The following is a 144179-nucleotide window of genomic DNA, read 5'->3' on the forward strand; positions in this document are numbered from 1 at the left end:
AGTTTAGTTGTTTACTTGTTTGTTGTTGTTGACTGCAGCAAATTCACGGTGAGATCGGATTAGCTTTCTCTGCACTTTGAATTGTGTTCTATTTAACGTTTTAGTAGTTTAAAATATAACTACTGTGTGATATTGTACGAATATCTGTGAGAGAAAATTTCAGCATTTCGTTTTATTTCTTGTGATAAGAATAAATTTTACGAACTTTTTATCAAACTTGTGCATTCAATCTATTACGAACCCATACGAAAAGAAAACAATATAATACGATGTTAAAAAAGAAATGAAACATAACATAAATGCTTAAGAAATGCCTAAAGACAGAAAAACAAATATTTTATAATACGATGCTATACAAAGAAAGCTCAATATTTTACACATACAGAAAATTATACACTTTCAAACCACAGAATTATAATTACGTCTTACTTTGTAAGATGAGCTCCAACAATAAAAATTGCATACACATAGCAAATTCCAGAAAACAGTCATTTAAGGAATTCAATATAAATCTTCTGTAATAACTACACATTTTGCATATAAAAAAATATTAAATTATATTCTTAAAGATAGAATTTATGACACTTTTTGGGAGAAAGCAGCTATTTTTTAATAAAAGGAACAAAAGTAAAAGCAACAGATTTATAAAACTTTTTCCCACACTCATCACCAAAATTTTTATTTCAAATGAAAATATATTTTATTAAGTTACTTACAGTACAAAGTCTGAAATCTGGATCTCAGGACTACTGGTTTTGTTTTGTTTTTTTAATACAAAATTCAAGAATTTAAAATAATAGAAATAAGTCTTCTATCCCACTTTCAAACTCCTGTTGGCTAGGGATCATACTTGCTGCTTGTACACTAATTAATGTTAGTCGCCCCACACACTGAATATTAAGGCATTCGTATTTTTCTATCTGAACCTAAACAGTAAGTGAAAGACATATTTGACATAGGATGTAGCTCATACTTTTTTCTAAATACCCATGGAGAGAAGAAGAAAGAGAGAATTAGCTTCCGAAAATCTTAAGTTCAATGAACATAGCAAACTGTACTCTTCCAACATTCTTTAATTTGATACAGTATATTATTTTGGGCAGGTTATTATAACTGCAGTTATGTTATTAAAATGACAGTCCAAATTTTTTATTTTTTTCCTAAAAGATTTTCTGATCCTTGCCCAGTAGCAGGATTTGCAAAGTATGCATAATGGAACAGAAAGAGAAAACAGTATTGCTGCAATTTGAGTTCATGAAATTGAGATTTCAAAATTAGGCAATATAACAGCCTTATTTTGGCATAAATTTTGAATTCTTTTCCAGTTAATGGCATTTGTAAACAAATGTGGAGAAGTGATAATAAATAAAAATGATATAACAGAAGTTTGCCAAAGCGATGAAGGTTTCTTTATCAAGAGTTAACTAATGGGTGGTGAAATCTGTAGGATGGTTTTAAATCCAAAAAAATATAGCTACTGACAGTGAAGAAAGCAACAAAGATGTTTTTGAGAATGAATAGATTTCACCTGATAGTTAAGTGGGAATTCTTTACATGCCAATTACAGGATTTTAGCAGTAGAACTTTGTAAGTGAATGCAAAATTATGTTTATCTATAAAATTAAAGAGAAAATATTAACATAAAAAAACTTTTTTTATTACTTACATTAAAAGAAATTATTAATAACAAAATTAAGACCACCTTTTAAAAATTTTGATTTTTGTAATATTATAAATGCTTCATTATTTTATAAACTACTGTTTCAGATTTTTAATACAATTTTTAGATGTCATCTCACTATACTTAAACTGATGATCTAAAATCCAGAAATTTATGGAATTGCTGAAGTTCCTAAACAATTTCATATCTTGGACTTTGTACTGTATAATTTATGATGTGATTAAGGGGTTTTCTCATTTCTTCCAGATGCTGAATTGTTTCCAAATGGCAGTCGAGCTAATATCTTTTCAATAGCTAGAGTATATAATGACCTGAGGGGCAATACATGAGGATAAACCTGAAATAAGATATTTAATATATACATTACACGCATGTAAAAATCTTCATATGCTCATACACTACTCATGAAAACATAGAATAAAACTTAACTTGAAAAATACAAATAGCATACAACTTTTAACAATCTGTATACTATAAAACAAATTCTAATGTACAATCAATTTAAAATCGCAGAATTTCATTTGGTACAAAATTAACTGTTGAAAATCCTTCTGAGTGCTATATGAAAATATATCTATAAATATTACATTACTTATACATTGTAATATAATAGTACATTAAATGCTTGATTAAACGGATTATTATAGGGTGAGGGATGTTATTCTTTCATAAAATCTGTTAAAATGTCTTTTTAAGTTATACAAGAAATAAAATCACAAATGCATAAGTTACAGCATTTAATTTTCTATTTGAAAATTGCAAAATCATAGAAACAATTTTTTAAAATTTAATAATAATAATCTGATGTGACCACCACATGACCTCCCTCCAATTACATGTTTCAAATAGTGATGAGCTTTAAATAAAGTATTGTTACAATATTGTTATGGAACTTGTATTTAGTTAGCTATTTTTAGTAGAATTGTAATTTAAATTATTTCCCTGTGCAATGCACTGTGTGATGTGTTTTAAGAGAAACTAAGCTGAAAAAGTAAAAATACAGGAGCAAGCGCATTTAGTAAATAGATATTTCGTGATTTATATTTTAACTGAATAAATGTAATTGACTACTGTGTTAGCTGTGGCCGTAATACTACTAGCTGTGGCCGTAATACTACTCTTTTGCTTTCCAGAAATCTCGAGAAAACTGAAATTACCAGAACATTCTCGTGCACAATTAATAAGCTTTGAAAAGCCGCAGAGAAACATCTCAGTTACAGCATTTGTTTAATTTGTTTACCACATTGTTGTTGTTTACTTAGCTGCTATAATTCTGAAATCAGATTAGCTTTCTCTGCACTTTGAATTACATTCTATTTAACGTTTTAGTAGTTTAAAATATCACTACTGCATGATATTGTGATATTGGACGAATATCTTTAAGGATAAATCCAGCGTTTTGTTATATTTCTTGTGATAAGAATAAATTTTATTAACTTTTTATCAGACTTGTGTATTCAATCTATTATGAGCCTGTACACACGCAACAATATAAAACTTATTTAAACTCACTGTTATTTAAATTTGGAATTGATTGATTGCAAATTGAAACTATTTAAAAACATTATGGCACAATGTTAATTATACCTACTACTTTTTTTAATTATTATTCTATTCTCCCACTGAATGGAAAATTATAATTATATGTACACATGTATAATTATTGTGCACATGTTTGCATGCTTTCATTTGAAAGTATTGCATCAATCACAGCATAGTTTCTAGTCATATAGTGTTTAGATTTACAAATCAATGACTTAACAATCAACAAAAATTTTAAAAGCAACCTACCTTTAGAATTTCTGACTCGAATGTTAAATGTTGCCATACACTTTTTCCAGTCTTTTCTTAATTCATGATATCAGTATTTAATTTTCTTAGTAAAGTTACAAATTTTTATTTGTCTTTTAGCTATGCTTATTAAACATAACTTTCTTTGCACTTATGCCAGATGAAATTTAAAGGCAAAATCCTTAAAAGCAGCATATCTTCAGGGTTCATAACATTTCTGCCCATAGAAATTTTTTTTAAGATGCCCAAATTTTACTTTAAGACTATTATAGGAATAAAATAATAGACTATTATAGGAATAAAATAGATCTCTATATAGGATATATATTATTGTTAAGCATAATCTAATACTTAATGTAACTGTAAAACAAATTCGAGAATAAAATCAACATCATAAAAGTTATCAAGTAATTAGCATTAAATTACAAAAATTTCTTGAAACTTTTATATAGTATACTTCTTTAAAACTGTTCCACATATTTCAAATAAAATGCCACTAATACTCTCTTAAAAGTTTTACTATAAGCTAGCTTTATATTGATTCTTTTATCCCTTTTTTCATCACGTACTCAATCAACCAATAGGTTTATGCAGATTTTTTGTTAAACAGCATGGGTTAAAATGAGAAAGAAAATTTTAGTCACTATGATTGATAACAAAAGCTTGACTGTTGCCACCGCGTGGCAAGAAATCCATATATCAAGACTGAAATGTGCGATGTTGGCACAATCCATAACAGGTGAAAGTTAGTTTGTTCCAGTTAGTGTTGTAGCTTCACGTACAGTTGCTGGAACTGTAATCCAGCTAACATAATGTTTCATTAAGCTGCAGAACACAAAAGGTGATAAGTTGTTTTGTGTTATTTTAAGTCTCACTAAGCATAAGAAGCTGTAAAGTTTTAGGTTAATTTTTGCATTTTTGAACTGTATCTTGTGTCCACAGTAATGATTAGGGAAAAGCAATAACTGGCCTTACAGATAACTTCTAAGGGTAAACAGTTGGTTGCAAATTATAAATTTACATGGTCACTATTAAAAAAAGTGTAATATTTGTTAAAAAAGCACTATTAAAATTGCAATCTAAGTGCATTTTGCAGTTTAAAATAACAGATAAAAAAATATATAACTTACAATACTGATTCTAAAATGATATAATGACAATTACATATTAAAAGTAATTAATAATTGTCATTAATAATTATTAATTACTTTTAATATGCAATTGTCCTTACAAATAATTACATTAATAATTGCCTTTATATCATTCTAAAATGATATAAGGACAATTATTATTATATCAATTACATGCGTATTTTGTTTGAACACTCTAAAAAATATTATCTGTCTTTTTAATTTGAATATTTTCCATATATTTTTGAAAAATATCTGAAACAATAACTTGTAAATACCCCCCAAGCAACTTTTCTAAATCCATTTTAATAGACAAATAATTGTTCCTGTCACCCTTTTCCCCTCCTAATTTGTTATTGTTTCAAAAATATACTTTTGAAGAATAATTTTTATCTTTATGTAACCAATTTCTTCTTCAGCAAGTTTCTGCTTCATTTTAGAATTTTTAGAATTCATTTTAAGATGCCTGTTATTCTAAAAAAAAATGCATATGTTTAGAACAGATACAAAAGGGGTTCTCAACCAGGGGGAATTCCCAGGGAAGAATTTCATGTTTCCAGAGAGAGGAATGTGATCAACCTTTCATTTAGCTGTTAAATATTTACTTATAAAAAATTATTTTCCTACAAGTTTTGGTATTTATTAACACTTTCTCTACTTTTTCTTATTTAATTTATCAAATACATTAAAAAATAATCGAAATAAATGCATGTGTAACAAAATTGAAAGATGGCAAAATGTCTAGAATTTAGGACAGGCAATGGACAGCAGAATTTAGCACCAGGTGGGAAAATGCCCTGCATATGATACACACAGCATAAATAATTAATCTTTTACATTGTGAGTTTTCAATTCCTTTTTTAATGGAAAATTTTCAAGTGACAAGATTAGAACCACTTTTGCAATTTTACACCTTGTGTCTAGTGAAAAGATGAGAAAATAAAGTGACAATAAACATGTTTAAGAGAAAGACTTTTTAGGATCAAAAGCGGAAAATTCAAAAAAATTTATTTTCACTATTCTTGCACACATTCTTCAAAAAATACAAAATTCATCACTACTAAACAGTAAAACACATCCCTTACATGTTAATACCATCAACATATCTTTCATTTTGTTGCATTTTTCTGGAATCTTCTGGAATTATAAGTCAATAAATCTTGCCTTACAAATCCTCCTTACCTTTTCTAGGTGCAAGTTCTAAGATCCAAAAGAAAAATTATCCCTACCAACTGTGTGAGAATAAAAAGTAAGATTTTTGGTGGAAAAAAAAAAAGAGAGAGAGAGAGAAAAGTGAATTTTAGAGAGAATACTGATAAACATTTAAATATTCTGAAATAATTACAATATTTCAGAATATTTAAATGCACAAATATTGCTTAAGTAAAAAAATATATATTAAATTTATTTCAAAATAATTACAGAATCTTTTTGGGGCATAAGAAGTGTTTTGAAAACTGCGCTAATAGCATTTATTATTATCTATTTAGTTTTCAGAATGAAAATATTCCTAATTCACCAAAATGGATAAGTAACGTTACTGAACATTACTTTAAATATAATAAAATAAAATACGACAAAGGAAAATAAATATGTTTTTGCTATTTCTTAAATTAAAATTTAATATGTTATCATTATTTTAATGATATTTATCAAAGCTGTTACGTTTGTAAAAAAAACATGGAAATTGCTGGATAAAAATTTCTGAATACAAATCGGTCTTAAATTGCCCAATTTAAAGATGCATAATAATATAGTTTATTCTATTATGCATCTCTAAATTTTACAACTAAATGCAGCTCTAAATTAAATAATAAACAACTTTCATAAAGAGAAAAGTTGTTTTTGATGTAGCATTTTATAAACTCTTCATTCGCAAAAGAAATTAATGTTTGTTTTGATGCCTATCCAAAAACTTAAATTTTGCACCATTTATATTAGAAGTACAAATTAATTCAAAGATAATGCATCAAATGTGTATTTGTCAATGAATTACCAAAAAATATTCTTCCAAAATGTTAATTCAGACTAAAAATGACAATCATAAAAAACACCAACAGAAATGCATGATGTAAAATTAAGAATCTTATGCTGATTTTGGCTGAAATTAAAAGACTTTTAAGCACCAAAAAATCATTCGCCCCCCCCCCAAAAAAAAACATAAGCACATGTAAGAACCATATGAACTCTGTATCTTGAGAATTCCCAACAGAGCATTAAGCGTTGCCATACTTTATATATATATATTTGCTATATTATTAATATTTACTGCATTCTTTCTTTAAAAATAAAATGTAACAATATTTACAGCTCCTATCTATTTAAAATCATTCAGCACAAGAGTGAAATAAATGCAAAATTGAGGACTGAGGCTAATATGTTTGATTGCTTCGCAATGAGCAAATTCTCATAACATTTGACATAACTCCAAGAATACATTTAATGCTTAAATATAAATAATATTTTGTTCTAAATCAGGTACATGTTTTAAATAACAAATATAAAAAATTTTGAGTGGCCTCCTCAAATATGTTTTCATGAAAGTCTGTTCACAGCTTCAAGTAAAGGACTTCTGGCTTTTTAATTTAAGCCAAAATCTTATATGTTGTTCCCAATGATATAAAAAGTTTTAAATACTGAAATTGGAAAGTTTTCGATTATATTTTAATATAGTTTTTCATTAACCCTTTCATTTCAGGCATGTCACATTTACATCAAATGCCTCAAAGTAGAGTTTGAGTGAATCTCTGTTTAAATTGACTCTTAAGACAGGTGTACCACACATGAATTTTTTGATGGAATGTTTAATAAGTATTTTTATTGCAAATAGATGCAGCTCTGTACAGTAAGACCCCACTTAACGTTGTTTCGTTTAGCGCTGTTTCAGTTTAACACTCTTTTATTTCAACCCGGGGATTCCCCAAAATTGCTCGCAGCATTACGGGTATTCCCCGAAATTGTGCGCAGCACTAGGTTTCCAAATAACATATCCGAAACAGTATAGTTGTGTTTCTTGTTTGGTGCGGTGCTGTACGGACGCATTTTTATCATTTGAAACATTTGTTGACATGATTATAAGTATTAATTTATATAATACTATAACGATTAATACAGTGACAAATGTTATGATCTTTAGTTTTTATCATAGGTGATAATAAAAAACAAGAAAAGAAAGAAACCAGAAGAAGCATTTCACTGGACACTAAAATGCAAGTGATTAGATGATTAGTTTCTGGTGAACGTCAATCTCAAATTAGTACTGCATTGAATTTGACAACTTCAACAATAAGGACAATTCTTAAGAATAAAGAAAAAATACTGTCATCGGTAACTGCAACTACGTCAAGCTCTACAACTAGAATTACCAGTTCTAGAAATAACATTATAGAGGAAATGGAAAAACGACTGTCTATATGGATTGACGACGAAATTGAACGCAATATGCCATTAAGCCAATCTATCATAATGCCTTCTTGACAAAAAGGCAGAAAATTGGAAACACAGAGACTGAATGATCTGACTGACTGAGAATTTTATTCGTTTTTATGAGTATATTCGTTTACATCGTTTTCATTTTTGTAAGAAACAATGTTTGGTTTTATTTTTATTTAAAAAAAAAAAATTATTAAATTTAATACCTAACCAATTTTCTTAATCTTCCCCTAACCCCATTATTTACATATTAAGATAGCCTCGTTTAGCGCTGTTCCGCATTACGCTCTACTTTGATGGAACGTATCCCCCGCGTTAAGCGGGGTCTTACTGTATATGTTATGGAAGTTATTGAGACTGGAGAATGTTAACCTTCATCCCATTACAGTAATTTTGTTTCCTTGTATAAAAGTAAAGAAAGTACCACAATAGTAAAACATTTTGTGTATCGTATTTCAACAGAAATATCCATTTTGACCATTCCCAAATCTGTCTGGATGATTTTTATTCTTGACATATATGTACGGATAGAATAAAGGATTTGCCCCCCCCTCCCAACTGGATTTAAAGTAGATTCAAAAAGGGATTTTGATGACATCTGTAGGCACGTATGTATATATCTTCATTACTGCAAACCCATAAACCATAGAATGTTGATATGGGATTGTAATAGCATCTAGTTCTGCAATCCCTTTTTTAGTGCAATCAATAGAAATAAATGTGTATACATGGATGAGCCAAAACATTATCACCATCCCCACACCTTTCAATGAACTCATCTGAATGATGTGGAGGGCACGTGACTAAGTGGGAATGGTATTTAACTGCTGCTGGAAAAGTTAAGGAACCATTCTTGCACTTACTTTTGCAAGGGAAAGGCTGCTGATATAAGCGAATTTGATAGAGGAAAGAGTGTAATGACCCCAATACTTGGAACAAGTACATCCGAAACTGTATGACTGGTAGATTGTTCATGATTTGCCGTTGTTAGTATTTACGTAACATATATAAATGATGTCAATACCAGCAGTAGATGCAGAGGTGTTGTATTTCCACACATCATCAAAGAAAAAGGACATCGGAGACTTTCCTGCTTGGTACAGCAAAATCGGCATCGGACAGTGGCTCAGCTGACAGCCCAATAGAATGCAAGTCTAAGTGCAAGTGTTTCGGAAGACACAATTCAGTGGACACTGTTGGATATGGGACTTTACAGCAGACACCCTACTTATGTGTCTCTGTTGGCCAAGCGTCATTATCAACTACACCTACAGTGGGCCTTGGAACATCGAGAGAGCATCATGAATAAGTAGAAGACAGTTGCTTGGGCGGATGAATTATGATTTCTCATTCATCACGTCGATGGGGTTGTGAGGTACCCCACTTTCCACGCAAACAGTTGTTCTTACCTGTATAGCAGGTAATAAACAGGCAGGTGGTGGCAATATTATGTTTTGGGAAACGTTCTCGTGGGCAGCTCTAAGATCCTTAGCTGTGGTACAACAGACCATGAAAGCTGCAGACTATCTGAATGTAACTGCAGATCACATGCACCCTTACATGGCATCTGTCTTTCCAACTGGAAATGGAATCTTCCAGCAGAACCATGTCACAAGGCTTGAATTGTGTTGGGGTGGTTCTAGGAGCATAAGGATAAATTCCAATTAATATTCATGCCACTTAACGGATCTTAATCCGATTGAGCACATTTGGGATGTCATGGAGCGGCAGCTCAGACCTCAAACACCATCATATCATGTATCCCGACTTTGCACGTCTTAAACATTTGGTATAACCTGTCTCCAGGCATCTATCAATAACTTGTAGCATCCATATCAAAACGACTTGGAGCTGTTTTGCAGGTTGAAGGTCACGCAATGCATTATTGAATAATGTTTTGGCTCTTTAGTGTAAGTAGTCTGTTTACAATTATTCAATTTTTTTTAATTTAAGATACTCCTAACAGTTCAGAAGCTTTATTCAAGCTGCTGCTAACACAGCTTGGAGGGATACATCTTTATATAAGATAGTTTGGAATGGCAGTATGCACCTGACAATATTCATATACTTTCCCAGATTTAATAACAAACTTTATGACTCTGAAAAGTCAGACACTGCAATAAAAGTCTGATAATTCAGTGGTTTCAAAAATGTAATAATCTGGTGCCTTTATCACCAGCATTTGTCTTAAGATGACCTCTACTAGCATTAGTAATATTCTCCAAGATGCAGCAATTGCATAGTGCATTTTTTCCCCTTTTTTATTAGTCCTTTGCTTAAAATTTTATGTTTCAGTAATCATTAACTTCATTTATTTATTTAAAAATGTTTTTAAAACTTTTTTATGATGATAAAGATATTGATAAGGGAATAAAATAGCCTTTAACAATTCCCCAAAAGTGAATATTTTTATTCAACTAGTAAAAGTTAAAAATAAAAGTATATAATTTTAAATATGAAATATTTCACATTGGATAAAATAATGAATATATATATATATATTACTCATTATTTGGCTACTGAAATTCTATCACATTTGTAATATACTAATTTCATTTAAGTAATTAATTTTAAATATGAAATATTTCACATTGGATAAAATAATGAATATATATATATATATTACTCATTATTTGGCTACTGAAATTCTATCACATTTGTAATATACTAGTTTCATTTAAGTAATATATTTTCTGCACTGTTGAAAAATAATTTTCTTTGCAAATAATAATGTGTTATTGAGTAGGCAGTCATAATGTTTTGGCTCTTCAATATGTGTGTGTGTGGTTATACATATATAAATTTTTATGCTTGTTACGAAAAAATAAAGTGAGAAAATTGACCAGGATATTTAATATTAAAATTTGCAATTTTTAATGTCATCTTCAACTTTGCTTGAGAGATAAGTTAATTTATTAAGGATAATATGAGGAAGTAAGTTTAAATTAAATGCAGCAAAAAATGTGTATAATTTAATAGGCCATACAAGGAAGTCATATGATGCCCACTTCAAATTTTTTATTTTTATTATTTTGGAATCAAAGTAGAAATCGAAGGTTGGGTAATGTAAATATATAAAACTGGCTATTAACTGTGCAGCTGATACAAATGCATGGAGACGCTACTGAATTCTTTTGTTTTGGGCAATACGGGTGTTAAGGCAGAAGTGATCTGGCAACCACGATGGGAGAAAACGACAACGTGGTTAGCTAGCGGCCATTATTAGTGTGCTTGATTGCGTGCTGAGAGGTGCACCTATGCGATGGCAAGAGTGTCCATCCAAACAGAAGTTAAACGAAATAAAGCTACAGTCCATTAAATTTTGGTGTTTGTGTTTCCTGAGTACTTATATGTTTATTCTCGAACATATTTTGTGGTCTGTGCAACCCGGTAGGAAGATTAGTGCCTATGGATAAAGTGCTGGTTAAAAAGCTTAAAGGTGAAGTGTTAAATTGATAAAAAAGTGTGATATGTTACTTCGCATTCAACATAAAAATTAGTGTGTGTTTGGATTTACAAATTTCGGGTTCATTTGGATTACCTCAAACGGAGGTAAGTGAATTTGCTCATATGTTCGGTATTATTAATTAACGTTAATTATGGAAGCACTTTTAATTAAGAAAAGAATTTTAAAGTCAAATATAATGAAAGCGACATCAGACTTCGAAAAATATACTTGTGATGAATTTCAGTTACAACTTTTTGAAAATAAATGTGCAAAATTTAATAATGAGTGTTCAGATATGTTTGATAAATTATTTGTAATAGTTGATGAAAGAGAGTTTGATAAATATGTAACTGAACAACAATTTGTTCAAGACAGTATTGATACTTTGTGGGTTAAGGTTAAACGACAAATGTCAAAATTTAGTGCTAAAGATGCAAGTAATGTAAAGATTGAAAATACCAGTGCACAAGGTATGAAATTACCTAAATTAAACTTGCCGTCTTTTAGTGGAAATATTCAAGATTGGTTAAGCTTTCGGGATCTTTTCATTTCAAGCATTCATAATAATAATGTATTATTGGATTCCCAAAAGCTCTCGTATTTGAAGTTATCGCTTCATGGCGAAGCAGCTAGGATTATTCAATCAGTCACAATTTGTGACAATAACTATAAAATTGCTTGGGATTTTTTAGAAGAGAGATACTCCAATAAACGTGATCAGGTTTTCGCTCAGATAAAGCGTTTCATGTCAATTTCTGCCATACAAAATGAAAGCCGTCTTCTATTTTGAAATTAGTAGACACAGTGAATGAAAGCGTAAGGTCTTTGGAAATATTAGACCAAAAAATAGAGGGATTCGCAGAAACATTTCTTGCATATATTTTGCTGCAAAAATTGGATGTTTCCACTTGTCTTTGGTGGGAAAGAGATTCAAAATCAAGTGAGTTACCTAAATTATCTGAGCTTATTACATTTCTAAAAAATCATGCTATCTAAAAACTTTGCAGTCTCATCAAAGTCATCTAATGTGTTTAATGCAAAAAAGAGTCAACCTATTCAAAAGGTGACTGCCTTAGTGTCAAATGTTAAAGGTCAAGATTTTAAATGTATTTGTTGTAAAAGTATCAATTTTCACAAGTTGTATAAATGTAATTCTTTCTTGAAAATGACTGTAAGTGAACGTCTTGAATTTGTTAAGAAACATAAATTATGCTTTAATTGCTTGGGTTTTAATCCGACTCATTCTGCAAAGAACTGTCGTTCAGAATTCAGCTGTTCAAAATGCATGAAAAAACACCATAGTTTACTGCATTTTCCCAATCAAGACATTTCGCATTCACCTGCTACTATAGCGAGTTGTGTGGAGAAGGAGGAAGCACCGGCTAATAATTCTGACCCTCCTTTAGTAGACAACTCGAATCTAAACCCTGACACCAGATGTTTTGAAATGTTATCTAATTGCAACCAAATAAACAATTCGGAATTTAGTGGTTCGTCTGTAACTGCTTCACAGGTGATTTCGAAGGAGGTATTACTATCTACTGCTATTATTTATGTTAAAGATTCTTGCAGGCATTTTATTGCTTGTCGAGCTTTACTTGACTGCGGAAGTCAGTGTTCGTGTTTCACCTATGATTTCGCTAATAGGCTTGGAATAAAAGGGAGTAAAATTAACACATCAATTTCATGTTTAAATGGAAAAGCTCTATCGGTAAAATCCAAGCTTACTGCTGTGATATCAAACAAGCATGATTACCACCGTGCTCTCGAATTCTTTGTTGTACCTAAAATTAATGATTTGGTACCAGTGAATTATTTTAAATTTTCATTTTCACAGCTTCCGCAAAAGATCAAACTAGCGAATCCTCATTTTAACAATCCCCAGAAAATAGATGCCTTGTTAGGTACAGAATGCTTTTATGAACTATTGAAGGCTGATCAAATTCATCCACGAAATTCTAATTTAACTCTTCAAAATTCCGTATTTGGATACATTGCTACCGGTGTAAATGTTGGTTCAAATTCAGGCAATACGATTCAGTGCAGATTTATGAAAGTCAAAGAAGACTTAAATTCACTAATCAAGTCCTTTTGGGAAATTGAGGCTGTTACAGAATCACTCAAAATAAAAAATAAAGAAGTAGAATGTGAGGAGCATTTTAGAAAAACCCATCAGAGGGATATTGAGGGTAGATATGTAGTGACGCTACCATTAAGGCAAGATGTTCATTTGGGTGATTCTTCGCAATTAGCCACCCAGCGGTTAAATAATTTGTGGAAGAGACTAGACAAAACCCCTGACATGTCTAGGATGTATTGTGAGTTCATGAGTGAATATGAAGCGTTAGGGCATATGCAAAAAATGCAGAGTGTGACGGAAACTCCTAAATACATAATGCCTCATCATGGTGTTTATAAGGCAGACAGCAGTACAACTAAGTTACGAGTGGTATTCGACGCATCGGCTCCTTCATCGTCTGGTTTTTCATTAAACGACTGTTTGATGAATGGAGGTGTAGTTCAAGATGACCTGTTTGCTATCTTGCTACGATTTAGAAAACACAAGGTGGCTTTCACTGCTGATATATGCAAGATGTATCGGCAGATTCGTATAGATCCTGAGCAACGAAAACTTCAATGCATACTTTGGAAAAATACGTTGAATGATGCATCTAAACTTTATCAATTACTTACGGTAACATATGGAACAAAATCAGCGCCTTTTTTAGCAACAAGAGTTTTGAGGCAGTTAGCCTTAGATGAAAAAGATAAGTATCCATCGGCTTCTAAAACAACACTCAATGATTTTTATGTTGATGACATTTTGTCTGGTGCAGAAGATGTCACCTCTGCTGTAGAATTGCAGCGGCAGTTAATAGGCATGATACAATCTGCGAAAATGGAATTGCACAAGTGGTGCTCAAACGAAAAAATTCTTTTAGAACAAGTTCCATTCGAAAAACAAGAGTATCGTTTTGGAGAATCTTCACAAAGCACCGTAAAGACTCTGGGTTTAAGATGGAATCCAGAAGAAGACTCTTTTAGTTTTACTGTGTCTAGTTCGTCAAGATTCTGTACAAAACGCACGGTTTTGGCTGATATTGCTAAACTGTTTGATCCTTTAGGTTTCCTAGGGCCTGTAATCATGCGCGCTAAGATATTCCTGCAAAGGCTGTGGCTTTTACATCTAGAGTGGGATGATCCACTTCCTTTCAAAGAGCGACAAGAATGGGAGACATTTCAAAAGGCCCTACCAGAGCTGAAACAAATCAAAGTCCCTCGTTGCACTCTAATAGAATCAATTAAAGAAATTGAGCTCCACTGTTTTGCTGATGCTTCAAAGTTTGGATATGGTGGAGTAATTTACTTGCGCTGTGTCTCTAAAATTGGCGAAGTTAAAGTGACTTTACTTTGCAGCAAATCTCGAGTATCGCCTATCAAAGTAATAACCATTCCTCGTCTGGAGTTGTGTGCAGAGCTCCTTTCCAAACTTGTGTGTAAGGTAATAACATCTTTGAGCTTATATGTTGACAAAGTTATTCTGTACACAGATTCAACAATTGTGTTAGCCTAGATTGCTACATCTCCTCATCTTCTTAAAGTGTTTGTGTCAAATAGAGTAGCTCGTATCCAAGAGCTAACTAAGGATTTCTGCTGGCAACATGTCAGAACAGCAGACAATCCGCTGACCTAATTTCTCGCGGTCTGAGACCGGAAATTATTGCTGACAACTCTTTGTGGTTTCAAGGACCAAATTTTCTGCATCAACAGGTCATCAATTATAGTGTTAATAATAACTTTGGAAATTCAAATGAGAACTATGTGCGCGAACTGAAACTTATTTCTAATGTAAATTTGACCGTAACTGTTAAAAATTCTCTTTTGGATTATGTTTTTAGTATTACTAATTGTTATGCTAAATTAATTAATGTTTTTGCTTATGTTTTAAGATTTATAAGAAATTGTAGATCCAAGGAAAAACAAGTAGGTCATCTGACAGTAGATGAGGTTTCGTTAAGCGAAAATAAATTACTTTCCTCAGTCCAATGTCAAAACTTTCCTGAAGAATTCAAGAACTTAAGTAAGAGAAGGGAAGTATGTAAAAATAGTCAGTTAAAATTTTTATGTCCCTTTCTAGATGAATCTCAAGTTATTAGAGTAGGTGGTAGACTGCAGGAAGCTAACTTACCCTTTAACACAAAGCACCCTGCTGTCCTGCCAAAAAATCATAAACTGACTTATTTAATTATGTTACACTACCATATTCGAAACTTTCATACTGGAGCACAAGCGCTCTTGCATAGTGTGAGACAAAAATTTTGGCCGATAAGTGGGCGTAATCTTGCTAGAAAGATAGTAAGAGAATGTGTTACGTGTGCCAAAGTAAAACCAGTATTGCTGGATCAAAAGACGGGAAATTTACCATTAGAGAGACTGAATCCATCCTTTTCCTTTAACCATACTGGTGTTGACTTTTGTGGTCCTTTTGGTATAAAGTATACAACTCAAAAGAAGAGCGTAGTGCACAAGATTTATGTTGCAATTTTTGTTTGCCTCTTGACTCGTGCAGTCCACCTCGAGATCGTTTAAATTTGTCTACAGAATCATTTATTGCTGCTTTGAAGCGATTTATTTCTAGAAGGGGTAAATGCGCAACCTTATTTAGCGATAACGCTCGAAATTTTGTTGGGGCTAGCAATGAATTGAAGCGACTCTACAATTTGTTGAAATACCCTGATGAATTCTTAACCAAATATCTGACATCCGAAAGAATTCATTGGAAGTTCATCCCTCCCAGGGCTCCTCACTTTGGAGGTATCTGGGAGGCAGGTGTTAAGTCGTTTAAGTTTTATCTTAAGCGTGCAGTTGGGAGATTGATTTTTACATTTGAGGAGTTTCTTACAATTTTGAACCAGATTGAAGGAATTTTAAATTCACGTCCAATATCCCCTTTGTCAAATGACACCAATGATTTAGAAGCTCTTACACCCGCACACTTTCTAGTCGGGCGAACCTTTAACATCAATAACAGAGCCTGATTTAACTGATGTTTTTTATAGTTCTTTAAAGCGCTGGCAGCGCACTACTAAAGTAACGCAATATTTGTGGAAAAGATGGCAAAATGATTACATCAGTCATTTACAGCAACGATTTAAGTGGTATTTCTCTAAGGATAACGTTAAAAAGGGCACTATAGTTTTAGTAAAGGAAGACAACATGCCCACTTCGACTTGGTTACTGGGTAAAATAGAAGAGGTAATTTATGGTAAGGATAAAAAGGTTAGAGTTCGTATTGTAAAAACCAAATCAGGTTTTTTAAAAAGACCAATAACTAAATTAGCTGTACTACCAGTAGATATGACATAATTTCATGTATATTTCCTGAGTTCAAAAAATTGTTATATATATGCATTGTATTTTAATTTAGATGTTGTGCATTTCATGTTCTGTGGTTAATTATGTTTACTACTTTTGTTCATGTGTATCAATTTAAATTTTGTGATTGGACTATATGGTGATTTAAAACTGTTTAATTTTGGTCATTGTTAACTATGTAACAAATGCCCAACCCGGGCGGTATGTTAAGGCAGAAGTGATCTGGCAACCACGATGGGAGAAAACAACAACATGGTTAGCTAGCGGCCATTATTAGTGTGATTGATTGCGTGCTGAGAGGTGCACCTATGCGATGGCAAGAGTGTCCATCCAAACAGAAGTTAAACGAAATAAAGCTACAGTCCATTAAATCTTGGTGTTTGTGTTTCCTGAGTACTTATATGTTTATTCTCGAACAACGGGGATATATGTGCTATTGTTTTAGAGGTTTTATTCACTTCTCTTAGAATGTGGCTAATGATGAATATTTTGTCTCTTACTAAGCAAATTATTTTTTATACTTCAAATGGCAAGGAAAATATAATGATAAAGTTTTTATACTGATTCTGACAACTCTCTGAATATTCTTTTTATAATGTGCCCCAAATAAAACCGAAATTTAATTTATGCAACTTTTTTCCAAAACTTTTGCTTATTGGGATTTAGCAGAACAAATTGCTCATCCCTCAAAACACTGCATACTGTTAATGCACTATGCTAACAGAGAGGCTCAGTGATTGAGGTGCCCATCATGAAAGGATTAAAATCTGTTATGGGTTCCAAAAGTAAAACACCACTTCCATTTGCCCATTAAAAACTGTTATGGGCTTCATGTAAAAAAACTACTTCGTCTTGTCCATTTTTAACTCAAATTTAATCAACTCTTTATATGAATGTAGAAAGCTTAAATATAGAAAATGGAAATTCTTGGAAGTTTCATAAAACAGTTAATTGGAGATAGAAAAAATCGTCACCCACATACACACCTACACAGTCAGACAGAAAAAATCGTCACCCACATACACACCTACACAGTCAGACAGACATAGCTTTAAAAGCACTAAAAATGTATTGTGGCAATCCTAATTCATTCTTATTTACTGAAAACTCACAAGTGAATTTTTGGACCGAAAAAATTACTTCTCTTATCTATGTATAGGTTAGTGGAAGTTAATAATTTTTTTAAAATGTCAAATGAATATTTTTTAGAGTCAAAAACAGGAACAGCAATGTACTTAAAAAAGATGATTATATGACCTGCTTCCTTAAATATTAAAGCTAAATGAAGATTTAGAAAGTTTTTAAAATATGGTACAGAACTTTATGAAAATGGTTTCACCAATATGTTTTTAAAAGTATGAAATCCAACATTTTGTGCAATTGCAGAACAAAATTACTAAATAGGAAAATATTTACTATTCTTTAACAAGTGGCATACTAAAATTCTATACATGAATGTGCAATTGCATAAATGTTGATTGAAAATTCCTGTGCTTGAGTTGCAAAGGATTGAAAGCAATTATTATAATAAGAAAATTTTCCTTCCCCCCCCCACAAAAAAAAATATTTTCCTATCTTAGCAAAAATTGTGTAGGGCAGTAATATTGTCTCATGTTACTTAGTAGTGAAAAATTAAAGGAGAAAGTTTTTTTTTTTTTTTTTTTTTTTTCTAATACATATAAAGAGCACTTTTTCCTATTTTTAAATATAGATAATTTGGGATTCCATTATTCAAGAAGGGAAAATCACATGAAAGAAATTTGAAAAGTATGCAAAAGATGGTTTATAATGCTTATTTTTTGTCCTTGTAAAGCTTTTCAATCTAAGCTGTATGAATACAGTAGATTAAACTATCATTAAAAACAATGAAAACTGAATTATGAATTATGAATTATTATGAATGATATACAACACAGTGAATAAAATCAATCACAGTTAAAAATATACAACTCATACATTATAATATTTAAAAATAAGCTGCCATCTAGATATGTAAGAAAAAAGAAGCTTTATATAATAATTAATACATTTAAATTTATCAATATTTTATACATATTTCACATTGAAATATATAAATAAAATATCAAGCTAAAAATTTTACACATATAATTCCAGTACAAAGTCTGAAACCCTAGATCCCAGAAATTTTCAGATTTTTAAATCATTCACTTAAATCTTGTAAGATGACAAGCAGAAATTACAAACTTAACAATATAAAATGCTAGTTTGTGAAATATTATGAAAGAAATTCATAAATATAATTATTTGCTTGTCAAATACTAAAACACTTATAACTTTAAAGAAACCAAAACTTCAAAAGAAAAAGAAAATAACAGTACAAAACAAATTTGAAATTCAAAATTCAGACTTCCAAGTGCACATGTTTAGATGAAGGACTATGTTACTCAAAATTTGATGGCTCCAGGTACCATCCTTTTTTTACAATGTGAAGAACAAATATACATACTTCAGATTCTTCATTATTTGATATCTTTAAAAATAACAGAAGGAGATAATATATGGTGGTAACAATTTGAGAAGTAATATGCCATTTATTGTGAATCAATGCAAAATCCTATTTCGAACACATAATAGCTCTTTTTGGGCTAAAAATAAAAGGCTCAATTTTATCATTTTTTGCTTTATTATGTATTTCTTTCAACAAAAGTTGTTTAAGCAATTTTAGTTTTTGATTTAATACTTTCTCTAATTTCATGCAAATATGTAATTTCTCCTTTAGTTACAAATTTCCTTTGTTCAAGTCCTGCTACTGCCCAGTTCAATATTACTAATAAAATGACAAATGAAATCTTCTCATTCTTTCAAAACCTTGTTTATTGCTTTCTCCCTAGCACTTCACAGGCCTAAGGTCAAAATCTAAGACCAAGAAAAAAAAATTTTCAATGCAAATAGACAGTATTCTTGTTGAAAACATCCATGCTGAATGGTTGAATGAACAGCCAATCCGATGACCCGAAAATTCCATTTTGGGATGGCAAAACATTTCTTTTTGCTTACAACGGTAATTTGTGATAGCTCCACTGTCATCTACATAGTTTAAATTCTAAATTCATCTAAAATGTTTATTCATACTGAAAATGGCAGTTCTAGAAAAAGACACAGAAATGTAAGATAAGCGATATTAAGGCCAGCTTGTATGTTTTGGGCAAAACTGAAACTTTTTAAGGACCAAAAGTCATTTAAAAAAAAAAAAAAAAAAAAACCTAAGGATTCTTAAAGACCATATATGAACCTTTTTATATCTGCTTGTCAATATAGAAAAATATCACCACCCATTGATTGAATGATGGATATACAACTTCAAGAAAGACCTAAAATGGTGGATGCCATTTACTAAATATTAATTTTGATAGGAAACAATAACAACAGTGAACTGAACAAAATAATAAGCTAGATATCAAATCATAAAATTAAAGAAACGCACATCTGCAATGCTGTCTGAGCTAGTTAATCAGAATTTAATTCTTTCTTCTCATCTGCTATGCCAACAAACAGAGACTAGTGAGTGCAACATGCCACTCCACACAAACACTGATCTTCGACATTGTATACAGATTTAAAGAAAATAGAAAAAAGATGACCCCCTACAATCATTCAAGAACCAAAAAGAAAAATCTGACTTAATAGTCAGCAAGTGTTTAAAAGCTGGAACAATATGCAGGCGGATTCAGTACTGCTGCGGATAATGATGCTTCTTGGAGGGAGAGGAAACTCAGCCAATTGAGAAAAAAATTTATTTACCGCATACTTTCCTATCACATTCTCCATTTTAAAATTGTTAAACTGTTTGAGGAAAAGAAAATTTCTCAGAAAAGAGGAAAGAAAAAAAAAATATCATGAAGAGGTTCAGATAATAATCATTCCAGAAATTCATTGCCTGGGTTTCAGACTCTGTGCTGTATTACACATGTTAAACCTCCTAAATTATGAAAGATAATGCAGTATGTTTTTTATTTAGTTATCAGTATATGAGGTGTTGCACACATGCAACTTTGGCAAATAATGGTTTAATACACTGATTCTGCTCAGCAATAACAGTAACAGAGAGATTTAGCTAAGCTAGTATCTATTTCAAATGCAAAAATATGAAGTTTGATTCAGTACTTCTCCATTAGAATACAAGCTATATTACCTGAATAGCATCCAGTACATCCTCTACACATACTGGTGGTTTCCTCTGTGAAAGTTTCTGATGCTTATTCTTTGGAAGCCCGGATGAAGAACTAGTAGGAAAAAATGGGGGAAAAATTAATAATATATTTTTTCCTCATCATTTTTAACATTTTAATGCAGGTTAATAAGTTTCGCAATGCATAAAGTTCTAAAGGCTGGATATAACCTACATCATATTTATGTTTTGCATACCTGTGACTACATTTATTTAATAATTCTTGCAACTGATAATTCACAAATGCATTCTCACACTCATTATTTGCAACATGATTAGCATAATCTTTTTTTTATTTTCAGTATTTTTGCATATATACAAGAAATTATTCTTAGGAGGATTATTTAAACATACATCCTTACTTATATTTCTCTTAAATTGATGCATGTCGTATTTAATAAAGTTCAACTGCAGTTTAAATGAGAGAACATGACATGAAGATAATAATAAATAATTCAAATGAGAATTAACACCATAAATTATCACATTTCTACTTCTTCTTCCAACTTCACAAGACAATTTAATTAATTTAGTGACAGAAATACGTCCAGATAAAAACAATTTCAAAGATTTCAAAATTATTATCTTAAAATATTTTCAGAAACTGCATTAACTTGACTACCTGTATCAATAATAGGAAGGATATTGTTCCCTATCTTAACTTAAAATACTGTCATTTTTTTGGGTGAAGTTTGAGAATTTTTTAACACATCAGGAATGGAGAGGATGGACATAATAAGTTTGGTTTAGTTCATTATGGTAAAGCACACGAGGTTATCTATCTAAGGGGAGGGATGCCTTTGTAGAGGACTTCCTAAGGGAAACTGGCTCATATACATGCTACACATGAAGAAACTATGAAAACGCTCAAGCAGCCAGCCCGTTCAGTGGGATTCGAACCCTGGATCGAGCTACCACAGTTGAACGACTTTACTACCCGGCTGCTGATGGGCTTGGGACATAAATAAGAAAGGCAAAATTGCATTTTTACATTATATTTCTTATTAATATATATAAAAAGTATTCGATCAAAAACAGTACAAAATAAGACATTTATCTCTTTTTAAATATTAATTAACTGCATAACCTGATCTTATTTACATTTTACTACATACGCAAAATGCAGACATTTTGATTCAAACTTTTAATCTTATACATTTTAACAGCACCATCTGATTTGCTAGAAAATTACTTTACAGTCACATTTTTGTGAAGTAATGTTTAGATCAACTGAGTAATAATGAACAAGAAAATTTTAAACATTTCACAATTAATAAGAATGATATAAATAAAAAGACGACCTTGATGATTATTTAATTGATTCTTTCTTCATAGTTAAAAATGGGCCAAGTATTATATTTTTAGGGGAGAAGGGTCATGTTTTGAGGGGGTTAATGAATAATGATCATATTTTGGGGATATAGAATAGAAAAAAGACAGCATTTGTAATGACATGGTGTCTATCATAGAGAGTTGAATTTCGCTAAAAGTAGCTATCTTTGTGTATAGTTTTTATAAAACTAAATACAGGGTTCCTAGCCACATTTCAGTTAAAAAAATAAGCACCTATAAACACTTTTCAAGCACATTTTAAGGAAAAAAATAAGCACCTCTCTAATTACATTATACACAACTGCATAACTTTAAAAATTAGACTCGTAATTTAAAATATGAGAAATGCAGTATTTATTAAGAGAGAATAAGCATTACCTCAACCATGGAAAATAATTACTTTTTTTTAATTTTAAATAACAGTTCAACTTACAGAACTAGTTTACAATGAGAGAAAAAAAAACTATGCAGAACTAAACTATACTACAAGATTTAATGATGAAATTTCAGTTCAAAATAGAGGAAATAAATAATAATAAGGCATATTTATTCTATTCGCTTGGAACTTAATAATAAATACAATTTATTTTTCCACTCATATTGATATTTAACTAATTTTAATCTAAATTCTGAACATTTTCTAAATTTTCATCGTATATCAGTTTTCCCTTAACAGATATTGCAAGCAAAGTAATTTAAATAAAAAAGAGGAACATTTTTGAAATCGGAAGACAGAAATTTGCTTCATGCAGTCATCCTTTAACATTAAAAGCTTAACGACCCGCATACTTGAAAATTGGCGAATATTCGGACAGTCGAGCGTAATTTGAAAAAGAGGAGCGGAGGGGGGATAGACTGCAGCTGTTCTTTGGATTTTCCCGCTAAATAAATGCTTTTTACATTTCGATAAGTGCATCAAATAAAAACAAACCAACGGAAACAAACAGAAAAATATTCTGCTTAGCACGCACAGTAAAACTCTTTTAAGTGTTCATAAACAAATTTCGGACCGAACATCAAAATTATTTATCTCTGCACAATATCGCAAACGTTATTGTGCAATACGTGCGCCGGAATTCTTCCCTATATCATACTATGCAATCGGATTCAACAGCTGTCGGTATTGGGAGAATAAAGAACTAAATAAAGGAAAAGAAAGACTTACCAATCTGGGGTGTTTTTCATTCTAATTTTCAACAGACTGCGTTAAATTTACGGAATAGAATCATTCTTTGCTTGGGTTGGTAGACCGCAGAACTTTTAGTCCTATCCTATTGGAAAGTGACAAAAAAAAAAAAAAAAGGTTCGTTGTTTGTTTTGCAGTGAACTGTAACAGTTTCAATTTTCGAGATTTTGCAGAGAAAGGGGAGAACCTCCCAACCTTCGTACTGTATAATGTGTTGGCCAAAAAAATGAAATTATTTTGACTATTCGATTACTTTCCCTTTATTTAAGCCATTCCGAATATTATTAATTAAAAAGCTAATCTGTGTTAAAACACAACCATTTTTGGAAGTTTACTATACTTCAGTTACTGCAACTATGTTATTATAAACATTCATACATATGCTCATAATATAAGCATAACGATCATATTAAACACGAATAAACACGCACACCAAAGGTTATGTTAATGCAGAGAAAGGGGGAAAAGCTATTTCCGGGAGTATGATTCACCATCTGATATTCCATATTAGGAAGAAAATTTGTTTATTTAGTTCCGGCTTTGGTACGGGGGGGAAAGTTGCTTAAAAAAAAAGCACTAAAAGCAAAAAGTAAGCACTAAAAACAAAAAGATAAAGGCTTTAAAGAAAAAGTAAGCACCTATAAGGGCCTTTATATTTTATTCGCAAATATAAGGACTTATAAGCACATATAAGGACCGCTACGAACTCTGTAAATAGTTCTAGTTTAAAGAAAAAAAAAAAAAAAAACTTTATCACTTTGTTTTTTTTTTAATGCATGAACTGTAGATACAACTTGATAAATTAATTACTTTACATTAATCACATTTTGCATTTTGTACAACAGCATGTTCAGAATGAATACCTGTTGTTTTAATCCTTCATATGTCCAGGACTTTTCAAGCAAAATTCCTTAAAATAATCATATGTATTCGGTTAATACTGCTCAAGTAATTTTCCCAAATTATACAAAAAGTACACAAATTCCTATCCCAGTATACAATTTAAAAGATTCCTCCCCCCCTCTCACCATTACTTAGCAAAATAAAATTTTGAATAAACATTGGAACATGTTTGTCAAAATCTTTACTCCTAAATGATCAAAGAATGGCATGTGTTTGTCAGAATCATTTTATTATTAAAATAACTATTTGGTAGCTTTTTATGCTCTTATCTCCGTGACATTAACCCTTTCACTGCGTACTTTGTTTTATCAAAATAGGTTCAAAAATTGTCTATTTTTTATTACATATTTCAAATGTACATATATTTTAGAGTTAAAATATACAAAAATTTTTTTGTTAAAAATTTGTTTTTTTCAATATAAAATTAGATCATCAAAAAAGGTTGTCAGAATACTGAAATTGAAGAATAATGATATAAAAAGAAATTTTTTTTAATTAATATTGGTTAAATTATGATTTATTTTATAAAATACAAAGGTAAAACCTATGTATTAATGAAAATATTTGCATAATGTAATATTTTGCACCACTATTGAACGTTTTCAATAGAAACTCAATTTTCAGATTCATCACTATCTGCAGAGGAATCCGAGAAATTCTCTTCTGTTTCGCTATAACTATCTTCAATATACTTAAAATCAGAGTCAAAATTACTATCAGTGTCAGAAATATCGTCAGGAATATAGGTTATATCACTCTCGAAACGCTTCCTGCCAGACATCTGAAGCTCTGAAAAGAGCGTGCAATATGCCATATTACATATTTTTGTATATCTGGCAGAAATGTGGACAACTAATGCCATCTGTTATCCCGCATCTAAATAAACAATTAAACATCACAGAAAAGTCGAAAGGAAACCTTGAACGGGGAAAGAGCGGGTTGCACAGTTAAATAGACGGCAAAAATTCATCCCCGCGGAAATCGCGGGTTGTGCAAATTTTGCTACTTTTACATTGCCCGTGGAAATCGCAGGATGTGCAGCAAGAGGGTTAAAGGGCAGTTCCCACTGGGGTTTATCTGAGCTAACGGGGACAACTAACGTAGCCGACCCATCTCCAAAACCAGTTTTTCCCCATTGGGCAGCAAGTTGAAAAATTTGAACTGCAGGCATAGTGGAGCTAGTCGACACAGGGAACTGACTCCGTTAGCTCAGATAAGAACCAGTGGGAACGGCCCTTAGCACATACAATGAAACCTTGCTTAATGAACATAATTTCTTCTTGAATCTGATTTGTAATGCGAAACACTCATTAAGTGAAACGATTTTTCCCACAGATATCATTACAAAATAGGACTATGCAATAATAATGATAAATACTCACACAAATTTATAATAATGTATTTTATTATTTATAATACATCTCTTTTTACAAGAAATTTATCTGAAGACGTTTGGTTTCACTTACGAATGAGAAACAGAATTACTTTTAAATAAATTTATAGCATGCATAACTACTGCCTTGCTAGGGTGATGCTTCTCAACGTATGATGCAACAATATCTCATGTTTTCAACATCTCCCTTATTTTACTGGAATGGTGTTGCTTTGATGAACATATTATCTTTGCTTTCCCTGAAAAAAATTTCTCCACAACTTCTTGCTGGCACACAGATGGCAGTTTCATAAGCTCCTCAGTGGTGAGCTCCTGGCTAAGCTCTTCCACTAGCTCATTAATGTCATTGCTATCCACCTCTAGTCCCATAATGTTGGCCACAGATATAATCTAGTCAATTATAGGTTCTACAGGTGCTTTCTAAAATCCCTAATCCTAAAAAGTGGCTTTCAACAATGCTGTCTGACATAAGAGGTTCTCTTGGTAATCGCCTCCTATGCTTTATCGATCATCTTGAAGCAAACCATGATGTGAAAGTGAGATTGATCCCATCTGTTATCTCAAAACAAAGCTTAAAGAAGGCTTCAGTATAGCTTTTTTTTTAATGACCAGCTGATTTATGGGCTGCAGTGAAGGAATTGTGTTGGAAGGCAGGAATTGAATCTTGATGAATTTAAATTCTTCAAGGAGGTCATCTCCTAGGTCTGGAGGATGTGCAGGTGTGCTGTCCATAACAAGCAATGCAGGATGCGGTGAAATTCATCTCAAACATATTTTTTTCCTCTACAGATGGGACAAATACTTCACTAATCCAATCTGTAAAAAGGTCATGTGTTACGCCTTGTTGTTAGACTCCACATGACATTAAAAAAAAACAACAACAAAAAAAAAAAAACTAATAACTAGTAAAAACTAAATTTGTCTTCTTCCAAATTTTGATTTTACAAACAGTGTCACCTTACATTTGCTTCTTCTTGATCAGCATGAACATGAATCTTTCAACATCATTAAGAATACATGGCCATTGTGTAGAAATTATTGTACCCTTCAAAGCATAATTCTCCTCAATCTTATGATTGTTTTTGAGGACAGTAGTAAATCGCTGAAGTAGACCAATCATATGTGTGCACTAGATCAGCCAAGCTCACACCTCTTCCTTGCTTTTCAATGATTTGACTTCTACCGCAATTCCCCCCCCTTTACCTATCTTCTTGCATCATATTCTTTGAGGGCAAATGTGTAAACATGCTTAAACTTGCATTTTAAAACAAAAAATATACAATAATGTGTCTGAAAACAGCTTTGACAAGTGACAGCGAGGTAGTTGCTGAACACAGACTGACAGCTAAGATGCAGGTGGAATCCCACATGTGACATTACGATATTTCCATATTCACTTGTTCTGTGAAATATCACTCATTAAGGTAGCCTTTTTCTTTTAACATTTTGTTTTGCTCGTTTTGCAAATCACTCATTATGGGTGATCCTCATTAAGCAAGGTTTTACTGTATATTCCACACAAAAGAAGAACTACCATACATCAATGCTAAAGATGAAAAAATATTTTTAATACCTTTAAAGCCACTAACCATGCATCACAAATACTTAGGATTTCCAACATTTTGGTAAAACTTCTACAGTTTATTATTAAAGGATTACCAGGATACAGGACCAGGAAATCTGGTTCACAGTTAGTGAGTTATAATGTTTCTGATGAAGGTAGTGATAAAAAGATGGTATTCTTGCTTTAATATAGCTATTTATCATATGCTTGTTAATTGCAACGATGGCTAATAGGTGGTACCAAGTATTCTCTTATAATAAGTACATTTGTTTGGCCTTTGTCCTCAACAAACTGTAGGTAGATTAAATACTACCAAATGTATAGACAAACATATGGCCTTTACTCTTTTACTAACACTAGGCTATATTTGTCCCAGATAAATCAAGGCCTGCTGGAATGCATATACATATATGAAATGCAATATGTTGTTGGAATGCATAGATATACATCTAAGATAAAAAATATGTAATTATGAATTATACATTAAATTAGCAATAGCTCCTTAATTCCTCTTTTTAATTTGGGCAATCCCCCCCTCTTTTCTAACAACAGTAATAGATTTTTGAAACTGTTATATCTGAAAACTAATTCTGTATTCTCATCTTAACCTTCTGCATTGTGTATAGTTCTCATCTTGGCCAAGAATATTTTTTAAAAAAATTTTAGTATAAAATACCACTACAATCTAAATACGGTCTCTCTTTCACCCTTCTTCCTACTCTAGCTTCAACATGCTGGGCTGTATCGTCCATTATTTGCACACGGGCTAAGTTGTTTTTTTTTTTTTTTTTAATATCTGCACAATATGCCTTCTCAGGTGAATCACAAAAGACGTGTAAACTCCATCTTATGATAACTATTAATTAAAATTATTTTAGGAATTTTTAATTTACTAAAAAAATTTATGTCTCCATGAAAGTGAGTCCAAATCATCCATCATTGTGGGATAAGCGAGTCATTCTGATCCAACTTGTCAGTCTACAAGTCTTGAAAAAATATTTTTGCAGAAATAATAACTGATGTTAACCAGCCTAAGGGACCAAAAATTTCGCAACTTCTGACATCACATTTCTTATTCCAAATACCTTCCTTGTTTGTTCCTTGAAAGTGTCCAACTGAAGAGCATTTTTTCCGAGTTCTTGTGGTAATTCTTCTCATACATCAACTATATTGGATGACCATTTCTGCAGTATAAAGCTGCCTCTATGCATAAGATTATCTATGTCAAGTATTAAATTTTTGGCAACGGTTTTTGATGTAATGCCTGTTGAAAGACCATTAACATAAAAGTCAGATTTGAAACAGCCCTTGAAAAATCATCTCGTTTATCTAAAGCTGACTAGAGAAGAGAATGACTGATAAGAATGGTGCAGGGGAAGTTCTATATGTCACCATTAGGAGTCGATATTCTTGAACTGGTTCACTTACATGATTTCTCCAAAGAATGCACTGGAAGTTTGTATCTTCTTGATGCCCATGAATTTGTCTGTACATTTTTTTTTATATCTGAACACATAGCAACAGCATCTGTTCTAAATTGGACAGGAATATCAAATAATTTTGATTGAATTCCAGGGTCTACGTGCATTACTAATTAAATATCTGCTTGATATTTTTTCCTGATGCATAAAATACAACCCTTAATTTAGAACTAATGCTTGATGGTTTCAAAACTGGTTGGTAAGTAAGAGGGAGATATTCAGAATCAGATATGACTTCCATGTGTTCCAAACACAAATATGTTCATCAAGAAATTCCTTATGTAGTTTCTACAGTTCAGGTTTATTAAACAACCTATTTTCTAAAAGTAAACACCTTCTCAACGCTAATTTTCTTGAATCCCCTATTTCTGATGGCAATGTTTTGAATGGTAATCTTACTACATATCTACCTGCACTGTCTCTCTTAAAAAAGTTTTAAATATGTTCCTCACACTTTGCTTCAGATTTTGAGAAAACAACTTTTTCTGGGACTGTTTTGAGAGTCCAAAATTTCTTAATTCCTCAGTATTTAAAGCTCTAAATTATGTAACAATATGCTCACATAAGAATTAAATAATCCTGAATGCTCCTAAAATGATTCAACCTAATTTTGAATAAATAGCTGTCAGATGTTTTGGGTTTCGTTTAATTTGTTCAGCCAAAACCAAAGACATGAAAACATTCACTCTTAGAAGAGCAGATTCATAAAATGCAAGATCTGCTAAAACTAGATCACTCAAACAGTTCACAATATTTGATGGTAATGAGATGTGCAGTAAGTTTCTACAAACCTCGTCTACAGCAAAAACAGAAGTTGTAAAGAAAAGTTCTGAACCAAAATGGGGAGGAGAAAGTAATCTCCAGTTCTCTATATGTTTGAAATGCGGCTAATCCTAGGCAAAATATCTGGATTTTTTTTTTTTTTTTTTTTTTTTTTTCCCGTAAGCAGATGAAGGTTTGAAAGACAGCTCTCAGTAATAATGTCTAAATGTGAGCCAGAAACCAACAAGCCTCAACATTGTACGAAATTATCTACTGCATAATGAACTCCGATTACAGCAGTGCATAACAAAATCAGTTTTTTATAGTTCCACTGTTCACAAAATTAGAGTTTAAAATTATTAAAGACATTATCTGGGGTAGTATTTTCTGTCTTATTTCGAAGAGTAAACTCTTTTGCATGAACAGAAAAAGTTATTTTTATTATCATTAATAGCAGGTAAAACAGCTTCTTGAGATTTTGTAAAATGTAGTAATGAATGATGATTATTATGACATGTTTTGCAGCTACTAAAGGTTTTACAAGTCTTATGACTATAGTACAAGACTATGCGCATTAGATTAAAGACTATGCGCATTAGAAATAAAGTTTATTAAATTTCAGAAAGTCAAATCTCTTGTAAACAGGCAATTTACTGAATTGATCACACTTAGTAATGATTTTTCTTGCAATAAGGAAAATTTGTAGTAGTTTTTAATACCAAAGATGTGACTTTAAAATTTATCTTACTTTTCTCAGAATTTGTTTTACTACGGTGAAGTGTTCTAGCATGTTGTTTTAAAAGAGTAAGTAATTCATTTAATGTTCCTAGTTGACTGCCTTTTAGTTATCTATCATACTAAATGCATGTACTTTTATCCCATTTTTCCACAAGTAAATGAGTTACCAATATATCACCAAAACCTTAAACTTCTTGCTTTAGTACACTTAAGAGAATGAATGCATTCATTAGTAATGTCTAAAAGATCCAAAATAGCATCCGCTGAATCAGTAATATATCTTAATTAATATATTCACCAATTCTTGTTCATTCGAAAATCTACCTTCGCAAAAATCCCTAGCAATTTCGTAATTTGAATCTGAAATACGTGCATGATGAATTATTTTTAGAGCTTCAAGCTTAACACTAATTAAACTAACATTATCAAGGTGAGAACTTTTCCATTCTAAATCCAAGTAGCTATCAACTGTATCTGAATTGTTTGGTATTCTTCGACATAGGTATGAACTTCCATTTCCTCACATGTTACACTAATATTATAAAAAATGTGTGAAACATCTTCATTTAAATTATTCAGTTTCTTTTCAAAAAGTTCGATTTTTACTCCATCTGTGTCAGCAATGTCCAACTTTATCTTTTAATTTAGTTAAATTTCCTTTAGCAACTCCTTTCTTCATTAATAGTGATTTCATATCCATTATGAAAAACATACGACTTACCCTTAATTGAAACAGCAGATGTGTATTCTCAAATGTGTCAGCAGGAGTCAGTTGAAACCAAATTTGTTTGATTAGTATGAAAAACACATATTATCCATCAGACAATGACACAAATGTTTGCTGCACGAATCAAAACATAAGATTCCTAAGCAAAGCATTGCAAAAAAATCTACAAATCGTAGATACTGGGGGGGGGGGAATGGTGTATGTGGCGTTCATAGGATTGTATCATACAAAATAAAAAATCAGCAACAATAATTATTGTTCGCTTAATACCCATAGGTACTCCAACTCGGCCAAAAAAATGATAATGCAATATGAAATAAAACTAATAAGCAGTGGACTGTATGAAAAATATTTTTTTTTAAATTTATTTTATTCTCAAGCAATATATATACATACCCTTGCTTACATGGATGATGAAACACGAATTGAATAACTGAAGAGTTAGGTTTGGAGGCAATTTCCCCTTGATAAGTCCGTCTCCTGCCTGCTCAACAATTATTCACTTATGCATTTTTATAAATTTTTTAGGATTAAAAAATTTTTAGAATTATATATTTATTCATGGATTTTAATACTTGCACTTGATTTACATATGCTCTCAGAATTCAAATGATATTGTAGATTAGTTCGCAGCAATAATTAATCATTTATTTGTTTGCATTAAATTTCATTACTTAAAATTTAATTAACTTTAATTTTGCTTTTTACAAATAGAGAATGTTTGTTAAATTCAAATATATATATACTATATATTACAAATAACAGCTGGAAAAAATCATCTACTCTTGCCCCTGAAGCGCGAGAGTCAAATGATACATTACAAATAAACTATGCTCATGATAGCAGTGCCATCTGCATCAACTTAAATTTAATAATAACATATGCATACACACCTATTTTCAATCATTTCATAGGCTACGTATGGCCAGGGCCAGAACATGGGCAACCAATGCAACTGCATTAGGAAGTGGAATTCAGGGGCGGCAAAATATTTTAAGAGTAGAAAGGAATCTGTAGCAGAATTTTGGATTTTTGGAGTTTGCACCAGGCAGCAAATAGTCTAGCAGTGGCCCTGGAGCTCAGCAAGAAGTATATTTTTTTTTTAAATTGATTAAAATCTAATTTGTGTTTCACCACATTATTTCACACAGTCGCTACTATTTTAGTCTCTTAGTATTTATAAAAATAATTGCAAAATTTAGCTTTTTTTTTTTTTAGGGAAGGCCAGGAAAGGTTCAGGGAACTAGCTGCATTTATACTTCCCCCCCTAACAGTTAAAAATTTGGTATGATCAGCAACACAGTTTATACAGGTATTAGGTTTTCTCTTAACCCTTTAAGGCATTAGATCAGAACTTGAAATATGCACACTAACAAGTGTTAGAGAAAATAAATTGCTAGAAAGAAGAGAAAGATTCACAAAATGTAAAGAATTGTAGTAAGTTGTCCAGTTATTCAACATATTATCCACAATAATTTTACCAGGAGGATTTTCAGACCCAAAAGTTACACAGGTACTTTGCGACATATTGAGAATAAATAGTATTTCGCTGTTTGCATAGCATAATCAGACATATAAATAAATAAACTTTCAACAAAAAGTTTATGTATGCAAGCTAAAACAGATTTAATCAGCTTTATTAACATTGAATATTTCTGTTTTCCATTTTCTTTTATTTAAATTATTTTAATAAATTATTTCAAAATATTTCAGCCCAAACTTATCAACTTTCCTTTGTTTTGTTTCTGTACAATACGCACAGCAAAAACAATTTTTCTGCATAAAACAAGTTTCCTATATGAACAAACCCAGTGTGCTCATGCAAGAAATTTGACCTCTCACTTATATTTATATAGTCTATGAACACAATCTTTATAAAGTTTATAGTCTAGAAATTAAAATTTTTATAACATCTGAACGACACATTTGTTCTAAAATTTTAATTTCAGAAAGATAATGAGTCTGCACGGATTTGAAGATGTAAAAAATCTTGAATTCTGGCTATATCTAGACCACAATCATCACTGTATTTCCCACTGTTATCAATATTGATAAACAATTCATTTCACAAAAAATAGTTGAAGGAATCCTGAAAGCACTTGGAAAACACGTCAGAAAATTTCATCCTTGTGTATATAAGTATGGAAAATCTGCCAGAAAAACTCATCCTCATATATATGCACAATAAAATAGGTTGATGAAATGACAACGCATAAAATATGTAGCAATAATTGTTTCACAGGTTTAGATTTTATTTCTTGACCCATATAGCTAAGCTGATGCACCCCATGCCCCTTTGTTTAAAACTTTTTATGACATGTTTGCAGTTAAGTACAAAAAAGTGGCTAGAGTAAGCTACCAAAATAAAGAAGTTGAGAACAAATCATGTATTATACTTGGAAGGTCTGGATGAGATAGGTTCAGTTTTGGCTCAATTTCATTATGACTGGTTAATTTAAATTTCAATTCAGCATTACATAAGTTTCTTACATAACAATCATATGAAAATAATAAAGTTTGAAATGATGAAGTTTAGAAAGTAGATACTATTTTTAGGATAAAAAAGAGAAAAGGCTTTATCTTAACTATTTTTTTATTTCCTTGCACGATGTAAAAGCAGTAATGTAATCTCAAAAAATTTTCAGATAACATATTTCAATGAAAGCATCTATTTTGTCTGTTCCCAAATGCATTTGGACAATTTTTTCCCCTATGAAGTCTGTATGTATGAACGGAATAAAGAACTCTTTTTTTTTTTTTTTTTTTTTTTTTTTTCAAAACTCATTGTGAAATGGATTCAAATGGAATTTTTTAGTGATGTCTGTACATGTGTACATCCATAGAACATTGAAATTTTGTATATGAGACTGTTACAGCATCCAGTTGTGCACAAACAGCTGTATTTAAACAGCATATATTATTAGATTTACAATTACATATTTTACAGTTAGCTATGGTAACCATTAGAATGACTGTTAGATTATTAACTAAAATATTTTAAACACCCTCATATAACAGGTGACAACAAATCCAATAATTTGTTAAAGATAGTCTTGTCATTCAGAAGGATAAAATTTGCACTAAGAAAAATTTACTCAAACGTACTACAGATAACCTCACCCTTATATATTTACAATAATAATGCAGCTTAATTATTTTTAGCAAATTATATATCAAAAATATACATAAAAATTCTTCCTATAAAGATCATGAATTAATGTTCAATAAAGATAAATTGTACAAAATATACGTTTAAATTTCAACATACTATTTATTGTATGCTTCATCATTTTCTTTTCCTGAGGAACTTGGAGGTTGCATTTTATATGCATTTCTTCTCATTAGAATAGCAGTAACAATTCTTTTAAGATGAATCTAAAATTATTAATTGATATTAAATTATATCTATTAATGCAACAAGCTTCATATGACAAAAAGACATCTAAAACCAATCAAATTGGATCGGAAAGTATTTTATCACAAACTTTAAATTTTACTATTTTCACATAAAAGTGCCGAAACACAATACAGCGTTCTTATGCAAAATTATAGCTCAAACAAATTTGACATATACTGGAAACTTTCATAGATTACCACAATTTTTTGAAATACAACATTGTACAATGCATTAAATTTTACGACTTATTTGCTGGAATAAAGACTATTTCTTAAAATTATTTATTTAAATAGTAAATACTAATAGATAGCAAGTAATAATAAATAGTTTAATTTTTCAGCTGTGCAAAGAAGTAGATTACATTAAATGCAAACGTTATTATGAATGTGGCAGAATTTAAATAAGTTGCATAATAATTTATAATAATGATGGCATTTGAAATTATTATTTGCAAAGAAAATATTTTTCAATAGTGCAGAGAAATATATTACAGAAATGAAACTATGATATTACAAATGTGGTAGAACTCCAATAACAGCTTTGAATATTCATTATTTAACCAATATTAAATGTTTTTTCATATTTAAAATCATAGTACTTTTATTCTTAACTTTTTCTAGCTGCTTAAGAACACTCAGTTTTGGAGTGGACTGTTAAAAACATATTTTATTCCCTTATCAGTATCCTTATCAGCATAAAAATATTCAAGTTTTAAAAACATTTTAAGTAAATAAACGTTAATGATTACTGAAACATGAAGTTTTAAACAAACAACTAATAGAAACCAGCAAAAAATCACCAAGCAATTGCTGCATCTTGCAGAATATTACTAATGCTAGTAGAGCTCATCTTAAGACAAATGCTGGTGGAAAATGTACCAGATTATTATATTGTGGAACCACTGAATTATCAGACTTTTATATACTTTTATTGCAACTACTTTCATTGTAATTGCTGACTTTTCAGAGTCATTAGGTTTGCTGTTAAATCTGGGAAAATACATGAATATTGTCAGGTGCATATTGGCATTTCAGACTATCACATATAAAGACGTTCTTTCAAGCTGTTTTGGCAGCAGCTTGAAAAAAGCTTCCAAACTACTAGTAGTATCCTGAATTATAAAAAAAAAAAAAAAAGAATTATTGTGCACAGAACTACTACTTACATTGCAGAGCCAAAACATGACCGCCTACTCAATGACACATTGCACAAACTTGCAAAACAGCTGCAATTCATCTTGGTATGGACACCATAAGCTCTTAGTAGATGACTGGAGACAGGTACAAGTTGTACGAAATGTCTAAGCAGCAGTCATGTAAAGTTGAAATATTCCAACATGGTGGGGTCTGAGGTCTGAGCTGCCACTCCATGACATCATAAATGTGTTCTACGGATTAAGAACCGGCGAGTTATGCCACCAGGATATTAACTAGAATTCATCCTTATGCTCCTAGAACCACTTCCACGCAATTCAAGCCGACATGGATCGTTGTCCTGCTTGAAGATTCCATTTCAAGTTATAAAGACAGATGCCATATAAAGGTGCAACTGATCTGCAATTATATTCAGATAGCTCGCAGCTTTCATGGTCTGCTCTACCTCAACTAAGGATCCCAGAGTCACCCATTAAAATGTCCCCCAAAGCATATTACTGCCACTGCCAGCCTGTGTATGACCTGTTGTACAGGGAAGAGCAACTATTCACCTACAAGACAGTTTACCCTGCTAAGACTCTCAATGTGATAAATAAGAAATCATGATTCATCTGACCAGACAACTGTCTTCCACTTATCCATGATCTAGTTTCAATGCTCCCAGGCCCACTGTAGAAGTGGCTGACAATGACGTTTCATCAACAGAGACACATGAGCAAGACGTCTGCTGTGCAGTTCCATATCCAAGAGTGTCTGCTGAACTGTACATTCCAAAACACTTGCATTTAGACACGGATTGTATTGGCTTGTCAGCTGAGCCACTGTCTGGCATCAAATTTGCTGTAACAAGTAGAACAGTTTCTGACGACCTTTTCCTTTGATGATGCATAAACTACCAACACCTTGGCATCTACTGCTGGTTTCACGGTCATTTATCCATTTTGCATAAATATTAATAATAGCAGATTGTGAACAACCTACCAGTCATGCAGTTTCAAACATACTCATTTTGAGTCTCTGCACAATCTTTTGAGTCTTTCATACAATCTGCACTCTATCAAATTTGCTTAGATCAGCAGCCTTTCCCATCACTCGCGAAGTGCAAGAATGTTCCCTTACCTTCACCAAGCAGCAGTTAAATACCATTTCCACTTAATCACTTGCCCTCCACGTCATCCAGACGAGTTCATTGAAAAATGTGGGAATTGTCATAATATTTGGCTCATCAGTGTAAGAATTTAATCTTCTTTATTTGAACTGATAATAGTGAAAATTTTCAGATGATATTTAATGAATAATATTTAAATGTTAACTTTTCAGAAGCTATGATTCTTTTCTTGCAATCCAGCAAAGCAAAAAAAGTTGAGATAGATTCAACGACAAAATTTTAAATCACAGAATTTCAGTTGCACAGCAGTAATGGAATGGAATGGAAGAAAACTGCATACAGTATTGAAAATTCACGAAAATGTTTTAGAATAATAACTGATCACATTGTGATTTAAAAAATACCATGATTATATGTTCCTGAATATATAATTTTATATAATTTTAATAATTTTTAATCTTTTAAATAGGGCTTATTATATTTTTACTTTATATTTTAAAATGCAACCAAGGACTATAGCCAGAAATCAACATTGTGGTTTAGAATTGTGTCGATAATTTTTTCCTCCTCATGAATCAAATTAACCAGACAATTCTCCACTACTTCAATTTTACATATTTATGCATTCATTTTATTAAAAGTTTTTGGCATAACTATATATCTTGTTTCATACCTGCTTCCCTCTGAAATAACTATATTATGTGTGATAGTCACTCATTACATAATTACATTTCATAGCTTAAACTGGTAGTTAATCCTTCACTTTTATCCAATTTTTGTGAATTTTAGCTTGAATGTTTATATGTGACACTGATTTGGAAGTAAAAAACTGCAGTATTTATAAACTAAAATCTTTTCCTGAATTAAAATAGGTTGTTGACTAATTCAGTTCAAACTTTGGATGTAATCAATCTTAATGCAAAATATTCAAAGCTGTTAATCCAACTTCAATGTAACTTCATTACATACATTTCAAAGAAAGCAATTTATGATATAAAACTTCTTCCATGAAAATCTCACCTATCACACACCAAAGGATATATCAAACATAGAAGCATGGAAGAAAAAATCAAATAAAATACAGCAGACTTTCCACGTCAAATCTAACTCAGAGGAATCAGCAAATTTTTTTCAATTAGCAAAAAAAATTCTAAAAATCATATCTTTTATAGTACTATTTCCAGAACTTTGTTAAAATTAACTGAAATCTGTAAACTATCCAATTCCAAAATTTATGAGATTGTACTGCATAAAAATTAACTTCATAGAGATACATGAAGCAATACAAACCTCCACAGCAGCAGTCATTACAGGTAAAGCAAGCCTATCAACAATATTCAGGCCTCTTTCCCATGCTGTAATATATATAAGACCATACATAGTTTCGATATCTGGCAGACATGCCAACTTAGATGAATGTTCTCGAACACCATCTCCATGATAAGCTGCTTCAACAGGGCGGAGGTATCCTTTAGTAGAGGCATGTTCAAAATTAATCTAAAATATAACAGAATTAAGAAAAATAACTAAACAGAAATGGAAACTGGTTTACATTTGATCATTCTATATTTAGTTCACATGTAATAAATATACATACAATTTTTTAATGAAAATAATAAGTATACTATTTGAAACACAACAAATAAAAGTTCTATAAAAATATTTTTATTAATTTTTCAACAATGTATCATAAAAATAATGAACATTTTATGCTTATTCAATTTATCAACACCTGACACTAGGCTAAACAAATTTAGAGAATAAGCAAAAAAAAAAAAAAAAAAAAGATTTCACAAAACATCTATTAAATATGATGTTCCATAAATTTTCATGACTTGAAAACAATAATGAATATGTCAAACACAAAAATAATATTATAAGACAGGAAAGATAATGAATATAACTCTTTCAAGTCAGCAAAAATTAAAAAATGGATTCAGCAATTTGAGCAAAAAATACACTGAGATACTAAACCATAAAATGCAAATGCAACAAAAGGACAGCATGTGTAAAAGTGTTAAATGATAAACAAAATACTTTCATGTTTGAAGTTCTCGAACTCAGCATTTCATTTCACCTCAGCAAGAGAAGAACAAGAAATTTATTTGATTTTTTTCAAATACCAGATCATTAGAACAAGACATTTTATTAAATGCATCTCCAAATATGACACTAGGATGCTACAGTAATTAGTACCTATCAAACATAGACAAAAAACCAAAATAAACAAAACTTGAACTGTTGAAAGCTATGCTTCACTGATGCAATAGAGGTAACATAGTGTAAATTAACTTCAGATTTCAGTCAAGACCTCAAAAAGGCAAAATAATACTTTTTCCTTTATTTTTTCAGTTTAATTTTAAAAAAGACATTTGATGCTACTGGCAAGAGATTCAAAATTCAAACAATTGATCTGATTGATTTTTCAATCGTTGAATTTATTCCAGATCCAAATTAAATTATATAAGAAAGAGATGAAACTAATGAATCAAAAAATGATGCAAATCAGAAATATTTATTGTAAACATTTAACTATTTTTAAAACAGAAAATTAATTATCTTAAATTAGATGAAACTAATAAATCATTAAAATAATGTAAATCAAAAATATATATTGTATTCAGAAACGGAGGGAAAATTAGTTTAAATTAGACAAAACATAATAAATCATAAAAATGATGCTTATCAGAAATATTTATTATAAACACTTTATTATTTTTAGAACAGAGGACAAATTACCACGTTAAAAGGCAATTTCAATTTATTATTATTAAAAATTTCAATTTTATATTACGTTAGCTATGTAGTGTACTATGTATAAACTTTAGATACGTATATAAAGCAGCAACAGAATGTAACATACATATGGCAAAAACAAATTAAAATGTGCTGAAATAATACCGAGGTACTAGAAAAAGTTGACTGGAAATGATTATAATTGCATATACCAGTAAGTAGAAAGAAAGAAATGGATTGGTATACACACTTGAATTTGAAATTGTAATTGGTATACACACTTGAATTAAAGAAATGGATTGGTATACACACTTGAATTAAAGAAATGGATTGGTATACACATTTGATCGTTTTTCTCATCTTTGCACTGTTTACATAGTTTCATCATGATAAGATTTTCTAAAGAAATAAACTATGCTAAATATTACCTCACACACAGCTTCTTTCTTCCATTATTAACTATTAATTCTGCATGGTATTTTCTAAGGGTTTTTTTTTTTTATTATTATTATTTTATTTATTTATTTTTTTAAGTAAGTAGAGACATTGACAATATCTCACTGTATTTATTCAACGGCATTTTAATATTATTACATTGACAGCTCTGAAATGCCAACACAGGAGACATGACTCAGTTTAATAAAATAATCAAGAAACAAATTTTAAGAGAAAGCACAGTCCTTCCTCATAAGCAAAAAATTTATACACAAATCTGAATAAAATGTTATTTATTACAGTTAATGAAAAATGCATATTCATAAAATAAAGTAACAATGATAAGAATTGAAATTAAGATGCCAACTAAAATTTCTAGGTAATAAAATTCTCTAATTCCAAACACACCTCTAAAAAAATAATCAACATTAAAAAATTGCGTATCAGAGCTTCTTTTACGCAAAAATCAGAGATTATAAGAAGTTCCATCTTTCTAACAATTATGTTGCACTATAATAATTTTAAAAAATAGTAGATACCACTTTAGTTGACAAAGTGCTAGCCAATTCTTCAGAAAAAGAACTTTCTGCTTCAGGATCTCTTTGATGACCTTGAACAGAACTGAAATGAATATTTGTATCTCTCATGTTACAGTTTTTACAATATCTAATTCCACGTGTATGTGACCAAGAATGAGAGCAGTTTGTAGATGAAGATGCTGAAAATGAATAACATAGTTTTGTTTTATTAAAAAAATGGTGGGGATAGAACAAGATGAAAAAGACTTTTCAGAAATTAGAAAGTTAATGACTAACAAAAAGTTAAATAATTTTTAGTTAATATTTTTAAATAATTTGGAAGCTTTTACAAAAACAATTAAAATACTATTCTGATACACAATTGAGCTTATATGCTTATGCAAAGCATTTTACAATAATTTTCTACATTCTATGTTTGATATGCATAAATTTGAAAAACAATAAACAACACATATATAAAAATGTTTTGCAAATGAAATGAATTTACAAATGAATTTCAAATGAATTCCATCAACCAACTAGCCACAGGTACTAGTTTTCTTGCAAAGTAAAACAATGCTCTCTTTGGATAATACTTGAAAATCTTTCTGCTGATTAGTACTACCACAGACAGTGCATTTAATGAGAATCATATACATAAGCAATTTTTTAAAAAATGTTAGAATTGCTTTCTCCTTTTACAGCTAAGATTTTTAAAAAAAATTTTTATATACACTGTTGACATGCACTTGAATAACACCATTTTTGTTAACAGTGGCAAATAATAGCACAATCTACAGTTATTAAAACTCCTGTGCAAGAAGCAAGTAATAAATTCTGCTTCATGTTGTCCATTTGTTGTTTTGGATATGATCACCAAAGAAATAAATCATGACAAATAGATGCATATAAAGTCATGTTTAGATTAAAATAGCACGTCGAATAAGGATTATTGGAGAAATCAAACAAAAAGAATCAGCATTATATTGTAAATTTTGCAGGAATAGTTTTAATGGTTTAACAACAGAACCAGCTTCCTAAGTGCAAATGAAGAAGATATGGTGATAAGATAAGAATGGCTCGACAGGAAGTTAAGCTACTGGTGCCATTTATCGACAAAACAAGAAAACTTTAAAAAAAATTTTTTTAAAAAAACATAATTTTCTTAAAGGAAAATATAAAGAGGTATTGGAGTTAGGGTTGTTAATTAGAACAGAGAGATTTTTTTTTAATGTGAAATGCCTCTAAAAAATCTAATTCACCAATGGAAGATGTTTCTGAACAATTTGGGCTGCAGAAAAATGGAAAGAGTGATTTTTGGACTAAAAGTGCTAAGCAACCATGGACTTCTGTTTTTTCTTTTCCCTAGCATATGCCTCATGTTCTTTAACATGAAAATTTAAGGCTCTCTTAGTTTAACCAATGTAAATCAAATCCTGTAAATACCTCAGGAATTTATATCTAAAATGGGGTCCTGAAATGGCTCTGAACGGCCAGGGTTTTCGCTAAGAAAGCACAAATTTCCCAAAACTACTATGAGAACAAATTATTTTTTTGATTTTAATGTAAAAACTCTCCTGGTATTTCATACTGTATTTATTTTCTTTTGATATATTGCCTTAATTTCTTTGGCATATTTTAATATGCACGTATATATACGTTCTTACAGATATCACAAAAAATATTGTAGTATCTAAGTCTGTTAGAGGGTTAAGTCTGTAATTTTATTGATATGAGAATAAATGACCCTATAAGGTATTTCTCCTGCCTTTCTAGCGTGCCTTCGTGGTTTAGTGATTCTGCACGCTGGGCCGGTATTCCAGAGGTCCGTGGTTTGATTCCCGGCGAAGGCGATTGCACATTTTTCATCTTGCCTGCTACCAAATTACCTTATGTCTCTACAGCCCAAAAGTTAAATTTCTGTAAAATATGTGCAATTTTAGAGCTAACTGATGGAAAGAAAGAAATGACAACAGAATTCTTATAATCTCCTAAAACAAGAAAGTGCCTTTTGGCATATTACGATGAGAATTTTTTAACTGCTTGGTTAATAATGTTGGGTGAAATGCCTGTCAACAGAAAGTGCTTTTAAATAATTTAGTTCTTCATAAAAAACCAATTTGGAGAACCAAACTTAAAGTGCACAGAAAACAAAAGAATAAAATGAAGCAAACTTCAATTTAGTTGGATGACATGAGCTGAAGTGTGGTAAAGGCAAACTGATGAAGGCTTAGAGTAAACAGTAGTACTGAAGTTGGATGTGTTATAAGTGACCAAAATGTCGAGAAGCAGAAGAGAATTGAAAGTCAGGTTGTTGATAAGAGCATTACAAAACCAAAAAAAGTAACCTATAAGTCCCCAAAAAAGTATTCAGGAGGTTAAGCAAGGCATCTCTAAAAAATAGTTATGTAGATATTCACAATGTTGCCAAAAAATATTTATGTAGCAAACCAGGTAAGCTTGCAATACACAATTCTGGAATAACAGCCAAGTTTGAGCAGTTCTATGATTTATTATTTTTTTTTTTTTTTAATTTATTTATTTATTTATTTATTTATTTATTTATTTATTTTTAAGTGAAAACCGATTGCTGTGTGCATGAGGAAAACAAATGTTTATATATATATATATATATATATATATATATAAACAGGTACGCATGCAGCACATGTCTGTTTCAGATGGTTTTAAATGCTGAAGTTATATGATGCCGAGCTTGAGGAGTTCTCCAATGTTTTTTGAACGAAAACAGATAAGCGAATACATGAGAAAAACAATGGCACGCAGAAAAAAAGATTTTTTGAAAGATGTGTTTTATAATGAATGTTTCTTTTTTATTATTATTAATCGGCTGCCAATCACTCTGTTGTCTTCCATGCATTAACTTGATGCCTACGAATTCACGAATGCGATCCAAAGTCAACAAAAAGTTCGCAAATTTTCAGTAAGGATGCAAACAATAAGAAAGTCTCATTATCAGCTCCATGATATATTAAGATAATTTAGCCATAGCTTTCAAGGTAATTGCAGAAAAAAAATTCAATACAGTCAACGGCTTTACTTAAACTATTACTAAAAATTTTAAATCTTAGCAAAGTCTTCTATCTAAGCTAAAATTTAAGATATCAGTTTTAAGTTTATTGTAACTTTGTTGACATTTAAAGTTTTTTTATCAAATAAAGTTTAAAATATACTGTATTTCACTTTCTTACATTGTGAGAAATCTGCCAATTCATGTGCATGTTGTTACCATTAGCATTTTAGAAATTTCTTAGTTACTTTACATTAATTGTGCATTCAATATATTGCACTAAGGCTTCATTTTACATCATTTAACTTGAATATTCTCAAATTTCTCTATGCTGTTGTTCTCAAACAGGTGCACATTTTGTTTTCATAATTTTCACCCCTGCAGCTGAAGAAAGTTCCATTTAATCTTTGAAATCATAGTATTGCAAACCAATTCCTGTTGTTTGTTATTAATTTCTTGAACATTGTACGTTATTTTCAGTTCGTTATATAAAATTAACAAATTATAGTTGTTTGAAAAAAGAGAAAGAGGAAAAATAATTCATAACTTACATGCTTTTGAGTCAGCATAAATTTCTGCAAAAAATGCACGCAGGAATTCATTGTTGGCATTAACTGAAATAAAAAAGAAAATTTATTTGACTGTTCAATATATATAGAAAAGTAAAATGTAATGCAAACTAGGAAACCAGATTTCTATGACAGACCAGTGATTGAAGAAATTCTTCTGAATATTATTAATCCATTTCTAAACTTAAGAAATCAGTGTTTTATTATTCCTCATTTAATTTTACATATACTACCCCCCTTTTTTTTGAAGAAATTCTTCTGAACATTTTTAATCCATTTCTAAACTTTAGAAATCAGTGTTTTATTATTCATCGTTTAAGTCCAAAGGGGCTTTGTCCCTGAAGGACTATTGTTTTCATTTTATGATTTTGCGTATGCGGTTCACTATAAATGTCCATTTCACTTTTCAAACTGTTGTTACCAAATGTTAGAATCCTGCATTATATTTGAAGAAATTAAATAATGAAAAATCTGCATAAATGTATGTATATTTCTCGCATTGTGATGAAACAACGGTACATAGAGCCATCGAATTTTGAATGACGTAATCCTCCTACGAATGTGGGCATGTGGAAGACCAAATTTGAAATTTGGAATTTGTTTTATAATCAATTTCATATTTTGTAAAACTTTAACGAATTTTTTATTGAAAAACTCAAGGATTTCAAAGCGAGCAATGGCAACGTTGTATCGAAAAAACATTTTTATCTCCAGTGTGCGAGTTTTTGTATCGGAAATTCTAAAGATTTGCTCATTTTAAAACTACTTTGCTGTATTGTTGAACTGAATTTTATGGTTTAAGTGCGAAGAACATGATATTTAATAAATAAATGTAACAAACAAAATAATAAAAATACGCCCCTTTGGACATAATTTAAAATTTGAAACCAATCAGATTTTTTTTTTAAGTAATACAGTAATCTCCCAACCCACTTGATGCAAAGAACGCATTACTGCATTCACTCAAAAACCATATAGTTGAGCACTATGAGTTACAGTAGATCTCCTTAATAACTAAGCCAGGTGAAATGGCAGAAACTAATGTTTTATTAAAATAAATTATAGCTTCACAGCAATAAACAGCTATAAATAACCCAAGAAGAAAAACAGAGATAAAACAAGTTCTTTCTCAGATGCAGAAAATATCACAAATTTGCAATGTGCAAAAGTCATAAATACTTACAGTAGAGGGCTACAAATACCATTTTAAAAAAATTCACTAAATAAAAACAATATATAACACTAAAAAATGGATACAAACCAAAATATAATCAAATAAACACAAATATTTATAAAAATTTAAAACAACTTCTTTTAATATTTCAATTGAAGAAAGATAAAATATGATAATTTAAAAAAAATAGAGATGATAATTTTAAAAAATAGAGAATTGGAAAAAAAAAATTTAATTTACCAAAAAAAATATAATTTTTTTTTTCAAAAAAAGGAGTTTTAAATCATAAAACTTCCAAAAAAATCAAAACTTGATTTTTCCTATCCCTAAACTTTCTGGAGCTAATGTAGCTCCCTCTACTGTGCATCATGATAACCAATTATGCAATTTTCCTATTTCTGCTCACTGCTTAGATATTTTTTCTGATGTGGAGGTACATGGTTTTGAACCATAGGCACTCCATAACTTATAATCATTGGCATTGGCTAAAAATTTTTTAACAGATGAATAGTTGACTTATAGCAAAATTACAAGTCTGCAAATTGAGTGAATTATCCTTTAGAAAAGTTTTAGTAGATTTTTTTTAAGATGTGAATATTTTATTTATTATAGCAGGATAAGCAATTACAATGAACTCCTGATAATAAGCTGCAAATTATGGGTGCATCTTCCTTGAAATAAGTTCCGATATTGTGAGACAGGTCATTAAAGAAGGTAATTAGACTACAACTATAAAAGAAGCACACAATTTTTGATGCAGTGAAATTTGACTGCTAAGGTTTGTATTGAAATTAAAGGGTTCTGGTTAATTCCTGACTAAAAACTGATCCGTGGCATCATAATGTAGGAACACTCTGATGCTGAATGTAGAGTATAAAGCCTCATTGGAACTATTTCTAGTAATCAAGAGTTCATATATATACGGAACACAGAAATATGAATGGGTAGAACAAAAAGAATAAAATGAAGACTGCATGTTTTACTAGAAGTCATTTTTTATATAATCATTCAATAGAAGAGAGCTGAAAGATTCAGCAAAAAATAGCTATAAGTCACTTCTGATATGATGTAACAGAAGATAGCAAAGCCATTCTTTAAAAAGATGAAATAACAAGGGGAATATGCTAAGGCATAATAATGCATAGATTATGTGTTAAATAAAATAATCAAGAGAAAATTTATCTTTTCGCATAGTGCAAAGAGATGGAAAAAAATCAGAAATATAAAATTTGAACAATATGTAACTCAAAACATGAAGGAATGTATCAGTTTTGACCTTTCTGCATTTTAATGTTAAAATGGTATTTTTTGCATTTTGACACTTCTTTGCTTATGAATAAACTTAATACAAAGTCCGGGATACAGACTCATCATGACTTCGGTGATTCCAGGTTTCAAAATTTTCTGGATATTAGATCATCAATTTAAATCTAGTAGAGGGCATGCAGAAATTATAAAATTTAAAATATGAAATCACAATTATGAAATAATGAAGCATTTATGATCTAAAGGGCATCAAAATTTACAACAAAAAAGGGGGCTTAATATTTATTTATTTTAAACATTACTTTCAAGGTAAATTGTTTAAATTGCTTCATTTTTTATGCTAATGCTTTATCTTCAAGTCTATAGACAGATATAATTTCTTATTCAGTTACAAAGTTCCACTGTTCAACTCCTGTAATCAAGCAAAATTTTTTCATTTTCAATAACATGTTGGTCGCTTTCTTCACGATCGGTAGCAGTACTTTCTGGATCTAGAACCCATACTATAGATTTCATCCTACATTAATAGACTGATGACTGTCATCGTAATTAAAAACTTCTGTTATATCATCTTCATTTATTATCGCTTCTCCATATTTCATTACAAAATCCACTAATTGGAAAATTTCAACTTTGGTTCATGGTATCCGAGAACCTCCATATTCACAGCTATTATCGTCATCATCCTCACCACAAAATATGGTAGCTGGCCATACATTATACCAAGCATTTTTTATAGTGTCTGGAGACACAGCCTCCAACGATCTTACGATGGTTTATACAGCAGATTTTACACTAAAATATTTCAAAAATTCTTGAACAAAATAATGGGAAGACTCCCATTATTTAAGAAATTTAACATGGATTTTAAAAACATTTTACATTAGCATTTAATTTTTACATTAGCATTTCAGCGTGCTTACTATTCCAATACCCATAGGCAGAATGATTGACATACAGTTTGGAGGAAAGAATAATATGGATACATTATCTTTCACTTAAAGTAAGCGAAATATGAGCCAAGCAATTATCAGGACCAATTTTTGCATCATCACGTAAAGGGACAGAATTCAAATTTTGTGGAGCCTCGGGTATGAAATGATTTTCAAACTAATCATTCATTAATGCTTATGTCATCCAAGCTCTTTTATTTGCACAATATATAAAAGGGAAAATCTTTAATTTTAATCCTTAATTTTTAATTAATCTTTAATCCTTTAAATGTTCAAGGTCATGTATTTTTTCTGATTACGAAAAGTTTACACAAAAAGTTACTTTGGAATCCTTGACACCAGTTGGGACCTTTTCTATAGAGGTTGTCAAGGTATTTCGTCAGAAAAGACCAGTTTCATCAGCATTGTAAATTTGTCTTGAAAATAACTTTTCACTGTCAATGAGTTCATTGAATTCATCTGCAGATAGTTCAGAAGCTTCAGTATCAGCTGAAACTTTTTCACCTGAAATTTAAAACTGCCTTACACCACGGTGATTTTAAAATTGGGTTAACCAACCTGTCAAATATGTGCACTGAGTTTTTAAGTTCATTTCTTTATTAAATAGTTTGGCTTGAGCCATTAGCCCTGGATCCATCAATGGCATGCCCTCACTGTGATGCTGTCTGACCCATACAATCACTTTGTCATGATTGTCACTTTTAGCATAGCAAATAAATTTTCAGTTATTCATTGCAAGTGCGGTATCGAAATCCACAAAAAATTCATGCATAAAGTACCTTTTTCTGTTATGTCATATATAGTTGCCTTTTCAAGGCTTTACACCTCGCATATTTTTGTGATGGATATACCTATATCCATTTTTTGTAGCAATTTCACTTTTTGTGCATGGACATCGAAACATGCTTTGTAGATCCAGAATTAGAAACTCTTTTTTGACATAATCGAAAGTTCAAACTTTAATTTTCATTAAATTGCTGTAATCATAACATCCTGCAAAAAATAATAGGCTGCATCAAATCAGAAAGTTAAGGAACAGCACAATCTGCTATATTAAATAAAATTCCTTGGAATCAGTAAAGTATAATTTTAGCCTAGCTTAACAGCATCTACTATACATTATTTGTTATGTAGCATGAGATTGGCAACAAAAGCCACATTGTTCCTTTAAATTTTGTCTTGCTGTTATCATGCCTTGAGAAAAGCCTTAATTATATAAATTTAATTATTTATTATTTCTTGCACATGCCTTTCTAAGTCATGAATAAATAAATTCCCACATATACTTGAGCTCACTTCACCGCCTGATACAGTCTCTGCAGGTCCTAAATTCTGCTACCAAGTGCCTCCCTAAGTTCTAAATTTTTGTCACCCTAAATTTTAGGTTCCAGTGCTTTTCTGAATTCTAAAAATTTTGTTACTTGGTGTTTCTCTAAATTCCAAAAATTTTGTACTCCCTAAATTCTGCCGCCTGTTGTGGCCATACGTGCTTTGGCACCGGTTCTGCGTTTATGTGAATAAAAAAATCAGTTATTCTTAATTCAAATAGCACTAAATGCATTATTTTGGCCTATAAGTATGATTAGCAACATAGATGTTAATCATACAAAAATTTCTTTCCATATGCTAAAAATAGATCTAAAATAGCATATGGAAAGAAATTTTTGTTAAATTTTTCCTCGTCAACATTAAGCACATTTAACTTAAATCTACAATCATCGGCAAGCATAATGTCAACAAGAAAGGTTACCATACACTTTGTTATGAAATTAATAATATAAAAAAACATTTAGGCATCACTGCATGAGTCATTACTCAAGTTGTCATGCGTTGATAAACATGCAGTGATGAAAGCAAAATATAATAAATAATGATTCAACAGGTTGGCATCAGGGATATAAAATATTAGTAGGTGTAAAATCAACAATGTTTCTATGTAGAATGTTTTGGTTTGAGATGTACGCCAAGCAGATACGCAGCTACGGAGACAAATTATTTATCACACAAATTTATGCTAAAATGATTGTTTCTTCAATAATGATGTATTTTGTTTAGTGCCGAAGTGAAATTAAGAATCAGGTTTCTCCACATGTTTTATTATTCGGAAGAAAAAAAATCAAATGCGCATGCATAAAGCATAAAAAAAATTCCTAAAATATTTTTGTTGGTGGCTTTAAGGTCTGATTTTAGATCATTCCTGATACTAAACATCTGGATCTCGGACTTTGTATTGTAATCTCAAAGCTTTATTACTTACACTATCAGATAAAATTGAGCAAAGGAAAAAAAACTTCAGTCCCTTTCCCGAATTTCTGAACTTTTACCAAGCCCTTGTGGTAAAACCTAGAAGTTATCAATGTCTTCCAGTAAAAGCACGAAACGAGAGATTACTTATGCTAGGATTTTCCATTCACTGTTATGCTGTACACAGCGCGTTCCAAAAAAATTAAAACACACTTTAACTTTTTAATTGGTAAAATTTACATGTAAAAGTGATCAAAATAAGGTATGATTTAAGATTATGTCGATGAAATTGTCTTATAGTTATTATTTTTTTTAGTAGTTACAAGAAATAAAAATAAAAAATGCAATACTTATGACATTTGACAAAATCCAATGTAAAAAAGCTGAATTAATGCACAATTTTCTCGATAACTACTGAAGAAATTTCAATAATTTTAAAAATTAATTCTGGCAATATTTAAAGAATTAAATTGATAACTCAGGGAAAAAAATTAATAAAAATTATGAAATTTAAGAAATATGTAGTATGTTTTTTTAATACACCTAATACTTCTTATTACCTGTTGCAACAAGATTGACTGTTATGTCATTTTTAATTATAAAGTAGATCTCATTTACACAAACACATCATCGTAGTACACTTCTTTGAACAGTTATCTAAGTCCTTGTCCCCCAATTAAAGTTCTTTACTACTTCAGGTACACTTATTTCTCCTGTACCAATTTCTTCGATGTTGAAAAAATGTTCTTTACAAAAGGTAACCTGTTTTCTTGCGTACAATGATTTTAATTTACCAAACATAAACCAAGAGCATAAAGCTCATTCTCTTTACTGTCTGCAATAACAGTTATTACTGATTTTGAATCAATTTTTGATCTATCAATATCACATACTTTTATTTTAGCATTTTACCCTAGACTAGGTTTGGGAATGTTTCTAGTAGATGCAGTCTTCATCTTCTTTACCTGCTTTCTCAAGTTCTTCCTTAGCTGTCTTTTGAAACATTTTCAACTTTGTTGATATTCATACCCATTATGTCAAAGCATATATGTGATTCCCCCCTTTTTCCCTTAATTTGAACTTTAGTATCTACTTCTATTGTTAACCACGATTCTTTTTTACATGTATTATTATTATCATCTTGCGATTCTAAATCAACTGTTCATTCAAGATTAGTGCCTTCATCTTTACATGGAAAAACTGAGTTAGCAAGTTCATAGGACAACCACAAATAGCTTTGTAAGGAAAACCTTTGATTCCCTCATGATATGCTTTGTTTTTCATTGCTTGAACAAATTTTAATTCTTCCAACCACTTTTATGTCTTTTTTGTTTCTATCCATGTTGCCAACATGTTCTCAACATTTTGGTTCACCCATTTGACAGAACCTTGCAACTGACTGTGTCTAGGCTTGCCGTAAACTATTTTTATATCAGTCCACATTTCACATACACTGTTTATGATTTGGTTGCAAAATTCCCTCCCATTGTCGGAATGGAGAATGTTCAGGGCTGTAAAAGTTGTGAAAATATTCAGAAGATGATATGTTTCTTCATCAGCTCTTTTACTGTGCAACTTTGGTATGGGACGAATTTTGTACCATGATCTTTATACACTAAAAAGAATTTCATATCACAATCAGGATTGAGCTGCATATATTAGGTCGACTTGGCATCGAGAATTCATTTTGCTACACACAACTGGTTTGAATACAATCCCCTTTTTCACAGTTTTTTGTTCTTTCTGACATGATTCACATAGTCTCAAATATGTGATGATAGATTCTACTATTACATTCATGTACTTGTAATTCAGTTCCTTAATCATACGGGTTCTTCACTATGGCCAACTGTGATATCACCCTTCTGTATGACGTTGAAGATTTCACCAATTGTAACATAATAAAGGATTCCTGATTTTTCTGCCGAAAGTGGTGCTATAAGTTTGTCCTCTTCTCCAATATTTAGAATATCACAGCATTTCAACCTTGTGTAATGAATTAATTGTTTTTGCTTCACAAATTTTGCTTCTTTCGCTTCAATTATTAAAGAAGTGTATTTCTCATTTGTTAAATAAAAGCTTTTATCATGCTTCTTTCACTTCATTTATTAAAGAAGTCTATTTCTCATTTGTTAAATAAAAGCTGTTATTGTGCTTATTTTTTACAGATTCAGACAAAATGTTATGAAACATTTTCCATGTAACATCACTCATTTCCATTCAGCAAAATAAAAAAAAAAAATAAAAAAAATCGCAAAATAGTTGAAATGCAAACAAACTGCTTCTATTTTAGATCGTAGACACTTGTTTGAATTCTCTCAAAGCTAGACTGCAAATGGCGCAAATAAGAAGAAGCAGAAACAGAAAAGTGTTGCAATGGAATTTGTGTGCCCAGGTTTATCAGAGTCAATTTAAATCCCTTGTTTTGGGCTTTTACCGGAAGGCATTGGTAATTCCTAGGTTTTGCAAAGCGTAGGTAAAAGTCTGAAATAGAATCATATAAAGCATACTTCGCACTTTTACCAAGCTATTTTGGTAAAAGCTAGGTTGTACTGGTAAAACCTATGATTTACCAGACTTTGGACTTTTACAGTAACATATACACATCAAGAGAAGTTAAAAACTGAATTAGTGTTTAAAATTATTCACTGAGCTAATCTTGTCATTTTATACATTACACATAAATTTCTTAGCATTTAATTTTTTTAAATTTTAAAATTAAAAAATTTTTTAAATGATATTTTAAAATTTATTGTATATGCAACATTTCTTTTTTCAGGACAGATTGTATTTAATATTCATTTTGCTTTGTTAATTTCAAATTTTCTAAATTCACTTTTAATTTCAGATCTAGAATTATGTACCGACAAAATTGCTTGCTGGAGAGGTATTTTCTGTCATTTTATAAATATCTCTTAATGAATGCTTTGAAGTTTATAGTGAAGACATGGAGGAGTTACCAGAGGACTGTTACAATTTATCTTAACAGGAAAGACCTGGAACTTCAAAAACAAAAGATGATTACAGAGAGAACGTTTTCAGTGGGGAGAAAAAGGGGAAGATAAGATAAGATTATCCTAGTTCTTCAATCCATGAAATTTTTGTAAAATAGGATAAAGCTCTTAAGTAACTATATATTTTAATAGCAAACTACAGCATATATATTTTCAATGGCATTGCCATGTCTTATTTTAGAAAGAATGTAGACAACAACAAATCATATACTGGAAAAATATTAAATGAAATGAAGCCTATTGAGTTTCAAGTTGAATCACGTGGAGTTAGAAATAAAAGAAGGAAAAAATTAATCTGAAAGACAGTTATTTAATGACTTCATGGAAGAACTCTTTATCCAAAAAGATAATATTTCCTCCCTTCCTCTTTATCATTTTCCACTTATGTCGTTCATTCTCCTTCCTAATGATACAGCAAAATTTAATTTAATTTTTATCTATTTAATACTTTACTTATCTTTTTTGTCTTAATTTTAATAATTTTCCAATGGTATTATGGTATGAACTCATGTACATTTTATATTTATTCCAGTGCAGAAAATAGTTAGTTTATGAATGTTTCGGATGATAAACTACATCAAGAATGAATTACTTTTGCAAAATGACGTTTTCTTGCACTCTTTCTTCCCCACCAAAGATATATTTCCCACTATGAAAAAATCTGATGTGTACACCACATGACTTCCTTGTACAGAATATCAAATTATATGCATTTTTTCTTGCATTTTGTTTAAACTTATTGGATTTAATTATATCTACTTCGCCGACAGCGCATAAACCACAATAGAATAAGTGCATTCTTTAAAATTCACTCTTATTAGTTTACCATAGTGACACTCTGGCGCTAGGTTCACTTAACAGTATTATATTTCGTTCATATTATAACTCAGAATGCACAAAATTTGTATCATTTAAAGAATGATCTAATCGTTGGCACATGTTCTATTCAAGTACTATAATAAAGTTAGAACGATGTATAAAAGAAATTAAGCAAGCAAAACAAAAAAGAAACAATTTTTCACAGACGATTGAGTATTTCTCATTCAATTAATTCAGTTCTCACTTCACGACAAGGCAAAAATACATAAAAACTCAAAATATCTCTACTAAAAATTACTAAATATTAAAAATTAAATTACTAATTATTAAAAATTAAATTATTAAAAATTAAGTAAATCTTAAACACTTATTTCCTCGAAAAAATTCCAGAAAGGATTAAGCATGATTTAAAAGGCGTTTATCTTTGTTGTTACGAAGCTACGTTTCTCTAGATTGGCAACAAATTCACTACTCAGCTGTTTCAAATGTAAACAAGCAATGGCTGCCATCAAAATAGGCTTAATGGCACTTAAACAACTTTTAAATTGTTGATAATTCTAAAAATATTGCATACAGATTTACTAAAGGCATAAAACCCTTAACCGGAAGATAAAAACAGCATAATTCAAAATCATTTTTAAAGAAAAAAATGTACAATTTACAAACATAAAAGAGTAAAGAAACTGAGATCACTGAGCCGGGTAACAGAGTGGATATATTTATAAATATATTTATTTATATACGTTTTGCGCAGCCGATTGACACCAAAATATGAGGTGCACATCTACATGTTATAGCAGTCCTACATACAAAATTTCAACGTTCTGAGGCTACTCGTTTTTTGAGTTATGCGAGATTTGTATGTATGCACAGACGCCACGAAAAATTCTCTGGAGAATTCCTTTTAAATCAGTTTTATAATTTTTTTGGAGGAAAAGAGTCCTTTATTCTGTCCTTACTTGCGGATGCCACACAAAAACATCATTAAATTGCATTGGATAGCGGTCAAAATTGATATTTTTTTTAAATATGATACCCGAAACTTTTTGCAATTACAACACAGTACAAAGTGCGTAAGTTATAGATCATCAATTTAAATTTGGTAAGACGGCATGCAAAAATTATACAATTAAAAATATGAAACCGTAATTTATGAAATAAAGAGCAACTATGATATAAAGGGTATCAAGATTTACAAAAAAAAAAAAAAAAAAAAAAAAGCGCTTAATATTTATTTGTTCACTTTATTAAACATTTCTTTCAATGTAAGTTGTTTAAGTTGCTTCGTTTTTGTGCTAAACGCGCATGCGTAAACACTAAACACACATGCATGAATGCATTACGCATATGCGTAAAACATACAAAAAAAAGTTTGTGGCTTTGAGGTCCGAATTATAGATCATTCTGGATAACGGATGTCTGGATTACAGACTTTGTACTGTACTTCCTTTTTACTTCGTACAAGGAAGTAAAAATGTGAAGTGATCACTGAGAAAGGTAAGGCATATATCTAACAGTCAAACTAACCTTCAGAATCTTTTCTTTTTATTTATTTAATCTATTACCTCCATTTCATCAATCAGATGCTGTTTATACTAATAGTCAGCACTATCACATACCCTTAACTTTGCATAATGTAGGAAAATTTAACTTTTGGCTTTTAGTTATTAAGAAACCTTAATTTTAGTGGTGAATTTTTACATTAAGTCTTCTGACATCAGCAAAAAATGCATGTTTGAAACAAATGAAATAAGGTCACACAAAAATTTGAATTATAATACCAGTTTCCTAAGATTTATTTTTATAAAGCAATTCCCCATGCAATTTCTGTGATACAATTTGCAGATATTGAAACAAACGAGATCAAATATATAAGCAAGCATACTTGTTTCCTTTGTAAAAAACGAGTAAGTTTCCTCATAAAACCTTTCCTTGTCGATCTAAGAAAAGAAAAAACACAATGATAAGCTTATATAAGCACACTAAAATAGCTTTTTAAATGCTACTTGTGATTAAAAATTTTACCAAGCTTCCATCTAAAAAAAATTAGTTCGAAAGAAACTGATTGCATGGATTTATTCTTTGTAAACTCAGTTTACAATCAATAATATATTTATTATACATATATACAGTATACTGAAAATATTTAAAATATATACATATCTTACTTATTCCACAAAAATGGCATGCAGTAATATTTTTGTAGGTATGTAGAAAACAACTGAGAATTTTTTACATAAGGAAAAATGGATAAACTTAAACAAATTTATATTTAACCAGTTTCTGATTCATCAATAAAAAGATTTAAGACACATGAAAATAGATAGAATGACAACTGAAAGAATAATATAGATTATGATATGAAACAAAAATTTTTGACAAAGATTTTTCAGTGATATCAAAAATTTAAAATAGCATTATTTTTAGAAAAGAATATGTACTTACAGTGAAAATATTTCTTTTCACTTTTTAAATTTATTTCTGGTTTTAAACAAACAACAAATTGAATTTTGTTTTTGAATGCAGATATTGAAGCACAAATCAAACTGTCAGCAACAACTCTTAAAGAATGCAGTTGTAAAGAAATTACTGCTAAATTCTATTTTTTGGTTGTTTCTAGAATTTTTGGTGTTAAGAATAAAAACAGCATAAATAATGTATGTTTTGCTTTAAGTTACATATCACCCACTTTGCTCTATTAACTTCTTCCATGCCTCTGGATGTTGTAATGACATATTTCAAAGAGTTTTGTCGTCTGCCAATAAAATAATATTGCAGGTAGTAGCATGCCATCAGTGGACAGGGATTAGACTAGTTCTCTAACATTTTATGTAAGCCACTGACTGACAAGGCCATGCATGTCAAACTCACAATCCGTGGTCCACAGTGAAAACATTTGCAGTCCAGCCAATGTAACTCTATGTTACAAAAGTTTTAATACAAAATTCACAGACAAATTTCTAAAATGTCAAATTATGTATTATTAATAACACAGCATTTGCTGATGACTGATTACAAGTCGTATTGCATTGATGCACCATTTTCCGCATCAATGATTGTGATCATTTTAGTAACTGATAATAATAGCTACCCCAAATCCTCCACTGCTAAGGTTTCACAAACTAAGCTGCCTTGACTGCTACCACTACCACAAAATTCATTTAAATCTCAATACTTTATTTATGTCTGTTATATTTTATTTAAAATGATTTCACTTTTCAAAAACGCAACCACATTTCAATTCAGTAGTAATGTTTTTTTATTTTTTTCCCCTTTTAACATCTTGTTCCTAGCATCATGGCCTATTGATAAGTGTGCCTCATGAAGTACGGTAAAAAGTTCTTTAGCCCGGGAGCGTGCACGCTCTTTGGTCCAAAAGACCCGGGTCATGTTTTTTGAAGAAAAAAAAACTGGTAAAAGTGTTGCATTTATGCCAAAATTTTATGATCGAACTTAAAAAATATGCAAACTATAAAAATTAAAATTTTAATTTCTATAATATTTTTTATGAAATAAATTTTTTAAGCATAGAAAAACATATTATATTAATATAGAATTTATTAGGAATTCATTATATTATTATTCAGGTTATTCAGTAATTATTATTCGGTTTTATCAGGAGTATACTGCCTGAAAGAACATCTTTCTTGGAAGGCTTCAAGTTTTTCATTAACTGTTATGAATTCACCGACAGTGTAATATTTCTGGCAATTATTCACAAAATCTTTAAAAAAAACTTTCTTATAGGTGCAAGTTTATCTGATTCTTTCTTGACCACGCAAGTTAACTATGTCATCAAAATGCAAACATCTTTATAAAAAAAAGAAAACATTGTAGGACATAGTTTTGTGGAAAATTTCCAAGCCGGTTTCATCTGTTGCCCACACATCTACATGAGATGACTTATGTCACAAAAATTATAAAAGTGCGAATTTCAGTTAGAGTTGTGGTATAAGCATCTCTCTTTGAAAGCTGTCAGAAATAGATGCAATATAAATATTTGTATAACTGACGACTTTCAGCAACGTTTGTTCAGTAAAAAGTTCCCACGATTCATTTAGAGTCTACACATATTTTGCCTTACCGATGTTTCCAGGCAATTTAGTAATAATATTATGAGCAGGAGTTCTAACATCAACTTTAGGCTCTCTCTCTCTTTTTTTTTTTTTTTTTTTTTTTTTTTTTTTTTTGTCTTTTCCAATAAAGCAAAAAATGTCATTCTCATTTTCGTTTTCAGAATGCATCTCGATTTCTGAATCAGTATCATGAGAACTAAAAAAATTCATTATAACTTTCATCATCAGTTTCTTCAACAGTTGAGACATCTAATAATTTTGCAAAGGTAAGGTTTCTTCTTTATAGGATAAATTACGCAGCTTTCTGTGCTACCACAAATGAACTACCTTACAGCAATGCGAATAGGCACACTGGATCTGAAAGACCCGATCCGATTAAAACAAAACTTCGAATCCCATTTCCAGTGAAAATCTTCGGAAACATAAAGAGGATGGCCTTGGAGGAGACTACACTGAACCACAAGCACTTGGGGAAAACAGGGGCGTTTTCAGGAAAGTTTCTTTAATTGGGCGGGTCCATTGAACCCAACGCACTCGTGGGTTAAAGTAAAATTAAAATCTAACACTGCAGCTGTTTTTACTTACAGGAAAGGTGTTTTTCAACACTTCCTATTTTCATTACAACATATACTTTTAGTCTTATTATTCCAGTTTTTTCCCACTACTTTTGCTTTTATTATTACTCGCTTTTTAACGTGCCATCATATCTCTTTTTCAGAAAGCCACTGTTAGCTTCCTTAGTACTTATAATATTAACTAAGTAGGAATTGAAGTGCTCAAGCATACCAGCCATTATTCAATATTTTATAAAATATAAGAGGGTAGCAAAAATTTTTTTAGTCTGCACGAGATTAGAAATACTATTGAAGTCCTATACCACCAGTTCATGCACACAGTAGTGAATATGACATTGGCAGAGATCGCCAATCATGAACAGGCTGTGTTATTTGAGCATTGTCATGCATTGGCTAACAGTCTACTTCATGATAGAAGCACAGCAGCTGTGCAAATTGGATGAATTTTAGTAAAGTTATGGACATTACAAGTTGAAAGTTTACATGTTTGCCATTACAAGTTGGAAATTGCATAAGCAAACCAGTTAAAATGAACATGTTTTCAATAATTTATCACCTTTACCAAATTTAGAGACAATTATGAATAGTCACCCCAGTCTTTACGCAAAATCACCAATTAATCACATTTACTATAATATATACATATATTTCAAAATACATCCAAGAAATTACGGCAATGTATTAAAAGCACATCAATCCAGGTATATAGTATCAAAAGTATTTTGGCCTAAAAATCAAGAAAACTTTCTCACAGCAGTTTTGAGCTTTCTTAAGGACACCTTCTAACAGTTGGACGGTAACATTTTAAAGTATATTTTTATGTAACATTAACAATTTTACATCTTTTGAAACTGCACAATATTTGATTTAGTCAAGTTTTTGTGTGAATGGTAGAAGCTAGAGTTGTGTCAGTCTTCATTACTTGTCTCTCACATTTTTGGGAATAATATATTTTCAAAAGACACAAAAATAATGGCAAAAGGTACAACTACTCCACATATTTTCATTTGTACAAGCATGACACATTATAACTATCATTCCATAGATCATTCCATTGCATCATATCATTCCATCATACTTGGAATATTATATAATTTCAAAATAACTAACGAAAAAGCAAACTAAGTAATCTGCTTTGCTGGCTTATGAGCCCTTTTTCAGATAATGTTTTTAACTAATTATTTATTTTTTACAATATCCATCAGATTTTTAAAAAATATTTTTTGAATTATTGTTATAATTCATTAGACAACATTCAAAGTTAAAACATTTTTTTTAAAAAAATAGAGATTAAAGACTAAGATAATCATCAATGAAAAAATTTAGGACTTATTAGCAAACAGAACTGAATAAATTTAAGAAATTACCTATGCAATTGCTTTCAATCTTGCAATACCATTCTAAAAATAAATCTGAAGCATGCATTATTATTAAAAATACTCTTAATCTTGTTTCAACATAACTTTAAAAACAAGTTTGAAAATGCAATTCTAATTGTTTGACCACAGAAAAGCTGACTGCCATAATATTGGGAAAGAGAAAGTGTAAGTTATTTATAAGTGTATAGTATAACAGGGCCATTTAAAATATTGTTGCACCAAAAGATGGAACTTCCCCTTTCTAATCAGTATAATATGATCACCCGTGGGCAACATTCTTGGTGATGAGATGATAAAATATGGCTTTTACATATTCCTGATGAATGCATTCAATGGCTTTTACATATTCCTGATGAATGCATTCAGTTGCTAGTATTGGGCCATTTTAAACAACAACAGTTTGAAAGTACAATAAACTCTTCTAAATTTTCAATAGTTGATATAAAATCCTAAATATATATTTTTTTAAACACATATATTTTACAATTAAAATACTGACACACATTTTAAAAAGAACTTATATGGTCGTTATTAAAAATTTCTTTTACTTTTTTAATTATTTGTTAAAAATATAATTTTTTAACTAATTTGTTAATCATGAACTAAACAAATTTTTCACTTTGAAATAATCTTTTTACTCTGAAATGTTTTCAGATATTTTAACTTGTTTACATCTAAGTTCATTTGTTTTAACAAACAAATCAATATTTCTACTAGTCACAGCAAATTTGTTAATATCTTCAAAAATATCTCTTTGAAGAATTTGCTTTACATACCAATTTTTTCCCAAAGATTTTTTTTTTTTTTTCCCCTTATCTTTAAACATCAAGATGGTTTTTTTTTTTTTTTTTTTTTTTTTTTACGTTTTTTCTAAATTATTCCATATATTTAGAATAAGCAGAACTTGTTAATGTCACTTCTTTAATAACTATAATAGTGAGAAGGATTTCAGAAAACTTATAAAAATGATGTAATACATATTCTGATACACGTTACAAATACAGTCCAATATATGCTACCAGTAGTTTTTTTTTTATTATTTTTTTTATTTTATTTTTTTATTTATTTATTTAGAATTTTCTCCCCTTATAAAGTCCAGAAATACAGACCACTGGGTGAGCAGCTGTGCCGCCAATAAGACTTTCAGCTTTATTGCTCACTCGGGACCATGTTTATTTAAATTTTATAACTATGAAATTTGGATATGTACATTAAATCATTATACATACATTAAATAAAGTTATAAGAACTATTTTGACAAATATACATAAAATTAATTAATTCTAAAATGAAAGTTCTATAACAGCCAATGAGATGAAATATCTTGAAGTATGAAATATATTGAAACATGAAATATCTTGAATTTTGGATTAACTTAACGTTCCTTTTAAATATTCTCAGTTTTCAATTAGATATTTGATTAAGTTATGCAGTTTATTACGAAGGAAATTATTTTTAAGAAGTCGTTTCAACCAGATTTGTGCGTTGACAGCTGTGAAGGGGCGAAAATGGAGATCTTTCGTTATTGAGCATTCGAAAATAATGATCTATTATTGTTCCTGTTGAGCCACAAATACAGTTGTCAGTATGATAGACGCCAAAATGATGAAGATATGAAATAAAAGGTGCATGTGAGGTAAGGAAATCAGTTATTGCATTATTTGAAGTTATTAAATTCCTTGATGACTTTGGTAACAATAAGTATGTCCGTCTACCTGTACTGTCTCTTGACCAATTTGCATTATATTGTGTTATTAAATCTTTTTCCAGTCTTGGTTTTAATAATGAAATAGGATTTGGAAGTGAAAAAGATATTGGAATAGTAGCATTGTTTGCCGCCACTCTTGCTAATGTATCTGCTAATTAGTTTCCAAATGTTCCTTAGTGAGCTCTTGTCCAGTGGAGTTTTGGTATATACTCTTTCTGAAAATTAGCAGATAGGAGTTGTATGTCTTGGACTAGAGGTGATTTATTTTTACCTGTTATTGCTTGTATTCTTGAGGCACTGTCAGATATTATGATGCTGGCTATTGAAAGTTGCTTTGCATATACTACGGCTTCCCTTATTGCTAGTAATTCAGCTTGGAATATTGAATTAGTTTGAATCATTTTTGATTTCCAGGTATGTATGAGTTTAATGTTATAAAATAAACAGTAAGCTCTACCAATTCCTATTTCCATTTTTGATCCATCCATATAAATTTAGATTTGAAAACTATTTATGTTTGAATTTGATATTATATTTTCTCAATGAAATTGATTTGGATGAAGTTTTATTTTTTGTTTAAGTTCCTCGTAATCTTCTGGAAGGTAAGTATTGGAATTGTAAGTACTTTTCTCACTTAGACATGCAACTTTTATTTTGGTTGCTTCTTTTTGTAGGGTTGAAATTATTGGAGGAATGCCTGAGATAACCTGTAGAGCACTGGTGGGTGTTGTTCTATATGCTTTGGTCATTGTAAGTAGAAAAAGATGTTGAATTGAAGTTAACTGTCTTATTGCATGTACACTACTCAAAAAAAAAATTGGGACAGTGCTATATCTCCCATTCTACTGGGCTGATTGACAAAATTCAAACTGTGTTTTCAATGTCTCGAAAGCGCAACTTAGGATATATATTACATTTATATATAGCACTATTCTAACATAGGTCTTTTGACACAAAATCGGACTTTTTCTGAAATAACATACCAATTTTTTTCCATATTTCGATTCTACGACTCAAATTATGCCAAACTGCAGAGTTTTGTAAAAATCATACGAGTAGTTTTTAAAATATTAGCTCTCAAAATTTTAGCTCCTCAATGTTAAATGAATTTGGTAAATATTTATTAATATCTCTTTTTTTATTACACTTTCATCATTTTTTCCTTTCACATTTCGAAATTTAGGTTCATTCCAAATAAAATTTACACATTTTTTGTGTTTTATTTTTTAAATTTCTATTTCTAAATAATTTTTTTAAATTTTTCGAAAAAAATTTTGAATTATAACCTATAAAATTTTTACCATCATCTTAAAGTAGGTGTATTTTTAAGCATATCTGCAAAAAATTAGACTTTTTTATTCAAAATTTTCTAAGATATACACGAATTTACATATTTTCGAGTTTTGAAATTTGGCATCTTTTTTTTTTTGAGCGATAATAACGCCAAATGTGGTCTATGGATTTTTGTTACAGTGAATTGCCACAGCTATTTTTAACCTTAAATTTCAAGTAAAATTTTACGGAGAATTAATTAAATGACATTTTTCCCCCAATGATGTGTAATATATATTTATTAATACTATATGAAAAGCTATTTATTTAAAATTATAGATGATATTCAAATTTTTACTATTTTTTTTTTTTTTTATTATTATTTCTCTCTATCTTCCTTTTTTTAAAAAAAAATAAGAGTAAATTTTTAACTTCGGCGTTTTATCGTCTGCTACTTTACTTCGTTTAAATCGAATTGTCTAAAACTGAGAACTTTCGTTTGATATTTATTTAAATTTTATGACATTAACTGCATAATTTATTTCTAAACAAACTGTTGCTTTTGAAGTGGCTGAAAGACCGGCTGATACCATCATCCACATTTTTAAAGCACAGTGTATTTTTATAGAAGCATAAGATTTAGAATAATCATTTTTATAAAAGTCAAATTATGATATAAACATACAACCCTCTAGAGACTGAATTAATGGAAGTTCAATGGTTATGTAGAAATGATCTGCAGCTACTTAATGACTGGATAAAAGTCTGCAGATTCTGTGGACAAGTAATAATAATTATATAAACGACATCCAACATTCTGGATTCAATTAACAACGAGGACACGATGTTTATTAAATGAATTTAAGAAGTTTTAAAACATAAAAAATAAACTCATTTTTTATCCTAAAATGTATTTTTGTGCGTAGCGTATTTTCATTATATCCTTAAAATTGTAATTTAGAATGTAATTGTCAAGAACTGAATCCTAATCATCAGTAATATAATAAGTAATTATTACGGTTATTAATAAATCCTTCTTATAAAGTAATTGCAAATATTTCAAAAAACTTTCTGTCTGAATGCAAATATTTTAAATTTTATATTTATCAAGATTGCACACGATATTATTTATTTGCACTTCATTTCTTACCGTCAGTTCTAATAGAAGTTACAAATCAATTATATTTAATTAAGGATTGGACTGGATTAGATTATTTAATTTAATTATGGCAAAGCACACGAGGGCTATCTCCCTAAAGGGAGGGATGCTTTCGTGGAGGACTTTCTAAGGTAAACTGGCTCGTATACACGTTACACATGTGGAAAACCACGAAAATGCCCATGCGGCCAGCCCCGTTGCAGGATTCGAACCTCGGGCCGAACTACCAGTGTTCAGCGTCTTTACCGCTTGGCCGCTGGTGGGCTATTTAATTAAGGAATGACCATCTAAGTTTAGAAACAGCGTACCGTAACAGCAATACAATTATTGGCGCCGTATCTTTCATGTTACTCTCGATTGGCAAGCTACATGATTTTTAATGAGTATTCGGGTTTTGCTAGTAACTTCACTTGGAAATCGCGCTTAAACTAGGTTAGTTGGTTATTTGAACATAGAAAGAACATGGGAGCTATTTGATTAAGATGCTTTCATAGAGAACCTTTGTAAAGATAACCTAGAAAACAACGAAAACCAACCATGCAGCCTGGGTTTACACTTACAATTAGTATTTAAGAATCTTCAAATGCTAGGCAACTGGTGAGGCTCCAAGTAAATCTCCAATTTAATATTTTATTTGTAAATATTTAAAATATTGTTGTATTCTTAGACACAAAAAGCAGAATTTAAGTTTTGTTAACTTGTTAGTAAACTACCAAGCTGTAGTACAAATGAATATTCAATTTCTTTTGCAATAATTGTATTCACTTAATATTCTTGGAATATGAGCTAAAGAAGGAATGTTCTCGGAAGATTAAAGAAGTGTTTAAATCCAGTAATATTAGGTTTGTCTTACAAGCTTAGGATCAAAACGATTCTGCAATTGCCCCAGTAGTTGACTTGTAAATGACTGTGAATTAAGCAGATGACTTTTAATCTTCAGTCAGAAAACGAATTCCAAATGTTTTGTATTGCATGACAATGCATCTTTCCATTATTCAATAACCAGTCGGAGAACCGCTTGTGTTCCGAAAATAAGTATGTGTACTCAATCATCCTGCATGTTCTTCAAATTTGTCTTCTTGCAATTTTTTTCTTTCCCAAAAAACTAAAGTTGTGTCTCAAAGGAAAGTTTTTTGACATTGAAGAGACAAAAGGAGTATGACATCTACTTTTAGAGGCATGTCTAAAACAGATCTCTACAAGCCTTCTCTTCCATTACATGTTGTGCAGTCAAACAAAAAGTTGCATCAGCGTAAATTCTATAATCTATTTTTATTACACTCTGATTACTTTATTAACATACAGTGAATATATACTACACCTTTTACTTCAGCTTCAGTAATTCGGAATTTTTGACGGAATTGTTGTCGGAACTAGGACTTAGATTATAAGTCAAATTGAATATTTCGATAATTCAATAAATTCATGGTCGAAGTTTAAATATTTTATTTTCGGAGGGAGGGGAAATTTTTTCAGTTTTGGTCCAATATCCTAAGTATATTTGCTTCGAATCTTTATTTTTCCATAAAAGTAAATATCTTACACATGGTATACATATAACGCAGAGCTTCAAATTAAAATTTAATAATATACGGGGTGGTTATAATTAAAGTTTCTCTTTGAAACGGTCATAAAAGGAAAACTACTAGATCAAATTTTATCAAACTTTGTGACCGTGTCATGGGAATTTATTTTCCGCGAAAAAAAGAAAGTTCGAAACCTCACCATCAGGTGGGAAATGGCGCTGTATGCAATATTGTTAAACAAAATATGGGTCGGAATCGAACTTAACCTTTTGTTACACGGGTTTAATTATACCCTTAAGAAACTTTAAAGTAGGCAAATTACCATTTAAAGGCGTTAAATTCGATATAAGTCGAGTGCACTATCCGCGTAAGTGAGAAATTTGTCCATGAACAATCTGGAAATCGTTTTCTTATAGATCGCTAATTTGTAATTTTTTAAGCCTGAATTCGGCACTAAAACATGAAGATACTGATTCTAAATGCTTTTAATCGATTTGGGCCAAAGAAATCCCTCATGTTATCTATCTAGTTCCACTGCATTCTCTTACTGCATTCGATTGCATAGCAGTCATTCCACATTGTTTAGTTTCGAATGTCAGCTAGTTTTATAACTGAACCATTTTTCTCTGAAGAGCAGTCGACAGCTGAACCACTGTCATTGCAGCTCACTTAAGAGTCAATGTTAAAACGTTTCGTGATACACGAACTACAGTAACGTGGCACTTTAGATACTACGATTTTTATGCAGGGCTGGGCCCCACCTCACGTGTGTCGCACAGTTACTTAGGCAACATTTCACGAATGAACGCCTTATAGGTCGACACTTCCCCTCTTCCCACCACACCACAACCTCTGTGACTTTTGGCTATGGGGTTATCTCAAAAGCATTGTTTATGGTGATAATTTAAACAATTTGGCAGAAATGAAAAATGTGATACACTGACATGTGCGTAACATTCCTCCTGATATGCTAAGAGCTGCTGTTGAAAATGCAGTAACAAAATTTAACTTGCTTTCAGAAAATGCTGGACACTACATTGAACATGCTTTGTAACACGTTTCGGAAAATTTTTAAGCACATTTTAAACAGATGTTTTCATGTCTTATTGTCTTATTTCATTTAACAATATTGTAAACAGCGCCATTTTCCCCCTGGTGGTGAGTTTTTTAACTCTTTTTTTTTTTTTTTAACGCGGAAAATAAATTCCCATAACCTCCTTTACACGATTCCCAAGTTTGATAACATTTGGTCCGGTAGTTTTCCTTTTATGACCATTTCATATCGGAACTTTAATTATAACAACCATGTAAATTAAACTTTAAAAGTTTGACAGTTTGGTTCAAGTCCCAGCTTTAAAAAAAATTTATATATAAATATAATCTTTTATATTAATCCTCTTAGAAAGAATGCTTTAAGAAGCTAATTTTTCTCTCGCATTATAGATTGTATAAAAAAACATGATCTTTAATATGATTTAGATTGTTTCAGCCGATATAAGAATCGGGTTACTCTGTGGTACAGAATAAACCCTGCTGGACTGTTTTATTTCTTTGTCATTTAGAAAAAATCTTTTAATTAAAATATTTATCCTTTGGACTTCGCTTTAAACTTTATTTATAGCTAAAATGACTAGAAAATGAAAAGCTGTCTTTAGCTGAAACGCAATTCATATAATTGATATTTTAAAAAATTTACAAGAATGCAAAATGTTTGGAAGTCTAGCAGTCGAAAAATCTTAATTTTCTTGTGTGAGCACTGAAAATAACTGTAGAAGGAAAGAAGAAAATTAGGGAGAAAAGTAAGCAAAAATTTACAGGGAAAATTTGGCTGTCAGACATACCAAGATGTTTAAAAAAGTTGGACACTTTTGAATATACTTTCAGGATACTTCAAAGAATTTAGGAGTTCAAAGAGAAAACACACGTGTACACCAGCAAATACCATCAATTGAGCTTGTGTTAACAGAAAAGACAAAAACGATATCATTTCAGATTAAAGTGAAGAGCGACTGGTTTTAGACTATATGGTTGTATAAATTTAAATTAAGTTATAGAACATCATATCCAGGGTTCGTAGCCACATTTTAGTTAAAAAAACCTATAAGCCCTTTTCAAGCACATTTTAAGGAAAAAATAAGCACCTGTCTAATTACATTATACACAATTGCATAACCCTAAAAGAAAAATTAGACTTGTAATTTAAAATATGAGCAATGCAATATTTATTAAGAGAATGAGCATTACCTCAACCATGGAAAACAATAAACTTTTTTTTAAAATTTTAAATAACATTTTAATTTACAGAATTAGTTTACAATGAGAGGAAAAAAAACTTTGCAGAAGTAAACTATATTACAAGATTTAATAATGAAATTTCAGTTCAAAATATAGAAAATAAATAATAAGCCATATTAATTGTATTCGTTTGGCACCTAATAATAAATACAATTTATTTTTCCACTCATATTAATATTTAAATAATTTAACTTAAATCAAAATTCTGAACATTTTCTAAATTTTCATTGCATAACAGTTTTCCCTTAACATATATTCAAAGCAAAGTAATTTAAGTAAAAAAGAGGCACATTTCTGAAATCAGAAGATGGGAAATTGCTTCATGCAGTCATCCTTTAACAGTAAAAGCTTAACTAACCCGCATACTCGGAAATTGTCGATTATTCCGGATAGTAACTGGAAAAAGAGCAGTGGGGGATATTGTAGCCGTTCTTTAGATTTCTCGGCTAAATAAATGATTTTGACATTTCGATATGTGCATCATATAAAAATAGACCAACGGAACTCAAAAATATTCTGCTTAGAAAGCACAGTAAAACTCTTTTAAGCGTTCATAAACAAATCTCAGACTGAACATCAAAATTAATTATCTTTGCAAAATACCGCAAACATTATTGCGCAATACGTGCCGCATAATTCTTCCACGTGTGATATTACGCAATCGGAATCAACAGCTGCCGGTATTCTGAGAATAAAGAACTAAATAAAGGAAAAGAAAGAGACTTACTAATCTGGGGTGTTTCTGATTCTAATTTTCAACAGACTGCATTAAATTTTCGGAACAGAATCAATCTTCGCTTGGGTTGGGTAGACAGCAAAAACTTTTAGTCCTATTCAATCCAGATTGGACAGTGACCAAAAAAAAGTCTGCTGCTTTAATATTAGAGATTTTGCAGAGAAAGGGGAGAACCTATCAACTTCCGTACTGTGTAATGTATAGGCAAAAAAGAAAAAAATTATTTTGACTATTCGATTACTTTCCTTTTATTTAAGCCATTCCGAATATTATTACTTAGAAAGCTAATCTGTGTAAAAGCACACCCATTTTTGGAAGTTTATCTATACTTCAGCAGTTACCGCAACTATATTATTATAAATATCCATGCATATGCTCATAATAAAAGCAGAACAATCATAATAAACACAAATATAAACTGACCATGCGGAACGAGAATGCAAATTATTAAAATCTTGATAGAAATCCAAACGTGTGTAGTATTTGGATGGGAGGGTAAGAATACCGAGTGTACCGGAATTTTCTACCGTTTTCGCAATTCTTTGACCAATAGAACGACGTGCACCTGTCTGTACTCTCGCGTGCACCATAGGTTATGTTAATTCAGAGAAAGGGGGGAAAGCAATTTCCGGGAGTATGATTCACCATCTGACGTTGCATAAAAGGAAGAAAAGTTGTTTATTAATTTTGGCTTTGGTACGGGAAAAAAAATGCGTGTTTATTAAAAAAAAAAGGTTAAAAAAAGCAATAAAAGCAAAAAAATAAGGGCTTTAAAGAAAAAGTAAGCACCTATAAGGGCCTTTATATTTTATTTTCAAATATAAGGACTTATAAGCACTTGTAAGGTCTGCTACGAACCCTGATATCGTATCATAAATGGACAATCCCATGATTTTCTCAGTCGAATTATTTGAAGATTCGGTAATTTATCCAGTATTGTATGTGAATGTCACCTAAAGGCGTTTTTTTTTCCCCCCTCCTGATGAAACAGCGGCCGAGCGGTAAAGTCGCTTAACACTGGTAGTTTCGTCCAAGGTTGGAATCCCGCGAACGGGCTGGCTGTATGGGCGTTTTCGTGGTTTTCCCCATGTGTAACGTGTATGCGAGCTAGTTTCCCTTAGAAAGTTCTCCACGAAGGCATCCCTCCCCTTAGGCAGACAGCCCTAGTGTGCTTTGTCATAATTAAATAAACCAAAACTTCTTGATGAAACCAGTTTTTCCTTTCATCTCATACCTCCAAAATGTTTAGCCTCTAAAGACTGATAAAGGCTCTGACAAAATACTTTGTGAAGAACTATCTAAGGGAAACCAGCGGTCATACACGATACACATGAGAAAATCAATAAAAACAGCCATGCAACCAGCCTGTTTACCGGGATTCGAACACCGGAGTGAACTACCAGTATTCAGCGACTTTACCGCTCGGCCGTTTGTGGGCCTTTATGAAATGGAAGGCGATAACTTTATTCAAAATGATTGTCAGAAATATCAAGATATTTCGAAAAGTTGGATGCTTTTTAATATACTTTCAGAATGCCTAAAGAAAAAGACCAAGAATAAAGTAGAATGTCTGAAGAAAAAAAGAAGAAAAAATAAATTTTTGCATAAAATTTAGTATTAGTATTTTTTTTAAATTTAAAACCTTTTAATCTTATGATATTTCATTCTTGCGATTTCAAAAATAAATTATTTGACTACAATATGACTAACATTTTAAGAAACGAAATGTAGGATAAAACTGTGTAAAGCAATGGGCACAATGATAAAACTGTTTAAAGCAGTGTATGCAAGTCATCCTAAGTTAAAATGTCGATTATAAATCTCTCCTATTTATATATATCTTTTCTCAATGGAACATTGAAAGGCGTGTTAATTGTGCTTTACTGTATTTTCTCTTTTAATATATGCAGTTTTCAAACGCATCGTAGTCTGGGTTACAAAGTATTCTTCCGAAAGAAACGCAATTCAAATAAATAAAATCAAATTCTGGAAAATTTATATTAATAAATATATTTAAAATGCTCAGTTCGAAGGAATAAATAGAAAATTTTTAAAAAATTATCTGAAGAGACAATGCAACACAAACAATTAAAATAAAAGTGTAAAAATTTAAAAATTACCTAAAATAATAACTATGACAAAAAATATATATAAAGAAAACTATTTGATAAAAAATAAACGCTGCATCTTTATTTACGCAGTTCGAATAGGTAAACAGAAATTTTTAAAACAGTTATTCGAAAAAAAAACATGCAACTTAAACAATTAAAATGAAATTCGAAAAAGAACAAATTATTTAAAATAATAAGTTATAATTAAAAATATGATATAAAAAATATTATTTGAAAAAATGTCAAAAAGGAACGATGGTGACTTTTTTTCCTCTCACGGGAAAGGAAACTAGGTTGCCATATATTAAGAAGTTCGCCAAGTCAACGTTTCTTGGCGCAAACTGAAAAAAAAGTGCCAACAGAAATTTGTGAATTTCTCCATAAATTTCACTCCAAATTTTACAAAATTTCATACTTAGGCGTAATTTGAGTTGTAGAATCGACATATATAAAAAAATTGGTATGCTATATCAGAAAAAGTCCGATTTTGTGTCAAAATATCTATGTTAGAATAGCGCTATGTATAAATGTAATATATATCCTAAGTCACACTTTCGAGACATGAAGAACGCAATTTGAATTTTGTAGATCGGCCCAGTAGAACGAGAGATATAGCACTTTCCCTTTTTTTTTTTTTTTTTTTTTTTTTTTTTTAGCAGTGTACATTGAGTTTTGTGCCCCAAGCAGATGTGCCATGTAGAAGAATCTTTTCTGTGACTGATGTATACCATATATTTTGATATTGTGAAGATACTCACCAAGTTTTTGTAGTAGTTATTTTGATTGCATTTGATGGTGTGAGAAGTTTGTTTTTGATATATTTGATACGAGGATGCCATGAGTCTATTATGGAGCATGATACCAAGATAATAGTAATGAGTTCTTTGTTGCTATTTTAATAATGTGGTTTTGGAGGTTTCTAAGCTTCAGAGTCCAGAAATACAGAACATCTCATTTAAAAAAAGGGGGAGAAGGTATGCTTATATGTTGAATAATCCACTGAGATTCCAACATCTCTCTTTAGAATACATGCTGATTAGAAAATCACACTCTAGCCAATGAAAACACATTGATGGACATGGCCATGACCATACTTTTGGCCCTTGATTGGTTTTAGGGTGTTAATATTTTTCTTTCTGGCCTAAATAAGAGAAGCCACAAAGCATATTTGTTTGGAGTGGATGCTGCTCATACTGGCTTTCTTTTATTGGAATACAAGTGGGATGGGAGAAATCTTAACTTTTTAATTTGACGAGGATTTTATTATTATAGGTATTTTATCAAAATTAAAGTTTGTTATTTCAAGTACATCAAAAAAAGTATCTGCATCCCAGAACTGCAGCATGATCTGCAAAGCAAAAGCATGTTTTGATGTTAACACAGCAAAAAATTGAATCGCTGTAAAAAAAAAGGATGAAGGCATGTTGATCTCAGAATTATACTAGCAGTATAGAACAGTAAAATCAACAATATATAACAGTGGAAAAGAAGGAACATTTTGTGGATTCTGACATACAACTTGAAATAAATAAAATAAAAATCTGCTAAAAGTGATGATCATGAGAAAGTGATGATAGAAAGGAAACAACAGCATTATACTCACTACATGCTACGGATGGATCTAGTGCTGATGGCTCAAGCCAAAATATTCCATGAGAAAATGAACTTAAGTAATGAGTGCACATACTGGGCAGGCTGGTTAACTAAACTTAAACATCGCCATGGTATAAAGCAATTAACAATTTCAGCTGAAAAAACTACAGCTGATACTGTAACACCTAATGAATATGCTCAGGAATTCAAGTGGAAAGTTATCTCCAAATAAATTTATAACAGTGACAAAACTGACCTTTTTTGGCAATATGTACTTTGAAATACCTTATCAACCTCTTCAGAAAAATCCCAACTGACATCATGGGTTCCAAAGTGAGAAAATTTTGGCATGTTGAAATCCTGCAACATTCCTGCAGCATTTCAACATGCCAAAATTGTTTTCTCACAAATGTAAACTTTTTATCAGAATAAAACATGACCTCGGACATTAAACGAGTAAAGATTTTCCCCGCCATTGTTCAAATAAAACAGCATGGATGACACAAACATCAATGAGTAACTGGAATGAAAATAATTTCATGTCAGAGACACAACAGTAACTGAAACTGGTTGACTTGATGATCCAAAAACTGCCCTGACTAGAAGCAACTGCTCTTACACTTCACTAAAACTTTTAGCAAAAGAAAACACTTCGTTCAATTTTTTCCTACAAATTGTACATCCATCATTCAGCCAAGGGACAACACATTGAAATGCAGATTTAGAGCAACATTTTTAAATGCTATGTTAAAGTTTCTGAATGGTAGTGGCAAGACTATTCAAGAATTTTTCAAACATTTTAACACAAAATCTGCTGTGTGGAGTATTTATTGCAAGGTAATTGAAAGATGTGTGTGCAGATATTTTACAGAATGCTTGACAGAATTTATGGCCATATTATTTATGGTGGTGGTGTTGATGATATGCGCAAGTCTGAAGTTTTTCAGATATCATAAACACAAGGTAAAATTTTCTAATAAATAGAATTTTTGAAGAACTGATAATAAATGAATATGATATCACAGAAGTTTTTCATTCTGATGACAATTCTCCAGTCATCAATCACTAATGGATGCTGAAATCAGTAATATAGTTTTGAATCCAGAAAATATTGCCACTCGTAGTGAAGAAAATGATACAAAGTTTTTTTAGAATTAGAAGATTTCAATTGACAGCTTAGAGGAAATTCTCGACACTTGAATTACAACACTTCAACAATAGAATTTTGTAACTGAACAAGAAATTATCTATAAAATAAATAAAAAAGTATTAGCACAAAAAATGAAACAACTTACACTGAAAGAAATATTTAATAAAACATATAAATATTAAGGTTTCCCCTCTTCTTTCATAGTTGTTAATTTCGATTTCTTTATGGTCATAAATGCTTCATTATTTCATAAACAACTATTCCACTTTTTTAATTTTATAATTTTTTCATGTCATTTTACTAGATTTAAACTAATGATCTCAAATTGGAAATTTCCAAATTCCAGATTCTGTATCATAAACATTGTATTCTAGTTATTTATGAAATAATGAAGCATTTATAACTTTAAAGGAATCAAAATTTACCAAAAAATAGCTTAATATTTGTTTATTTTATTAAACAGTTCTTTCAGTGTTAAGTTATTTAAATTACTATGTTTTTTGGTGTTGACTTTCTCTTTAATTTTATAGATAAAAATAATTTCTTGTTCAGTTACAAAATTTCATTGTTCTGGTCTTGAAATTCCAGTGTCAAGAATTCCCACTAACTGTCAATCAACTCTTCATTCTCTTTGTTACTTTATTACTATATTATCTGAGGCCATACAACAGACTTTGTGATCCGTTAGTTGATGGATGATTAGGCCATTATTATTCCATTAAAAAACTTCTGTTACTTCCTCCTCATTTATCCTCCCTATATTTTCACAAATTCCATTAATTGGAAAAATTTTAACTTTTGTTTATGATATCCAAAAATCTTCAAATTCACAATCATCATCATCATCCCAACCACAGAATATGGTAGCTGGCCATAAATTATTCTAAGCATTCTTTAAAATGTTTCAAAAATTCCTGAATGGTCTTGCCATTGTTCAGAAACTTTAGTACAGCCACCTCATTTCAACATGTGAAGCAGTCGAATATCCATTGGCTGGATGACGGATGTACTATCTGGAAGAAAAATAAGATGGAGATGTTATCTTTCACAAAAACTTTTAAGTGAATTATCAGCCACACAGTCATCTATAATCGGGGCAAATATTTAATCATCCAGTAAACCTGATTTTTAATGTTGTGAAGCCTGCAACATGTAAATATTTTCAATCCAATTATTCATTGATGTTTTTGTCATCTATGCTCTTCTACTTGAACAATAGATGACAGGGAAAATTTTTGCTCCTTTAAAATGCCTGATGTTAAGTATTTCTTCCAATTATGAAAAGTTTACAATTTCGAATTCCTGCACCACCTGTACATGAAAAAAATCGCTTGCCTCATGGTGGAGACACCAGTTGAAGTTTTTCTGCAAAGGCTGATAAGGTATTTCAAGGCACATATTACAATAAAGATCAGTTTCATCAACATCATAAATTTATTTTGAAGATGATTTTTCCCTATTAAAGATTTCAATGAAATCCTCTGCAAACTGTTCAGCTACTTAGCAACTGAAGCCTTTTTGAACGAAACTTTTAACTGTCTCATACCATGGCGATTTTTAAATTTAGTTTTAAACTCAGTTTCCAAATTCATTTTCTCATGAAATATTTTAGCCTGAGCCATTAGAACTGACTCATCAATAGCATGCCCTCAATGTGATGCGATCTTACCATATCAATCATTACTTTCCACAACAAGTTACTATTTTTTATTCATTGCAAGTGGGATATCAGAATCCACAAAAACTTTAAAAGTTATTTCTTTTATATCATATATGTCTTAGTCTGAAGATAATTGCAGTGTCTAAAAGTTTAAAATAACCTTTTTTAATTCTTCTTAATTGAACAGAAAGCCGCAGCTTGTGCCACAGATGGACTTCAGTTACGAACTTTGCAATGCATGAGCACGCTCTCGGTGCTTCATTCTTAAATTTGAGGGCTCTGCAATACTTGCATAATTTATCCATCTTTCCAACAACTATATTTCAGAATGTTGACTTTCCAATGCCATTCTCATCGCATAATTTTGAGATGAATATTCCTTTTTTTGAGGCAATTCTACTTTTTGCTTGATTGGCATCAAAACATGCTTTTGCTTTGCAGATCTTGTTGCAGCTCTTTCTAACATAATCGAAAATTCAAACTTTGATAAAAGAGCTGTAATAATAAAAAATGACAAAAAATAATTGGCTTATCAAATTAAAAAGTTAAGGAAGAGTGCTATCTGTCTTCCCTGCTGCTATGCCAAAAAAAGAAAAACCAGTGTGTGTAATATTCACCCCAAACACAAATGTTTTCCGCCTTAGGTCAGAGAGTAAAATACTAACCCTCACAACCAATCAAGGGCTGAAATTGCTGTTATAACCAACACCAATCAATGTACCGGCTACAGTGCGATTCCCTAACCAGCAGATGTTTGAAAGCGATATGCAGGTATCTTTATCGCTTGGGAGAAAAATAATTTTTACAACACATCTGCTTTTTCTTGAATGTTATAGTCTCCATTTTTACACTGCATAATAGATTTCAGGACCATTTTTCCCCATAAATAAATAATAATAACCACAGTTTAACTTGATACATTTGATTGATTATATATGCCTACAGTCGAAGGGCCATCAACCACAGGTTATTTCTCAGCGGGATGGCATGCTACCACAATGGGCATTGTGTGGTCACAGTTTCCTCAATAGAACATTCCCTAACAGATGGGTCAGGAAGGATGGGACTAATTTCATGGCCACCAGAACTGCCTGACATAACATCCATTGGCTTCTTGCAGTAAGGCTATGTTAAAGACATTGTTTACTATTCGAAAGTATCAAAGATTGCAGACTTGAACGCCAGAATCAGCAATGCCACAGCAAGCCCTGAGCCATGCTATATTGCACTCTACTTGAGCAGAGCTGGAATATCGACTTGATATATATGATATCAAGGTTGAGTAACTTGCATCATTTGTCACAAAAAATTTTAGTCTTGCCTGTAAATGCATATGCAAAGGTATAAATAGTTCCTTTCTCAAACAATAAGTTGTTAAAGTTCTTCAAGGACTTTGTGAACATCCTGTATATTTTTAAAATTTCTACTACCAATATAATTTTATTTTTGAGTTTTCAGACTATTTAATCTTAAAAATGAATGTTTAAAACTTTAAATTTTCAAAATAATAAAAGAAAAGTCACTTTTACTCTCATAAAGTAATTCAGTATACTTACATCTCCTTGCAACAACCTTTTTAATGCTGATATATAACTAAAAAAGAAAACAAAATTACAATTAGTTTTTAACTCAAATGGGAAAAAAAAATAGAGAGGGAGAGAGAGAGAGAATTTTGCTCTGACACTAAGTACCAAATTAGTTTACTCCCTAAGTACATACTTAATATGCTATTACTGATAACATAATGCAGAAATGGCTAACAAGTTGAACATGATGTGATTTTTGGTCCACTGCAGCCAACATCACCTTCTTTGCTAGGGTCAACAGTAGCATCTTACACCACCTGACATCCACTTGCAGTCCAACACACATTTTACATAGCTCTTTGGTACGTTCACTTTTATTTCACAATATAAAAATACATTAGTTGGTATTTCTGTGTTTTGAGTTTAGTATTTAGTATTTACCATTGTGGCAACATTGTATTAGTGTTTCTATAAAAAGTATCAATGTTTCTTATCCCTACTTCTATGCAAAAAATGTAAATACCTTCTATCTACATTTTAAATTAAAACTGTCTACTTGTATATATATTTCTTTTAAATTTTAGTACCCATTAAAAACCCCATGCCCAAAAAATAGATCTATTATTTTCATGAAGAATGGCAGCTTGATTTCTTTTTTACAGTGAATAATGATAATTGTTGTTGTTTAACATGCAGTACATGTTCATAAATAACAGGCAATCTGGGAAGGCATTTTTTTAACATTAGATAACAAATACAAAACAGTTACTTAAGAAAAAATAAAATTAGGAATCTCGCCACTCAATGATAACAAATGCTTTTAAAAAGCCCATGTTGGTATCACATGTAGTGATTACTGCGAACAGTTAATGTTATGCGAACCTTAATATTATAGAGGATTTTGTTTTTCCCTTCAATTTGATGAATCGTCAAATGTAAATGACAAAGCACAATTGGTTATTCTTTTTTTTTTTTTTTTTTTTTTTTTTTTTTTTTTTTTAATTTATACATCTAAAGAAGAATTGAATTCTTTGAATGAAAAGCCTGCAAGATATATTCAGTTCTTTAAAAAATTCCTCACTAATCTGAAATACCACTTTTTGAATTAGTTTCAATAACAACAGATGAAGCAGGAGCAATGATAAGCCATAAAAGTAGACTTATAACTCTATTAGCAAAACAATAAAAAAAATTTTTTTTAAGCTGCCGCTGTATAATTCATCAAAAATGTTTATTTAGTAAAAGATTAAACATGACAGAAATAATGAACATAGTATTCAAAACTGTTAATTCTACAAGAGGAAATTTCTTCCAACTGCAATTTGATAAAGAACATAAGATCAAGAACATGAGAACTGAGATAATGAAAACTTGGTTCAGTGATTTACATTACTTATAGATTTTAAATGACATTAATTGATTTAAATTTATAATTCCAAAGGGAAAACAAAGCAATAACAGAAACAATTTCATAGCATTTATATGGACAAAAGGAATTTAAATATGCTAATAACAGATCTTTACAAAAAAGAAATTAAATTACTTTCCAGATATGTCCAATCACCTATAAAATATCAAACAAATAACAACACTGAAAAATAAAATGCAGAATTTTTTTCTTTTTTTCCCACTGAAGACTTTTCCATGATTCTGAAAAAGTTAAGTTTTTTAACAGTATCTGTCTTCTTTTTAACCCTTTCCAGATATGCGTCCCATACATGCCATTCCCTAAAACATCTTTCACAGCCGTGCATCCCACCCATGCATCACTAGAGAATAAGCTTAAGAGATGAGTGATGTCTATGTATATTTTAAGTTTAATCATTTTTAAAGACCACTAGATGACGTCCTATGCCCATTACTTTTGAACTGAACACAGTTTTAGGATCCTGACCTTCAATCTGATCCCATTCTGCTTAACTTTGGTGTGAAGCTGTTGTGAAGCAAGAGGGAAAAAGTAATCAATATGTACAGAGCTCGGCTATTATGTAGTGTCTTTTAGGGTTACTATGTGATGTTCTGCTACACTTTGTGTTGCTTTTATCACTTATATTTCACATACTTCCCTTTTTGTTTCAGAAAGCCTTGACTTCAGCTTATTATGATGAACAAGTGTTATTTATCAGAGGAAGGATATACTCGCATGGTAAATGAGGAATATAGAGACATGAATGAGAGATGATTCATTTTCTAAAAAGTTAGTGATATTTCTAGCGATTCTGATACAGACATGTTGTCAGAGAAAGCTCATTAAAGCGCCTGCCTTCAACTTTCCATGAAAGATTTTGTGACTTTCTTCTTGCAATTAGTATTTCTTGTATTTTTTTAACAAATTTAAAAGTTCATTAATGTACAGTACAAAGTCCGAAATCCAGAATTATCTAAAATCCGGACCTCAAAGCCACAAACGTTTTTTTTTTTTTTTTTTAGTCCAAAGGGATTTGAATCCCGAAGGACTATTAGTTTCGTTTTGGCATTTTTCGTCGGACTCATAAATGTCGGTTCACTTTTCAAACTGTTGCCACAAAATGTTAGAGTCCTGCATTATATTTGAAGAAATTAAATAATGAAAAATCTGCATAAATGTATGTATTTTTCTCGTATTGTGATAAAACAACGATACATAGAGTCATCGAATTTTGAATAACGTAATCCTCCGACGAATATGAGCATGTAGAAGACCAAATTTGAAATTTGAAATTTGTTTTATGATCGATTTTCTATTTTTTAAAACTTTGATGAATTTTTGATTAACAAACTCAAGGATTTCAAAGCGAGCAATGGCAACGTTGTGCAGAAAAAACATTTTTATCTCCAGCGCGTGAGTCTCTGTATCGGAAACTCTAAAGATATGCTCGTTTTAAAACTATTTTGCGATATTGCTGTTGCACTGGATCTTATGGTTTAAGTGCGAGGAACATGATATTTAATAAAGAAAGGTAACACACAAAATGTTAAAAAACGCCCCTTTGGACGTAATTTAAAATCTGAAACATTTCAGATTTTTTTTTTTTTTTTGTAGGCTTTACACATGCACATTTGATTTTTCCTTCCATAATAAAACCTGTGGAGATTTTTCACTTAAAAATTCCGATTCTTAATTTCACTTAGGTACTAAATAAAATACCTCGTTATGGAAAAACAATCATGAAAGCATAAATTTGTGAGATTAACAAATTTGGCTCCGTAGTTGAGTATCTGCTTGGCGTACATCTCAAACCAAAACATTCTACATAGAAACATTGTTGATTTTACACCTACTAGCATTTTATATCCCTGATGCCAACCTGGTGAATCATTATTTATTATATTTTGCTTTCATCACTGCATGTTTATCAACTAATGACAACTTGAGTAATGACTCATGCAGTGATGTCTAAACTTTTTTTATATTAGTATTTGAATAACAAGAGTATGGCAACCTTTTATGCTAACATTACGCTTGGCGATGATTATAGATTTTTAAATGCTCTAAGAAATGTTGACGAAGAAAAATTCAACAAAAATTTCTTTTCATATGCTAAAAATAAATTTTGTTAATGAAACTCATAGGTCAAAAAATTTCACTTAGTGCTATTTTAATTAAGAATAACTGATATGTTATTCACCATAAACCCAGAAGCGGCAGCAGAATATGTCGGCACCGGACGGCAGAATTTAGGGAAGACGGAATTTTTGGAATTTAGGGAAGGACCGATCGGCAAAATTAAGGAATGAGAAGTTTTTTATGATTTAAGGAAAGCACCTGGGAAAGCAAAAAAGGAAAGCACTTTTTTGATTTGTGCCTTCTCATTTCAGATACCACTTTTAGCACATATATAATTTTTTTATAAATAAATAAATTATTTTATACAATATTAATTATATTTATACATTATCAATAGTATTTAATTAAACATTCTCATATATATTTATTTCATTCCCTCTATATCTATCTTTCTATCTATATGTAATGATTTTGAAGCGTAGTCATGATGGCTGGGAAGACGAACAGATGACGCCGACACAAAAATGAATTAGATGAATTCCCAATCTTCATTTCCACACACATAAAATCATCTAAGTAGATATTTATCTAATCATAATAAAATCTGATACATTTCTATTATTCAATCATAAGAAAATATGATAAATTTCTATGAACATTGTAGAAATGACGTAGGCATTTAAACAAAGGTAAAGAAATGCAGTTTTGACACAGCAGCAGTTAGGGAAAGGACAGAGCAGTTAGGAAAGGGAAGAATGACACAATTAACTCACCAGCTGTATTTATACTAAATCTGAGGTATAAATAGAGCTAATCTGTGATTCGTTAGTTTGAGGTTGTTACATAACATAGAAGATTCTCGAATTTGAGAAAACAGATGAATAGAGATCACCAAACCTAGAATGTTAATTTTGAGTTCGGCAATTCTTTTTAACCTTTTGAAGTTCGGTGCATAATTACCACTTGTCCCACCGCGCACGTAGAACAGTAAAATGGCATCTTTGCCTCAGTGTAAATTCTCCTAACATGCTTATCTCAAGTGCTAGTTTTAGCAACCAAATGAAAATGCAAGATATAAAAAACGTTTTTGAATAATTATCTAGAAAATATTGATCATATTCGCAAAATAAAAAATATTTTTTCAAAAAAATTACGTAATTTTTAAACAAAATCGCTCTCTGTACGACTTTTTAGATATTTTTTAATGATTTCATAATATATTTGAAACAGAGAAGATTTTCACTCCACTTTATTAAAAAGGAAGATATTTAGAAGGCCATCATGTTTATTTACATTTAACCTCTGTTTCCTCTGCTTAGGATATTTTTCTATGGTGAATCACACTTGCATATCCATTCAGTATTCAATGATATTTCATGTTACAGAGTTACATTTTCATTTCTTTCGGAAAAATACTAAATATTTTTCAAGTTTTAACATTTTTGCAATTTATTAAAAATTATAAATTTGCATTATTAACATATAAGACAAACATGATACTTAAATTTAAAAATATTTGAAAGGTGCTGCCATTTAGTAGCAGCAATTCCTGCATGCATGGTGATACGTATTTGGTTCCACCTTTTAATTTCAACCGTTCTTAATATATATGAATTCAAATAATAATTTTTTTTTAGAAAAGGAAACTTTTACATAAAAATATTCACTCTAACACCAAAAGTTGTTGTTTAGATGATTTAAATTGCATTAGAAATAAATAAAAAAAATAATTAATAAATAAAAAAACTGCTTCAAAATTAGACCTGCAAAGAATTTTTATTTTACAGTTTCTATGAATGAATACTAGTGCTGCCAACTGTCACACATTTAGGGAACTAAAAGGTGTAATTGTATGTATTTTAAATGGAATTTCGCAGCTTTCATCTGGGAGATAAAAACTGATAAAAAAGACGGGGCATCTGGCATCCCACCGCCTGTCAAGGAGTTAAAGCAGCTATCGTATTTTCTTATATCTTACATATATGTATACATAGCTATATAGATACATATACATATTTACTTACCGGCTATAATTATGACTCAAATGAGCTTTCAATATCTGATGTTTCTCTGCAAGATTGAAAACTGGCAACTCTAAATAAAAAGCAAATATAATTCTAAAATATGTACTGAAAAAGGAAAAAACTTGGAAGGCAAAATTAATTTAATTTCAATAACAATACTGAAAATTTCCAACAAAAACAATTTAACAAAATATATACACATGTACACAGATAGGAAGCAACTGTTACTGGTCAATTAAGGATAAGATCTGCTTAACATTTTGCAAATAAATAAGAGAAAGAGGATTATTAAATAATGCTTGTAATTCAAAAGGCAAATCAAATACATAAATCATTTATTTTTTAATCTAGTAATTTTTTTTTATTGCAAAGGCACTTGATTATACATCACTGGTCTCCATGCATAAAAGATACATGAAATTAGAACATGGGGGGAATAGAAAGATGAAAAAAAAAATAGTATAAATACATCAAAACTGGGAAATGGAATAACAGTAAGCATTAATAATAATAATTAGTCTCTGGATGTCGATTGCATCAACTTTCTAGCCTGGCAATATTGACTGCATAGGTTTTCTTCCTTCAATGAGAAACATTTTAGCAAATGAACTCTGTCCATCTCAAAATTCTGGTTGCACAAAGTAGACAAAGAACTGTCATACCAATGCAACACAGATGTTTAGCGAGACAATCATGTTCAGTCTCCAAATGAAACATCGCAACTATGATGGATTTGGGACAGTCTGGGATATTACAAACCAAATCTCTCTACTTCATATTCTTAATTCCTTCAAATAATTTAACTTCAAAATGTTTTACTATTCTTTTCACTGATGCAAAATATACCCCCACTACTATTTGATTGCAAAATTTTAGTTCCTTTTTAGTCCAAAGGGTCTTTGTCACTGAAGGACTATTGTTTTCATTTTGCAATTTTGCGTTGAATCACTATAAATGTCCATTTCACTTTTCAAACTGTTGCCACCAAATGTTAGAGTCCTGCATTATATTTGAAGAAATTAAATAATGAAAAATCTGCATAAATGTATGTATATTTCTCGTATTGTACATAGAACCATCGAATTTTGAATGATGTAATCCTCCTATGAATATGGGCATATGGAAGACCAACTTTGAAATTTGGAATTTGTTTTATAATTGATTTCATATTTTGCAAAACTTTAACGAATTTTTGATTAACAAACTCGAGGATTTCAAAGTGAGCCAGGGCAACGTTATACAGAAAAAACATTTTTATCTCCAGCGTGTGTGAGTCTCTGTATCGGAAATTCTACAGATATGCTCATTTTAAACTATTTTGCGATATTGCTGTTGTACTAAATTTTACGGTTTAAGTGCGACGAACGTGATATTTAATAAATAATGTAACACCCAAAATGTTAAAAAACATTCCTTTGGACGTAATTTAAAATCTGAAACCTTACAGATTTTTTTTTTTTTTTAGCTAATTTATCAGACCACGATTTCAAATAGTTTGCTGCTGTAATCCTATATTTCCTGTTCTGCCATTTTGAAAAACTTATACCTGCTTAATATTTGGGGTATGAACAGGGGCTTAGCTAGAGTTGGGCAAGGGGGGCATCTGTCCCCGGGCGCAGAATCCAAGGGGCGCCAAACTGATGTTACGACATTTTAGAATTAAATGTTTTCCATCCTTGGAAAGCAGTAGGGGGCGCAAAATCTTCAGCTGTCTCTGGGTGCTGAAAACCCTAGCTACGACTCTGGGTATGAATTCCGGATTGTGGATCCACAAAACTGAAATTGTGTTTTACGTCAAAAACCTTGACATTGGCTTTCTGGAATTCTTCTGATGTATATGTGACCCAGGAGTCAGAATAAATGGTTGTTCCCTTTGTTCTTAAAGTTGCAGCTTATAGGTGTTCTTAAAACTTAGCAAATGTCATGTGGTTGCAACAGCAATTTGTGTTTGGGTTTCAAAGCTGGCAAATACTCATTCTTTTTTGGGGAATTTTGTCTTTTTCTCCATTAACACATAATACTATATTTTTAGGTAATAAAATGCAGAAAAATTTGTAAATAATCACATATATGTGAAATAGAAGTTATAGATTTTGATTAAACATTCAGAATTTTAAACTTAAAAATCAATTTTCTATTATTTACAATAAACATGCCAAAATCTTACTCATACTTGACCACAGTGCTGCCAGAAGTTTTTTAGCTAAATTAGGAGGAGTAGAATAGAAAAGTAGGAAAAATAAACACAAAGTGATATCAGAGATCAAGTGATTTTTTATGATATTTAAATATGAACTCTGACGTCATCAAAAAATCAACATCTGAAGATTCTATAGGTTATGGACTATAACTCGATTCTTGGTTGTTTTACTAAATATATATTATATTTGGCATCAGCCTTAAAACCACACTTCTAATTTTGCATTGCTTAAATCTTCAATACTTTTTTAATCAATTCTAAATTAATTTAGGTTGTTATTTCTCAGTTAATTTTTTCACATACATTTTCATGTGCTTCTTCACACTTGCACTGTTTAATTCCTTCTTTTGCATTGGTGGCTGAGGATAAATTATGAAAAAACATAGCTGCTGCTTTAAATATGATAAAGCATAGCAATTCAAAACTGATTCCTGGGGCAAAAATCCAACTTTATGTGCACATGAAATGTTTTAATCTGTTCAAAAGCAAAACAAAACTTTATGCTCAATCTCAAATTGGTTATACTCTTTATAATGCAAACTATTTCATTGGTTTTTAAAGAGATTTCCTTCATTCTTCACAAAACATTGACAATCAATCTGAGAACTACCTTTGTTGTTATTTTTATATACTTCTGCTTTAAATTTCAGATATTGAATGGGATCATAAACATGACTGGTGTCTGTGCAATCAGAACTACAAAAAGAATATTTCATTAAAAATAAATAAATTTACTTGCTTTTTACTCTAAGTTCACATTAACCTGTATGTACCTAACCAGGACCATTAGTGCAGTGCGTAAAAGTACGTGGGTGACGAAAATCAGGGGCGGCCGTACTCTACACCTAAATATTTTAAATTCTTTAAATTCATTGTATCTGTCATATGTACTTTTTATATAATGTCATAAGTACTTAGTGAGTATGGAATAAAAACTTTATTAATCACTGAGTATTTTTGGCTAATCTTTGGAATATGGTAACAGGTAGTTTAGCAACATTTTGGTAAGGAGATAAAGGTTACTAGCTAGGACTTTAGCAGTGTACATGGATAAAGTCAAGAGTATGCGCAATGCCATTTTTGTGCAATTCTGGTATGTTTTTTTAAGTGAAAATAGATCGACGTGTACATGAATACCGTGTATGTGCAATTTTTAAAAACGCGGCAAGCAGTTTGCGATTCTGCACGCACCTAATCTTCGTCATGATTAAGGACTTTTGTTCCATAAAAGTTCTAGCATAAGTGTAATTCGGCTAGCAGATTGTTGGAAAAAAATGTTGAGTAAAAAAAAAAAAAAAAAAGCCTTTAATTCGTGAAAACAAAATAGCGTCGAAACAAAATTAGCAGGTTGCTGTAGCAGGGTTAGTCACCAAATTTTCGCCAAAAAATCGCAAAGTTACCATAATCCAAAGATTAACCGTATTTTTTTTTTTATGTGGTGGCGGCAATCTTAGGAAAATATGCGCGCTGCCGATGGCCTAGGAATGGCCCCGTACCTAACTATCTTTTATAATTTTTAAAACATTTGCTTATTTTTCTCAAAAACATTATGCTTATTTTTGGAAAACAAATACAGTGTTTGCCTCTGAGACCTATATTTTAATTGACAAATTAAACAAAATACCAATTTGCCAATTATAAATACAAATCCATGCAAGCACAAGAGGTATAAGTCTGTGCCATCCTTGCAAAGCTATGATATATGTCTCGACAAGTGTTGCTTCTGCACTTATGTGCATAATGCTGCTACTGGTATCGAATGTGCAAGTTTTTTACAAGTTAAAGCATTGTAACCACAATGTGAAGTACATTCTTACATAAGTGTTTTTTAATATACCTTATTAATATGTAATTAGTTAATTTATAGCTAAAATAGCCTTAGGTGCATTATGGCATTTACGGAAGGTACGTCTGTATCTTATGGAATGCCTAGATTTTGGTGATTACCTGCTTAAATGGGATTCAGTCTTCTGGACCCGTATTTACATCTCAAGCATAACAATATATTTTCCCCGTTCATACGGACTATTTGCAGGTCAGAGTAGACCATTGGGATTTTGGGTCCATATATAGACAACTTTGGATATCTATGTTGTAGACTGAAGGAAAAGCAAGGAATTTGTCATGTTTGTAATTAGGAAGAAGCAGGCCAACTAAATACACAAATGCCATTCTTTCTGGTTGCTAGAAACATAAATTTTGAAATTTGAGCAAATCACTGGAAAAAGCATTTTTTAATTTGTTGTGTACTTAACTTGTAACATACTGAAATGCCAAGTTAAAAGATTTAAGCCTGAATAAAAATGATAAACTGTTAAAAGATTTTAAAGTTCTTGATACTCACAACCAAAGAAAAACTATATCTGAACTGAGAATTTCCCCAAAAGCATTGTGTAATTTACTTTTAACCACTGTGAGTGGTCTGAGAGACTGCTGAGGATTTTCTAACTGGCATTTCCACCACAGGGTTCGTACACATTTCCTTACATGAAAATTAAGGACTTTTAAAGACTTAATTAAAGATCATCAAAGAAAAAATTAAGGACCTATCAACAAACAAAAACAAAAAAAACAAAAAAAAAAAAAAAAAAACACGAATAGAATAAAGCAATTATCCATTTAAGAAACAAACAGAAGTGTGTATTATGCACTATTATTAAATTCAATTTAATACTTAACATAAAATCATTTTGAAAATTAAACTAACTTCCTACAAGTTATGAAGTAGATAACATTAAATTAAGAACATAATTTCTTGAAAAACTTGTATAAGTGTATTTCACACTAATAACAGCCACAGATATTTTAGAGATTTACATGATTATTATTTAACTTATTTGATATTTATTTAAACACAGTCAACTACTATTATATTTGCAATGTAAGAATATTTTGCAGATTAAAATAACAGATTTGTAAACATATACTTTATTTCTTTGGTTTTTTTGAAAGATACTAGAATAATAAACTATGCAATAAAAGATACAAAACATTTATGCTTTTTTTAAAATCTGAAATTTTTTCAGGTATTTTAACATCTAATTTATTTATGTCTATTTCCTTTTCTTTAACTATTCTTCTAAGTTTATTTGTTTTGATAAACAAATCAATGTTCCTGCTGGTCTCGGCTTCATCTGCTAAAAGCATCAGTTAATCTTTGGATTATGGTAACTTTGCGATTTTTTGGCAAAAATTTGGCGACCAACCCTGCTACAGCAACCTGCTAGTTTTTGTTTGGACGCCATTCTGTTTCCACGAAGTAAAGGCAAGTTTTTTTTTTTTTTACTCAATTTTTTTCAAAACAATCTGCTAGCCGAATTACACTTATGCTAAACTTTTATGGAACAAAAGTGCTTAATCATGACGAAGATTAGGTGCGAAATTGGGAGAAAGTGCAGAATCGCAAACTGCTTGCCGCGTTTTTAAGAATTGCACATACACGATATCCATGTGCACGTCAACCTATTTTCACTTAAAAAAATCTCAGAATTGCACAAAAATGGCATTGCGCACACTCTTGACTTTATCCATGTACACTGCTAAAGTCCTAGCTAGTAACCTTTATCGCCTTAGCAAAATGTCGCCAAACTACCTGTTACCATATTCCAAAGATTAGCCAAAGCATCTATCGAAGCTGCTGCTGATCTTATTTCTTTATTAATTTCGATATTAAGAATACCTCCAGAAAATTTTATGTAATCAAATACTGTGCGTTGAGAAATGTATGATGAGTCACTTAAATTTTCAATTTCAACTGCTTTATTTACAGAGAAGCCCCTTTCCAACAAAGGCCTGTCCATGTGACAAGATAAGAATCATTTCACTATTTTCCATACTTTAGAATAGTGAAAATCATGAAAATAAGAAATGAGAAATGTGTCAAGAGAAAGATTTTGAGAATCAAAAGTAGAAAATTCATGTAAATTTGTCTTGACTATTTTGTCTAGAATCTCTCCAAACTGCAGCAGAATTTCATCGCAAATATCTTGTAAAACCCGTTTATTCCGCGTTAATACGGTTAGAACTATTTTCATTTTGTTCTGGGCTTTTTCTGGACTTTTAGCCATCAACTGTGGGTCTATACAAGACGCATTTCGAATAAGAGAATAATTTATTGGACATTTAGCCATTAAGTGTTGTATCATTGTTAAGACACATTGTTGACCTTGTTTCAATGCAAAACTTGCAGCTTGTGAAATGTCCTTCTTGAGGCATTTATCATTCATTAACTGCTCATCAATGAATCCCAAATAAACTTTACTTTTATCATTATAACAATTTGGATCATTAAAATTAAATTTATAAAGATTTTCGGTACTATTCGGTTTCGAGGGCCATAAAAAAATTGCAGCGAAAATGTACGCGCCAAATCTAGCAAACGTGCCCATTTAACAGCGCGCCAAATCTAGCATATGCGCTGATTTCAGATTGTGATAGTTCTATATTTCTTAAGACGCAATTGAAATACTAGTTTAATTTTTTAATTATTTTTTGATTTTAAATCCTTTTTTGATATCCTATGGATTTCACAATTTGAGAATTGCCCATGACGAAAAGTCGGCAATAGAATTTTGGGTAAAGTGCAGAATCACCCACTGCTTGACGCGTTTTTAAGAATTTCAAATACTCGGTATCCATGCGCACATCGACCTATTTTTACTTTAAAAAATCCTAGAATTGCACAAAAATTACACTGCGCACAGCCTTTATCTATGTACACATCGATCTATTTTCACTTAAAAAGTAAAAAGAAAATTGACAAAAATCTAATTGTTTTTACCCTTGTAAAAAACTGCAAACAAATAAGTGAGCGATTCTGCACTTTACGGAGAATATTTTCAAAGGAAAGGCATCATTCATAATAGAAAATTACTTTTGAACAACCAACGAGATGAAATTATGCTTTAGCGATAAGTTGGTAGCGAAATAGCGATGCAGGCATCCATTCAGTTATGTTTAGCAATTTTTATATAAAGTATAATAATGATCTGAAATAGTTATTTACTCTTATGCTTCCACTCAGTCATGTTTAGCCTTTTTCATATAAATTATAATAATAAAAAAGTATTACAGTTAAAAGTCGTTAATTCGGACACCCATAATCCGGAATGATCTATAATCCGGACCTCAAAGCTAAAAATTTTCTGCGCATGCGCATAGGCGTTTACGCGTGTGCGTAAGACCTTTACACGCACGCACATATGCGTGTGCGCAAGTGCAGAATACGTTTTCGCGTGCACGTTCAATGTATAACGGACGATGCAAGCTAAAATTATATAATTATCTATTTCAGTTAATGTTGATGATTGCGTTGTTCCTTAATCTTCGGATTGGATGTGGCTTATTATTTTTTGCAGACTGTAAGAGCAATTTTATAAAAGTGAACTTGAACTTTCGATTATGTCAATTTCCGATTCTGGAGCTCCCAAAGGATCTACAAAATGTAAGTATGTCTCGATGTCCGTCAAACAAAAAGTGGAATTGCTGCAAAAAATGGATAAAGACATGAAGAAGGTGACAGAGAGGTTAGTGAAAACGAAAAAAATTCGATTGACAAGTTAGTCGGTATTCTCGGCACAGCAATTACGGGACTTGTAACTAAACACGAAATCATGTCTGTTTATAGAATTAAAGAGAAAGTATTATCACATAAAACGAAACAACTTACATTGAAAGAAATGTTTAATAAAGTAAACAAATAAATATTAAGCTTCTTTTTTTGTAAATTTTGATACCCTTTAGATCATAATTGTTCTTTATTTCATAAATTACGGTTTCATATCTTTAATTTTAGAATTTGTGCATGCCATCTTACGAGATTTAAACTGATGATCTATAATCCGGAAAAATCGATAATCCGGAATCGCCGAAGTCCCGACGAGTCTGGATCAACGACTTTTGACTGTATATGAAATTAACCTTTCATCTAAATTAAAACATCAATCTTAAATAGTTATTTACTATTGTACTTCCTTTCTTGCCGCAATTATTAGGGTTGCCGCAATTATTTTTGGCAGCATTGGCATCAACAATAGTTTGGCGATTTTTTACGGCCCTCGAAACCGAATAGTACCAGATTTTCTGCTTTAGTTATTTTTGAATATTCTAGTTTCAAAATTTTAAAGTGCTAAAAGCAATCATTTACAAGTTTTAAGATATCTTCATCAAAAAAGGGAATAAGTGGTTTATCGCTTTGATAATATTCAAGGAAAGGCAATAATATTTTCGACAGAGAGAGAAAAAAATTTAATTTTATAAAAAATATTTTATCCTTAGTTGCCTCCAAAATATTTGAGAAGGAATTCAATGAATTTTTTTTTAAACTGCTCCATTTCAACTTTTTTAACGTATTTAAACTGCCCCATTTCAACTTTTTTAATGTATAGTAGCAAGTCATCCCATATTTCAATGTCTCTTTTAACTGCTGGGACATTTTGCAACCATCTGTAACAGCAGAACTTCACAGCAGAAAATTTAAATTAAAACATTCTTTCTTTATCTATCAGATGATGGAGCAAAGATAAAAATTCTGCAATACTTGGTTTTATTGTTAAACAAAAATGTATGAATTTTTCTTACGCATTATATTTTAACACTTAAAAAATTTACTATATCGATAAAAAATTGCGACATCGCGAAATATTCTAGGCAAGCACTCCTGCGGAGATTCCGTTACATCACTAAAATTGCCATGAGAATGCTATATTGGCAATACCATAAACACGTTTTCTCCGTGTGGCAACCATTCCGCTTATCGGTCATTTTCTTTTAATTTATTAATCTTCTGTTTATTTTATTTTTTCCTTATCATTTCAACACTGACTTTTTATTCAGGATTTAGCTTTTATTTTAATTTCTAGTTATAAATAGGTGAAATTAGCTTAATAACAAAAGATAATTTCAATCATTATCACAATGAAATTTTATAACGACCAACTATTTGGATAACTGATGCGATATTAAAATTCAATAACATTCTTCTGAAAGCAGTATTCCTTTTATAAAAATACTTAATAAAATTCTAGTATACGGTGCAGCCTTGGTGCAATTTTGAAAATTATCGCCAACACCAAAATGACCTGTTTAACTACTCATCGTATATGTCCCATTTACTGCTCATCATAAAGTTGCCAAAAGTAGCCAAATCCCTTATGCAACGTATACCTTGTGCATAGAATTAAACCAAATACTTAATTGTCTATTGAAGCTTCAAAATGTATTTCCGAACTTCACTTTTTTTGGCTAGCATTACCGTATTTGCCCTTAGCGACCTAAAATCGAAATGGAAAAAATTTCCCACAAAATCGATAACAGACCCTCTGCAGAAATAAACTCATAATCCTGATTTCCCATACATATACGTGCAAAAGAGAATAAACTCCCTAGAAGGTGATCAAAAATTAATTTATGGCTTAATTCAAACAAACACAGAAATTAAGGTAGGGAAAACCATGTAAAAACAAATTGAAATGATAAAGCGAAACTTAGCTTTCATGTGAATTTTCAGCGCTGACTCTCCCATTCTAGAAATTTCAATTTGTTTCAGACAAAGACCACATTTAGCTTTATAAGGATTGTCATCCATCAATATCCAGTCTTTGTAGTCAGCTTGATGAAGCCACAGTTTATTGAAAATGCACTTTCCAGGCATCTCGTTCCTATTGGCGTCGGAGGGGTTGTGGCCTTCCAGGTTGGGATTGTTCTAATTTTGGCAAATATTTTCAGAATCCCCCCCTTTTTTTTCCTCGAGCACCTTCATCATCACTTTCACCTCTTAAAGAACTTCCGGCTTCACGCTTTCATCACAATCTGCATAAATTTATGGATAACACCTGTTTCGACAGATTGGGTGAATAGCCAATCAGACACCCGATACTTTTGTTTTAGGGTAGCTAATTTTTTTTTTTTTTTTTTTTTTTTTTTTTATCGTTTGCAACGCAAATCCACCAACAGATTGGTTAAGAGCCATGTAATTTTAATTCCATATTCATGAGAAATCGCATTTCACACTTATAATGGCAATCATTAGAAATGATAAGAAATGTCAGCTGATCTTTAGAATATGGTAACTGGTAGTTTGGCGACATTTTGGAGGCGATAAAGGTTACTACCTGGGACTTTGGTAATAATGTGAGCAGTACTCAGTTCCGATTACGCATTATTTTGTATGAGGGAAATGAGAGATCATGGGATATGTCATGTGATATTAATGGACGAATTACGGTTCCTTAATCGGAAAAGGGGGGAAATCGGGAAAAAATCGGGAAATTTTGTATTTGGCTTTATTCTGTGTTGTGTGAAACAGTGTTCGTTAATTTTTGGATCCCATGGCCCTAACTAAAGTGAATTCGAAATGGGTATTTAGTGGGATTGAAAGGGGTAGCAATAAGTGTTTCTTTAAGGTTATGCGAGATAGAAGTAAAGATGTTTTATTAAGTTATTTATTTTACCTGGTACCTTGCTGTGAACTATAAGTATGATTTTAAAGATCCTGAAACAGGCGCACATATGCTTGCTTTTTATTTAGCGGAGGAAATAAAAGTTTATCGGACACGTAATCAAGATTCTGAAGAAGATTAGGTAAGTTAGTATTTTTAATTATTTGAGGATATTATTTTTATGCATTGTTCTAAATGTAAGGTGGAAGTAAAGTAATTTGGTATTATTGGGAAAATTGTTATTATCAATGATTTAGTTTAAAGTAATTAGGATTGTAAGCTAATTTTTATTAATTTAATGTATGTGCTTATTTATATTTTAAGTAGTGTTTTGGAATTTAATTATATTTTAATTAAATGATAGGTATTTTGTGAATTTTATGTTTGTAGGAATTTGGTATACGTTTTAATTGAAGTAAACGTGCATGGAAATAATTTAAATATTTGACACTAAGTATTTGTAATGTTTGCAGTATGAATTCGTTGGTGACGTTTATAATATAATAGATAATTTAGAGGTAAAAGTTTTTGGATATTTTATTTATTTTATACGTGGAAATGTTCATATTTGGAAAGGGTATATACTTTTATGTTATTAGGTAATTTCATATATGTTCTTTTTAACGGGTTTAAAGATTCAGAAAATTGTCATGCATTTTCATGAAATTTTTCTAATTTATGAGAAAAAAGGAGTGTACATGGATATGGTGAAGAGTGTGCGCAATGCCATTTTTGTGCAATTCTAGGATTTTTTTTTTTTTTTAAGTAAAAATAAGTCGACGTGTACATGGTTTAGTGATATTTTAATTAAATGATAGTTATTTTGTGAATTTTATGTTTGTAGGAATTTGGTATACGTTTTAGTTGAAGTAAATGTGCATGGAAATAATTTAAATATTTGACACTAAGTATTTGTAATGCTTGCAGTATGAATTCGTTGGTGACGTTTATAATATAATAGATGATTTAGAGGCAAAAGTTTTTGGATATTTTATTTATTTTATATGTGGAAATGTTCATATTTGGAAAGGGTATATACTTTTTCGTGATCAGGTAATTTCATATATGTTCTTTTTACCGGGTTTAAAGATTCAGAAAATTGTCATGTATTTTCGTGAAATTTTTCTAATTTATGAGAAAAAGGCAGTGTACATGGATATAGTGAAGAGTGTGCGCAATGCCATTTTTGTGTAATTCTGGGATGTTTTTTAAGTAAAAATAAGTCGACGTGTACATGGTTTATGTGTATGCGTTATTTTGAAAAACGCGTAAGGAGTATGGTATTGTGCACTTTTTCCCAATTTTGTAGTGAATATTTGTCATGATTAAGCAGGTTTGTTAGATAAAATTTCTAGCATAAGTGTAATTCGGCTAGTAGATTGTTGGAAGAAGTGTTCAGTAGATAAAAAGAAAAGAAACATGTCTTTACTTCGTGAAGACAAAATGGCGGCGGGATAAAAAGAAAAGAAACATGTCTTTACTTCATGAAGACAAAATGGCGGCGGGAAAAAAAAAAATAGAGGGTTGCTGTAGGAGAGTTGATCGCCAAAAAATCGCCAAGTTACCATAATCTAAAGATCAACCGAAATGTCAAATGACCAAAATTAAGGACCATTTATTCATTTTGACCAAAATTAAGGACTTTTAAGGACCAAAAATCATTTTTGAAAAATTTAAGGACTTTCAAAGACTTTTAAGGACCGTACGAACCCTGCACCCCTAAAAACAGAGAATGGTCCCTGTTCTTCCTCCTACCTTCCAAAACTAGCCCACAAAGTCACATATCCAGTTTCAAACTTCTAGCTTTATAATGGTTTCAGTAACCACGTTTTTTATTTTTTAAGTTGTCTGGGAGACCGCTCACAGTAAATGCGTACCAGTTTTAGTGGACGATAGACTTTATTTAATGAATGTTTATTTTTCATAGGTGATAAATATGGCTTCAAATTTTACAAAAAAACATCCCATATACCTCACTAAAAAAGATATTGAATATCTTAACAATAATTTTTCTGATGTAGAATACACAGATTCTGAAAAATCATGTAGTATTCACAGCAAAAGCAAAAGTGAAGCTGAGCTGTCTGCAGACGAATCAGTATAAAGTCTGTAGTCCGGACTCGTCGAGTCTTCGGCGATTCCGGATTAAGGGTTTTTCTGGATTATAGATCATCAATTTAAATCTGGTAAGATGGCATGCAGAAATTATACAATTAAAAATATGAAACTGTAATTTATGAAATAAAGAGCAATTATGATCTAGAAGGTATCAAAATTTACAAAAAAAAAAAAGCTTAATATTTATTTGTTTACTTTATTAAACATTTCTAAGAATGTAAGTCAAAATGATGGTAATACTGGGTAACCAAAAATTATTGAGTTACACAATTTGACAAAAGGAGGTGTTGAAGAATTTGACAAGAAGTGATCTATTTACTCAAGCGGTTAACGAACTCAACATTGGCCTACGGCGATATTTTTTAAAATACTGAATATGTGCACTGTGAATTCATTCAGATTATTCTAGTCATATCCTGATGTTACAAAACTGGAAAGAAAAAAGTTTATGCTTTTAGCAAATCATTATACCGTATCTGAAAGGTAAGATAACTTCTCTTTTTTGCCAAGGGAACTGAAGATAACAATTAGAAGAATCCTTGGATAGAATGGAGTAATCCTTGGATAATAATAATAAGTAAGTAATCCTTGGATAGAAAAGTAAGGGAATGGATTTATCAAATCAAGAAGAAAAATTAGAAAAAATAGAAAGATGTACATGCTTTGTGCCCACCTAGTACAAAGAGAAAAACAGCATACAAAATGTTTGGAATGCAAGAAACCAGTGTGTCTTCAGTGTTTTCAAAAAAGTGTTTCAACTGTGTATCATCTTATGATTAATCTTTGTAAACAAAAATTGAAAAAAATAAATACACTGCTCGACATTGAATATGCAACACCAAGAAGGAGTGGTCAGAAAGTGATGAAATATGGAAAAAAGACAGACACAGCAAGCAGCAATAAGTGATCTTTATTTCAAAATGATAGTCAGAATACAGAGCGAGAACGGCGTCAAAAAATATACTAACATATTAAATATTTATAATTCATTGTTGTAGAATTATGGTTTAATTGGCAGTAATACTCACTAAAGCCACATATTTTCATGAATGTTTAATAAAATCTTTGTTCTTTAATGTTAATTTCTCAAGGGAAAAGAAAATCGTGAGATGCTAAAACGTTTTTTCTAGAATGGTTTCAAGTTATAAATCTAAAAATATTTCTAAAGCTTTTTTTCACTAATTTGCTAAATGCTAGGGCAGAATCTTACATCAACTGACATATGGCTCACAAGCTGGAAAAAGCACAATCCAAAATGTCCATGGAATATTAATGGTGAGAAGGAAGAAGAGGATCATGCAGCTGATAACTGGATATAAGACATTTTACTTCAGCTGCTAAATGAATACAAGCCACAAGAAATTTATAATGTAGATGATATTAGACTGTGTTAGAACATTAACAGAACACACAATTACACTTAAAAGTAAGCAGTTAGTTAAGAAACTGAAAGAATATGTTAACATGAATATGAGCCTGTTTCCCAAGAACAGTTCTCTCATAGAGGTATACTTTCCTAAAGCAAATAGCTCTTATGTGTTATACCACTCTCAAATAACCATAATCAACATACTGTGCAGCATGACTACAAAGCACCTTCCATAAGAAAGTCCTCCATTAAGGCACCCCTCCACTTAGGCAAGGTCCATTAGGCTTGTCCATATTTATGTAAAACATAATGATACATTTTTTCAAAATACACAATGAGTGATATCGTGCGACAAGACTCTGAGCGTTCAATGCAATCTCAATCCAAGACTAACATCCCATATGATGTGTTTTTTACATACAGCTAATTTTTACTATAATATACAACCAAAATTACTATACTATACAACCAAAATTGGTCTATCTATTTTTAAAGTGTGACCAACAACACCACCATGTGAATTAATGTACACATGGATGGGTACTAGGCCTACAAAATGGGGATTAACCCAGTGATATAAATGGAAGTGGTTTGACCAGATTTAATATATGTGCTTCAATTTTTGCACTAAAGCCACCAAAGTGCTGAAAGTCAAAAGAAGAAAGTCTCGTTTCTATTCTTTGTAGCAGACCTCATGTCAGCAATTATCATGGTTGCCCAGAATATGAAAAAAATTTGCCAAAACCTTCAAGAAAGAAGCTGATCTTTCATTTTTCAGGTGAACAACACTACATTATTGTACATATCAAAGAATACAAACCCAAGAAAAGGGGACCAACTCAGTACTACAAATGGCAGCAGTTCGGCCACATTCAATATATGTGCTTCAATATCACAGGCTGTGTGATCTGCAGTAAAAAACCATCAAAGTGCCGAATGCCCTAAGGCAAAAAAAGAGCTTTTCTGTACACTCTGTAGCAGACCTCATGTCAGCAACTATTGTGATTCCCCAGGATATAAAAAAGAATCTGCCAAAACCTCAAAAAAGAATGAACAAAAAACAGTAAATCAAATCCTGAACACCAAAGAAAGCTTTCCAGGATTATTCAAAAATTCAGAAGCCACCATTCCCCATCTAAAACATAAGAAAATACAGTGAAATATTAAGAAATTCCATAGAAAATTAAGAAAACTCAAGTGAAGAAAGCTCAACTGATTTAAACCGGATAAGCATGATACAAGAAACATTTTCCACTTTAAATGACGTGAAAAAAGCAAAATCGTCTGCAGAAATGACCATTACCATCCTAAAAGCAGAACTATTTTGCCATGGTTAATTCTTTAGAGAGAACGGATTTTTTTTTTAAGGTAATCACAAATTTGTCTTGATCTAACCTTCTAATGTTAAAACATAAAGATAGGAAAGAAACAAAACAAACCTTTTGAGGATGATTCTTCATCGGAGTTACCCACATCACCCGAAATTTGCTCTTTCTTGAACGAGGATGGGGAAGGTTTTTCACAGGTTGACATTTGATCCAAGTTATCTTCATTTAACATAGTTTCATTTTTATCCTGATCTTTACACAATATTTCAATGCGAGGTCTTTTTCTAGACTCAGATTCTTCAGGTGGGAAGCATTTACCTTGGTAAAATTTCATATGCTTCCCAAGTGCTTTCTCACTTCTTAGGTGTTTTTCGCAAACACTGCATGTATAAAGCTCATTATTGTCCTGATTTGCTTCAGCCATTTTTTTTTTTTTTTTATTCAAAAAATTTTACAATATTGAAGTCAAAAAGGAAACAAAAAGTTTACTTAAAAAATGAAATTTCGAAACTCAAACTCGCACGAATTACTTCACATAGAAAACGATGTTGCCACACATACTAAGTCAAATATATCAAAGCCACTGAGCTGAATAACTTCCTTTTTTATTTGCAATGTTTTTAAAGAACAAAACAATTTTCTTGTTTGAAAAGCGTGCGTGTGTGTGAGTTATTATGGCAAAGCCTTGAGGGCTAAATGCCTAAGGGAAGGGATGCATTCGTAGAGGACTTTCTAAGGGAAACTGGCTCGTATACACGTTACACATGGGGAAAACCACGAAAACTCCTATGCAGCCAGCCCGTTCGCGGGATTCGAACCTCGGACCGAACTACCAGTGTTCAGCGACTTTACCGCTCGGCCGCTGGTGGGCCAAAACAATTTGATATGTCTAAGGTTAACATTATTTATGTTTTCTCAATTTTGAACTCGTTTTGTATGCGTTCTGTGCGTCACATACGACGCTTATTTCTACAGTAGACTCCCGATTATCCACGGACGAATTATCCGCGCCTGCCGCACAAAGTCGTGTTTTTTGTTTTTTTTTACAAGCGTAAAGCAAAGAAAATAAAAATGTTCTCACGAAACTGAGCGAAAAGTTAAATTTTCTAACATCGTGCTTATTTAGGGCAAAAATATCCAGGCCTTCTCGGAACCATTCCCTCGGCCTTCTCGGAACCTTCCCCTCTGATGAGTAAATCATTTCTTACTCACACCAATATTCTGCCCAATAACAGCCCCAACGGGATCGCATACACTGATTGTGAGAAAGCTGAGTCTATTGCAGAAAACTATGCTTCTCAATTTCGCACACACAACATCAAGTCCAATCAAGAACACACACAAACAACACACCCTTAATTATGCCTTCAGAAGTTAGTAGTTGTATCGAGAAGAGAAAAATTCGTAAAAGTCCAGGACTGGATAAAATAAGCTACAAAATGGTAAAAGAAATGGGACCCAAGATGCTGTGTAAGTTCACGAAAATCATCAACATTATGATTAAAATTCAGCATTTCCCGACCAATTGGAAGACAGTAATTAAAGCACCGATTTTGAAGCCGGGTAAAGATCCAACCTGCACCGTCTCTTACAGACTGATAAGTCTCTTATCGACTCTAAGATAGATTGCGGAAGCTGTTATCCTGGCAAGAATTCATGATTTTCTGCAGGAAAATAACATCTTAATTCAAGAGCAGTATGGATTCAGACGGAAACATTCTACCACACATCAACTATACAGAGTTACAGAGTTGATTGCAGATGGATTTCAGAAAAAATTGATCACTGGAGCTCTCTTCCTCGATATATCGAAAGCTTTTGATTGTGTATGGTTACAGAGCCTCACTTTTAAACTAATTACTCTGGGTTTCCCAGATTACATCATAAACATCATCAATTCCTATCTTAACGATAGACACTTTGCCGTTCGTTATAACAATACCCACTCTACACGTAAAGCAACCCTTGCGGGTTTGCCACAGGAAAGCTTGCTCTATCTCACTTTATTTTCAATTTTTACGAACGACATCCCACACAACCCCCTCACTACACTTGCACTTTACGCAGACGACACCGCGATTCTCCATCAAAACGCGTCTATGGCCGCAGTTGTACAAACATTACAGAACACATCCACGCACTAGAGTCCTGGATGATAAAATGGAAAATCAAGACGAATGTGGAGAAATCAGAAGCTGTTTACTTCACCTACAAAACCAACCTGGATCTGGATATCACCCTCAAAATGTATGGTATCAGTATTCCCTGGGCCAAGCAATTTAAATACCTTGGTGTCATTTTAAACCAAAGACTCACATGGGCCCCACACGTTACATATACTTTAAACAAGTTTCGGGGTTTTAAAGCGTTACTCAACCCCCTAATTGCCCGAAACTCGAGATTGTCTATTCAAAATAAAGTTCTTGTATTTCAATCCATTTTGCGTCCCATCATCACGTATGCCTGTCCAGTCTGGGGTTTCCTTTGTGACACAACTATGAAAAGAATTCAACAAGTGCAAAATATGACTTTGAGACAGATGGCAAATTGTCACTGGTTCATTAGGAACGATGCAATTCATCGTGAACTTAATGTAGATAAAATCAACGTCTGGTTTGCAAAAATTGCAAGAAAATTTTTCAGAAATATTCATAAAGTAAATAACAGCTCCATCCCACAGCTGGACTATAATTACCAGGATAGAGACAACAGAAAACGACCGAAAGCGGTCCTTATACATCTAAATGCGTAAACTGTGATTACTTTCTCTATTCCCCTTGGTAAATTATCTTATAATCTCAATCGATCATCTAATAATGACATATTCGCAAGTAGTTATAATCTGCTTTATATCGCGACATAGGTGTCGCCATCTAGGATTTAATTTCAGAACTACTGCCAGACTGTGAAATATATATGTCGCCATCTGATAGAAAGCTCTGCCGCATAAGTTTTGCAATTATGTAAATTAACTCAGTTATGCTGTATCTCATCCAGCTTAATATCTATCTTAATTTAATTCCATAGAAGTAACTCTTAATACCTTCCATGATCCTTTTACTTTACTTCAAAATAAACTCACACCATTCAATAATATTGTACATTACGTTATTACTTTAACCCCGCCCGCCGGCCAATGCCTGTCTTGCAAGTAGATGCACTTCCTTTTCAGATTCACCATTGGTAAAGACGACCAGTAGCTCCGCCTACTTTAGCATAGTACCTCCAGAGACAACGCTTTCAACTCAGACGAGCTCTTGCCATTCTGACGCCAGCACGCAGCATCTGCATTTACACCGGACATATATCGAACTAGCTCAACGCCTGATGTATCTGAAGACTCTATAATTGCAACTTCACGAGACATTTTTATCTCAATTACGAAGTTTGTCACGTTAGGATAGAAAAAGATATGCCCTTTTCGTACGAGTGCTACACAGGATGTGGTTTTCATAACCCGGGTGCCTGCTGACAAGTGTTTCTAACACCTGAGTCTTCTTACTTCCCCTAGCAGTGCCCGCTCCACCGCCCTCTCTCGTCTTAATCTTACTGACACGTCCACTTCCTCTCACTTGGCATTGTTAGTTTAAGCCTGATAGTGTTTGTGAACCGGTAGGAGTTAATTTCTTATCTTTTATTGTGTTCAGTGCTTGTGCTTTTTGTTTTTGTGTTTTTCGTTACCGATTTAAAATGCCAGGAAAACGAAAGAAGGTTGTGTTGACGATTGCGCAACTATAATTAATTTAAACTATAATTAATTTCCAAAGTACCAGACGGCGCTACAAGGCAGCAGATGGAATTGGATTACGGAATCGCGGAAACAACAGTGAGTGACATTCTAAAGCAAAAAGACAAACTGGTGAACTTAGCATCAATGTCGGACAATGCTTTCGCAATGAAAATGCGAAAAGCTATGAAGGATTCTACCTTTGATGACCTAGACACGGCATTGACAGAGTGGTTAGCTCAAGTTCAAAGAGAGGGTACTCCTGTAAATGGTCCTATCATTGCGGCGAAGGCAAAACCTTTTTTGAGTTGTTAGGTCTGAAAGGAAATTTTGATGCGTCTTCTGGCTGGTTGACTCGTTTTAAGCAGCGACATGGAATTCGAGAAATTGGACTTCATGGGGAGAAACTTAGTGGTGACCAACAAGCAGCCGACGATTTCCATCATGAATTTAAAAAATTTGTTTTAAAAGAAGAGCTATCTTTTGAACACATTTACAATGTCGACGAATCGGGACTTTTGTGGAAATGTCTTCCCACTCGCACTTTAGCATTTGAAAGTGAAAGTAAAGCGGCAAAAGCAGCAAGGAAAGGATCACTATCATGTCTTGCAGTAACGCTACCGGTGGTCATAAACTTATACTTGTTGTCATTGGAAAGTAAAAAAAAAAACCGAGATCTTTCAAAGGCACAAGGATAGAAAATTTGCCCGTTGATTACTTTAACCAAAAAAAGGATGGATGAACCAAAACATTTTTCAAGGATGGTGCGAAAAAATCTTTGTTCTCCAAGTGCGTAAACATCTTAAATTGAAAAACCTGCCTGAAAAAGTTGTGCTGTTGATCGACAACGCCCTTTCTCACCCAGCAACAAGCATGCTAAAGTCTTCTGATGGACAAATTTTTGCAAAGTTTCTCCCCCCAAACGTTACTGCCCTAATCCAACCCATGGACCAAGGAGTCATTGCAACAATGAAGAGAACATACCGAACCAAGCTGCTAATGACCAAAATTGAAGAAGGTTATGATCTGAAAGAGTTTTGGAAACACTACACAATCTTGGACAGCATCTACGATATTGCATCTGCATGGGACTCGGTGAAACCGTCAACTCTCATAAAATCATAGAGAAAACTCATGCCTAATGTTGAAGCCAACAACAACCTAACAACAACACCTTTGAGTTGTGAAGAAGAGAATGAAGATGTAGACATGCCCACGGCAACTCTTGCCGCTATGGTGAAAAGTTCCGGGTGGTGAAAACGTCGATGCTGAAAACATTAACGAGTGGTTGGAGTGTGATGTCAACGAACCTGGCTTCGAACGCTTGACAGATGGCGAAATTGAGAAGAAAGCAAGAGGAGGGACCGAGAATGAAGAAAAGCGAAGTGAAGGCGAAGAAGAGCCCACTGTGCAGATGTAGAAGACTCACGAACCGGCTTTGCAACAAGTCGACGGACTGCTGAGCTATTTGGAAGATCAAGACGACGCGGAGTTGGCCGAGAAACTTATGCTACGAGAAATGCAATCTCGGATCAAGAGAAAATGCTTCCAAAGCAAGAAGTAATGACTGGATTGGATTGGATTATTCAATTATGGCAAAGCACACGAGGGCTATCTGCCTAAGGGGAGGGATGCCTTCGTGGAGGACTTTCTAAGGGAAACTGGTTCCTATACACGTTACAAATGAGGAAAACCACGAAAACGCCCATGCAGCCAGCCCGTTCGCAGGATTCGAACCTACCAGTGTTCAGCGTCTTTACCGCTCGGCCGCTGGTGGGCAGAAGTAATGACTGATTTCTTCAAAAAGGTGTAGTTTTACAGTTATATTTTGTAATTACATAATACATTACAGTATTAAAACAGTACATATGTATTAATTTTTCTGTTTTCATTAACAAAATGCATTTTAGGTTAGTTTTGAGTGATATACTAAAATATTAAGCGTTAGTTAAACATTTTCTGCTGTTTATTTTACGTTTTATTGCACATAAAACGGTTTTTTAAAGTTGGAATAACTGTTTTCTCTTTTGCTATACCCGTTTTTAGCTTTTTTCGGATTATCCGCGGCGGCCGCGCCACTCAATTCCGCGGATAATCGGGAGTGTACTGTATTTTTAAGATGAAAAACATTATGTACATTAATGTTCACAAAAAAAGGGGGCGATTCTATATCTCACGTTTGACTCGGGCGATTGACGAAATTTAACTTGTGTTTTTCATCTGTTGAAAGCGTAACTTGGAATATATATGAGATTTATGTACAACATTGTATTAGCATAAGTGTTTGGAAGCAAAATCGAATTTTCTGAAATCACATACTATTTTTTTTTAAGTATTTCGTATGCAAAGTGCCAAGTTTCGTAAAAATCGAACGATTAGTTTTTTAAAAATTAGCTCTCAAAATTTTAGGCCCTCAATGTTAAATGAGTTTGGTATATATTTATAAATCTATCTTTTTTTATTAAACTTATTTGATTCATCCTTTCACATTTCGAAATTCAGGTTCATTCCAAATGAAATTCGTAGATAATAGGGGGACCAGAAACTAATGTCGTTTCTGCGCATGTCCACAACAACATGCTAAAGGCAGAAGTGTAAGCAAATTCATGTCAAACACTCTTAACCAACCTTGGTCGATCATCCAAGAACATTAAAGCAGAATGGAAAAATAAGCAAAGCAAGTGTGTGAGTCCCCCACATAATCTGTCCAAAAACAAAAAAAGCCAACCTATCCATCACATGCAACGTATTGGCACCATAACAGAACATGCAACGTCAATGGCACCATACAGAACCGTTTTTTAATCGTTTGATTAATGGAGACAAAAGAATAAATCCTATATGATAATCGAAAACTCAAAAGGCAGTTTTAATAGGAGTTAAAAGGGTTTACATTCCGAAAAGGCGCTTCTGGGTGTTTGGTGGAGTATTCGCGGAATTGTTCATTTTGAATTGCTCAAACCTGGAAAAACTGTTAATGTAGACCTTTATTGTGAACAGTTGGATCTAGTGAACCAAACTTTAACCGAAAAATATCCGGCGATTGTCAACGGAAAAGGCGTCATTCTGCAACACGACAATGCAAGACCGCACTGTGCAAGACGAACACTGGAAAAAATTAATGAATTGGGATGGGAGGTACTGCCATACTCACCCACCATACTCGGCCGATATCGCAGCATTGGATTACTATTTATTCGGATTCCTACAACATTTTCATAGTGTAAAAAAAATTTGAAAATTTGGATGATGTCCAAAATGTCCTCTCGAGATATTTTACTCAAAAACCAATTGATTTTTATCGGTCCGGGATTGAACATCTGCACGTTAGATGGCAAAAGGTTGTTGATAACGACGGTGATTATATTATTGATTAAAAATAAAAACTTGTTACCAATTTATTCGTTTGAATTTAATGTACAAAAGCGACATTGCTTTCCGGTCCCCCTATTATTTTCAGATTTGTTTTCTTAATTTGTATTTTTTAGTAACTTCTATAAATTTTCGAAAATTTTTTTTAGTCATAACTTATTAAATTTTTATCATAATCTAAAAGGAAATATATTTCTAGTCATACCTGAAAAAAATTATAACTTTTTATTCCAAATTTCCTTTTATGAATTTACATAACTGCGAGTTTTGAAATTTGGCATAAGCGATAACAACGCCAAATATGCTTCACGCACTTTGTTAAAATTGTTTAAAACAATGAAAGACGCGTCTTTATTCCACTCCTGCGCAGTGAAAAAAAAAGGAAGAGAAAACAGAATTTCGTCAAGTGCATTCTTACCCGCGCAAATCGAAAAAAGATCGCCAAGATAAATTTTTAAGTTTCTTGGCAACTTTCCCACCACATTTTACAAAATTTAAGATTTGGCAATAATTTCAGCCGCAAAATCGAAATATGGAAAAAAAATCGGCAAGGCGTTTATCTTCATGCACGCAGGAAAATTGGCCCCCAAAAGTTACCCATTTTCTTGGTATTAAATATTACTTTACTATTTGGTACTTTTTATACATATTGTTGCATTATTTTTCTGACACCATTTGTTACGTTATTTTCTTCCTTCGCGTTCGTACGGGGTTTGTGTGGATTTGGAGTGAATAACGATGACACTACTTGATGAAGTATCGAAACACACTTTATTGGCCACTATTGTCAGGACTGCTTCAAAACACGTTTACAGTCGTTGATGAACTACTATAAACACGCTGACACTATCAGCGACACAGCCTCCAGGCTACCAGGATATCGCGGTGAAGACAGCTTCACGGCAAAGCACTAGAGTACTGTTTCCGACTCTTCTTAGTCGTTCTCGGAACTCCACGTATTCTCGAGACTCTCCACACTACAACTCGTGATGCACTCGACGACACACAGAACACAGCTCCTGACTCTTCGGTTCAGTCGTTCCCGGAGCTCAACACGCTCTCTCAACGAGGCACTAACCGCGATATACTAAGAGACTCCTTCGATGAACTCGGCGACCCACTCGGCACTCGCTGCCCGGTAGTCAGCTCGATCGACTCCGCAGGGATTGACTCGCTAGACGAGACACCAAATCGATACTAACTAACTCGCACTCTAGACGAGGCACTCTCTCTCTCTCTCTCGCCCTCTCGACGACGCACACACACTGACTGCGGACCAGCAGGGTTTATGTAGCTTTCGGCTTGCGTTCGAGAACATTCTAGGCTAAATCGGTAAGAATTCGTTCCAGAAGGTTCTCCAACCGTCCATGGTATATCGCCAGTTTTGTCGCCAAATGTCACTAAATGGGCGATTTCTCGCCAAATGTGGCAACCCGACCTTCCTTTGCCATTTTATGGCAACCTTAAAACTGCTTTGCGGGTAAGGCATCTTAACGCGCCTGGACATTTCGTAACACTGCCCACTCCCAAGGACTGCACGTCCCCTGCAGTACAACCCTTGGTCAGAAGCCTAATTTGGTACAAACAAAACGCTTTAAACCATACAGATAACGTAATTAAAGAAACAAATATTTACACTATGTACAAATTACATACACAAATTAAAGTTCTGAATGAATTGCAGTCCATTATGAATTGCAGTTTTCATTATTTATACACGGGTCAAATACTTTTCGACTGCAGTTCTCAGATGCATTTCTGTTTTTCATGTCACAGTCTGAAGATTCAGTCCTTTCAGACTTCTCATCCATTGGAAGATCTAAAAACAGTTCGTTCACCACTCTGTGGTTTATTCGCATCATGTGCACATTTCACCTCCGTATCTCTAGCAGATGGTACACTGCTAAAAAAAATGGGACAGTGCTGTGTCTCCCGTTCTACTGGGCCGATTGACAAAATTCAAACTGCATTTTTCATGTCTCGAAAGCGCGACTTAAAATATATATTAGATTTATATATAGCAATAACATAGGTATTTTGACACAAAGTCGGACTTTTTCTGAAATAACATATCACTTTTTTTTCATATGTCAATTCAACGACTCAAATTATGCCAGAATACCAAGTTTTGTAAAAATCGTACGAGTAGTTTTTAAAATATTAGCTCTCAAAATTGTAGCTCCTCAATGTTAATTGAATTTGGTAAATATTTATTAATATCTCTTTTTTTATTACACTTTCATTATTTTTTCCTTTCACATTTCGAAATTTAGGTTCATTCCAAATAAAATTTTCACATTTTTTGTGTTTTATTTTTTAAATTTCTATTTTTAAATAATTTTTTAAATTTTTTCGAAAAACATTTTGAATTATAACCTATAAAATATTTACCATCATCTTAAAGTAGGTGTATTTTTAAGCATATCTGCAAAAAATTAGACTTTTTTATTCAAAATTTTCTAAGATATACACGAATTTACATATTTTCGCGTTTTGAATTTTGACATCTTTTTTGGGGGGCGATAATAACGTCAAATGTGGTTTATGGATTTTTGTTACAGTGAATTGCCACAGCTATTTTTAACCATAAATTTCAAGTAAAATTTTACGGAGAATTAATTATATGAAATTTTTTCGCTCAATGATGCGTAATATATATTTATTAATACTTTATGGAAAGCTATTTTTTTAAATTATAGATGATATAATTCAAATTTTTAACTATTTTTTTTTAAATTCTCTTTTTCTTCCTTTTTTTTAAAAAAAATTAGAGTAAGTTTTTGTAAGAGTAAACTTTTACCTTAGGCGTTTTATCGTCTACTACTTTACTTTAAGTTCGTTTAAATCGAATTGTCTAAAACTCAGAATTTTCTTTTGATATTTATTTAAATTTTATGACATTAACTGCATAATTTATTTCTAAACAAACTGTTGCTTTTGAAGTGGCTGAAAGACCGGCTGATACCATCATCCACATTTTTAAAGCACAGTGTATTTTCATAGAAGCATAAGATTTAGAATAATCATTTTTATAAAAGTCAAATTATGATATAAACATACAACCCTCTAGAGACTGAATTAATGGAAGTTCAATGGTTATGTAGAAATGATCTGCAGCTACTTAATGGCTGGAAAAGTCAGCAGGTTCTGTGGACAAGTAATAATAATTATATAAACGACACCCAACATTTTGGGTTCAATTAACAACGAGTATACAATGTTTATTAAATGAATTTAAGAAGTTTTAAAACATAAAGAATCAACTCATTTTTTTATCCTAAAATGTATTTTTGTGCGTAGCGTATTTTCATTATATCCTTAAAATTCTAATTTAAATTTAATTGTCAAGAACTGAATACTAATCATCAGTAATATGATAAGTAATTATTACTATTATTAATAAATCCTTCTTATAAAGTAATTGCAAATATTTCAAAAAACTTTCTGATTGCAAATATTTTTCTATTCAAATATTTTTAATTTTATATTAATCAAGATTGCACACGATATTATTTATTTACACTCCAATTCTTACCGTCAGCTCTAGTAGAAGTTACAAATTAATTATATTTAATTAAGGAATGACCATCTAACTTTAGAAACAGCGTACCGTATTAGCAATCCAATTATTGGCGCCGTATCTTTCATGGTTCTCCCGATTGGCAAGCTACATGATTTTTAATGAGTATTCGGGTTTTGCTAGTAACTTCACTTGGAAATCGCGCTTAAACTAGGTTAGTTGGTTATTTGAACATAGAAAGAACATGGGAGCTATTTGATTAAGATGCTTTCATAGAGAACCTTTGTAAAGAGAACCTAGAAAACTACGAAAACCAACCATGCAAGCCTGGGTTAGACTTCGCAACAAACAATTAGTATTTAACAATCTTTCATATGCTAGGCAACTGGTGTAGCTCCAATTTAATATTTTATTTGTAAACATTTAAGATATTGTTGTATTCTTAGACACAAAAAGCAGAATTTTTGTTAACTCATTAGTAAACTACCAAGCCGTAGTGCAAATGAATATTCAATTTCTTTTGCAATAATTGTATTCGCTAAATATTCTTGGAATATGAGCTAAAGAAGGAACGTTCTCGGAAGATTAAAGAAGTGTTTAAATCCAGTGATATTAGTTTTGTCTTACAAGCTCAGGATCAAAACGATTCTGCAATTGCCCGAGCAGTTGGCTGTGAATTAAGCAGATGACTTTTTAATGTTACGTTTTCAGTCAGAAAACGTATTCCAAATGTTTTGTATTGCATGACAATGCATCTTTTCATTATTCAATAACCAGTCGGAGAACCGCTTGTGTTCGGAAAATAAGTATGTATATTCAATCGTCCTGCATGTTCTTCAAATTTGTCTTCTAGTGATTTTTTTTTCTTTCTCAAAAACTAAAGTTGCCTCTCAAAGGAAAGTTTTTTGACATTGAAGAGACAAAATTAATATGACATCTACTTGTCATATCTAATGAGGCATGTCAAAAACATATCTCTACAATCCTTCTCTTCTATTACATGTTGTGCAGTCAGACAAAAAGTTGCATCAGCGTAAATTCTATAATCTATTTTTATTACACTCTGATTACTTTATTAATATACAGTGAATATATACTAAATCTTTTACTTCAGCTTAAGTAATTCGGAATTTTTGACGGAATTGTTGTCGGAACTAGGACTGAGAAGATAAGTCAAATTAAATATTTCGATAACCCAATAAATTCAAGGTCGAAGTTTCAATATTTTATTTTCGGAGGGAGGGGACATTTTTTTCAGTTTTGGTCCATTATCCTAAGCATATTTGCTTCAATTCTTTATTTTTCCATAAAAGCGAAAATTTTACGCATGGTATATATATATATATAACGCATAGCTTCAAATTAAAATTTAATAATATACAGAGTGGTTATAATTAAAGATCCATATTGAAACGGTCATAAAAGGAAAACTACTGGATCAAATGTTATCAAACTTGGTAATCGTGTAAGGATCTTAAGTTTTACTAACGTTTATTTTATTTTAAATCTTTACTATCACTTCTTATTTTCTACTTCCGGCCAGAATTATAAGCGTGAAGGTTTTTATGCAAAGTTTGTCTGGCGAACGCCAAGTATTTAAGTGTGGCCTTTTTGCCAAGCGAAAGAGAGGAAGCAGTGAGTCAACGCAGGCCGCTTACCTTAGAAGTTACGCAGTTTCTGTTTGCCTTCCAGGCCAGAGGTTTTAATCCTCTTGATAAATTAAACGTATTGTAGTGTTCACAGTCTCTGTGCTACATACGCTTCCTGTTATTATAAGGCCAATCTTCCACGTGTATTATTCTAAAGTTAAATTAGAGTTTAGTTTATTTTATACTTTTACGTTAGACCCCGAGTGGCGGGTCATTGTATTCCGAAGTACGGAAGTTATTGTATATAGAGAAAAATAAAGGGTTTTGTATACCCTTCGTCTGTATCCTGTCTACTTACCACAATTAGTGAACATAGCTTTAGTAAGCTCTCTGTTCCGAGTCAGGTCCTTGTATGTTCCCGAAGAAGGTTAGAAGGAACATTGAACCTGATAGTGGCGCCCAACGAAGAAGAATAACCATGGCCGAGTTTCAAGAAGAACCTGTGCTGCCTGCAGAAACGGCTCAGTATCCAGAAATGCCAGCTGCCGCCCTGGAAGGATTCGGTTACATCGTCCAGACCATGAGCGCTTCGATGAAACCAGAAGCAACGTTTAACGGAAACTCACCGGTAACCAGTTTTTTTGGAAAAATTGGATGACCACTTCATGCTCTACCCCGTGCACGAGTTTCAAAAAGTTACCTTAGCTACCAGCGCTTTGAGGGGCCAAGCGCTTAACTGGTTCAAATGTATAGGTAGAAGTCTCTTGGGTCAAGCAGGAAGTCCCACCTATACTTACGAGAATTTCAAGACTGCCCTACTAAAAGCCTTCCCTGTTGTAAGGGATCGTGCGAAATTAGAAACGGAACTTTTTAGTATATATCAACAAAGAATCGAAAACCTCTCGAGCTTTATTTTAAGAAAAATTCACGTTTTCAAGCTCTTGTATGGAAACCGTCCGGATCCTGAAATAATTCAAGTGATTTTGCCGAGGTTACTACCCCAAGTGCAAGACTTTATTGAATTGAGAAATCCGACTACACTGGAAAAATTATTTGAGCTAGCAATCCAGTTTGAAAGTAGAAGAACGGCGGACGTCGAAAGAAGACGCCAATATCAACAGCGAAACCAATTTGGTACGCCAAGACTACAGCAAACTCAAGCATACGGCTACGGAGAAAAAGCGAATCAGTGGGCAAGGAAACCCGAGCATTCAAAAACAGCCGGCGAACGTCGACAGTTCAATAGCAACCCAGGAAAAAAGTCTCAAGGCCAGGGGAAAAAGAAGGAAAGCACGGAAAGGAAAAATAATTTAAACTAAAACGGATTTCTGCTGACGAGAGGGTGCGGAAATCCGAAGGCCACGAAAATCCCTCTTCCTACAAGTTAAATACAGTAATGGTGAAAAATTTGACTCTTCCGAAGATCGAAGTCTTGGTGAATAATATCCCAGCCACCGCACTCCTGGATACCGGCGTGCAGTGTTCCTGTGTGGCAGAACAGTTTTTTAGAAAGTATTTTCGCAAATACCGCATATATAATGCGGATAATACAACAGTGTTAGCGGCGCAAGGAGAAAAATGTAAGTGCGTAGGTAAAGTACCTTTGTATATCCGTATCAAGGACGAACAAATAAAGGTGATGTTTTTTATAGTAAAGAATCTGCAAGCACATTTAATCTTAGGGATAGATTTTCTTTCAGACGGACAAGCAACACTGGATTTTAATGTAGCGTCCCTTAAGCTGACAATGAGACCAGTTCGTACTGAAAAGGCTGAACCGCCGATGGTAAATCTTGACCACCTGCCTAATGACGAGCAAGATAGAATCCGACAAGTGGTAAGTGAATTTGCTTCGTTATTTAGTGATATTCCAGGATTTACTCAGGTTACTAACCATAGTATTGACACCGGAGATGCATTGCCAGTTCGTCAAAAACCATACCGGTATGATAAGAATAAGGAAAAAATTATAGAATGGCATATTACCGATATGCTACGTAAAAAGATCATAACGCCTATCTCAAGTAGTTATGCTAGCCCGGTGGTTTTATGTAAGAAAAATAATGACTATCCTTTGGAGCATCCAAAAAGGTGGAGATTCGCTATTGATTACCGTAAATTAAATTCCATAACGAAATATCCGGTATATCCGTTACCGATCATAGAAGAAATTTTAAGGAACATAAAATCAACCAAATTTATGACGACTTTAGACTTAACGACTGGTTATTTTCAAATAGGGGTGAGGCCTGAGGACGTGCCTAAGACTGCTTTTATAACCAAGTCTGACACTTATGCATTTTTGCGTATGCCGTTTGGCCTTTCAGGCGCCCCGGCAACATTTCAGCGATGAATGGACATTGTGTTAAGACCTGTTCTTGGAAAGTCCACATTTATCTATTTAGACGATATCATTATTACTAGTGATAAGCTCGACCAACATGTACAGGATTTAAGACAGGTGTTTTCTTTATTAAATGAGGCCGGTCTAAAAGTTAATGTCGAAAAGTGCAAATTTGCAGCCCCTGAATTAAAATATTTAGGTTACAAAATATCTCAAAAAGGGATCGAGACAGATGAATCAAAAATAATCGCTGTACAAAAGTATCCGACTCCAAACACGGCAAAGAAGCTCTCTTCTTTTCTAGGACTTTGTTCATATTATAGGTCCTTTATAAAATATTTTGCGGCTATCGCGGAGCCATTGTTAAAATTAAAAAGAAAAAAGGCAAGATTCTCGTGGACGGCCGAAGCCAATAGTGCTTTCGAAAAATTAAAACAAGCATTAACGCAAGCCCCTGTGTTGAAATTTCCTGAAAAGGATGAGAATTTAGAAATTTCAGCGGATGCTTCGGATTATGCGGTAGGAGCGGTACTTTCGCAAAATCAGCAGCCCGTTGCATTTTTTAGCCGAACTTTAAATCAAACACAAAGAAACTATTCCGCGACAGAGAGAGAGGCACTTGCAGTTCTGTTAGCAGTGCAAAAGTTCCGAGTCTATTTTGGAAAGGCGCCGATAACAGTATACTCTGATCATGCGGCGGTAACTAGATTGTACTCAGGGAAAAATTTATCCCCAAGGTTAATAAGATGGGCACTCAAGCTGCAAGAATATAATCTGGTAATCAAGCATACCCCTGGAAAGGAAAATATCGTAGCAGATGCCCTATCAAGGATTAAAATAGACGAACAAGGCAATACCGTAAAGATGGCAATGCTGACAGCATGTACAATACATTCCCGAGAAACTGTAATAACCGAACTGGGTAAGGATCCTGAGTTTGGAAGTATTTATGAGTATTTGAAGGATCCTGAAAATTTTAGCCACCAAGATATTGTGGCGATAAGAAATAGGGCGGCCCATTACGAACTAATAGATGGTCTATTATTCTATACAAAAACTACGAATTCCAACAACGAATTTCGACCTGTTATCCCAGCTAGTCTTAGATTAAATATCCTGCAGGAGCTCCATGACAGCCCTTTAGCTTCTCATGCTGGTATTCGAAAAACTATCCAACGCGTACGCGAGGCAGTCTACTTTCCTGAACTGCAAAAGTTAACAAGGGCGTATGTCCAGTCCTGCCCAACATGTCAAGCCGTTAATTATATTAATTTCCGCCCGGCCGGGCTTCTAAATAGTATTAAATCCGAATTTCCAAATGAAATAATCGGCATCGATTTATTGGGCCCTCTCCCAAAAAGTCAGTTAAACAAAAGTCGCTATCTCCTTGTTATGGTTGATCATTTTAGTAAATGGACCGAAATTGTTCCCTTAAAACGAGCCTCCGCGAAATTAGTTACCGATTATATTTTAAATAAATATATTTTAAAATACGGGGCGCCCCTAAAAGTTATATCGGATTATGGTCCTCAATTTGTAAGTAATATATTTGAAGACATGTGCAAAAAACTGGGCATACGTCATTTAAAAATGGTCCCGTATCGGCCGCAATCAAATATAGCGGAACGGGTCAACAGAAATATAGTGAAAATTATCCGTAGTTATGTTAAAAATTTTCATAAAAGCTGGGATAACTATGTCAATGAATTTGCTTTCGCCCTTAGGACCGCAAAACATGATACAACGAGCAAAACTCCTGCTGAGTTATTTCTAGGCAGAAAGATTATAACACCGTTAGATAAATTATTTTATGTGCAACAAAGAGCCCCAGAATTTAAAATGGGTGATATAGAAAAACTAATAAAAGAAGCAAAAAAGAATACGGAAGTAGCACAGAGAAAACAGAAGCTTTATTACGATATGAAACGACGGAGAGTAACTTATAAAGTAGGGGATGAAGTTTTAAAAATTAAGCATTCACTTTCTTCAGCACCAGAAGATAAAACTGCTAAATTTTTTCCACGATTTGAAGGACCATATGTTATAGAAAAAATAACTCACGCTGTTGTAGTGTTAAAAGCCAGAAATGGTGAAACCTGTTCCGCAAACATTGACCAGATAAAACCATTCTATGACCGTAATAAAATGCAAATGTTTTCAGATCTTTTGCAGGATCCGGCACGGCATACACCGCAGGTACAAGTTCCAGAGGTGGAAAAACGACAAGTACAAGGGCAAGCCAATGAGAGACAGAAGCAAGTGAAAAGAAAATTGCCCCGCGGAAAAAGTGAAGGTAACAAGAAAAAGAAGCCGTTCCACCGTCCAGAAAACAGAGTTCACGAACACCCCCAGAATGAAGAAGGGAGAAGGACGACGTATGTGAAGAGGACCAGGAGAAATGACGGCAACTATAACCCGGCTGTAAAACGGAAGATCTACTCTTCCGACAGAACTCTCCGCAGCAAAAGTCGCCGAACTGCAGAAGGGCCATCAGCGGCGGAGGAAAAAGTACAAGGAAAATTTGAACGGCCAACAACGAGGTCCAAGCAGGATCACTACAGAAGTTTCCCGGTTCCTCCAAGACCAGCTGCCTTCAAACGGCCAAGACCACAAGCAGAGGACAAAAGGAAGGTGTTCAAGGTGGCCGAACTGGTGAAAAACGGAAGCTTCCAGAGGAAAGCACTGAAGGGCGAGCCCGTACAAGAAGGAGGATAAACCAAGCTACTATCTGCAGTACCTTTAAAGACTGGGCCCAGAAAAGGATGTCCGAATATTACAAAGATAAGTAAAATTTTATGTTACTTTGCAAACTTAAGTTAATCTTTCATTCTTACTGCAAGTGGCAGATTTCAAGAAGTTTTACCTCATGCGAGGTCTACCTTTATCGCCAAAAGGGCGAGAAATGAGTTGTGACCGATTTTCGTATTATGTTTTTCAATTACTCGTGCGTAAAACTAAAGTTGATGTATAATAGCGTTGTGTAAAAACTTAAATATTGTAAAAAGTTATTGTATAAATTTTATTTAAAACATTCTAGCAAGAGAGAAGTTTTAGTCTGAAAGACTTTTTTTGAAATGTATTATTTCAATGTAGAAAGAATTGGCACTTGCTTTGAAAAGAATAGAAGTTAACAATGTACTACTAATGTATGTTTTCAAATCTGTAAAATTAACGGCATGTTGATATGTTCTGTTATTTTAAATGTTAAGAAATACCGTGATATGGTAAAAGTGAAAGAAATGTTAAAAATTTGTTATTGGTGTGACTGTAAAGATTAAATCATGGCGAATATGTGTTAAAGGTTGAATGATGTAGTTAGGCTCTCTGACGCTACACTTTAGAGTTAGCCACTTTTAGAATAGTACCTCAGGGTTTAGAGTTGAAATTAGGGTGTGTTAAGAGGTCTCGTTATGTTGAATTTTAACACGCTAGTGTTTTGATTGTAGGAGGAAGTGTGGCACACGTAGACAGAAACACATTCGTGTTTGGTGTTCTTTTACAACACATGTCAGAGAGCACGGGGAGAGATAATTAAAATAGTCATGAATGAAATAAGAATGTTAAGAGCACTATAATTGTATATGTTACTTGCCATGTCATTGTGTAACATTTCATTAAACTAGTGTTCCTTCCAGATCTCTGGAAGGAACCAGAATTGAATAAAGCTCCTGTTTTGATGCAGTACAGATGAAAAAGAAAAAAGATTGTTGTATATTCCGGGAGCTGCTATTGTAACAAATTTCTTTCTTTTAAAATTTTCTAGTTTCTAGCTAAGTTATGATTGTTAAAGGTTGGCCTCGCGTTAGTTTCTAGAGCTAAAAGTTTTCAACAAGGTCGTTTTAGACCTCAGTTTCAAACTAATTAACTCTGGCGGGAAGTATGTAAGGATCTTAAGTTTTACTAACGTTTATTTTATTTTAAATCTTTACTATCACTTCTTATTTTCTACTTCCGGCCAGAATTATAAGCGTGAAGGAGTTTATGCAAAGTTGTCTGGCGAACGCCAAGCATTTAAGTGTGGCCTTTTTGCCAAGCAAAAGAGAGGAAGCCGTGAGTTCGAAGCAGGCCGCTTACCTTAGAAGTTACGCAGTTGCTACTTTGCCTTCCAGGCCAGAGGTTTTAATCCTCTTGATAAATTAAACGTATTGTAGTGTTCACAGTCTCGGTGCTACATACGCTTCCTGTTATTATAAGGCCAATCTTCCACGTGTATTATTCTAGAGTTAAATTAGAGTTTAGTTTATTTTTATACTTTTACGTTAGACCCCGAGTGGCGGGTCATTGTATTCCGAAGTACGGAAGTTATTGTATATAGAGAAAAATAAAGGGTTTTGTATACCCTTCGTCTGTATCCTGTCTACTTACCACAATTAGTGAACATAGCTTTAGTAAGCTCTCTGTTCCGAGTCAGGTCCTTGTATGTTCCCGAAGAAGGTTAGAAGGAACATTGAACCTGATAATCGTGTAAAGGAAGTCATGCGAGTTTATTTCCCGCAAAAAAAGGAAGTTCGAAACCTCACCACCAGGGGGGAAATGCAATATCGTTAAACGAAATATGCGTCGGAATCTAACTTAACCTTTTGTTACACGGGTTTAACCTTTTGAGGCCGGGGCTTTGGTAGCAGTAAAGGCTACCAAAGGACGGGGAATCTTGAACCGAATGCATTCCCCCCTTTAAGAAATCACCTCCTATTTGCAACGAAGATTTTTGTGTGTAGTTTAATGGATTCTCAGAGGGATGCATCTATGTCGCAAAAGGAAGATCTTTGAAAGTGATAAGTGGTTAACACCATAGAGACGTCAAATTTGTCATTTTACCCCACTTTGACCCTGGAAAATTGGGGAAAAAGACATGGTCACTAAAGTAGACAATCCAGTCTTTTCAAAGAGAGGACTCTATGGCCACTACACTGGTGTGCAAAAACTAAGGACAAGACGGTTTTTTCAATATAACTTTGTACAAAAGCTTTCCAAATCAACACATTTAATACCGTAAGATCCCCAATACGTAAGGACATGAGTAATGTAAGCAACACTTACTAAAAGAGAAATCAGAGGCATAAAAAGAAGCTTTACTGAAAAAGTAGCATGGAGCGCAATGCGACTGAAGGCCGAAACATCCCTGTGATGGGTGTCCAGCAAGAAACAACCTGTCTTTAATAGGGGATATGATCTCCCCTGACTGCTAGGCAGGTTTAACAGCGTCTGCCCATGCTGACAATGAGGGTGTCAATGAGTTGTTGAGGCATTGCTGCCCATTCGTCTTGCTGCGCCAATCGAAGCTCCGAAATCGTTACTGGTGGTAAGGTACGAGCTGCCAAGAAAATCCCATACATGCTCGATGGGATTGAGATCCGGAGATCGTGCCGGCCAATCTATACGTTCAATATCCTCACTCTCTAAGAGCTGTTCGGCAGCTACTGTGCGATGACATGGTGCATTGTCGTCCATGAAAAGGAACTGCGGACCCATAGCGCCTCTAAAAAGACGCACATATGGAAGAAGAATCTCGTTACAATAACGGGTCCCGTTGACTGAAACTGCGTCGAAGATGTGAAGGTCTGTACGACTACCAAGCATGATGCCTCCCCAAACGAGAACACCGCCACCTTCATACCTGTCCCTTTCAATGATGTTCGACGGATGATTGCGGCTTCCCCGCTCTCTCCAGATGAGTATGCGATGAGAATCGCTACTCAGACTGAATCTGCTCTCATCTGTAAAGAATACTCATCCCCATTCATTGTCTCTCCAATTCCGGTGTTCCCGGCACCACAGAGAACGCCTTCTCCGATGGGCAGGCGTTAGAGGTACACACCGTACAGGGCGTCGTGCAAACAGACCACCACCGTGCAGTCTTCTAGCCACGGTAAAACGCGATATCGGTCGTCCAGTCGCCTGTGTCGTGTGTCTAGCGATTTCTCCCGCTGTCTGCCGCCTGTTTCTTCTGGCCTGTAAGGCAATATACCGGTCATCTGCGGGTGTGGTTCCTCGTGGACGACCACTACTAAACCCCCGGATAGCTGTTCCTGTAGTTTGAAATTGTCTCCAAAGTCGTGAAAAGATGCTGTGAGCAATTCCGAACTCTGCAGCCACACTTGTCACACTGCGGCCTTCCTCCAACTTCCCAATGATTCGACCTCGGGTAAAAGCATCCAGATGTCGTCTAACAGATTGATTATTCGCCATTTCTCGCTGAGGCAGCAACTTGGTGTGATTTTAACTGCTATACGGCGTGCAATCTCTTTGCCAGAAATACTGATCTTACACCGACAACATGCTTTATACTACTCAGACACTCCCCCATTACGTCTACCTGAATATCTGCGCATATGCTACCATACATCCCCTTACTTAATCTCCTGATTGGTCTTTCTGTCCGCTCTGCCTCTTCGGTCAGCTGATGTGCTAATTTTTTGACTTCGTCCTTAATTTTTGCACACCAGTGTATAATGGCCATCTCGTCTTCAAAAGGTTAATATGTTGTATACCATTAAGAAACTTTGAAGTAAGCAAATTACCATTTAAAGGCGTTACATTCGATAAAAGTCAAGTGCGCCATCCGTGTAAGTGAGAAATTCGTCCGTGAAAACCACGAATTAGCGATTAGAAAATGTGAGATCGCAAATCACTCGCACAAGTGCGTACAATCTGAAATCGTTTTCTTACAGATCGCTAATTTGTAATTTTTGAAGCCTGAATTCGGCCCTAAAACATGAAGATACTGATCCAAAACGCTTTTAATCGATTTGGGTCAAAGAAATCCCTCATGTTATCTATCTAGTTCCATTGCATTCTCCTACTGCATTCGATTGCATAGCAGTCATTCCACATCGTTTGGTGTTGAATGACAGCTAGTTTTATAACTGAACCATTTTTCTCTGAAGAGCAGTCGACAGCTGGATCACTGTGATTGCAGCTCACTTAGAGTCAATGTTAAAATGTTTCGTGATACATAAACTGCAATAACGTGGCATATTAAATACGAGGGCTATCCAGAAAGTAGATTACGTTTTGGAATAAAAAAATAAACAAAGTATAGGAAACAAATTTTATTATATACAGATGAAAGCCACACTCAAATACTACTTTTCTACATAGTCACCATACAAATTAAGGCATTTATCGTAGCGATGTACGAGCTTGGAAATTCCTTCGTCGAAAAATTCGGCCGCCTGCGCCTTCAACCACTTCGTTACCTCTTCTTGCAGCTGTGCGTCGTCATCAAAACGCTGCATAGCCAGCCACTTCTTCATTGCTGGGAATAGGTGGAAGTCGCTCGGTGCCAGGTCGGGACTGTACGGCGGATGAGGAAACAACTCCCACTTAAAAGATTCAAGAACTTTACGAGTGACATTTGCCGTGTGGGGCCGGGCGTTGTCGTGAATCAACAAGATCTTAGAGCTCAACATTCCTCTGCGCTTGTTTTGAATTGCTCTTCTGAGTTTTTGGAGAGTTTGGCAATACCTTTGAGAGTTTATTGTAGTGCCTCTTTCCAGGAAGTCCACCAAAATTACACCTTTTCTGTCCCAAAAAACAGTCGCCATCATCTTCCTTGCCGACATTGTTTGCATGCATTTCTTGGGTTTTTGGGGAGAACTTGTGTGCCCCCACTGCATTGATTGCAATTTCGTTTCACAGTTCAATTGTTTCACCCATGTTTCGTCACCAGTAACGATGCGATCGAGTAAAGAGTCACCATCCTTATGGTAAGCGTCCAAAAAGTTCAACGCTGCAGCCATTCGCTGATTTTTGTGGTCCTCTGTCAAGATTTTTGGAATCCATCTTGCACAAAACTTGTGGTAACCAAGCTTTTCGCTGATGATTTCGTGCAACAAACTTCGCGAAATTTGTGTAAAACTCAAAGAAAGTTCCGTTATTGTGAAATTTCGATTTTCACGGACTTTAGCATCGACTTTTTCGAGAAGTTCGGCGGTCACTATGCTGGGTCTCCCACTTCGATCTTCGTCGTGAACATTGGTTCGGCCATTTTGAAATCTTATGACCCACTGACGCACTCCACCTTCAGTGATAATGTTGTCCCCATACACTTCACGAAGCTGCCGATAGATTTCTATCGGTTTACAGTTTTTTGCAGTCAGAAACCTTATTACTGAGCGCACCTCGCAGCTCGCGGGATTTTCAATTAACGCAGACATTTCAAACCGTCACAGTATCTGAACGGAGCACAGCACGAACCTCTCACTAGCACGGCTAGATGCAGACTGAGCTGCGCAACGCTCTGACCCCAAGATGGCCGCGCTAGCCCCGCCCCTAGCGGACACAGACGGAAACGTAATCTACTTCCTGGATGGCCCTCGTACTACGATTTTTATGCAGGGATGCGCCCCATCTCACGTGTGTCGCACTTTTACTTAGGCAACATTTCACGAATGAACGTCTTATAGGCCGACACTTCCCCTCTCCCACCAGACCTCAACCTCTGTGACTTTTGGCTATGGGGATATCTCAAAAGCACCGTTTATAGTGAGAATCTAAACAATTTGGCAGAAATGAAAAATGTGATACACTGACATGCCCGTTAATATTCCTCCTCATATGTTAAGAGCTGCTGTTGAGAATGCAGTAACAGGATTTAACTTGATTTCGGAAAATGCTGGACGCTACATTGAACATGCTTTGTAACACGTTTCGGAAACTATTAATCACATTTTAAACAGATGTTTTCATGTCTTATTTCATTTAACAATATTGCATACAGCGCCATTTTTCCCCTGATGGTGAGTTTTTGAACTCTATTGTTTTCCCGCGGAAAATAAATTCTCATAACCTCCTTTACACGATTCCCAAGTTTGATAATATTTGGTTCGGTAGTTTTCCTTTTATGACCTTTCAAAGTGGAACTTTAATTATAACCACCATGCAAATTAAACTTTAAAATTTTGACAGTTTGGTTCAAGTCCCAGCTTTAAAAATATATATATAAATATAATCTTTTATATTAATTCACTTAGAAAGAATGTTTTAAGAAGCTAATAATTCTCTCGCGTTATAGATTGTGTAAAAAAAAACATGATGATTGGTTTAGATGATGAAACATGATGAAATATGATTTAGATTGTTTCAGCCAATATAAGAATCGGGTCACTCGGTGGTACAAAATAAACCCTGCTGAACTGTTTTATTTCTTTGTCATTTAGCAAAAATCTTTTAATTAAAATATTTATCCTTTGGACTTCGCTTTCAACTTTATTATAAAATGACTAGAAAATGAAAAGCTGTCTTCAGCTGAAATGCAATTCATGTAATTCATATTTTAAAAAATTGACAAGAATGCAAAATTTATGGAAGTCTAGCAATCGAAAAATCTTAATTTTCTTGTGTGAGCACTGAAAATGATTGTAGAAGGAAAGAAGAAAATTAGGGAGAAAAGTAAGCAAAAATTTGCAGGGAAATTTGGCTGTCAGACATACCAAGATGTTTAAAAAAATTGTGCGCATTTGAATATACTTTCAGGATACTTCAAGAATTTAGGTGTTCAAAGAGAAAACACTTGGACGTGTACACCAGCAAATACCATCAACTGAGCTTGTGGTTAACAGAAAAGACAAAAACGATATCATTACAGATTAAAGTGAAGAGCGACTGGTTTTAGACTTTATAGTTGCATAAATTTAAATTACGTTATAAAACATCATATCGCATCATAAATGGAGAATCCCATGATTTTCTCAGTCGAATTTTTTTGAAGATTCAGGAGTTTATTAAGTGATGTATGTGGATGTCACCTAAAGATTTTTTTTTTCCTCCTGATGAAACAGCGGCCGAGCGGCAAAGTCGCTGAACACTGGCAGTTTCGGTCCGAGGTTGGAATCCCGCGAACGGGCTGGCTGTATGGGCGTTTTCGTGGTTTTCCCCATGTGTAACGTGTATGCGAGCTAGTTTCCCTTAGAAAGTTCTCCACGAAGGCATCCCTCCCCTTAGGCAGATAGCCCTAGTGTGCTTTGTCATAATTAAATAAACGAAAACCTCTTGATGAAATCACTCTTTCCTTTCATCTCATACCTTCAAAATGTTTAGCCTTTAAAGACTGATAAAGGCTTTGACCAAATACTGATGAAATGGATTGAATTGGATTATTAAGTTGCGGCAAAGCAGGGCTATCTGCCTAAAAGGAAGGATGCTTTCGTGAAGAACTTTCTAAGGGACACTAGCTGGCATACACGGTACACATGCGAAAATCGACGAAAACGCCCATGCAACCAGCCCGTTTACCGGGATTCGAACCCCGGAGTGAACTACCAGTATTCAGCGACTTTACCGCTCGGCCGTTTGTGGGCCTTTATGAAATGGAAGGCGATAACTTTATTTAAAATGATTGTCAGAAATACCAAGATATTTCGAAAAGTTGGATACTTTTTAATATACTTGCAGAATGCCTAAAGTAAAAGAGCAAGAATAAAGTAGAATGCCTGAAGAAAAAGCGAAGAAAAAATAAATTTTTGCGTAAAATTTAGCATTTGTATTTTTTTTTTTTTTAATTTTATTTTTTATTTAAAACCTTTTAATCTTATGATATTTGATTCTTGCGATTTCAAAAATAGAATAATTGACTAAAATCTGAATAACATTTTAAGAAACCAAATGTAGGATAAAATTGTGTAAAGCAATGGGCACAAAGATAAAACTGTTTAAGCAGTGTTTGCAAGTCATCCTAAGTTAAAATGTCGGTTATACATCTTTCTTATTTATATACATCTTTTCTGAACGGAACATTGAAAAGCGTGTTAACTGTGTTATACTGTATTTTCTCTTTTAATATATGCAGTTTTCAAACGCATCGTAGTCTGGATTACAAAGTATTCTTCCAAAAGAAACGCAATTCAAATAAATAAAATCAAATTCTGGAAAATTTATATTAATAAATATATTTAAAATGCTCAGTTCGAAGGAATAAATAAAAAATTTTAAAGCAATTACCTGAAGACACAATGCAACACAAACAATTAAAATAAAAGTATAAAAATTTAAAAATTACCTAAAATAATAATTATGACAAAAAATATATATAAAGAAAACTATTTGAAAAAAAATATACGCTACACCTTTATTTACGCAGTTCGAATAGGTAAATAGAAATTTTTAAAACAGTTATTGGGGGAAAAAAAAAACCATGCAATTTAAACAATTAAAATGAAATTCGAAAAAGAAAAAATTACTTAAAATAATAACAGTTATAATTAAAAATATAATATAAAGAATATTACTTGGAAAAAAGGAACGATTGCGACTTTCTTCCCTCTCACGGGAAAGGAAACTAGGTTGCCATATATTATAAATTTGGGAATTTCTCCGTAAATTTTGCTCCTAATTTTACAAAATTTCATATTTAGGCGTAATTGGAGTTGTAAAATCGAAATATGCAAAAATGTTGGTATGTTATTTCAGAAAAAGTGCGATTTTGTGTTCAAAATACCTATGTTAGAATAGTGCTATATATAAATCTAATATATATAGCACTGTTCTAACATAGGTATTTTGACACAAAATCGCACTTTTTCGCGCTTTTGAGACATTGAATTTTGTCAATCGGCCCAGTAGAACGGGAGATATAGAGCTGTCCCTTTTTCTTTTTGAGCAGTGTATATGCTTATTTTCCTTTGTTTCCTGGGAGCCAGGTCCCAATTCTGCATCAGAGTCATGAACGGACCCGATTCTTCCCAAACACAATTATCCTGGTTTAGAATCAAGTCCTTGTCTGCAAAATCTGCACTATCAGACGCAAACATATTTTGCAAGGTAGGTGAATTTTCTTGCAATACTGGAGCACACTGCTTAAGCTGTACATCAGCTTCTCCCCTCTCTGCATCACATTCACTTTCAGATGGTTCAACACTTACTGACTGCGTTTTCATATCTTCACTATCAGTTTCTACGAACTTGACAGTCGCATTTTCACTTTCTTCTATCTCTACTTCAAGCACGTGAGAATCAAAAGCTTCTTTCCTGTCTTTTATTTCTTCATCCTTTCGATCTCTGTCGTTAATCTCGTTAGATATTTCATCCTTCATTTCTGGATCTTTCTCAGATAGTTCATTAGCTATTTCCTTCTTTGCTTCATTCTTTGATTCTTCAGATGCCACTTCTCTGATATCCACATCGTCTTTTATAGCTCCAGTTTCTTCTGCAAGCTCAACTTTCACTTGTCGGAGTTGCCCTCGCAATTTTTCTTGGCCGATATTTATTTCTTCTCGTCGGCTTTCTTCTCTTCCAGTCCAGCTTTCATCTCAGCTGTCATCTTTTTATATCCAGCCTTTATTATTTCCCGTCCAGCTTTCAGCGTATCATATTCGGCTTTTATCTCAGCCAGTCCGGCTTTCATTTCAGCCTTCATCTCTTCATATCCGGCTTTTATCTCGGCTAAAATGTCCATCAAAGTCTTCATTTCCTCCGCCATGGCTTTCCTCTGCAGGCAGGTCACTGGCAATCACTCACAAATCCCACTTCTGACACCAATTGTTGCATTATTTTTCTGACACCATTTGTTACGTTATTTTCTTTCCTCGTGTTCGTACGGGGTTTGTGTGGATTTGAAGTGAATAACTATGACACTACTTGATGAAGTATCGAAACACACTTTATTGGCCAGTATTGTCAGGACTGCTCCAAAACACGTTTACAGTCGTCGATGAACTACTATAAACACGCTGACACTATCAGCGACACAGCCTCCAGGCTATCAGGATATCGGTGAAGACAGCTTCACGGCAAAGCACTAGAGTACTGTTTCCGACTCTTGTTAGTCGTTCTCGGAACTCCACGTATTCTCGAGACTCTCCACTCTACAACTCGCGATGCACTCGATGACACATGAGCACAGCTCCCGACTCTTCGGTTCAGTCGTTCCCGGAGCTCAACACGCTCTCTCGACGAGGCACTAACCGCGATATACTAAGAGACTCCTTCGATGAACTCGGCGACCCACTCGGCACTCGCTGTCCGGCAGTCAGCTCGATCGACTCCGCAGGGATTGACTCGCTAGACGAGACACCAACTCGATACTAACTAACTCGCACTCTAGACGAGGCACTCTCTCTCTCTCACCCTCTCGACGACGCACACACACTGACTGCGGACCAGCAGGGTTTATGTAGCTTTCGGCTTGCGTTCGAGAACATTCTAGGCTAAACCGGTAAGAATTCGTTCCAGAAGGTTCTCCTACCGTCCATCGTATATCGCCAATTTTGTCGCCAAATGTCACTGAATGGTCGATTTCCCGCCAAATTGGGCAACCCGGCCTTCCCTTGCCATTTTATGGCAACCTTAAAACTGATTTGAGGGTAAGCCATCTTAACGCGCCTGGACATTTCGTAACAATATATATAATTTCAATGTTTCTCCTCCTGACGAAGTGACATTGAAGTTGATTGAATGCCTCTTCTATTACGCTCGTTTTTCTTTAAATTTCAGCAATTTTTTTTTGAATTGGAGTATTGCTTGTTTGAAAAGGTTTGGTTTTAACATTATTTGGTACATTTCCGTTTCGCTAGCGCGAATCTCACCAAGCAGACTTTATTGGCGATAACATACAGTATACACATATAAATTTTAAAAAATGTTAGTTCTAGGAATTTTTTATTTTGAAGGCATAAACATTTTAATATGGTTTAAAGTTTTGTAAAAAGCCAATAATTAAAGACAATAAATTTGTAAAAAGAATTTACTATGCTTTCATGGTTCAACATCATGATTCACCGTTTCGTATCACGTGACCCAAGTGATCTCCTCTCACTTAATCTATGTTACAAAAACCTCTCAGTAATTATTCACATTAATTTCAAGTTAAATCTTAGTTTCGAATACAAGTTTAAATGCAAGAATTACTTCAATTCATACGAATAGCTTACTCCGAAATTATGTAAAACCGCAGTGCTTTACTTCGCTAGTGCATTCCATTAGAATTGATGAATTTAACCCTTGACATTGCCTTTCCTATATGTTCGTCTTCGGGAGAGCGCTGTTATTGCATCCTAATTGACTTAATTACTGCGAATGGTCTTCGGGCATAAAATTGAACTATCTGTCAAAATTTCTATGTAATTGTATGCCAGTATTGAAAAAAACAATCAATCTGATAAGAAATGGCTGCGACTTGTTTTGAAAATGAGGCGTAAAAGTTTACCAGCGAGGATATTCCGTTTGGAATCAGTTGTACCATTATTGGCGACTTTATCGCCTGCGCCGGCAAAATGGAAAAGTACCCATTTTTTAAATTTCTGATTGCATTTATAGGATTATTTGAAATTTATTAATAATGAATTTCAGTTTTTGGTCTTTGTAAAAAATTCGTTCTAAATTTCTCACTTCCCCAAGTAGCACAGCAACGTTGTAACGATGTTGCAAACTCCTCGCGGATGTCGTTGCAAAAACGTTGCAATATGTCGCCTTTAAGACGCCCATATGTCCGCGAACATCCACTGTTTTGCAACCGTTGCAAAGACGTCATTCGCAGGTGATATTTTGGTTGTGAAAGCATCGTATCATGACGTCTTAAAGACGCCTAAATGTTCGCAAAATTCCACCTTTTTGAACAGTTCTGAAAATGTGGTTATTATGTTCTTGTGTTACATATTGATTTATGCAGAAAAATAAGCTGAATAATTAATATATTTTTCTTGTTTTTTAAAATTTTGTATTCCTTGTATTTATCTAAACTTTGAATATTTTATCATTTCCTATAAACCAGAAGATAATACAATTTTTTCTCTTTAGACTAAATATGCAAAATTAATAATAGCCTTAATTATTTTCAGTACTTTAAACTATATTTTTTAAATAACTTAAATTCTAAGTTACGATTATTTAAGATTTCATCATTTTTTCCCTTAAGTGAGAGTAATTATGAAAGTGGTTATTATAAATATGTAACATTAATAGTAGGTTTTAATTAAATAAAACTCAATTAGACATAAATAAAAGTAAAGATACATATGTGGGTAAAAAAAGAGCGTTTCTGATAACAGCATTATCACATTTATTTCTGTTAAATCTCAGAGACATTCAAAATTGCCCCTGTCATGATAAATTAGGAAGCGGTTCTTAAGGTAACATAATCAGTATTTTACCTGAACTCAAGTATAAATTTATTCGCGTTTCACAGTAAAAAATATAATCATTAACTTCTACATCTCGAAGCTATGCAAATGAAAGACACTATAAAATAGTTAATAAATGTGATCAAAAATATACCTAAATCTAAAACCTTCCGATATTCATATCTAAAATGAAATAATAACCTAACAAACAACATACATGACAGCACTATTTAAGAAAAAACATGAACTAGTAGTGCTTGAAAGTATAAATTGCAGAAGGAAGGTAACTAAAATTATTCATTAATAAAAAAATATTTGTGTTTTTTAAATAGTAAGCAATTAAAAGTGCAATAATTATGAATTGCAGTATTTACTAGTAATGCTGATGTTTCTTAACACCATTTCTTTCGATAATATGTTAATGTATTTACTTATTTTTAGTTTTTACATTTTAGAATAGTGGTAGATTACAATGATTATTTCATGCACTTTTTATAATCAATAACTTTCCGTTTGCTACTGTACAGAAATAATTTAAATAATATAGTATATGATAGTAAGTTAAGTACGTTAAAGTAAACTCTTCGTTAAAGAGCACACGATGAAACTTTTTGTTTCTATTTATTATGAATTTCTTTGTTATCACAAGCACATAAACAGTAAGCGAAAAAAATAGAAATTTAATAAAAAATAAAGCTTGATTTCCAACATTCATTTATTGAGATAATCTAATAAACATACATAAACGACAATATTTGAAAAAAAAATGCGAATTACACAGTGTTTGGAAGAATAGATACCAAACGAAAAGTAATAAAACTGCAATTTGCAATCAATAAAAAATATTTAGTGTTTTTTAATATTACACAATTAAATATCACACAATTATAGATTACAATAGTCCATAAAAATACTAATGTTTCCTTAACACTAGCTTTTCGATCATACATTTTATACACTGTTTAACCCATCAACGAGCCCGCCTTTCGGAACGAAATGCTTCGAAAACGGTCGCGTTGTCAGACAACAAACCCCTCCAAAAAAAAATCGCTTTCGTTTTCTGAAATCTCTCTAAGATGGCCCAGCCTAAGGCAGTATGTTTGCTTCCCCTTAGTGTGATGGATAAGCCATAAAATTGCCTCCCCGGTATTGAATGGCTTGCGTTTCGTTTCGTCTCCCTCCTCTTTCTTTGTACTAGTAGCCTGTAGACTTGTTTCTTTTAACATGTGACTGCCGAATTTTCCGAAATCTTTTTAGAATTTTAGCTTCCAAGCTTGTGAACATTCAATTATTCGACATGTTTTATTTGGCAGTATTTTAAGAAAGATCATTATTTATTTTGTTACACAATTTTTTTACTATTTAATTATCTATTTTATTTAGTTTTAGTAAACCAATTTATTTTGGGAAATTAAATTTTAATCTATTCTTTTACCGACTCAGTTTTCATCACATTGTAAGTCCATACATATTTACGATGAGAGTACAATATTTATCAGAAATTTTTGGAAAATTTCGCATATGCATTTATATTTTAGCGGTGAATTTTTTCCACAAGTTGTTCGTTTACTGTCGAGCTCATCTTCGCCTTTTCAGCGTGGAATTGGCAAGCATAATCTTCCTAATATTTTTCGGGATTTTATAGCAATTTCTAGAATTTTGGCGGTTTTCTACAAATATTTTGGTAAGTTTAGCTATTATACAGTTGCTACTAATGTAGAATTTAAAGCCAAAAATGTATTCCTTCATTGATTTGAGAGATCGCATTTCGAATTTAAACAGAAGTTTAAATGAATTTGATACAATCTTACCACAGACTAGAAAGAATTATTTCTCTGTGTTGGATGGATTTTTCTCACTTTTCTGCATTTGATACATTAAATGCATAAAGCAGACACTCACAAATAGAATTTAAATAAATTTATTTAAATAAATTTCTATTTTCATTTAAAATTTGTCATTATTAGCACCTCCCGCAGTTTTATGCAATCATAGGATTTTCCGAATTCTATTAGGTCGTTAACATAATTTCAAGGCCTAATAGAAAAGTGATAATATGGAAAGACTATGTCTTGAGTACCAATAGCCAAGTATTTGTAATTAAATAAAATAATATTGAATACCAGCCGCTTTTTTATTTATTTTTAGTCATATAACAAAAGATAAACAAGAATACTATTACATCTAAGAATTATTTAGTAAATTATTTTGCTAATGTTTTATGAATGAGGAAACACGGTAAAAATGTTTTAATGACTGAATTCACCGTTAAAAATCAAACAAACCCCAAAATTCCTTTTTCTCATAACTTCGTAAAATGTTTTGATTAAATATGATTTGAATGAGTTTTCCAATTCTGTTTTGAGTGATATAAATATTATTAAATTAGGATATAAGCATTAGGATATAAATTATTATTAGTAATAATTTTTGTATTATAACTTAGCAGAATATCGTTTATCGTTAAAAATTATATCTAAAAGAATTAAATTTTGAAAAAGAATAAAAAATATAATTAACTGTTCCATTTTCTCCTCTATGCATCTATTTATATAAAAAAGGAATCTGGCTAGGGAATTTACGACTTGTATATGAACTAAAAATTGGGATCTTGACAAAACTTGTCAGAGCATAAAAAGCTTATATTCTGTGATATTAGTGTATTAATCATACTTCTGTATCCGTAAATGCAGTTTATAATTACCAGCATAAGTATCATAATGGATTTTATTAAAACGACGAAAACTGAATGCATAATCCTAGCATTATCAAAGTACGGCTTTTTATCCCGTTAAGAACTGCTTGGTTCGTAACCAACACGAGTTTTATTTTTGAAATGTTATTCCAAATAAAACAGGAAGCGTTAAACTACATGCATTTTAAACAGTTTTACTTTTTCTTGGAAGGGAACCTGACCTCCGCAGGCTAACTGACACTAAGGTCTCGAAAGACTATTTCTAGTCAATAGAGTTTTTTCATTCTAGAAATACTCATTATCTAGAGCTATCTTTTTATCTAGCCATTGTAAGCTACAGATATAGTGGGAAAAAATTCTCATTTTACATAATTTTCGGATAATTACATTTTACGTTAAATAATTTTAGATTTTGATTAACGCAATCGATGAATATGGCAGAATAATAGTTTGTTGTAAACATTGTAAATTTCAACGTTTTTTAAGTAAAGTTTTCAAGTAAACCAAACCAAAGATTATTAAATTAGTCTTATAATGTTTACTGTTTGGTTTTCAGTGTTCTGAATTTGCATTTTAAAAAACATAATTTAAATAATCTTTCTTTACGCTAGTCGCTTTTAAAATGTTTACCTATGTAAACACTTACTAATGTTTAATATAGCAACTTTGTATGTACTTAACGAAAGACTTAGAGGAATTTATAAAGAAAACTAGTTCACATGGAAAAAATCACGAAATCTTCCCTACAGCCAACGTATTGACCAGAAACCAAAACCAGGTCAAAATACTTATGATCATCTCTTTTATCCACATAGCCATTGGTAAACTTTTCAAACTTATACTTGTTCTTATTGCAGTTATAAACAGAAATGTGAACACTCAGATACTGCCGCTTGTTAAAGTTAGTACAGTCTGCGGCTGATTCTATATCTGCCGAGGTGTTTTCGAAAAAAACTTGAAAGATAATAAATTATGTTACCTGCTGAGTCATCGAAATATTATATATTTGTTTATTGAAACTGAAAATTTTATAATTTTCTATAAAACTGCAATGGAATTATTGCATTGAGTAATCTTCAGTGTGATGTAATTAGTGTCCTAAATATAAAAGTATGTAAAAATCAAATTGGAAATTGCAGCAAATCAGTCCCTAGAAATATGCTATGCCTGTATTAATCTAGTAGCAATCAATTATTCATGAACATTATAGTATGCATGCCATATAACAATTTGTCAGCAGTACAGGAAACAACTTCGATATGCGTGCCTTTTCTTTTAACATAGTTTTTCTCTCGTTACTTTTAAGATAAACATATAACTTGAAATAGTTTTTCTTCCTCCAGCTTTCACTTATTTGCTTCTTAAAATATCTCCACTAAAATCAGAGTGATATTATCAACGATTTTTCTTTATTATATAAATATAAAATTTATTCTTTATTGTAAAAATAATTGAAATGCTTAAATTTGACATTCTAATAAATATTTTATAGTAACTCTCTGAAAAATTTAACTTCTTTTAAAATGTATGAAAATGAATTAAATCGTGTATTTTTTCCAGTCTTAATGATAATAGAAATTTAGAATCATCAGTTATATATCCGTATTGATTATGAGAAATTATCTAGAATTTGAACTCGGGGTGTAAGTGATAGTAGATCGGACTATCAGTCGGAATGCCTGTGGTTCGTATTCCGCTAATAGGATAACGGATTTTTCGTGTTTTCTTTTTTTTTTTTTTTTTTTTCCCTCATAAAAACGCTATGTCTCTTCAATGGCACCCCAACGAAAACATGTCAGACGATAATTCGTTAACACATGAATTATTCCGACAGTGCCTCGTGCTTCTTCTCTCTCGCCCTTTAAATGAAAACAAATAATAAGGAATTATGCCATTCTCACTATCTTGTTATAAATGGAAGTCCTTCTAGCTAGAATTTGGAAGACCTCCTTATCAGAAGCACAAAGAGGGCACTGCTGAATTTTCGCATTTCTTGCTTCGAAAAAAATCCAATGTATCTGCATGGTATCTTTCTATTTGTGCAGCATTCGAAATTATTCCGCTTTCGCAAATTTTTCAAATTTACTTTTTCTTGTATCGTTATTCCATTTGTCGTATATTGATAGGTGAAACAATGCAGATTTCTGTCTATTTTCTTAAGTTTTCGTATCGGCAGGAAAATATACTGTCGCACTTAAAATTGGTTTTAATGCTGAAAATGATTTGATTGTTTGGTTCTATTTTTCCTTTTTCTTCCTTTAAAGATTTATTTTTCTTCCATATACTTATTTATTTATTACATTTTAATCTAATAGTTTCCCCAAAACTAAAGCGATAAAAAAGTTCTTTGATTCCAAGATAAAAGAAACTTTCATTATGCTTTGAATTTCTTCAGCAATCTTTCATCAGTGACTATTCGATACACTATTCGACTATGTTAGAGAAAGGCCTCAAACATAGTATTGTCGGCCCTGTGTTTAGATTTGCTAAATTTACTAAAGCACACGATATCTATCTACCAAGATAAAGGTATTCTACTTCCGACGAGCTTTCTAAGAAACACTTACACGCATTTAGTTTACATGTTGAGAAAAATCATAAAAATTCCATGCAGTTGATCTATTTCGTCGCTGAAAATAGAAGCCCAGAAGAATCGATAGTGTTCTCTGGCTTCAGGCACCTAGATTTCTCACTTTGAATTTGGAACTAGAAATATAATTACAAATGTCTCCACTAGGGAAGATCAAAATTCATTATTTTTTCACACATGTAAAATATGGATAAATACGTTTTCTCGTTTATAAATTACAGAAGATTTTTCAATAATTCCTGATATTTTAAAGGAAACTTTTGATGTATTTGTTTCCTGTAACAGGTCTAAATAATCATTCATTAAAGCCACACTAATTTTAACGATCTGAAAATTAACAAATGAGTTGAACTCTTTCATAATTATAATAAAAAACTTAATTTGGGTTTAAGATTACCTCAGAAGTGATTTTTTTTTATTTCTTAATTTAGATGCCTTACAATCCAACAGTTATTTCTCCTATTCAACTACGGCCATATTAGTGGCCGGTAAATACTGGTAGTTCCATTTACACCCTGACGAACGAATACGATGGCTGAATGGTATTTTTCCATGTTTTTCCCTATATATAACATGAATATGACAGTTTTCTCGTTAAAAAGTCCTCTACGAAGGCATCTCTTTCCTTAAAAGCAGATAGTCCTCGTGTGTTTTGCTGTATTCAAGTAATCCTTACTTTCAAACTACAGCACCTGTCACACTAAATCAAGATAAAAGTTTTCTAAACAAGATTTTTAATCGGTCTGCGGGCCCCAGTGGCCAAGCGCTAAAACCGCTGAGTACTGGTAATCCTACATAAGTTCAAATCCTGGTGAACACGCTTGTTCGGTGAAGGTTTTCTACGTTCAATGTGAAGAAAATCTAGTTTTCCTTAGAAAGTCCTCCCTGATAGTTTCCGTCCTCTTGCGCAGATGCCAATTCCATTAAATTTTCTGCATTAAACACAATTGTAATTCTTTCTTTTTAAAGAAATCTCAGGGGAAATAATTGTAAACATCAGATTCAGTGCGATTATGAATTATTATTTTAAAGTAGTTAACATTTTGAGTGGGAAAAGCATTTTTAATACGCTCGTAAACAACCCCTCCTCTAAACTGGCATCAAACTGTGTCGATTTCTAAAACAATCTATATAAATAAGTTTCCAAAAATTCTGCTAAAATATTAAAAGTTGTATTTGTAGAGCATTTATTAGTTAGATTTGTGACTACCTACTCAACTTTTGTAACCTATAAGGTATTTTCTCCCGCCTTCTTAGCATACCTTCGTGGTGTAATGGTCAGCACGCACGGCGTGTATTCGAGAGTTTGGTGGTTCGAGTGCCGGCGAAGGCATTGCTTCTATTTCACATGTCCTGCTTCGAAATAACCTAATGTTTCTATAGTGGCATCCAAACCAAAAACAGGTGGTGGATGATGATTCTCCGCCGCAAGAATTTGGCGATTCGGTCCCCTAATCCCCAGTCGCCCTTTAAAAGGGGAAGTATATACGGTATTTTCTCCCGCCCTTTTAGCATGCCTTCGTGGTCTCAGTACGCTCGGCGCGCATTCGAGAAGTCCGTGGTTCGAGTCCCGGGTAAGGCATTGCTCATTTTTCATGTCTCTTGCTGTTAAAAAAAATGTAATGTCTCTAAAAACCTTCCATTCATCAGAATAGTAATAAAGTCATGAAGCATAGTGGGTAAGGGGGGAAAAAGGAATTTTAAAGAAAAGATTATTTTTACAAAATGACTCAAAATTTCTTGAGACAGTATAAGTAGTTATATAACTCAAATAATTAAATATCGGACCTCTTAATTTTACCAGTATTTCTGTATAGAAATAAAACATTATTAAATATCTTTAATGAGTATCATAGATAGTGGAGCACATCGAGTGAGCTTCACAATATTTTCAAAAGCAGCCACTTTGACAAATGAACAGAACTGTCGGGAATCGCTTATGAATGTCACTTACACGTTTCATAATGCCAAGAATGTTATAAAAATAACGGTTATGCTATATCAACAACTTACCGAACTTTCCAAAGTGCTTAAAAATAGAGCTGTTCCAAAAATTGTATTCAGTTCATTCACGGTGTTTAATCAAAAGCTCGTCGTCGATTTTTGAACTACTTATCGATAAGCTATTGAATCCAGATTTTGTACAATTACGTTTACCGATGATAATAATTCGATTTAGAGTTTTTAAAATTTAATGTCGAAGAAATTTTTTGCGCATATTTCCATTTATGAATAAACTAAAAATCTTAAATTTTTAAGTTTGCATCATTTTACAGAGCGTAAAATAGCTTTTGAAATAAAATTTGCATGAAATTTGTAACCTAATTTCTGATTTGGGGGCGAATTTTGTTTTAAATTTATATATTTTTTCGATTATTTGAGGTAAAAGCTTACTTGGAAGTAAAAGACTGAAAGAAAAGTAATAATAATAATAATAATAATTTATCGCATAGATTAATATCGCATAGATGGTAATAAGAGATTACTTAATAGCTTCTTTGCTAAATTCCTGTACAGTTTTATAAGAAGAATCATAGGCTCTTAAATTACGAAATCAAATAATTGAATCGCATTGTCAGATGTATAATATTTATAAATTTATCATGACAGCCTCACGTTTTTATTATTCGTGATATAAATTTGTAGAAGAATTTTTTAAAGAGAATTATTTAATCTCGTATTCCCATTAAATTACACGATACATTATTTTTAAAACAAAGGGCGTTTGCCGAGAAGGTCTATTAACTTCATTTTTTCATTTTCCGTTGAAAACTATGTCAGTTCACTTTTAAAACTGTTGCTACCACATATTACAGCCCTGTATTATATTTAAAGAAATTAAATAATGGTTTTGGTTTATTAGATTACGGCAGAACACTCGAGGGCTATCTGCCTTGAAATTAAATAATGAATAATCTGCATAAATATATGTATGTTTCTCGCATTGTGATAAAACAACGGTACCTAGACCCATCCAATTTTGAATAACGTACATTTCCACCCGAATATGGGCATCTCGAAGCCGAGATTTGGAATTTGTTTTATTATATGTTTCCTATTTCGTAAAATTTCAATGAATTTTTTATTAAAAAACTCAACGATTTTAAATCGAGCAAAGGCAACACTGTATGAAAATAATAATATAAAAAATTATCTTCAACGGGTGAGACTGTGTATTGGAAATTCTAAAGATATGCTCATTTAAAATTTATTTTGCGGTATTGATGTTTGACTGAAGTTTTATGGTTTAAGTGTGAAGAACATGATATTTAAAAATAAAGGTAACCCACAAACCGTTAAAAAACGCCCTTTGGGCGTAATGTAAAATCTGAAAGATTTGCATTCTCAGCTTTCTATGTTTGCATTTATTACTTTTATTTTTCTCGTTTTAATTCATTAATGCTCTTATAGGTAAACGTTCATTTTGTAAAAAATTCTATTTTTTATTCAATAACTTCTCTAAAACGGAAATTCTTAAATCCCTATATATATGCATCCACTTTGTAACTGGTAATAAATTTGTTTCTTTAGAGTCAGTGTAAGGCCTTTATCCCAAAACATCAAGGAGATTTCTCCCCACGCTAATGACAGCCATTACCCATTGTCGTCAGGATTGCATGGACCCTTGTCCCCTTAGGCATTGGGGGTTGGAAGACATACAAAAATACGGGCTAGTCCTTTTTGGCGTGTTTTTTCGATAATAGAAAAACACGGGACTGTCCGTTTTCGAGGGTACATTTAAACTAACAATAATCCGTAACGAACCGTTAAGAGACCTGCATAAAAGAACGAGAAAATCCGGGTGAAACCGTTAATGGGTTAAAATCATTTACCTTTTCTGCATACTATACAAAAGACAACACACTATAGAATATGCATTATTATTAATTTTAGTTATAACATATATCTAATTCATCTTCAACAGTCATTAAGTAGTGGTACCATGCCAATAATTTCTTTGTATTTTGAAAATAATTAACATACCATAACAGCTTGAATTGTTGTTGCTTCTGTATTAATTGCATTTTCAGCAAAACCAGAAAGTGGCTTACCGTTGTATGTTATTTTTGGTTTTAAATGAATTAATTCTGAAAGCCAACAGGACGTTATAGAGACTCTATTTCATGAACACTAGATTCACGATTAGCATTGTGGCATTTCTTGTAGAGCAGATATTCACACACAAAATAAGCACAGATTCAGCATTCTCACGATAATTTCACTCGCTGAAGGCAGTTGAAGCAAGTAGATACAGAACAATGAGAGGATTCACAATGTATTCTTTCATTGACAGTGCATTACACTTACTTTTAATATAAGCAATATTATTTATATCAGTCATTGCTTGATTCAATTTCAGACATGAAGTAAGGGTTTTCAAACGTCTTACAGATGGCATCTTTACCAAATTACTTGAAAGAACTTCTAGATCTGAATTAATAGCGCAGTTGTTCGAATTTGGCAGCTAGTCAAAGCGCGCAAATCTCGAGATGTTCGTTTATATAAGCATTCAGTAAATAATGTACGGGGTCTGCTTCTCCTTCCGCGAAATATATTGGACAGCCGTGAATTCGTCCTTATTTCCAAAATAAGAAACAAAGTCATATTTCAGTAGTGAAATAAGTGCTAACATGTGATTTGCATTCATTTCAGAAATATGATTTTTAAAGTACATAAAGTACATAACTTAATAACTTACTTTATAGATTAGTTACATTTTTAAATATTTTGCTATAATAGTTATAAAAATATTTTAAGTATTAATTATTTTAACAAAATTTTAAACAATTATTTAGGTCGTATTTTTAACACTAAGTAAATTTAATAATTCAAAAGTATTTATATTAAATTTACATTTCATTAGATGAATCTAACTTAGATTAATATATTTAGAGGAAATAAAGTAATGAAACATTGCAAAGTAAATCTTATGCGGACTTCAGATTCTTGAAAGGGCAGATTTAGTCTCTTTTCACTCTAAAAACAACGCTGATGAATTATGAGAAAATTGCTGAAACGACCACGTCTAAAAGCGGTCATATCATGACGTTTCAGCAACGTCGTCAAATTTCCAAGGTGCAACGGCAAATATTTTGGTTCGTCGCAACGTTGTAAAGACGTCATAGAAGTTACCACAACTACTTTGCAACCTCTCGGACCAATTTGCAACGTCGTGTGCTACTTGGGTGGGTCATGTCTTTGCTATATATATATATGTAATGATATTTTTAAATCAATTGATTAAATTAAATTCTAATAATATTGCTTAATAATGTGTTGGCGATTCTCTACTTAAATTGCATCCCTGTTCCTAAATTTTGGCGAAATCCTTTCTTTAGTATAAAATATATTAACCTGTTCGCGCCCGCCAAATCGCCAAACTCATAAATCTGTCATATTACATAAAGTCCTTAAGAACACTCCTGATGAGAGGATAGCGTCACCTCGTGATTTCAATTAATATCGCTGATTGGAGGAGCCTCGTGACGCACACAAAGGTGTAAATAGGGCTTCTGCTCAAGGTACAAAAAAAAACGCTTGTGAGATGGATGCTAAAATAAACCTACCACTTTATATTCCAAAATTTGTCTCATTCCTGTTGCCCCGGCTGCACAAAACAAATAATGTATGAGAAATTACATTTCAGAAAGCCGGTAGGATACCACCTTCAAAGGGATTATCTAAAAAAGAAAATACCCCAAGGATTATACGAATAAAATGTTACGCACTTAAGATGAATTTGCCGCTGTGCGACTTCTATGTTTCTACATTTTTCTCTAGGCGTTCTTGCTTCAAGAAAATCATCCTTCTGTTACTTGTATTCTGGCATACTGCAGATTATTTTACGTCCAGAGAAGCATCTTTCTGCCCCCTGTGATGTGTGATTTGTGTTTCCATCAAAAGTTCGTCGTTCATCAAATGTGCTCTTACCGTTGACCTACTTTTGAGGATGGAAATCTTTCCCTACGTCTACGCCGTTCTGTGTTGCTCTCGAGAGCTTTGTGCTTGTGTGGTGATTGATCGTGTTTTGCGAAAATCTAATTAAGAGTGCACAAAAATGTGTATTTTCGTGTCGATTTCATCACTCGTATTCTCGTCACAATAAGTCAAACAGAAGCAATTAGTAAAAAGATTGGCGATGCAAATGATATTATTACTATTGAATTATAATTACTGATTTAATAATAGTGTTTTTATTTTGAAAATTTTAAAAAGTATTATTTTGGTATAAATGTATTTTAAATTTGGTATTTAAAGGATGTATTTTGGTTTTAATATTGTTTTGGGAAAATTTAAAGAGTATTATTTTTGAATTAGTTTTATTTATGAAAGTAGTTTTATTTATGAAAGTATTATTAAGAGAATAATGGCTAAGGAAAACATCTCTGATCCTGATGATTCATTAAGGGCAGCTAGCGCTGAACCTGAAACAAGTATAATTCCCTTTGACGCGCAGAATGGTATGGATATAAATTCATGGCTTGAGTACTTTAACAAAACTCATTTAGATAAAGATGAAACGTGGAAGCTTAATAATGTAGCTCGATATCTAAAAGGTAATGCACTTAGCGTATATGTCAAAAACTGCCATAAAATTACTAAATATGTGGAATTAGTGCAAATTTTAAAGGAAAATTTTTTCGACCCCACTTTAACTACGTTTGGTGATTTTGCGAATTGCAAGAACAATCATAAAGAGGACATTACGCAATATTTTCGCAAAAAATTAGATATTGGTAAAAAATTAAATCTAACTCATGAAATGATCTTGGAGGGTCTGACGGATGGCCTTCCTATAGAATTAGAATCCTTAATGACGATCAACGCACCCTCTGACCCCATCTCTTGGCTTACTCATGTCCATAAGCTTATTAAGATTAGCGAAAATCAACAAATCAAAAGTGCACCTCCAAGATTTGTTACTCCGATTGGGAACAGTCCCCACGATTACAATCGATTTAATAGAAGTAGAATTTCAGCTTCAAGCTATGAAACTACTGTGAGACAAGATTCTCCTAGACCCAACAATTTCCAACGTTTTCAGAGACCAAGTAATTTTTATAATCGGTTCAGTGGTCCAAGATTTACAAGCCATCATAATTATAATTCTCAGAATAGATTGCCATTGCCACCCAGTCCCTGTAGACTTTGCACCCGGAACGGAATCCCAAATGCTTTTCACTGGTTTCAGGTTTGTCCTTTCAGAGGGGAGAGATCTGATACACCTAATGTTACGCCCCTTGCAATAAAACCAACCCCAGAAATCCCTCACAGTAGTTGACTATTAAAGGTGTCGGGATATTTGTCCAATAAGAAACGTCTAGAGTGTGTTGTAGACAGTGGTGCCACCATATCAATAATTTCTTCCAAAACAGCTAGACAATTACGTTTAAAAGTACAAAGAGTTAGATCATTTTCAGTAACCCAAACTAAAGGAAAAATAATCTTCAACAAAATATGTTGTATACAAATGAAAATTGGACGGATTAGTAACCAAATTACCTTGTTTGTTCTTGATAATAGTTTGAATTATGTAATTTTAGGACTTTATGAATGCAAATTATTTGAGTTGAGTATTGATTGTACTAATTTAAAAATTAAACAGAGAGCTATTGTACTTAATGATGACTGCCATTTTGACAGCCGACCCATATCTCTACACCTCCAACTTCAAGGTGGTACAACAAATGTTTATCCATGTGTTAATAATGATGATGATGTAAGAAATTTTCCAACCTGTAAATCTCAGACTACAAATCCAAAGGAATTAGTTTCTCAGTCTAACATTTATGTGAAAAATGCTGTTTCTAATACTGTCGATAACAAAGAGTATAACTTGGAAAAATTGTTAAATGATTATTCATCTGTGTTTTCTAAAAATAAGTATGATGTAGGAAAAATTAATATTGAACCTCAACGAATTAATTTAAATTCTGATTTGCCTGTGTCATTAAGACCTTATAGAACATCCCCTATGGAAGAAGAGGAAATTAAGACCCAAATTGATCAATTATTACAATCATGTATAATTAAAGAAAGTTGTAGCCCATATTCGTCCCCCGTGACTTTAGTACTTAAACGTGAGGAAGGTAAGAAAACTAGATTGTGTATAGACTATCGAAAATTGAATTCCCTGGCTAAAACAGATGCAAACCCTCTTCCTCGCATTGGCACTTTGTTAGACAAATTAAGTAAAGCAAAAGTATTTTCTACAATTGATTTGAGATCTGGTTTCTGGCATATCCCGATTCACCCTGCAGATACTGAGAAATTAGCTTTTTGCACGAATTTTGGATTATTCGAATGGTTAAGACTAACTATTGGTTTCAAAAATGCTCCTACAATTTTTAACAAAGCAATTAGACGAATATTAACAAAAAATAAAATTAACTTCGCTTGCAGTTACTTTGATGATATAATCGTTTACTCTTCCTCTGAGATGGAACATTTAGAACATTTAAAAATTTTATTTGAGGTGTTTAAAGAGGAGCATATTTAATTGAATCGAAACAAATGTGTGTTCGCCAGAGATCAGATCACATTTCTTGGCTATGAAATAAAAAATGGTAGAATAATTCCCGATAACCATAATATAGAAGTTATTAAGAAACTTAAAAACCCCAGTAACACCAAAGAGTTACAAAGAGTTTTGGGAAGTGTGAATGTGTATCATAGATTCATTCCGAATTATGCAACTATTAGAACTCCATTAAACAATTACTGAGTTAGAATGTTTGGCCATAGTAGATGCCCTAGACAAATTCTATTACTATCTGCATGGACAAAAATTTGTTATACATACGGACCATGCGGCCCTCGTTTGGCTCAAAAATGTTAAAAATTTAAAAGGTAGACTCTTCCGTTGGTCACTCAAACTAAGTATGTTCAATTATGAAGTAAAGTATCAGAAGGGCTCTACCAATATTGAAGCTGACATGCTTTCTAGACATCCTGTTTCACAGCACCTCCAACATTATGTACATTTACTTGATAGAAATGAAATAATCCAACAACAAAAAACTGATAATGTCTGCGGAAAAAATTACCAAGAGATAAATGATGTGATGGTAATTAAGAAAAAGAATTTTTATAAAATTGTAGTACCTAAATCTTTAAGATTAAAATTGTTGAATAAAACCCATGAAAATTTTGGTCACCCGGGAGTTCAAATTATGCTTAACTTAATCACCCCTCAATATTATTGGCCTCATATTAGCGAAGATATCGGAAATTTTGTTAAACATTGTCATACTTGTCAACTCAATAAAAAGAAAAAACAGAAAAAATTTGGTCTTATGCAAGACGTACCCCTGTAAGGATCTTAAGTTTTACTAACGTTTATTTTATTTTAAATCTTTACTATCACTTCTTATTTTCTACTTCCGGCCAGAATTATAAGCGTGAAGGAGTTTATGCAAAGTTGTCTGGCGAACGCCAAGTATTTAAGTGTAGCCTTTTTACCAAGCAAAAGAGAGGAAGCCGTGAGTTCGAAGCAGGCCGCTTACCTTAGAAGTTACGCAGTTGCTACTTTGCCTTCCAGGCCAGAGGTTTTAATCCTCTTGATAAATTAAACGTATTGTAGTGTTCACAGTCTCTGTGCTACATACGCTTTCTGTTATTATAAGGCCAATCTTATTCTAAAGTTAAATTAGAGTTTAGTTTTATTTTGATATCTTTTAAGTTAGACCCCGAGTGGAGGGTCATTGTATTCCGAAGTACGGAAGTCATTGTATATAAAGAAAAAAATAAAGGGTTTTGTATACCCTTCGTCTGTATCCTGTCTACTTACTACAATTAGTGAACATAGCTTTAGTAAGCTCTCTGTTCTAGTCAGGTCATTGTATGTTTCCGAAGAAGGTTAGAAGAAACATTGAACCTGATAGTGGCGCCCGACGAAGAATAACCATGGCCGAGTTTCAAGAAGAACCTGTGCTGCCTGCAGAAACAGCTCAGAATCCAGAAATGCCAGCTGCCGCCCTGGAAGGATTTGGGTATATTGTCCAGACCATGCGCGCTTCGATGAAACCAGAAGCAACGTTTAATGGAAACTCACAGGTAACCAGTTTTTTGGAAAAATTGGATGACCACTTCATGCTCTACCCCGTGCACGAGTTTCAAAAAGTTACCTTAGCTACCAGCGCTTTGAGGGGCCAAGCGCTTAACTGGTTCAAATGTATCGGCAGAAGTCTCTTGGGTCAAGCAGGAAGTCCCACCTATACCTACGAAAATTTCAAGTCTGCCCTACTAAAAGCCTTCCCTGTTGTAAGGGATCGTGCGAAATTAGAAACAGAAATTTTTAGTATATATCAACAAACAATGGAAAACCTCTCCAGGTTTATTTTAAGAAAAATTCACGTTTTCAAGCTCTTGTATGGAAACCGTCCGGATCCTGAAATAATTCAAGTGATTTTGCCGAGGTTACTACCCCAAGTGCAAGACTTTATTGAATTGAGAAATCCGACTACACTGGAAAAATTATTTGAGCTAGCAATCCAGTTTGAAAGTAGAAGAACGGCGGACGTCGAAAGAAGACGCCAATATCAACAGCGAAACCAATTTGGTACGCCAAGACTACAGCAAACTCAAGCACATGGCTACGGAGAAAAAGCGAATCAGTGGGCAAGGAAACCCGAGCATTCAAAAACAGCCGGCGAACGTCGACAGTTCAATAGCAACCCAGGAAAAAAGTCTCAAGGCCAGTGGAGAAAGAAGGAAAGCACCGAAAGAAAAAATAATTTAAACTAAAACGGATTTCTGCTGACGAGAGGGTGCGGAAATCCGAAGGCCACGAAAACCCCTCTTCCTACAAGTTAAATACAGTAATGGTGAAAAATTTAACTCTTCCGAAGATTGAAGTCTTGGTAAATAATATCCCGGCCACCGCACTCCTGGATACCGGCGCGCAGTGTTCCTGTGTGGCAGAAGTCTTTTTTAGAAAGTATTTTCGCAAATACCGCATATATAATGCGGATAATACAACAGTATTAGCGGCGCAAGGAGAACAATGTAAGTGCGTAGGTAAAGTACCTTTGTACATCCGTATCAAGGACGAACAAGTAAAGGTGATGTTTTTTATAGTAAAGAATTTGCAAGCACACTTAATACTAGGAATAGACTTGCTTTCAGACGCACAAGCTACACTGGATTTTAATGAAGCGTCTCTTAAGCTGACGATGAAACCAGTGCGTGTAGAAAAGGTTGAACCGCCGAGGTTGAATCTTGACCACCTGCCTAATGACGAGCAAGATAGAATCCGACAAGTGGTAAGTGAATTTGCTTCCTTATTTAGTGATATTCCAGGATTTACCCAGGTTACTAACCATAGTATTGACACCGGAGATGCATTGCCGGTTCGTCAAAAACCATACCGGTATGATAAGAATAAGGAAAAAATTATAGAATGGCATATTACCGATATGCTACGTAAAAAGATCGTAACGCCTATCTCAAGTAGTTATGCTAGTCCGGTGGTTTTATGTAAGAAAAATAATGATTATCCTTTGGAGCATCCAAAAAGGTGGAGATTCGCTATTGATTACCGTAAATTAAATTCCATAACGAAATATCCGGTATATCCCTTACCGATTATAGAAGAAATTTTAAGGAACATAAAATCAACCAAATTTATGACAACTTTAGACTTAACGAATGGTTATTTTCAAATAGGGATCAGGCCTGAGGACGTGCCTAAGACTGCTTTTATAACCAAGTCTGGCACTTATGCATTTTTGCGAATGCCGTTTGGCCTTTCAGGCGCCCCAGCAACATTTCAGCGATGCATGGACATTGTGTTAAGACCTGTTCTCGGAAAGTCCACATTTATCTATTTAGACGATATCATTATTACTAGTGATAATCTAGACCAACATGTACAGGATTTAAGACAGGTGTTTTCTTTATTAAATGAGGCCGGTCTAAAAGTTAATGTCGAAAAATGCAAATTTGCAGCCCCTGAATTAAAATATTTAGGTTACAAAATATCGCAAAAAGGGATCGAGACAGAT

At 32.5% G+C, this 144179-nt stretch overlaps 1 protein-coding gene across 1 annotated transcript; it reads right to left on the reverse strand.

The window, feature by feature from the left end:
• Positions 1 to 319: 319 nt before the first annotated feature.
• LOC118201494 (transcriptional adapter 1-like) lies at positions 320 to 97836 on the reverse strand. The gene is made up of 10 exons (XM_085817374.1): positions 97393 to 97836; positions 81829 to 81898; positions 76348 to 76384; positions 55437 to 55491; positions 44064 to 44126; positions 40503 to 40681; positions 38083 to 38289; positions 34402 to 34508; positions 21012 to 21102; positions 320 to 2018 (listed from the first exon to the last, which is right to left on the reverse strand). The coding sequence occupies exons 1-10, from the start codon at positions 97703 to 97705 to the stop codon at positions 1902 to 1904; spliced, it is 1239 nt and encodes a 412-aa protein (XP_085673500.1). The 5' UTR covers positions 97706 to 97836; the 3' UTR covers positions 320 to 1901.
• Between the last annotated feature and the right edge of the window lie 46343 nt (positions 97837 to 144179).

The sequence above is a fragment of the Stegodyphus dumicola genome, chromosome 5, assembly GCF_044657685.1.
Source record: "Stegodyphus dumicola isolate Sdum_Otavi_A_Nest chromosome 5, ASM4465768v1".
NCBI lineage: Eukaryota > Metazoa > Arthropoda > Arachnida > Araneae > Eresidae > Stegodyphus > Stegodyphus dumicola.

Excerpts from the sequence above, each read along its gene's own strand:
- LOC118201494 (XM_085817374.1), bottom strand. The coding sequence starts at position 97,705 with ATGGCTGAAGCAAATCAGGACAATAATGAGCTTTATACATGCAGTGTT. Across the intron at positions 44,127-55,436 it reads GTTTTTTACAAAGGAAACAA|TTAATGCCAACAATGAATTC; the intron begins GTATGCTTGCTT and ends TTTTTATTTCAG. Across the intron at positions 40,682-44,063 it reads TTATGCTGACTCAAAAGCAT|CATCTTCATCTACAAACTGC; the intron begins GTAAGTTATGAA and ends ATTCATTTTCAG.